This window comes from Bos indicus, chromosome 21 (assembly GCF_029378745.1).
Source record: "Bos indicus isolate NIAB-ARS_2022 breed Sahiwal x Tharparkar chromosome 21, NIAB-ARS_B.indTharparkar_mat_pri_1.0, whole genome shotgun sequence".
In the NCBI taxonomy this organism is placed as follows: Eukaryota; Metazoa; Chordata; class Mammalia; order Artiodactyla; family Bovidae; genus Bos; species Bos indicus.
The window spans coordinates 60,743,349-60,887,527 of NC_091780.1; the positions used below are offsets into that span (position 1 = coordinate 60,743,349).

Sequence of the window (144,179 nt, forward strand, 5' to 3'; positions counted from 1 at the left end):
TCCTGTCAGATCAGCGTGAGAGTCCCATAGGAGCTCGTGTGTGTGTGTGTGCGCGCGCGCGTGCTCAGTCGCTCAGTCCTGTCTGAATCTTTGTGACCCCATGGACTGTAGCCCACCAGACTCCTCTGTCCATGGAATTTCCCAGGCAAGACTCTGGAGTGGCTTGCCATTCCCTTCTCAAGGGGGTCTTCCCGATCCAGGGATTAAACCTGCATCTCTTATGTTTCCTGCCTTTGCAGGCAGATTCTTTACCTCTGAGCCACCAGGGAAGCCCAACCGAGAATGAGGACACGAACATATTTGGTTAGCCAAAAAGTCCGTTCAGATTGTATGGGAAAATCCGAACAAACTTCTTGGCCAACCCAAAACCTTTTCAGAACTCAATCCGCACCATTCTTTACTGAAGCGATTGGAAGAATTTTTACTACAACAGAAGAGTTCTATTCTGCTAAGTGGCCCAGCCATTTAATCCTTGTATTGAGGCTCCTATTATAATAAAACATGCTTAAGAACTGTCAGAATCAGAGAACAGCGGGTTTTGAAAATCTGGAAGTGGATTGTCTAGGTGACCAACATCACAGTGAGACGTGAATGCTGAGAAGGGCCGCCATGGAGTAATTACTCGTGACTTGGAGTTTGTTTAGCGGGAAATGTCATCTTTGTACACAGGGTTAGAAGTGATATTCTAGCTGGCTAGTTTGAGGTAGATAAGTATTCATATTTTGGTCTAAATGCTAATGTTGACCTGATATTTAAAAGCATTTTAAAAAGGCATAAGATAAAGGTCAAATACCTCGTAACTCTTTAACTTCTGCCAAATGGAGTTGGAAAAATTTGTAATTTCATATCATGGGAGAGAGGGCTTCCCTGGTAGCTCAGCTGGTAAAGAGTCTGCCTACAATGTGGAGACCCTAGTTGGATCCCTAAGTTGGGAAGATCCCCTGGAGAAGGGATAGGCTACCCATTCCAGTATTCTTGGGCTTCCCTGGTGGCTCAGATGGTAAAGAATCCACCTGCAATGCAGGAGACCTGGGTTTGACCCCTGGGTTGGGAAGATTTCCTGAAGGAGGGCATGGCAACCCACTCCAGTATTCTTGCCTGGAGAATCCCATGGACAGAGGAGACTGGCAGGCTACAGTCCATGGGGTCAAAAACAGCTGGACACGACTGAGCAACTAATACGCATACAGCACCGCATGGGAACGACGGCCCAGGACGTTGCAGTGAGCCCCATTCAGGTCTCCTGAGTCAAGGCTCCTTACCCCTCACCTCCTCCTGTCACGACAAGATGCCCTTTCATCGTTCAGGCCTCCTAGACACGCCCCCATCCTTGAGCTTTGTTCTTGCTCTTCTCCTAGAATCGCCTCCTCTTGTCCTATGTCCCTTCCTCCACTGACCCCCCCCTCCACTCCCAGACTGCAATGAACCGAATGCTTGTGTCCCTCTGGATCTGTCCACTGAAACTCCAATCCCAATGTGATGGTTTTTGGCATGGGGAGGTCATTAGGCCATGAGGTGGGGCCCTCAGGATGGGTCAGTGCTCTGATAAGAAGCAGAAGAGAACTCTTTCTCCCTCTTTCTACCACATGAAGACACCTCGAGAAGTGGGCCATCTATACCCTAGAAGAGGGCTCTCCCCAGAACCTGGCCACACTGGCACCCCAAGGTCTAATACCAGAGGTATTGACCAGGTTAGAAGCCTGGTCAGCCTCTAGGACTGTGAAAACTGAATTTCTGTTGTTTAGAAGTCACCAGTCTATGCTATTGTTATTGTAGCCCCATGTCACTAATACACCATCTCATCCATCCTTCAAGGAAGGCCAAGCTCAAATGAGGTTGTTTTAGGCAAATTCTGTTCTGATTGTTGTTGATACCAGGATACTGTTGACAATAGTCCAGAGAAGTTGCTGGACAACCATCTGCAGTAACCGAGCCCCAGTTATGCAGCACCCTTAGTGACCCCAGAACTACCCCCATCTCTGCCTGATGGAGCAGGAAGCCTCCTGAGACTGAAGGGACTCTAATGCTACCTGCACGGGTTCTTTGACTTCTGAGTGTTAGAAAGAGGCAGTAAGAAAATCACAGATTTCAGCTACACCTGTACTTTGAAATTTATTTAACATAGTGTTTACTGAAAAATTAACTTTAGTGAATTCCATATGACAGTATTACATTGTATTTTCTCAATTGCAGAATCGTGTCTTCTCAAATGCTAATGGGCCTGCAATCGGGTTGCAGCTTTTAAAAAGGACTTGCCTTTTGTGAAAATGTTGTCTCTACCTGTCTGGAGTTGTTACCTAATTTGAGTTATTTGACTTGGCAGCACCACATAGAGTTGGATTTTTATCTTAAATTGAATCCCTAATTGTCACTTGTGATGTCTTCAAAAAGATTACCTTCTGGTGGGTTGTTAAAACAAAAATTATTATAAGCAGAAAAGCCTGAGCATAGAGCTCCATGTTGCAAATTTACTGAGAGTGAAGCAAATATCTGTGGCTGGGGATCCCATGCTGCCTCGATGTCTTGAAAAGCAACAATCAAGTGATCAAGGGTGTTTACAGGATCTGGGGGAAAGAATGCAAATCCACAACCTAAATGTTGTGTATGAGCACCTGTGTGTACATAATTTTGTATTTATTTTCTTTTTTTCCAGCTTTGTTGAAACATAAATGGTATATAAAAACACGGTGCATTTTGATGAGTGTGGACACATGCATATACCCTGACACCATCATCACAGTCAAGATTTTTACTTTAATGATTTATCTGTTTATGGCTGTGTTGGGTTTTCACTGCTGCAAGGGCTTTTCTCTACTTGTGGAGAATGGGGGCTGCTCTCTAGCTGTGGCATGTGTGCTTCTCGTTGCAGTCCCCTCTCTTGTTGCAGAGCACCAAATCTAGGTGCTTGGGCTCAGTAGTTTTAACTAGTGGGTTCTAGAGCCCTGGCTCAGTAGTTGTGGTGACTGGGCTTAGTCTCTCAGCAGCATGTGGGATTGAACCCATGCACCCTGCATTGGAAGGCAGATTCTTTATTAACCACTGGACCACCAGAGAGGCCCCACAATCAAGGTTATAAACATATCCATCACCTCCAAAAGTTTCTTTGGGTCCCTTTGCTTTTGTATGTGTGCACGCTTACTCCTTGGAAGGAAAGTTATGACCAACCTAGAGAGCATATTGAAAAGCAGAGGCATTACTTTGTCAACAAAGGTCTGTCTAAGTCAAGGCTATGGTTTTTCCAGTGGTCATGTATGGATGTGAGAGTTGGACTATAAAGAAAGCTGAGTGCCAAAGAATTGATGCTTTTGAACTGTGGTGTTGGAGAAGACTCTTGAGAGTCCCTTGGACTGCAAGGAGATCCAACCAGTCCATCCTAAAGGAGATTAGTCCTGAGTTTTCATTGGAAGAACTGATGCTGAAGCTGAAACTCCAATACTTTGGCCACCTGATGCTAAGAGCTGACTCATTGGAAAAGCCCCTGATGCTGGGAAAGACTGAGGGCAGGAGGAGAAGGGGACAACAGAGGATGAGATGGCTGGATGGCATCACTGACTCAATGGACATGGGTTTGGTTGAACTCTGGGAGTTGGTGATGGACAGGGAGGACTGGCGTGCTGTGGTTCATGGGGTTGCAAAGAGTCGGACATGACTGAGCGACTGAACTGAACTGAACTGATGAGAACACTTAAGAGATCTACCCTCTTAACAAATTTTTAAAGTAATTTAATTACTTTTGGTTGCATTGGGTCTTTGTTGCTGCGTGGGTTTTCCTCTCATTGTGGAGAGCGGTGCTAATCCCTAGCTGCGGTGCCTGGGCTTCTGATGCAGTGGCTTCTCTTGTGGAGCACGGGCTCTATAGGGCACATGGGCTTGGGAGCTCTGTGCTATGTGAGATCTTCCCTGATCAGGGATTGAACCCACGTCTCCTGTGTTGGCAGGAGGATTCTTTACTGCTGAGCCACTAGGGAAGCCCTTAACAAGTTTTCAAATGCATGATTCATATTGTTAACAATAAGCACTCTGTTGTACAGCAGGTCTCCAGAACTTACTCATCTTACACACGTGTAACTTCATATCCACTGGACAATTCCCCACACCCCCCTCTTGCCATTCCTTGGCAACTATCATTCTTGTTTGCTTCTCTGAATTTGACTATTTTAGATACCTCATGTAAGTGGAACCATGAACTACCTGTTCTGTGATTGGCTTATTTAATTTGCTTATTTAACTTATATGCAGAGTCCATCATGCAAAATGCTGGGCTGGATGAAGCACAAGCTGGAATCAAGATTGCTGGGAGAAATATCAATAACCTCAGATCTGCAGATGACAGCACCCTAATGGCATAAAGCAAAGATGAACTAAAGAGTCTCTTGATGAAGGTGAAAGAGGAGAGTGAAAAAACTGGCTTAAAACTCAACACTGAAAAAACTAAGACCATGGCATCTGGTCCCATCACTTCATGGCAAATAGATGGGGAAAATGGAAACAGTAACAGACTTTATTTTCTTGGACTCCAAAATCACTGTGGAAGGAAACTGCACCCATAACATTAAAAAACTTTCTCCTTGGAAGAAAAGTTATGACAAACCTAGATAGCATATTAAAAAACAGAGACATCACTTTACTGACAAAGGTCCATAGAGTCAAAACTATGGTTTTTCCAGTAGTCATGTATGAATGTGAGAGTGGGACCATAAAAAAGACTGAGTGCTAAAGAATTGATGCTTTTGAACTGTGGTGCTGGAGAAGACTCTTGTAGTAGCAGCAGCAGCAGCAGCAGCAGAAGACTCTTGAGAATTCCCTGGATTGCAGGGAGATCAAATCTGTCAACCCTAAAGGAAATTAACCCTAAATATTCATTGGAAGCACTGATGCTGAAGCTGAAACTCCAGTACTATGGCCACCTGATGCAAAGAACTGACTCATTAAAAAAGACCCTGATGCTGGGAAAGATTGAAGGCAAAAGGAGAAAAGGGTGACAGATGATGAGACGTTTAGATGGCATCGTCAATTCAGTGGACATGAACTTGGGCAAACTCCGGGAGATAGTGAGGGACAGGGAGACCTGGTGTGCTGCAGTCCATGGGCTTGCAAAGAGTCAGACAGGACTTAGCAACTGAACAACCTCCAGCAAAGGCTGAAAGAACATTCCATTGTGTGGATGTGCCACATTTTCTTTATCCATTTATCTGTTGATGAATGTTTGAGTTGTTTCCATACCGTGCCTATTATGAATGATTTTGAAATGAACAGGAAAGCACAGATATCTCTTCAAGATCTTGATTTTCATTCTTTTGGATATATACCCAGGAGTGGGATTGCTGGATCACGTGGTAGTCTATCTCTAATTTGTTGAGGAACCTCCATACTGTTTTCCATGGTTTTCCAGCATTTCCCCACCATTTTACATCACTACCAACATTGTACAAAGCTCCCAGTTTCTCCACATCACCACTAACACTTATTCAGTTTCTTGATAATGGCCATTCTAATAAGTGTAAGCTGATGTCTCCTGATGGTTTTGATTTGTTTTCCCCCAATGATTAGGTATGTTGAGCAGATCTCATATACCTGTTTGCCATTTGTATGTCTTCTTTGGAGAAATGTCTGGATAAGTAAGTTCTTGTCTTGTTGTGAGATCCGTAAAATGATGGCACAAGTCAAGCAACACAGTTAATTGGTGGCAAAAGAAACTGACCAATCCTTTAGAACAGATTAGCAAACATGAAACCTGGATTAGTGCAGCTGATCCATGCTAATGAAGGAGGGTGACTTAGAAGTCATGAGCTGACCCCTGTGACAAGTTTTCTACCTTACAGCAACAGAAATTCAATTAAAGGGAAAAACAAAACAAAACAATTAAACCAAATAGAAAATTCAGACAGAGCATCAGTGTTCTTCAATATGCCTTGAACTACGCTGTCATTCTTTGGACAGTAAAAAGCTGGGGAAGTTATGGGAAATGACATGTCTCCATGGTGCTCTGCAATCAGTGCTGATTGACCAAGGTGAGTGGAACTTCAGACTCTGGCTAGAGTAAGAGACCTTGGCTTAAACTTACCGTGATACTGAAGAAGAAAGTGGGATACCTGAGCAGTTTGTCTTCAAGGTTCTCTATCATGCACACTTAACACAAAGCTATTGTTTTTTCTTCTAAAACAAAGCTGCTGCTGAATTTGCAGGTATTTAATAATTTTTGAAACTCATAAAGCAGAAATTCGAATGGTGGTTGCCAGGGGGAAATAACCGTGTTGTTCAGTGGGTATAAAGCTGCACTAGCACAAGATGAATGAGTCGTAGGGATCTGCTATACGGCCTCACGCTCGTGGTTAACAGTAGGTATTGTGCACCTAAAAATTTGTTAAGAGCATAGACCTTATGTTAAATGCTCTTGCCACAAGAAATTTTTAAAAGGGCACATGAGGAAATTTGGCAGGTGATGGATGCTTATTATCTAGATTGTGGTGATGGTATCAGAACATGAGTACGTGTTCAAGATCATCAAGTTTTATATGTTAAAAATATGCAATTTTTTGTCACTTATATATCAATAAAGCTGATAAAAAGCAAATGCAAATTAAATTAAGGGGAATATAAGTCTGTTTGATTATACTTGCAAACACCAACCCCTACTAGTAGGAAATAGGTACAATTCTTGGCCTGGGGTAAGGAAGAAGTTCTGGGCCTATCCAGACCCTCTTCTTTATTACTTTGGTTCTTTTTACATCTTACATTTTATATCTATCCTCATCGGGATTTCATGCCGATACACAGCTTAAACCACTTTTCAATATCAGTATTTATCATTTAGGGATTTGCATTTGGATGATGCTGTGGAAAACTCAAATAACAGTGACGTAAACAATATAGCTTATTGTTCTCACAAAAAGGTAAATTCAAAAGTAGGGGTTGGCTGATATTGGCTCAGGATCAGAGACACTATGTTATGCTTAGCCTTTTTTACATGGTTGCAATGTGGGTGCAGCAGCTCCAGCCACCACATCTGTGTTCCAGGCAGGAGCATGGAAGGAAGAAAAACACAAGCAGAAGAATTTTCTCCCTTTGAAGAGCATTTCTGGGAACCCAACCCCAAAAAACGTTTGTTTACTTCTCATAGGCTGTAACAGTATGAAAGGCTGGGAACTATAAGAATATTTGAAAGCTGGGTTCCATTATTTTTCATAAATCATATTTTTTAGTCACATATATGAAAACATATTTTGTAAACATATTAGAAAAAGATCTTTTTTAATTGAAGGATGATTGCTTTACAATATTGTGTTGGCCTCTGCTATACATCAACATTTTAAAATAAAGTCAAATAAAATGGATGTCAGTATCAACCAGTTGTGTCATAGGATATTCCTATGATCCTGTGACAGTACAGAGAATGTTTTCTTCTCTTCATCTGTAATTACTCAAAGGTCACAGTTTAGGATAGCGTCTATTTAGGATCGTGTCTTCCTATCTGTAGCCTACAGCTCTTGCTGGCTCCATTCCTAGTCTGATACTGCAGAGATCCATTCCATAAGAAAAGCACAAGTTAATTTGTTTTCACAATGTAGAGCCTTTTCTGCACAGCGCACTCTGATGTCATGGAAGGAAAGTTCATGCACCCCTGTGTTTGGCTGAAAGAGCACAACTTTAAAAGTGCTCCTTATTAGCTTAAAGGACAGTCATCCTTGTGGCACAGAAATCAGTGATTGAAAAATCCTTCCTAGGTTGCCTTATCAATTATCTCTGCTGGCTGTGGCACTTGAGGAGTCGATCCTGCAACTTCTCCAATTTGGCTCCACTCAGGAATGAATCAACGACTCCATCAAAAACTGAAGTTGTACCATTTGATCGTGAATGCTCTCACCAGGGCTACAGTGGTGTGATCCCACTGTAGCTTCCTACTGTGGACTCTTTTGTCTGTCAGGATTTCTCTCTGGTCTGTGTGATAATTCGTATTTATCAGCATCCCCACTGGACTGTGGGCTCCTTGAGAGCAGTGATTTTGATTCTTTCATCGTAGCATCCCTTCCATAGGTGTGTTGTGGATCTTCAGTAATATCAGTTGCATTAAAGTGGACTCTTGTGGAGCAAGTCCTTATCTAAGGCTGCTGAGGGTGGTCAAAAGCCTCTCCTCTCTCCATCTCCCAGTATCTGTCATTTCATGATGGTTGGTATGCAACACCAATAGAATAATGACCACCATGGACTAAGCCATCCACTAGGTATCTAGTGCCTGTGTGCATGCTGAGTCACTTCAGTCATGTCCGACACTATCGACTGTAGCCCTCCAGACTCCTGTGTCCATGGGAGTCTCCAGGCAACAATACTGGAGTGGGTTGCCATGCCCTTCTCAAGTGTCTTGTGTACATTGTATGTAATCTTTCCTCAAACTTGAGAAGCAGCAAAGATTAGAGAGGAATTTGATCCCCAGAATAAAAAGAAGCCCCTTGGTCAAATTTGCAAAGTGAGTGATTGGCAAATCCAGCATCTGAATCCAGATTTTATTCCAAAGCCGTGTCAGGTGGAACCCAGGATAGCGCATCCTGCATTTTAGTGGGCTAGATGGTGACTCGTAGGGTGTTACGGCTATTAGAGAAGACATGGAAAGGTTCAGTGTGAGCTCAGAGCTGGACATGATGGTGGCTTAGAAACAGAGAGTTCACATTTGTTGAAAAGCACTTCACACTATTTTAGAGAAAGAAATCTCCTGGATGCTATAACATCTCATGCAAAGATTTGTTTCTAAAGTATAACATGTCTCTAAAGCATAACAAGTAAATATCATCATATTTGATACAGTGACATGTGTTTTCTGGTCAATATAAATGCCCAGCTAAGGGAGACAGGTACACCCTAGCTCTAAGACCGGATTGTGGGCATCCATATGGAAGGCACACAACTCGGAGCCAGAACAGCCGGGTTCCAGGCCTGGCCACGCTATGAATTTGCTGCACAGCCTCGGTCAAGGCGCTTTGCTCTTGGGGCCTCCGTTTCTTCATTTGTAAAATGAGAGCAGTTCGATGGTTTATAAAGTTCCTTCCATTTCTGCGACATTCTACATTTACGGCTTATATTTTGATGCCACTTGCTGATCTTATCTTCCACTTCTGCTGCATGAAAGATGCAGATTATTATTTTTTTTTTTCTTTTTCAAAAAGTTTATCTACGGCTGTGCTGGGTCTTCGTTGCTGCACTTGTGCTTTCTCCAGCTGCAGAGAGCGGCGGCTACTGTCTAGCTGTAGTGCACGGCCCTAGAGCACATGGCTTTCAGCAGTCGAGGTCCATGGCTCAGTAGCTGTGGCTCCCGGGCTCTGGAGCACAGGCTCCGTAGCTGTGGCTCACCGGCTTAGTTGCACTGCTATTGGTGGATCTTCCCAGATCAGGGATCGAACCCGTGTCTTCTGCATTGACAGGAGGATAAAGAGGCATACTGTTATACTGAGCTACTGGGAGGGAAATTTCTCTTATTTTTAAAGACATCCCTCTTACTCCCCACCGCAGCTTGCTTTCTTTTTGCACCAAGAAGCACAACAATGAGACTCAAATGAGTGTTTCCATAGTCCTGGGCACACTTCTCCATGCTCAGTTTAAGGCAGATTCCTAGATGGATTATTTCTAGATCAAGGCATTGAACTGCAGCCTGACCCTGGGAGCCAGCCCGCTCCCTGGAGTGCCATATGGGCCTGCTGTCGAGGCCATCAGCTTCTACAGAGCATTCTTCAGGGAAGGGATAATCTGAGTGACGACTGTGTAGAGGGATGCCAGCATTTTACGACTGAGAAAGCACCTTACTTCCAATGTCTCTACATAGTTGCTACCCCTTGAAAGGTAGCAAGATCACATGGATTACAACAGGGCTGTTGGTTAAACAACCATCTCTGGGCATAGAGTTCTAAAAGGAGTTTGGCTGGACCCAGTTCTGGGACTCCCACTCTCCCTCTCTGTCTTGTACACCAAACTGTCTGTAATTACAGAAAAGCACATGAGGTCCTAGGTCGTCCTCTGTTCCCTCAGTGAGCCACATATAGCGAGAAAGCATGAAAAGGGTTTCCGCTTGGAGCCTGGATCATCCGGAACACCCAGCTGTAGACTGCCCAGCTGGGCTTCTGGGCACCTGTGTGTAAGTGGCTGACCTGGCCTTAGGTTGACCATTCACTTACACAACAGCAGAGTCAGGGCAGAGCAGACCTGGGGGGCAGCAGGCAGGGAAACTAGAGAGGAGTAGCTTCTGGTTCTGTGTGAGTCACTGACTCACTGGGTGGCCTGAAGCAAGCCTCTCTGCGCCAGTATCCTTATCTGCATCTTTATCTGTATCAGCATCTTTATTTCCTATCTGTAAAACAAAGGGTTTAGAATTAATGCCGGCCAACCTCCTCTGAGCTCTGACACCCATAGCACTGTGATCTATCTTTAGCCATCTCTCACAGGGCACTGTGATCTTGGCCTTCAAGTCTCTGGGTTTCCTTTTCCTTCTCCACAAATACTGAGGCTTCCCAGGTGCCTCAGTGGTGGGGTATACACCTGCAATGCAGGAAACACAGGAGACTTGGGTTTGATCCCTGGGTCGGTAAGATCCCCTGGAGGAGGAGATGGCAACGCATTCCAGTTTTCTTGCCTGGGAAATCCTTGGCATGTTACAGTCCATGGGAGTCGCAGACATTAAGACATGATTAAGCATGCACGCTTGCCTGACTGCTTCCACAATACTTACGGCAGTCACAACACTGGCTTCTGACCTCATGTTTGGTCTTCTCCCTTCCCTCTGCTCACAGCAGAACCTCCCCATTCTTTATTTGATATTTTTTAGGGGCTGGTAACAAAAAAGTCACACAAAACATTTTTTAATATTAAAACTATTTTAGTCTGGGTCCTTCAGAAAAACAAAATCAATAGGAGATAAATATCAAGAAATTTACCGTAAGGAATTGGCTCACATGGTTAGGAGGCTGAGAAGTCTAAGATCTGTGGTTGGCAAGCTGAAGACCCAGGAAAGCCAGTGGTGTAAGTTGAAGTCTGAGGCTGAGTCCAAAGGCAGGAGGAGACTGATGACCCAGCTTGATTTTCCACATCCTAGCTCGAAGACTACTTCTTCCCTGGTGGCTCAGATGATAAAGGATCTACCTGCAATGCAGGAGACCCAGGTTCAATCCCTGGGTTGGGTAGTTCCCTTGGAGAAGGGAATGGCTGCCCACTCCAGTATTCTTGCCTGGAGAATCTCATGGACAGAGGAGCCTGGAGGTATGCAGTCCACAGGGTTGCAGAGCTGACGAAACAACTAACACACACACACAGCTTGAAGCCAATCAGAGAGAAAGATCGAACGATCCCTTCCTCAGCCTTTCTGTTCCATGTCGGCCTCCAGTGGATTGGATGATCTTACCCACAGTAGGGAGGGCCATCTGCTTTGTTCAGTTCATCAATTCAAACACTAATTTCTTCTGGAAGGTCCTTCACAGACATACCCAGAAATCACGTTTTAACCAAATATCTGGGTACCCTGATTCTCAGTCAACCTGATAACCTAAAATTCACGGTCACAGAAATGTAATTGATTTGTGCATCTTAAAAGTCCAGACGCTCAGGCACACAACCAGGACCCTGCATCTCTCACCGTCTCCAGATTCCCTTTGCTCAGAGATGGTATTCTTCTCAGGATGACTCTTCCTACCTGACTCCAAGAGGGTCTTTCTGGGGCTACACCCTTCCTTGTTCATCCAGAGCTGAGCTGTGGTGGGAAAGCAATTCTTTTAACATCTGATTGGATCAACATATGTTGTATGCTCAGCCCAGAGCCAGTTATGTGGCCTGGGGATGGGTTATGCTAATAAGTTTGAGTCTAAGCCCTGGGGCTTCCCAGGTGGCTCAGTGGTAAATAATCCACCTGCCAGTGTAGCAGAGGAAAGAGATGCAGTTTTGATCCCTGGGTTGGGAAGATCCCCTGGAGTAGGAAATGGCAAACCAATCCAGTATTCTTGCCTGGAAAATTCCACGGACAGAGGAGCCTGGTGGACTACAGTCCAGGTGGTCACAAAGAGTTGGACATGACTGAGTGACTAAGGGCAGCCTGGGCCTCCCCAGGGCTGGAGCTGAGCTGGCCTCAGGGCCGCACCAGTGGTGCTGAGTAGGGCATCATTAAGCAAAAACTGGATGCAGGTACCAACAGGAGGGAATGGATATTGAGAGGCCCCAAACATTAGCTATTTGTTACAACCATTCAGCTGAAGTGTTACCTTGGGTGGTATGCTCATTTTCTGATGGCCACTAACTCAAATCATCATAACCTTGATGGCTTGAAACAAAAACAAATTGATTCTCTTCCTCTCCTGGAGCTCACGGGTCTGAAATCAGCTTCACTGGGCTGAAACCAAGATATTGGCTGGGCTCCACTCCCTCCTTAACTCTCACGGAGAATCCTTTTCCTTCCCTTTTCCAGCTTCTAGAGCTCTGTTCTTTGGCTCATGGCCCCTTTTTGCATCTTCAAAGCACATCAAATCTTCAAATCTCTCCCTGCTTCTGGAGACATCTCTTCTTCTCCTCTCTCTTTCATCTGACCCTTCTGCCTCCATCTCATGAGGCAACTTTGATGACATTGGGCCTACTGCTAAACCAGGATGATCTCTCATCCCAAGACCCTTAACTTATTCACACCTGCAAAGTCTCTTTTGCCGCATAAGGTAACATGCACATATTCCAGAATCAGGACCTGGGTATCTTTGGAGGTCACTATTCAACCCAACAGAGGTGACTCTTCTGCTGCCCTGGACAGAATTAGGTGAACCTTTTTCTGTGCTTTCCAGGTCTTTATTTATACCTGGGCTTGGCATTTATCAGTCTCATCATGGAGTCTTGTGTGAATTTACAGGTCTGTTTCTCCCCCACTAGGCTGTGAGCACCTTGATACTAGAAACACTCTATTTCCTACAATCACAGCTGACCCAGAGTAAGTTCCCAATGAATGAATGAATGAATGAATAAAACTCTTCACTGAAGCAAAAGTAATGCAAGTTGAAGGCAAAAGGCCTGAAGCAAGCTGAAATGGAGGATGACTTAGAGACAGCATAGGGTTAATGCCAAGACCCTGAATCCCAGTCCCAGATCTCCAGGCCCCTTCTGCTGCCTCTGTACTGAGAGACTTGGCCGAGCACATCTTATTTCCTACAGCCTATTTTTAAAATCCCTCAGTACTAGCAGAGCATCACTATGGCTATAAATAGAAGCCATGGATTTTATGATCAGAAAAAATGAGTCCATCATATTAAAAAAACACACACACTATTTATAGCCCAAGGATTTCCACAGCTGAGCATACTCACTGTGCGTATCCTGGTGGATCCTTCTCCCAGCCATACAGTGCTCGTGGACACGTACTGGGGGAACGTATGTCATTTCAAATAGCGTTTATTATTGAAAACCCACTTTCTCAGGGAGGGGATCATGCAAAATGTATGAAACAGACAGGAGTCTTTTAGAAGAGAAGAATCACACTGCAGGTTGTAGAGTAGCTCAGGATTCTGACGGGACCAACGGTGGGTGAGGATGAAGGAATCGTGCAAAGACATTCAAAGGGAAGAACACTGGGCAGGTCAGAAAGCCAAGGACCCACTGGGCCACTCTGAAGCAGCACCAACCTGCTCTGAGCCCTTATGGCACACCGAGCACTGTGTTAGGATCTTAATCACATGATCTCCTTTCATCATCCCAACAGAGCAGGGCATGTTGGTACTATTATTCCCAAACCCATGTGTTGTTGCTGTTCTTCAATTGCTCAGTTGTGTCCGACTCTTTGCAACCCTATGGACTGCAGCACGCCAGGCTTCCTTGTCCTTCACTATCTCCCAGAGTTTGCTCAAACTCATGTCCATTGAGTCAATGATGCCGTACAACCAACTCATCCTCTGTTGCCCCCTTCTCCTCCTGCCCTCAATATTTCCCAGCATCAGGGTCTTTTTCAGTGAGTAGGCTCTTTGCATCAGGTGGCCAAAGTATCGGAGCTTCAGCTTCAGCATCAGTCCTTCCAATGAATATTCAGGACTGATTTCCTTTAGGATTCACTGGTTTGACCTCCTTGCTTTCCAGGGGACTCTCAAGAGTCTTTTTCAACACTACAACAGTTTGAAAGCATCAGTTCTTCAGCGCTCAGCCTTCTTTATGGTCTAACTCTCACATCTGTACATGACTACTGGAAAAAACATGGCTTTGAGTATATGAGCCACCCAAAATAATGGGCCATGGTGGAGAGTTCTGACAAAACATGGTCCAGTGGAGAAGGGAATGGCAAACCACTTCAGCATTCTTGCCTTGTGAACCGCATGAACAGCATGAAAAGGCAACCCCATAATACAGATGAGTAAATCAAGGCTCAGCAAAGTTGAGTAAACTGCCTGAGGTTTGGGCTAGACCGGGGACTGGAAAGTGAGCCAGCACTCTCAAGCGCTAAACTGGACCATCCACATCACAGTTCCAGGAGCAGGAAGGGGTGGGATGGAGACGTGTGTGTTTCTGCCTGTTGTTTGGCTTTCAAGGCCCCAGTAATCAAGTTCCATCCACACCTGCAAGGTGACTTCATCCTTCTCTTTCTACCATCTCCTCTGTCCTTTCTCTCCTCTCACAGAATACATCCTAGCAAGGGAGGTAGCCACGGGCTTGCACTCAGCGGTCTACTCACCGTATTCCCCAGCCAGCCTGGGATGCTATGACCAGTCACGGCAGCGTTTGGCCATAGGCAGCCAGGGCCGTCCCGCCAGGACCCCCGTGCTGTCCTGTTCTGGCCCCACGTGGTGGCTTCCCTTTCCTCTACAGAGATCCCTCCCCATGGCTGTGCCCCCCAGCCCACCTCCTCCTTGGATGGCTTCTCTGATTACTCCACTGCAGGTCGCCATTTTTCTCCTCTGGCTCCCTGTCTTCCAAGAGGGCCAGACTATTAAAATCGCCCCTATCCTAAGACCCTAAACACCCTTGGTAAAAGCAGATGCTCAGGGGCAGCTGCCAGCATGCAGAGCAGAGACGGTCACGCAGCTGAAGCCAGCGGAGCGTCAGCTCAAGTCTCAGGTGTGACTGATGAAGAAATGCATCCAACAGAGGGGAGCATGTGGCCCCGGCTGGCAGCAGGTGCACGGCTGGCTTCCCTGGGACTGAGATTCATGGGTGATGACCTTAACGCAGGGTCATGACCACAGGTGAGACTTATTATCTCTTAACTTTCTCTTTAGTGTCAGGGGCATGTAAAATAAGATTTTCTGGTTCCTGCTCAGTGATGTCCCCTCTATCTTTTCTGCCCTCACCCTCATCCGGGTCACCCTGACAGTCCCCCTGACATCAGCGACAGTCTCCTAACTTGCCCCCTTTGCTCTTCCCCCGTCCATTCATCCTTCACTGTTCAGCCAGAGACAGCGTCCCAAATCCCAGGTTGGCTGAGGCGGCTCTCTGCCCTTCTCTTCCCCTCATGCTGATCTTCCCGTAAACCATCCTCCTGGTCCTTCAGGTACATCACGAATTTCCTATGATGGTTCCTAAGGCCTTTCACGGGGTACAAGGTCCTGTCTCCTTCTCCAGTGTCTCCTGCTGCTTCTTCACAGGGGCTTCTGCTCCAGTCAGAGCAAGTGACTTACTGTCCCCTGAAGCCAGATGCTCCTCTGTGGCCCCAGAGTTCTTTTGCTCAAGGTCATGGGCACTCCTTGGGGACAGAAACTAGCTTATCGTCTCCTTATTCCTCGATCTTTAGGAGATGTTTAACACCTGTCAATAAAATGCATGGAGAGAGAAATGGATGGATGGATGGATGGATGCATGGATAGTATTTTGTACTTTTGAGATCCTCTGGTTACCTATTAATCCTTCAGGGCTTCCTTATATTTAACTCCTCCTCTTTCGTGACCTCTTCCCTGGATCTCAGCACCATCCCCCACCCCGCCCCCATCTAAATTGGGTGCAATGTCATCAAACCCTCTATGAGCCCAGGAACTGCAGGACACTATGTACCTGCTGTGTGTCCGCTCCCACATGAGACTGCCCAGCCAAGGACAGAGTCCACGTTTGATATGTGAGTGTATCCCCAATGCCGAGCATGAGGCCCTCAATTTTAATGACTAAATGGACTGCGTAACTGTCTGACCAAATCAATGAATGAAAAAGCACAGTGACATATGCCTATGGTCACGTGGAAAATTAGGGAGATGACCCAGAGCTAGGTCCTGGTGTTCAGGCTTCCAGTTCTCTGCTCTGTCTAACATTTCCCGGTGGAGATAAAAAAAAAAAAAAAAAAAAAAAACTAGAGATGTTACTAGTTTAGACTTTTTTCCCAGGGCTCTGGAGTGCCATGAAGTACCCCAAGCAAACTGCTGTCCCGAAATAACCAAACCAGAACGTGCTCACCTGCGATGCCAAACTCAGTTTCTCATCAGTGCTGTCTTCTCTGGAAGAAAGTTACCCAGGGCCATCACTAGCTTAACCTTGGATCCTGAGTGATTAGTTCAGAAAACAGACAGTAATTTGCAACAGCATGGATGAACCTGGAGGGTATTATGCTAGTGAAATAAGTCAGACAGAGAGGGATGGATACTGTATGTTATCACTTATCAGTGGAATATAAAACAATAAAACGAATGAATGTAACAAAACAGAAACAGACTCACAGGTATAGAGAATAAACTCGTGGTTACCAGTGGGGAGATGGAAGGAGGAGTGGGAAAAAAGAGGTAGGGAATTAAGAAGTACAAAGTACTATGTGTAAAATAAATAAGCTATAAGGATATATTATACAGCACAGGGAATATAGCTAATCTTTTATAATGACTTTAACAGAGTATAAGCTATATACATTTTGAATCACTATGTTGTACATCTGAAAGCTAGTTTTAAAAATAATAAAATAATATTAAAAATAATAAAAATTTTAAAAATAACACAATAATTTTAAAAGACAAGATATATATTTCTTAAAAGAAAAAAATAAAACAGGCAGTGGTGACTTGGGAAGAATGCTGTCGGTAGCGTGGAAAATAAGAACACATTTTAGAGTTGGGAGCAGCTGGGAGTCATGCAAAGAGCCTGAGGTTAGATTGTATTCCCAACCCTGTTACTAATTTACTGTGTGACCTTGAATGAGTCACCTGGTCTCTCCAGGTCTTGGCTCACACTCTGTAAAATGAGGGAACCAGAATATGTTGTCTCTAAGGCCCTTTCCCAGTTCTCAAATTCTATGGGTTAGTGTCTGTAGAGTTCATTTAGAAAGACACAAGGGACGCAGAAGTTAATGAAGAAGACAGACTTTTTCCAATAAAGTGGTGAGTAGTAGGTTTATTTCCTAGGCACTTAGCAATCAGCAGCAAAATTAGTAAAAAAATAATATGAAAAAGAAACTTACTAGGTTCAAGATAGAATGAATCCACTTACAAGTAATATCCTAACTAGCATCCCCGCTGTGACCTACAGCTTCCCTAGAAATCCTCTGCTTCAGGAATCCCTAGCCCCTCCTCTACTGGAAACGTTCTTACACCCATCTTGAGTGGTGGGATGGGAAAAGGGGACAGAGACTTGGGGCCCTCCATCTCTAGGGCCCAGCCCCAAATCCAGCCAACTGTAGACGTGCAATAAAAAGTATAGGTTGGAGAAATAAAAATGGAACTTCCATTCCATTCATTAATGATGAAATTCAATTACAGCCCTACCCGAATACCTGAATACAAAATAGACCTCTTAGCCAATGCACTGGTATTTCATGGTTCTGCACCTTTAAAATGAAAGGAGGAACTTGAAAATGTTCCCTTTTGAGGGTAGGATTTAGATTTTCCAAGTGCTTTTGGATTCATTATTAACTAACAATCAAATAATCCCTGGTACTTTTGTAGAGTTTTACAGTTTATATAAGACTGTCATATCCATTATCTAATGTTCTGTGAGACAGCAGCTATTATGCCCATTTCACAGATGAGGAAACTAAGGCTCAAAGAGGCCAAATGACTTGCCCAAAGTCTCACAGCCAGTCAAGGCTGAGCCAACGCTGTGATCCAGGTGGTCAGCCCTCGACACCACAGTCAAGTGCACCTGTGCCCCCTTCACTGACTCCTCTCTAACCTACTCTATTGCTGCCAACGAAAGCAAACCAGGGGGGTCTGCAAATCTGTGGGTCTACTTCCATCTTGCTTTTCTTTCTCTCTTTTTTTCTCCTCTTATTCTTTCTTCCACCTTCAAGGAGAATGTATCTTGCTGAAGCCCTGAGAATGATTTTAAGGTAGAAAAAGAAGAATTGAAGGATGAGGGGAGGAGAGAGGGAAGAAGAAAGGAGGAAAAGAAAGGGAGGAGGAAGGAGGTAGGTCTTTGCCACTCTGCACAGTGCTTCCACACGGATTTATTCAATTCTCTTAAGAAGCTTTGGAGACAAGCCTGGGATCCCCATTTTACAGATGAATGAACTGAAACTTACATCAATCTCTTGCCCAAGGTCACACTGCTAGTAAAAGATACAGCCAACAAATCTCATGGTCTTCTTGAGATTCCATTCTACAGAGATGACAACTGGATGAGAAAGAGAAAGAATAAAAACTCAGGGTACATGCAGATCATTTCTCCCCTCCCAAACTGTGAGGTTGAACCCGTTCTATCAGATAACAGCAATACAGGCCAATAATTTCAATTTATAGAGGTACAATAGAAACAGCCAGCAGTGTGCCTCTCTGCTTTTGAAAGATGTGGTTCTATTAAAAGTATTTAATGCCACATGATATAGTAACGACCCATTTTGCAAATTCTGTTATCATGTTCCATCTTCATGTCTGCCATTTTAAAGAGCTTTCTCTGTGAGTTATACTAACTTCTAATTAGCATCCTTTTAGAGTTTTACAGCTTCTGATCGCTTACAGAAAGCCAAAAGAAAAAGGAAAGAAAGCTACAAGATGTAATTTGGTGAAGGAAGCAAATTCAGTCCTTCTACAATATACAGAACTGATTCGTTCGGGTGACTTGGCTTGCAAAGGCATTCATCGCAAAGGAAGGAACATTTGCTGAGAGTCTGGTACTTGGCGTGGAGAAGGGGCTGACAGAGAGATGAATAGCACGCTTCTCGACTTCAAGGAGTTCGACATCTGCTGGGGGAGATGAACCTGACCGTCGCTAACTCAAGTGTGAGCCTCACCCAGTGAGTTCTGTGATGTTCCTCTCCCAGCTTCTTCTACTGAAGTCCAAAATTCTACCTAGTTGGCAGCTACCCTTTCTGTGTGTGTCAAATAGAAAAGGTCTCCCTCTATATCTCTTGATAGCAAACTCCACCACAATGATACTGTTGTTTCTAACAACAGCAACTAGCATTTGTATAGGCCTCAAAGTCTACAAAGCGCTTTTCTACTCGGGGTGCCCTAAAACCACAGATTCAGAGATGTTTAAGTCAGGTAATACTTTTCATTTGAAAGGATTTATGTTCCATTTTATACAACTAGCAAATCTGAGAGATTACCTTTGCCAAATATTGTAAAGAGAACCCCTCGTGGGCCATTTCTAGCTATGCCAAAATGCACGCTGACACCCTTCAAGTATTAAAAAGAGCAAGCAAAACATTTCAACTATTTTAACTATCTGAACCAAACCAGTGGGGAACGCACATGACTCTGCAGAAACAAAGAGCATTATTCAGCAAAAAAAAAAAAAGACATGCACTCTGCATTAGGCTATAATTTTTTTCCTAGAGCATATTTTTAGAACATTGAACTGCAAGAATGCTGAATTCTTTCTGAAACAAATTGATTATCAAGAATTACTGAAACTGTGTTAAAAAATAGCAACTAATCTAAATTCCTTGTCTGACAGGCATTAAGGAAAATTATGTACTCATAGCCATAAGCGGGATGTGCTATATGATTCTCATACATATTGAAACTGTTAATCACATCAAAACTAATACTTTCGCCTGGCTGAGTTCTTACTTGGTACATCAGATATTTTTATTTCAATCCTTAATGCATGGATTCAGGAAACCATTGAGTAGTTAAGGCTTAAATGCTTAGAGGGGCCAGCACGTGTGAACTACTATCCGTAGTCCTTGAACGTGGGCAGGACCCGTGACTTGCTTCTCAGTATCAGGATATGGCAAAGGTGATGAGATGTCACGTCTGAGATTATATTACAGAAGACGGTAACACCTTTCTTGTTAGTATATTTTCCCTTGCTGGCTTGGATGAAGCCAGTGGACATGTTGGGAAGGCTCACGTGGCAAGGAATTGAGAGCAACCTCAGCCAACAAACAGGCGGGAACAGAAGGTGGCCTCTGGCCAGCAACAGCCAACCAACCAAGACCCTCAGTCCTATAGGCTTCAAGGACCCGAGTTCTGCCAATAATCGTACGAACTTGGAAAGGGTTCCTTCCCTATTTGAACCTTGAGATGAGACTCGGGCACTCGTGGACACTTGATTTAGCTCTCAGATGAAATTCAGGAAATCTGTGCCGAGATTCATGAACCACAGGAACTCTGAGATAGTAAATGTGTGTTGTTTTACACCAATAGGTTTGTGGTATTTTTGGTTGTGCAACAGATAAATAACACACGGGGCTTGACCTCTAAAATCCCCAGACTCACATCTCAAAATTTGGAATCTGGATGGATCTGAAGCTCACTTCTTCTCCCTTCTTGTTCAAAAATCCTAATGAAAGGCTGTATTTGGCCCAGCTTGCATCAGGTTTCTACCCTACTAGTTACCAGGGGGATTGGAACCAGCAAAAAGATAACAGTCTCATTCTTACCAGTATAGCAGAATTAGATACAGTATTTTCCAGAATAAGAGCAAGTGTGGATGGGCAGAACAATGGCTGTCCCACTGCAAAGAGTGAATAATATAAGCATGTTATTTTCTCATAATCTAGGGATAGATGTAGATGAGTTAATAGTTTATGAAAATGCAATAGTTTATGGGCTGCAGTTTAGGTCAAAAACAGACTGTTCACACAGACAGTCGGGAAAGAATGTCTCGGGAAAGTAACACCAAGATAGAACCTGAAAACTGAATAGAAGAAATCCAGGTAAACAAGCAGCAAGTAAGAATGTCTCAGGGCTAGACAACTGGCGCTAGTGGTAAAGAATCGGCCTGCCAATACAGACGTGGGTTGGATCCCTGGGTCGGGAAGATCCCCTGGAGGAGGAAATGGCAACTCTCTCCAGCATTCTTGCCTGGAGAATCCCATGGACAGAGGAACCTGATGGGCTACAGTCCATAGGGTTGCAAAGAGTCAGACACAACTGAAGCACCTATGCATGCAAGAATGTCTCAGACATGGGGAATATCATGTCGAGAAGCCCAAGATTCAGAGAAAGAAGGGAGTATTTGGTGACTCCAAATATTTTTAATGCAGTCCAATCATAGCACAGAGGGTGTGGGGAAGTGCCAAGAGGGACGCTGGAAAAATTTGTCATATTGGTCAGGGTTCTTACTGAAAAATCAGAGATTCGAGTCCATTCATTATCTCATGGGGTTAAGACAACATGCTTTTGAAAGGTTGTTGTTGAATCACGCGAATACACCGGGATTCTTGGCCCCCGGAAGAGAAGAATTCAATCCGGGGCCAGAGACGAGGCTTGATCGCTCAGAGCTTTTGTGTAGTAAAGTTTTATTAAAGTATAAAGGAGATAGAGAAAGCTTCTGACATAGGCATCAGAAGGGGGCAGAAAGAGTACCCGCTTGCTAGTGTTAATAATGAGGTTATATAATCCAAAGAATGTCTGGAGGTTGTAAAGACCTCCTCCGACCTACTCCCATAATTTACATTTTAAGATAACACTGTCCTCAGGCAAGATACATCCTTGTAAAGACCAGGTATACTCCCATAATTAACTTTTTAAAATAACAGAAGGTTGAATCCAAAGACTGTCCTTAGGCAGGATACATTATTGGTATATAATCCTAAGGAATGTGGAGAAAGAAAAAAAGTTTGTCCTTTTTTTCCTCCTTGAGAATTCCAGACCCCTCTCTCTTTGGGGACCCCTAGACTCCCTATCAACCTGCCTAGGAAATGACTCTCTCACTTTCAGAAACCACATAGCCACAACTAATACTGAGCGCCCCAGAATGCCATAATAGCCAATACCCACAACTTGGTACCAATCACCCCAGGCTGGATACCAGAAGCTGCCCCAGAGGAATAGATTTCTCCTCTGTTGTGCCTGTAGACACCATCTCCTGGGTTGTGATCGAGACTGATGCCTCATGTAACACTTCCACATCCAGTTCTCATGGGGGGATGTGATTGAAAAAGCCCAGGTCACGTGCCTGCATCATAGCTGCTGTTCATGTTGGTTTTCATTCATTCATGGGAATGTGGGTCTCATGTGTGAGAACCGTCAAAGTGTAGACAAGTTTCCCAAAAGAAATTAGACATACAATGGAACACTACTCACTCACAAAAAAGAAGAAAGCTTCGCCATTTGCAGCGACATGGATGGACTTGGGGGGCATCATGCTTAGTAAAATACATCAGATGGAGAAAGACAAATACTCTTCGAGATCACTTACATGTGCAATCTAAAAAGTACAACAAATAGTGAATATAACCAAAAAGGAAACTCACAGATATAGAGAACAAACTGGTTGTTACCAGCAGGGTTGGGGAGAGGTAAAATAAGGATGTGGGTGTTGGAGGCAGAAATTATTGGGTAGGCTCAAGTATAAATTGTACAACATCAAGAATATAGCCAATATTTTGTAATAACTGTAAAGTGGAAAGTAACCTTTAAAAAAATAAATAAATTCTGCCAACAACAGTGTGGAATAAAGCAAAACAAGTCTGGAGTGACTACATCCCCAGTTGAGCTTTCAGATGAGACACTGGCCCTGACGGGCACACAGTTGCAGTTTTGTGAGACACCTCGGAAGCAGAGGACCCATGCAAGCAATGCCCGTATTTCTGACCTACAATAACTATTAAATAATACTTGTGTGTTCTAAGCCACGGCATTGTGGTAATATATTACACAGCAATGGATAACTAAGGCAGCGACTTTAGATGTGTCTTAGTACCACTGATCTGTGGTTTTTTTCCCTACAATGGAGGGTAATACCTGAACCACCTCTCAATTCGGTAGAAGGATTTATTAAAACAACACGTGCAGGGCCAGCTTTCTGCAAGTCTGCTGGTGGGTGGTTCCCTGAGGGTAGCCACCATTGCTTCCCCAGCCACCACATCAACCATGCGTAAAGGAAAATAGCCATCAATACATTTTTGCAAGCTGTGCATGTTGGCCACTTAGTGAAAGAATCAACGGGGCTTCCCAGGTGGCTCGGTAGTAAAGAATCCGTCTGCCAGTGCAGGAGACACAGGAGACGTGGGTTCAATCCCTGGGTTGGGAAGATCCCCTGGAGAAGGAAATGGTAACCCACTCCAGTATTCTTGCCTGGAAAAACCCCATGGACAGAGGAGCCTGGTGGGCTGCAGTCCATGGGGTCGCAAAGAGCCAGACATGACTTAGTGACTGAACACATACACATGAGAGAATCAATATGGCTCCATGAGCTGCTCCCAGAAATTTATCACCAGAGTAAAAAAAATACAAAAAAACCCCCCAAACACCCCTCTAGATGCCTTAAACCCCTCACTTCCCCAGGTTGGCCCAGACTGTGCATGCTTCTCAATAATACTGCTCCAAAGAAATCCCTGGGTCCAGTACTGTGGTTGGATTTGTGATACATATTAATTAGTTTATCTCATATTGAGGGGAGAAGTGCAATGTTACACTAGCTTTTCAAGGCAGTGTTTTCCCAAGCTACTGTGAAAAAAAAAAAAACAACTTTGCATTTTCTTTATCACTCTTCCATCATACTTAACCCCCAAAGCAGATTATAACCTTTGGATATTAGTCACTGTCCGGTTGTAATACTTAAAATTAACAGGGTAAACATATATTCTATACTGCTTTGCCAGAAAAGCTTGGCTGACCCGACCGTTTTTAACGCTGTAGGACAGAATTTGCTCTACGTGTGCTTTCTTTTTTTATTGTTGTTGCGTCTTCCCTGGAGGAGTATTAACTCAAAGTCATCACGAGAGACCCACTGCTGCCTGCTGCTTTCTGTACTATCAGTTTGCATCTCTCCTCCTTTATAACTTCTCCAGCTATTTGATGAAGCATACACATTCTCTCTCTCCCTCTCTTTCTCACCACACACACGCACAGGATGCCAGCCACCTCTAAAATGGCAACAAATAAACACATTTTCATTTTTACTGATTACACTGCTTCCACCTTTTCCATCCTACTCAAGCCAGTTGCAAGACTTGTTCTTGTAACATAAACACTGCTATGAAACTCAGTTAGTGAGTGATCTTTGAAAGGACTTCAGGAAACCGGAATGGGCTGGAAGCAAACAGAGAGGCACCTTCTGGACTTGTATATTCAATGGTTTCTAAAAATGTAATGGATTGCAATGATGTTTTAACAGGGAGTTGACAGTTAAACTTTAATAGTTTAGAATACGACAGATAAGAAATGAAAGAACATTTGTTCTTTGTTCAAAAGTAAGCGCAGTGATTATTTTGAGTGGGTAAACTCTGAAAATAACAATAATTTTTAAAATACTAGCCATTTAGAAGGGAGAGAGATAAGTCAGACACTGCTTCTTTTGTAACTCTGAAAAGGGAGAAATAATTATTACTTGAAAGTTCTGCACGTATGTTCATTGATGTAACAGAGCACATTGCATTTTATTAGCTAAAGCCTTTCTGATCAGATATTTTACTGTTACCAGTAAATTAATGACTTCTAAGAACTTGAAATATTCACCAGCTAAGTTTACATTTTCCAAGATTAAAAATCTTGGGACCATTGCTTCTTCATCTGTTTAATGGGGATAAAGAGATGTACTTGCAGCATTTCTGTGAATTTTAGGTTGAACTAATGTACGTGAAAGCGGCTGGCATAGAATAGAGGTTCGAGAAATGCTGGTAATGATGCTAAAGATGGTGGTGATGGTAAATGATGAAAAAACTTCAGCAGAAATTTGTGTATCCTGATTATTCCTTTTGAAAGGTTTCTTAACTCAGTGAAACATCTTGGGACATTTTTGTAAATGGGTTATTCAGGTAATCACCCTGGCAATTAGGCATGCATGTGTTTTATAAGATACCTTTTCATAAACGACTGGAAGCCCCTCCCTTTTTATTTGTTTAGAGGACTCGATTGCAAGGCAACCAGCCTCCTTGAATAGGATTTGGTTTTAGGCAGTCTCCAACAGGCCAGGTCAGCTTCTGGCCAATTTGTTGGAACAAATAAAAAGTCTTAGCAAGGATGTTGATCAGAAAGACAAGGTATGAAAACTTCTGTCTTCTTTGCAGGCAAGTGATTTCTCTCGTACACATGCCTGAGGTGACAGCGCAATGGTTTGTCTAAAGGTAGCAGATGACGAGCTTAATCTGGTGTGTGTGGAGGAGGGGGCGGGTTCAAGGTCTCTGATCATAGCTCAGCTCTGTGGCACGTTACCTCTTAATGACCATGGCTTCCCTGTCATTGGAGAGTATTTGTCAGCATTTAGAGCAATTAACATTATGGATAGTTGAAACTAAGGAAGAATGAATGACTTCAACAACCTTCACATTTTCAGTAATTTTATGGAAATGTCTATTTTATGGGAAGATCTTCCCAGCAGAACTAAATTACTACATTAATATAGTAATCCTTGGAATAAGGTAACATGTACTTGAATGTATATGGGGAGATGAATTCAATAATACTTTAAAATTTTACCTTGGGAGCTGCAACCAAGAATGTTGACACCAGGTAACTATCAATAAAATATCTAGGAGCCATTTTATTTATAATTATCTGGGGACCTGGCTAGTAGTACCTTGCTCTCCACACTGTCAGTTGTCATAAACACACACTAATCAACCCTCATTTAAGAATTCAATGCCATTCAAGCTATGACTAGGCAGATTGTAAAAAAAAAAAATAGAGCAAAGTTGAGGTTCATGGGCTCTGGAGCCTGGAACAGAGGTGAGGTTGGATACGTGGCCTCAGCACTGAGATTAGACAATCCATATCACAGAAAGACAGGACAAAGGAGTAGGGCAGCTTAGGGATGCCTGTGAAGGCAAGGAACGCTGAGAGGCTTTTCCGAGGCATCTCTTTTGTTTATCGCCAGGTGGAGTCTCCAGCATTCTCTCTGCTCTTTTAAAATTCTACGTACCAAGATTCCCCCTAGCTGGAGAGCTAGCAAAACTTTGGTTCAAATGGGTTTTGAGCGTGATTAAGTGTCTGAGAATGGATGCATCAGAGCTTGAATAACATCTGAATGCTTCTCAGGAGAAAGCTCTTAGGGGTGTCTGTCTCTCGACTGGGGAATTGTGCCAAAGGCGACCTATCAGTACGTACCTTGATTATCTAACTGTCACCTGAAAGCAAAAGCAGCAGCAAGAAAAATACGAAATGGAAAAACACGAAATGAGTTTGTTGCCGCTGTTGTTTTATTTTGACTGGGGAAAGGGATGAAAACTCAAGGCAAGCGACAAAGGCTTTGGGAAAATCAGTACCTGGAATTCACCATGGTGTGAACTGGTCTGGGCCAGTAAGGATCAGAAAGCAGTCCTTCGTGCGGTCATTAAGAACAGTATTTAATCAAGTTAGTCTTTGCCAGTGCACTTCATAAGGGGTCCTTCTCCTCGTCTGGCTGGAAAATCTTTGCTTCTGCACACAGGCTGTGGATTACTGCATAAAAATGTTTTCTTGCATCCATCACAGTGTTTGCAAGACAGTCTGAGGTGGGGGAACTGACGCTGTTTATATATAATCTAGCTGAGGACAAGACAGTGAAAGGGCCACAGACTTTTTTTCCCCTCTAAAGAGAACATTTTGCTTTTCTTTGCAGTTCTACTTGGAAAGAAAACAAATTTCTGTTAACAGCACTGTGCAGCAACGTTGCTTTGCTGGATAAGTGCACCTGGCCGAGTGAGTCTCTCCCTGCCTTTGGGATCTACCAGATATTCATCACATTCTGGCCAAGCGAGCTGGGGCACAGGACATCAGCTTTTCAAGGGCAGCTGCTCTGTCCAGTTCAAGGTCTGGCACTGAGTGTTCTGAATGACGTCCCTGAGGACCCCGATAGAAGCTTGTGTGCGTGCATGCTAAGTCACTTCAGTCGTGTCCGACTCTTTGCAACCCTGTGGACTGTAGCCTGACAGGCTCCTCTGTCCATGGAATTCTCCAGGCAAGAATAGTGGAGTGGGTTGCCACGTCCTCCTCCAGGGAATCTTCCTTACCCAGGGATAGAATCCATGTCTCTTTAAGTCTCCTGCATTGGCAGGCGGGTTCTTTACCACTAGCGCCACCTGGGAAGCCCAACAGAAGCCTACCAAAGCTAAATTAGTTTATTTCATAGGGAATTCCTTTTAAACACACAGTAACAGGTAAGCCTTGTGGGTACATTTGTGGCCCAGAAACAATCCACCCTCATTCATTAGGGAGAGTACATGTGAACGCATCTTCCTTGTAACTGAGGCTTGGGTGTAAAGACTTCCTGAAGAGGCTCACACTTGTTAGTCGGTCAGTCGTGTCTGACTCTTTGTGACTCCATGGTCTGTAGCCTGCCAGGCTCCTCTCTATCCATGGGATTCTCCAGGCAAAAATACTGGAGTGGGTTGCTATTTCCTTCTCCAGGGGATCTTCCTGACCCGGGGATTGAACCCAGGTCTCCCGCATTGCAGGCAGGTTCTTTACCATCTGAGCCACCAGGGAAGATAATTGCCTGAATCTGCCCATCATCTGTCTTACATTAAACAGGCAGAGGATGCTATCGCTCTGTTTGATGGACTTCAGGTCTGGTGATGAAACACTGTAGGCCTGATGTCCTACTGAGGCTGCCCTGAAGATGGATTTATTCTCTGATAGTTGTGACTATACGACTGGTGGGCACTGAAGAAATGTGAGTAGTTGTCATTAACTGCTGGATCCTTATGATCTCAAAGGGACCTCAATGTTCATTTGGACTCTTAGCCACATCACTGCTTAACAGGACTTCAGCTTATGTTGAATACCCCCAAGTGATGGGGAACTTCCTGCCTCCCAAGGCACCTCATTTGGTATCTTGTTGTTGAGTTGCTAAGTCATGCCAGACTCTGCCGCCGCATGCCAGGCTTCCCTGTCCTTCACTTTATCCTGGAGTTTGCTCAGACACTTGGTATCTCAGTCGGTTAGTCAGTTCAGTTGCTCAGTCGTATCTGACTCTGCGACCCCATGGACTGCAGCATGCCAGGCTTCCCTGTCCATCACCAACTCCTGGAGCTTGTTCAAACTCATGTTCATCAAGTCGGTGATGCCATCCAACCATCTCATCCTCTGGTATCTTGTATCTGGTATCTTGGTATCTGGGTTGCTCTAATTCAGGCAAACTGTTTTTCAAAGGGCCAGATACAGAATTATTTAGGTTTAGTGGGCTATACAGTCCCTGCAGCACTCAACTCTGTTCTTGTATCATGAAAGCACCATAGACAGTACATGAATGAACGGGCAGGGTATGCTCCAATAAAACTGTTTACAAAAGCAGTCAGAGGGCCAGATATGGCTGTCTGTGAGCCCTAGTTCATCGATCTAAGTGTTAGTCTTCCTTGTCCTGAAGAAAAACTGTCTCCCTGGTGGTTCAGTTCAACGTTTGGGGGCCACACACAAAATCTAACGCAACCTTTCCTATGATAAGAAAGACCTTCAGCTGTTTGAAGTTTTTCTGGTGGCTCAGACGGTAAGGATTCTACCTGCAGCACAGATTCGATCCCAGGGTCAGGAAGATTCCCTGGAGAAGGGAATGGCAACCCATTCCAGTAGTCTTGCCTGGAGAATTCCATGGACAGAGGAGCCTGGCAAGCTATAGTCCACGGGGTTGAAAAGAGTCGGACACAGCTGAGCGACTTTCACTCACTTCAGCTGTTTGAAGGTGGTAATACCCTCTTTCCAAGTTATCTGTTTTCTTTTCTCCCACGGTCCTCTGTTCTGTTGTCCCAATTCCAAGTCTCTCACCTCTTCTTAGTGTGGCTGGTGGAATTCTTTTGATAATCAAATTAAAATGGGTGTTGGAAAGGAAAGAGTCAGACCTAAAGCTTCCTTTTCTAGGCAGGAGAGTGTTTCATTTCACCTGCCCTTCAAGAGCCTGCCCCTTACCCCCTGGCCCCCCATACAGGCCCTATCTTTAACCCTGGCTGTCTTGTTAGCAGCAACACTGCTCATTTCAGATGCTACAATTATCAGGACCAGACCAGCCAGCCTGGAAGAAGCCCCAGGTTCAAGTCGTGGGCTCTGCAAGGTACTGGCTTTGAGGCTGAGGGATCATCCCACCAAGGAAACCTTCCTCAATGCCCTGAATCCAGGGAAGAGCCCCTCTTTTGTGCAACCAGACGGCCTGTAGTCACTACAGCTCTGAGCCCTGGTCTTGCCATCGCTCCCCACCACTGACTGATCTCTTTCCCCACCAGAGCCAACAGAGTGCTGGGCACATAGTAAATGTTCAATAAACATATTATAATATTAAACATAATATTACAGTATTGAATGAATGAATGTACCAATGAATGAATGAGCTGTAGAAAAATTCTGAGAATGGGTGAGGGGGCCATGTCTCCTCTGCATATCATGTGCCACTACACATTGCTAAGGTTGCTCTTGCATTAAGGGACTGGTGTGATGAATTCTGTCCTGGAAGGGGCCTGCAGAGCGCTGAGGTTGTCAAGGATCATGACCCGTGGCCCCTGTGATGGGAGGTGCCACTGTCGTGTGTGGCCTGGAGGTTGCCTAGAGGCTGGGTCCTCTCTCTGGCTCCCCGCCCCACTGTCCTCCCTCCCCACTCCCCACCCCAAGGCCCCGGCTCAGCAGAGGGTCCTGCCTGCATCTTTAGAGAAGGGACCAGCATTCACAGATGCTGTGGCTTCCCCAGCTCCTGTTCAGCCTCTGGCTTTCCCGTCTTGGGTCTCAACCCCTTCCCACATGAGCTGCTTGTTCACAGCTCTGTGAATTCTCCCACTCATTCCTCCTGATCAGCCCATTGCTGCTCCTGCCCTCTCTACCCTCCATTACCTACTCAAGCCTAGAGACTCAACTCAAATACCACCTCCTCTGTGCAACCAGCTACAGTCCTGCAGACAGAGGTCTGCACTTTTACCACTTTTGTCTTTTCTTCCAACAATAGTATTTGGAAATCCCCATAAGATGGGGTTTATTAATTCAAAATAAAATTGCGGGTCTAATGATGATAGTGATCAGTCAGTTCAGTTCAGTTGCTCAGTCGTGTCTGACTCTTTGCAACCCTGTGGACTGCAGCACGCCAGGCCTCCCCATCCATCACCAACTCCCGGAGTTCACTCAAACTCAAGTCCATTGAGTCAGTAATACCATCCAGCCATATCATCCTCTGTCGTCCCCTTCTCCTCCCGCCTTCCATCTTTCCCAGCATCAGGGTCTTTTCCAAGGAGTCAGTTCTTTGCATCAGGTGGTCAAAGTATTGGAATTTCAGCTTCAACATCAGTCCTTCCAATGAATATTCAGGACTGATTTCCTTTAGGATGGACTGGTTGGATCTCCTTGCAATCCAAGGGACCGCCAAGAGTATTCTCCAACACCACAGCTCAAAAGCATCAACTCTTCGGTGCTCAGCTTTCTTTATAGTCCAACTCTCACATCCATACATGACTACTGGAAAAATCATGGCTTTGACTAGATGGACCTTTGTTGGCAAAGTAATATCTCTGCCTTTTAGTATGCTGTCTAGGTTGCTCATAACTTTTCTTCCAAGGAGCAAGCATCTTTTAATTTCATGTCTGCAGTCACCATCTGCAGTGATTTTGGAGCCCCCCAAAGTAAAGTTTGTCACTGTTTCCACTGTCTCTCCATCTATTTGCCATGAAGTGATGGGACCAGATGCCATGATCTTAGTTTTCTGTATGCTGAACCTCAACCAATTTTTTCACTCTTCTCTTTCACTTTCATCAAGAGGCTCTTTAGTTCTTCGCTTTTTGCCATGAGGGTGGTGTCATCTGCATATCTGAGGTTATTGATATTTCTCCCGGCAATCTTGATTCCAGCTTGTGCTTCCTCCAGGCCAGCGTGTCTCATGACGTACCCTGCATATAAGTTAAATAAACAGGGTGGCAATATACAGCCTTGATGTACACCTTTCCTGATTTGGAACCAGTCTGTTGTTCCATGTCCTATTCTAACTGTTGCTTTCTGACCTGCATACAGATTTCTCAAGAGGCAGATCAGGTGATCTTGTATTCCCATCTCTTGAACAATTGTCCAGAGTTTATTGTGGTCCACACAGTCAAAGGCCTTGGTATAGTCAATAAAGCAGAAGTAGATGTTTTTCTGGAACTCTCTTGCTTTTTTGATGATCCAGCAGATGTTGGAAATTTGGTCTCTTGTTTCTGCCTTTTCTAAATCCAGCTTGAACATCTGGAAGTTCACGGTTCACGTACTGTTGAAGCCTGCTTGGAGAATTTTGAGCATTACCTTACTAGCGTGTGAGATGAGCGCAGTTATGCGGTAGTTTGAGCATTCTTTTCATTGCCTTTCTTTGGGATTGGAATGAAAACCAACCTTTTCTAGTCCTGTGGCCACTGCTGTTTTCCAAATGTGCTGGGCTATTGAGTGCAGCACTTTCACAGCATCATCTTTAGGATTTGAAATAGCTCAACTGGAATTCCATCACCTTCACTAGCTTTGTTCATGGTGATGCTTCCTAAGGCCGACTTGACTTCACATTCTAGGATGTCTGGCTCTAGATTGGTGATCACACCATCGTGATTATCTGGGTCATAAAAATCCTTTTTGTATAGTTGTTCTGTGTATTCTTGCCACCTCTTCTTAATATCTTCTGCTTCTGTTAGGTCCATACCATTTCTGTCCTTTATTGTGGCCATCTTTCATGAAACGTTCCCTTAGAAAGAATGAAGGGATGAAGCCAAAGCAAAAACAATACCCAGTTGTGGATGTGACTGGTGACAGAAGCAAGATTCGATGCTGTAAAGAGCACTATTGCATAGAAACCTGGAATGTCAGGTCCATGAATCAAAGCAAATGGAAAGTGGTCAAACAGAAGATGGCAAGAGGGAACGTCCACATTCTAGGAATCAGCAAACTGAAATGGACTGGAATGGGTGAATTTAACTCAGATGACCATTATATCTACTACTGTGGGCAGGAATCCCTTAGAAGAAAATGGAGTAGCCATCATGGTCAACAAAGGAGTCTGAATTGGATGCAATCTCAAAAACGATAGAATGATCTCTGTTTCCAAGGTAAACCATTCAATATCACAGTAATCCAAGTTTATGCCCTGACCAGTAATGCTGAAGAAGTTGAAGTTGAACGGTTCTGTGAAGACCTACAAGACCTTTTAGAACTAACGCCCAAAAAAGATATCCTTTTCATTATAGGGGACTGTAATGCAAAAGTAGGAAGTCAAGAAACACCTGGGGTAACAGGCAAATTTGGCCTTGGAATACGGAATGAAGCAGGGCAAAGGGTAATAGAGTTTTGCCAAGAGAACGCACTGGTCATAGCAAACACCCTCTTCCAACAACACAAGAGAAGACTCTACACATGGACATCACCAGATGGTCAACACCAAAATCAGATTGATTATATTCTTTGCAGCCAAAGATGGAGAAGCTCTATACAGTCAGCAAAAACAAGACCAAGAGCTGACTGTGGCTCAGACCATGAACTCCTTATTGCCAAATTCAGACTTAAATTGAAGAAAGTAGGGAAAACCACTAGACCATTCAGATATGACCTAAATCAAATCCCTCATGATTATACAGTGGAAGTGACAAATAGATTCAAGGGATTAGATCTGATAGACAGAGTGCCTGAAGAACTATGGACGGAGGTTTGTGACATTGTATGGGAGGCAGGGATCAAGACCATCCCCAAGGAAAAGAAATGCAAAAAAGGCAAAATCGTTGTCTGAAGAGTCCTTCAAATAGTTGCGAATAGAAGAGAAGTGAAAGGCCAAGAAGAAAAGGAAAGATATACCCATTTGAATGCAGGGTTCTAAAGGATAGCAAGGAGAGATAAGAAAGCCTTCCTCAGCGATCAATGCAAAGAAATAGAGGAAAACAATAGAATGGGAAAGTCTAGAGATCTCTTCAAGAAAATTAGAGATACTAAGGGAATATTTCATGCAAAGATGGGCACAATAAAGTACAGAAATGATAGCAACAGTTAGCTTTTATTGAGAGTTGACTCTTCCAGGAACAATCCTGGTGACTTCACACACACACATATACAAACACACACACACACACACACACACACACATCTTATTTATAATCTTAAATGTCGAATAGGCATTTTCTATATTATTATTGTCTCCATTTTTCTTTAGCCTGGCAGATAATACAAGGAAATGGTTAGGAACATGGATTTGGGGGTCAGGGAGACCAGGTTGCAACTCCCAAGTCCAATCATTTGCCAGCCATGTGACCTTAGGGAATGTATATAACCTTTCAGAAAATCCTTCAGAGAAGGGTTGGGGCTTCCCCGGTGTCTCAGTGCTAAAGAATCTGTCTGCAATGCAGGAGCCACAGAAGATGTAGGTTCGATCCTTAGGTCCCCTTGAAGATCCCCTGGATAAGCGCATGGCAACCCACTCCAGTATTCTTGCCTGGAGAATCCCATGGACAGAGGAGCCTGGCGGGCTACAGTCCATAGAGTGGCAGAGTCAGAAATGACTGAAGTGACCTGGCACACATGCATGCAGAGAAGGGTTAATGAGGTTAAAAGGAGCTCTTGCAGATAAAACCCTTAGTATTAATACGTGGCATGAGTTACGTCCTCTAAAGATGTCCCGAGGAAGACCCAGAGGACAGAGGGCTTATCTAATTCATCTTTGCATCCTTGGTGCCCAGCATTCTGCCTGACCTCCAGGGGACACTCCTGAGAAATATGGGGGGGGGGTAGTTCCTGTGCAGATGGACGTCCTGGAAAGATGTGGCCCTGAGGACTCACGAGCTTCCTCAACCTCAGCGTGTTCGTATATTCCCCACCTTTATTGAGAAAAGCGTGAGGAATAGCAATATGATGCAGAGGAAGTCCTGCCTGTTGTCTTCTTGCTCCCCTCCGCCCCCACCATATTCACACTGTAAAGGATGAACATGCTGGCTTTGACTTTGACACAAGCCAATTATTTTTCAGATCTTTGTGAACAGTGAATGAGATGTTCATCCTGTCAAATCACATTTCCCCACAGGCTGCCTTGTTTCTTGGAACAGGGGGGCCCCGGTACAGGCTGTGCATGGAACGTAAGCTCTGAGCCTGTACTTATTGTCAGCACTGGGCTCCCTGACCAAATCAGATGTCCAATTAGAGCTGCATATTGGAAAGTCTAGGCTGAAGAAAGAGCCAGCTGCCAATATGGCGCCAGGAAGCAGTCCTTCTGGAGTTTCTGTGGACCAGCTGCCAGGCTGCCACCACCCATAAAAACTGATTGGAAATTCAGGAATGTTGCTTTCGACTGCACTGGAAGATGCTGGATCTCAACTGTGGAGCATGGGCTGCGATGCCAAGTGGTTTTCTCAGAAAAGTGCTGCCTTTGAACCTCTGTTCCATTTTTTATGTTTTTTGTTTGTTTGTTTGTTTGTTTGTTTTTGTTTTTACAGCTGCTCTGGGTCTTCCCTGTGCATGTGAGGGCTTTCTCTCGTTGCAGTGAGCGGGGGCTACTCTTTGCAGCGGTGCAGGGGCTTCTCTTGTTGCAGAGCATAGGCTCTAGGCACTTGGGCTCAGCAGTCATGGTGCATAGGTTCTGTTGCTCCACGGCATGTAGAATCTTCCTGGACCAGGGGTCGAACTCGTGTCCCCTGTATTGGCAGGCAGATTCTCAATCACTAGCCCACCAGGGAAGTCCTTGGACCTCTGTCTCTTAAGATACAGGGTGGGTTTGCAGGGGTTTTCAACAAGAGTTACTGGCATCTCAGTAATACTCACGATGATGATGGCAATACTAATAACTAGGAAAAGTCTTGTCACAGGGCCAACAAAACCCACTCGGGCCATGGTATTCTCTAAAGCCCCACAGGGATGGGATCTGCCCTGGTGAGAACCCCTGCTAGGATGCTGGAGCTTTCTTGGCCGGGGAGATCCCTTCTCCTCTGTGGGTGAGCTGCCTCTTTCTCCTGGCAGGCACACCAGAGAGGACAGTAGGGTGAAAAGGGGGTGTGGGCTTGGTCCAGGCGGGGGAGGCAGCAGGAATAAGAGGTCCTCCGAGGAGGAAGGAGGTGAGGTTGCCTGCACCCAGCTGCTGAAGAGCGGCGGTGGGGATGTGGGTGCTCGGACATCAGGAGGCCCGGGCTCTGCTTGCTCCGAGGCACCCGGTGGACCTGGACAGGGTATCTGTTTCACCTGGGAAAGCGGTTCCTGCCTGTGATGAGGTCTTTCACAAACTCTTGTCCACTTTCCCTGGCTTTGGGATGAATTTTGGGGGTCTCCCAGATCAGGCTGTAGCTTTACAGTTCACATTTAAGGTGCACCTTAGGTGCTAACACTTAGCTACCAGGTCTGGGGAGGAACCCGGTTTTGTGGAAGGTGGGAAGTAATTTAGGACACATTGCGCATAATGCAGGCAATTGGAGGGGCCCCAAATCTCAAAATAGTAAGGTACCCCGAGTCAGATTAAAGGGCCCGCCCCCAATGTCGGCAACTGGGTACAGGGAGCGGGCAGGGTGGGGAGCTGCCAACACCGGGCTTGGTTTGAACAGCATGAAGCTGTTCCCGACATCTGACATCCCGGGTCATCTGTTGGGCGTTAAGGAAGGAGGAGCGGAAAGCAGCGAGCTGAGTGACCCGGGATTCCAAGGGGAAGAGACAGTCAGCGCAGCGCAGGAGCAAAAATCCAGGAATGAGGGAGAGAGAGACCAGAGGAAGGAGGAGGCTCCTCCTCCGCCCGCGTCCCCAGGTCCCCAAGTATGCCACGTGGGTGGGAGCGTGTCGCACACACCCACGCGCCCACTGCCACAGTCCTCGCGTGCCCGACCCGGCCCTTGCAGTAGCCGGGTCTCCACGGCCACGTCGCCGCCACCTGCTGCTGCAGCCCTAGCGAGGGGGAGGCGCATCTCCGCGGCGCCCCCCCTCCCCATCCGCTCCGGCTCGGTGCGGGCCTTCCCCCACCCCGTATCCTCCAGGCCCGTGCTGGAGGACGTCTTCCCCGGGGCCCCCTCCCCAGCGCAGAAGGGGAGGCGGAGGGAGGAGCTCGGGCCGCGGCCACCCGCCCTCCCCGCACTGCCCCCTCCTCGGAGCTCCCCTCCCCTCTCCTCCCCTTCGCTCTGTTGCCGCAGCCCCGCTAGTCGCGCGCGTCAGCGTGGGCTCCCCGGAGCGAGTCGCTAAGTAACGGGGGCTGGCTCCGCAGACCCCGGGCCGGGGAAACCCGCGCGCGTCGTCAGCAGCGGCGCCGCGGGGCGGGGGCGGGGGCGGGGGCGGGGGGGGGGCGCACGGGCCCTCCCCCATCCGGGCCTGCGGACCGGGGCTGGCACGCCGCCCGCCTCCCCGGCTCCCTTAAACCCGCGCGGCCCGTCGCCGCCGAGGTGCCCCTCCCCTGCAGGGACCTCGACGCCGCCAGCCCTTCCCTCCTTCCCAGCCGGTGCGCACAGCTCCGCGCGCGGCAGATTGGGCACCCCGCGGCCGCGATCGCCGTCGACGCCGGTAAGCCGCTCTCGGGGACCCGGGCCGGGGAGGGGAAGCGAGATGGAGGGGGTGGGGGGGAACGGCCGCCGGACCGGCCATGTGCTAAAGTTTCTGGGGCTCCGTGCCCCACCAGGCGGGCGCGCAGAGCCAGGCGCAGCTGCGCGGTGGGTGGGGCGGCGCGGTCCTGCCGGGCGCCCGCCGCCCCCGGACCCGCGGGGCGCAGCTCTGCGCGCACTCACGCTCTCTCTTCCTCTCTTTCCCTCCGCGCCGCCTCCCCGAGGTCCTCCTGCCGAGCCCCGCGCGGGGCATGAGGAGCCCCGGGGCGCCGCCCGGAGACAACCAGGCTGCGCGCACACCTCGCCAGCGGCGGACGGGGACATGAGCCGCGCGCGCGGGGTCCGGCGCCGGGCGGCCAGCCCCAGCAGGCGGCGGCCAGCGGATCGGCGGTGCCCGGGAGAATGAGGCGGGAGCCGGCGGCCGCCTCCTGGTTCTCCATCTCGTCTTTCTCCTTCTCCTCTTCGTCTTCCTCCGCCTTGGGCGCCCCGGGCCCCGGCCGGGCTGTGGCTCTGCTGCGTGCCCCGCGCGCCCCCCCGCCCGCCTCCGGATGCGCTGCTCGGTAAGCCAGGCCCTCCGCCACCGGAACAAAGCCCCTTTGCCACGGACCCCGGAGGCTGCCTCTGAGCCCCTGCCCGGCCCCCACTCACCCAGAGCCTGCCCGCGGCGCTTCCGATTGAACCACTGTATTCCCCTATTCCCCAAGCCCTGCCTGGAGGCCGAACGCTGCCGGGCTGCCTCCCTGGGCTATCAGGGAGGTGGATACCGGCTTGACACGCAGGCAAGAGACCTGTTTGGTCGAGATAATGACATAGGCAACCTGGGTTCAGTCTCCATCATTTGTGGGAAAGAGACGACTCATATATAGTGACCTGGAAAAGGGTGTCCAGGCTGTGCAGGGCAGGGAGCCTCCAAACCACCCGAGGAAGTGGGTTCCCCTTCTTCTCCGGCTCAGATGAGGAAACTGAGGCCCAGGGAGGTTGATGACTTAATCAAGGTCACAGGGCCGGGAAGTGCAAACCAGGGAGACCACAGATTGGCAACCAGGGAGCTCTTTCCCCCGCTCCCTGGAGAGCTGATCCCTTTGTAACAAACACACCTGTCCCAGTTCTCCTACTACCTGCTTTTATCTGGAGTTGCTGTGCCCATGTGAAAATAGTTGTGCTGACGAGTATCTGCTCGGATGACATAAATTGCTGGTGGTGTGTATGTTTTCATCCCTCCCTTCATCATGCAACTGCTCAGCCTTAATGTGAACTGTTAAGTGCTCGGCCACTTCTGTTCAGGTGGGAGGAAGAGATGTTCCCCTGGGGGCTCTCTCTCTTTTATTCTTTTTCTCCCAGACCACTTAAAGGAGAGAAAGGTGGGCATTGGCATCCTCCTGTGTGCTTCTTCTGTGCTGCGTGTGCCTAGCACATGCTTGGCTTCAGAACTGAGTCCTGAACCTTTCTAAAGGGTGAGGGCTCATCAAGGCTGGTTGGGTAAGTCTTGGAGATGGTTACTTAACTGGCTGATCCCAGATGGCCACCGTGTAGGAATCAGCCCTGTTGGAAATTTCATCTTGGCTCATGTTTGCCAACCCTCCTTGTCAGCAGAACGTCCCACAGCTCAATCCAGAAGGAAAGGAGAGGGGTTTTCATGTAGATTGGAAGCCTTTGCTTGCTCCCAGCTCTCTGGTTTTGCCGCTAACTGTCTGCTTAAGTGCACTTAGAGCGACCCTCAAGGGGGAAGCCACACAGAGTCGTTTGGTCCTCATCTGAATGGCTTGTTTAGTCGTTTGAGTCAGCAAGTGTTGGACATGGTTGTCTACAGGACTTGGATGGTACTGGTGTCAGGTCAGGGAAGGGCCATCGGTTTCCCTGATAGTAAAATGTCAAGAGTTACACTAGATGAACCCTCAGATCCCTTCCAATGAAATGATTCTTCTAGTGGGAGAAGGGTGGGTCACAGGCCGGAGCTGGGGTGTGTGAGCTAGTCAGACACATACGTTTGGACGGATAGCTCTACACTGAATAGGTTGTTGATCTCCAAGAGGAGGACGTGGTGCCCGAGGGAGCTGCAAAATTCAGGTTGCATCCACAGGAGGTGAAGCCCAGGCCGTGCTTTAGTGGATTATTTATTGGGCTAAAGTGTGATAGCTGTCAAACGTCCCAAGGTGCCAGATTGGGGTTATGGGGCAGGTTAGGCATTGCATTTGGAGAGATGACATTGATCTCTAAGAACTGATGAAATACAGCACATCGACTGGATGTCCAGCCGGCTTGAAAGCGGCCAGCTGGTGAGCCTGCCTGTTCTTTCCAGAAGGAATCCATCGTAGTTGCAAGGTAAAACCTTCTCCGACTAACCCAGTAATGCCAGGAAATAAAGTGATTTTTAGACGCTCTTCTCTGCACTGTTTGCTGATTGTATTAGCGAATGGTGACGCTTGCCTCAGCAGGTATTCAGGGGGTTTGTCACATGAAACGGGCCACAAGGCTGTTTAGACCTTGACTTAGTCTTTGCCTGTTGATTACAGCTAAATTCATCAACTTGACCTATGGGCTCTTAATGGAGTTGTCATAGGTCTTTTAAAGATCTGGATTAATGAACCTTTTAAAGCGTTACTGAATCTCCAATGAAGCAGGCATGTCCCACCTTTTTCCCCAGAAACTAAGCTCCCAGTGGGTTTTATGACTGTTTGTTGTTCACAGAACCAGAGCAAAGCTTTTATTTTTGACAAGCTCGCAGGGTCTGTGAATGGCAAGTAATGCGTCTTGTGTGGGCATATTAATCTCCCAACATTGTGTGTTTTAGTGCCTCATGTCTAATGGGTGAGGTTTTGAATAAAAATGAATGCAGAGAAACAATTTTCATGAAGTTACTTTTGAAAATGATAATGTAATTATGAGAGAACAGTTTTTGTGTCGTATATCATGCTGTTGCTACCCAAAGCCGAGTTTCACAGGAAAATGTTACCCTTGTTCCTCATCTATAGTTTTTAATTCATCAGTTCTCTCTTTATTTTTTTGCTCTTTTTTTTTTTTTTAACCTTCCTGGTGGGAAAGTGTGCGATTGAGAACAAAATCTCCATTTTCGATTCTGCTTTGTCTTAAACCCACTTCTTTTCTGGAAGATCTCTAAACCGGACCTCTTCCACACCACACCTATAATGGCCTCATGTTCAAATATATTTCAGTGCCTCATGTTTCTGTTGAGACAGCAGGAGAGGTCTTATCACAAATGAATGACAAGATGTTTCCTCATCAGTGTCCCATTTCTAACTAGAACGTTTAGACCGGGAACTCTTGACTGGGGCTGACTAGCCCCTGCCTTGTGAGAACCCAGTTTGGACACTGCGGTACTTGTACAGGGTTAAGGATGTACACAGGTACTTACGGGGGTGGGGGGGTGGGTGGGGGGTGTAGAGAAAAGAAACATCTTCCAGAGGCCAGGAGACCTGGAGATTATTTTTGACTCTGTTTATTGGCTTTGTGACCTTGGACGAGTCACCCGCATTCTTGGGGTCTTCATTTACGTCTGTGCCATGAGTTTGTGTGTCTGTGTGTCTCTGTGTCCCTGGGTGTGTGTGTACATTAGTGCCAGGAGGTCCTCTTCAACTCTTAAGCCCGACGAGTCCTCGGAATCTAGATGCAGCTGGTTATTAATAGCTCCAGAATGCTCTGTGCTTTAAGGTTACATAACGTTTCCTATTAAACATCCGTATAAACAGTAAAGAACGGGCCATTATAAACAATCGTCTTGATAATCCTAAGGGGGAGCACTACCCTGAGTATGTGATGAAACAACTTTTCATCTCAAAAACAGCGATGCCAGTTTCCCCATCGGGGCGCCTTGCGGGGTGGAGTCTTGGCACGCATCTCAGAGGGCTGAGCCGGGACCCTCTCTAGGGTCCCTGTGCCAGGAGCCGCAGGAGCCCTTACGTAATTTGGGTCCATGGAGTAGGAGAAATGTCACGTCTAACTGTATAGCTTGAGGTCCAGGGGCCGTGGAGGTTTCTCCGTAGTCTTTTCAGGCTGTTCCTGGAAGGTAGGAAGATAAGTGTGTAATTACCGTTTGCAGTTGTTTTGAAAATGGAAAGTACTTTAATTAGAGCCTTGAATTCAGCTGAAGCTGAGAAATGGTGAGAAGTTCGTCGATTTGGCAGTGGTGTTTTTGCTGGGTTCCCTGGGCAGGCTGGCTTGTCACACTTAAGCAGTCTGAGGTCAGAGGTCAGCATTCCTAGCGAAGCTGCGATTGTTGTCAGATACAGAGGGTGGAAGAAAGGAACCACCAGTCTTTACACATTTAATCCTCCTGACTCTGCTGCAAAGTAGATCTTATGAACCCCTGTTCTAGATTCAGAGCCTGAACTCAGAGAGCTGCGGTGTGTCACTCAGGGTCACACAGTTACGGAATGGCAGAAAAAAGCACGATTTCAAGTGCTGGGGTTGAAAACACACCCCCGCCCTTGCCCCTCAGACTTCATTCCCATGGGTGCTGCAGTGTGTCTGGAAACCAAATTGTGTCTTTCTTGTCAAATTTCTAAATAGCGCCATGGCACAGAGAGAGCGTGTAGCTCTGACGTAGGTAACATGGGTGGTGGGGGGCAGCTATCTAGTTCTTAAAAGACTTCTGCATTCAAGAGGTTGAGTTTCTTTGAACTCTGTGTCGAATGTATTAGATTCGAAAGATAATTAGAAATAAGTCAAGTATTACCCTATAAAGGTTAGAGTTGGTGGTTCTTTGGAGGAAGCTAAAATAGCTCTGTAGGTCCCATGTCACCCTGGGAGCGATCATGGGCTGACACGTGGGATATTTTGAAAGGCATTGCCAGCCTGCACCCCACAAAAAGGGACACAGACTAAAAGTTATGTAACAGAAGCTTCCGAAATGAGTATGACTCTGGTTCCAGGATGCTACACGGGTTAATCCTCCCCCAGACAACAAAGGAGAGAAGGAAGTAGGAGGAACATATAAAGGTCCACCTCCAGCTCTTAAGAATTTCCAGGGCTTGGAGGAGGGAATGTCAGTTTCAAGAACTTTTCAAGCTCTGGAATAGAGATGCAGTCATAGCAGAAACTTGGTGGAGCCTGCAGAAGTCACCCATGTTAGTGTAGCTGTTGCCATCTTTGCTGATAGCTCCACAGATCTGGAAGATGTCATCCATACCCAGGAAGGAGACTCCAGAATCCCGTCTGCAACACACAAATTTACACAGATGCTAAAGGGAGCTCATTGAAATCACCCATCCTTACATTCTAGCAATGATACGCAAGCTGACTGTCTTCACCAGCAGTTTAAATTCCTTTCAGCAGTGATTCTGGCCTTGCCCACATCAGAGCAAGTGATGTCTTAACAAAAAGGACCCTCTCTCCATCTCCTCTGGATTCCTAAACGGCTTATATGCCAAGAGCGTCGAGATTTGTGATAGGTGATTAATGAGAAAAAGCAGACAGAATGAGTTGAAAAACTCAATTGTGATTCATCTGTCATCGGTAAAGTACCAAAATGTCTTAGCAGCCAGCACAGTGTTTTTGATTTGGTGAACTAGAAATTACATGGTTTGTCCCCAGTGAGACCCATAGAATTTTTACCTTTTGCACCCAAACCTTGAGTGGACAGATTCCTGGTAGCTTCAGTTCTGGGCCAGATGTTCAGTATATGGTTATTCAGTGACAGAGAATGCGAAACTGGCAGTACAGAGGCTTTGGGGGTGACTCAGGAAGGTAGTACAGTCTCTGGCCTCTGATTGGTGATTCCTATCAACAGTTATGGGGGCCCAGTAAGTAGAAATGATTTAACGTCCATTTCCAGCATCGAGAATCACAGAATAAATTTACTAAAGAATTCTAGATGTCTCATGCCTTCTTCGTATGTGGCTTGTGACAAGTGTAAATGAAATCTTACATGGGGTTAAAAAACCTGCACCTTTGTAAAGCCTTCTGGTAGACTTCGAGGACCTGTCTTAGTATTTGCTAGGCTGGATGCTTCTGCACTCAGCATCGTTGAAACCAGAATCACAGGTCAGACAGGGTGTTGGGGAGGGTCTGTGTATTCTCCCTTGCTTCAGTTTCTTAATAAACTGTGATGAGCCACTCTGTATGCCTCATTTAGCACCTCTGAGCAGAAGCACACATAAGGAATGCCCAGGGCTTCCTGTTTTTTCATCATCCCAGCTTTTGAGCCTGTATCTGCTAATATAGTCTGGGAGCCTGACCAAGACTGTTTCATTCTGCCACAGATAAACCACGCAAGTCACATTGGCCTCAACATGAGCCCCCTTCCCCATTGAAAGATTCTTGATTTTTTTAAAATTCAGAAATCTTTTAATGATTGATATCGACAAGTCTTCTCTTTTTAAATACAGTAAATGGGCCTTGAGAGCATCATGCCTAAACTGGAAACAGTTTATGAGCGCATGTTCCTGGTGAGAGGGCTGTAATGAAAACTTCTAAGCGAGTTAGCCTGGCTTTGCAGTGTTACACTCTAAAGATAGACATGGAAGCCTGCATTCTCCACCTGGAGGCAGGAGTGGAAGGATACACTTGTTCACTATGAGGGAAGGCTGAGGCTTTTCACAGTTTTACCGAGATAACGTGGGTCCGAAATCTCTGTAGATGCTGAGGTTGCTTTTCCACGAGGTCTGGCTGTCCTTGGCCTGCTCCAGGACAGCCCTGTGGAGTTGGAGAGCTGCCCCGTCCATCTGTCCAGGAGTGTTGCCATCTCCACCCTGTGTGCCTCTCTGGTCCTGCTTGATCACTGAGATCCGCCCCCATCATTCTCCCATCAGACAGGTGGTGATCATCAATGGCTGAACAAAAATCTGTTGTACACCAGCTCCGTCTAGGCACTGCTGGGCATTGGGGCCAAACTGGTAGACGATGGACAGCTGCAGTATATCTGCGCGTGGCTCCTGTAGGCCTGGGAGGGCACCCCTGCCCATCTGCAGCGGAACAAAGGAAGCCAGTGAGGAGGGCCCAGCCTGGGAGTCAGGGGGCCTGCTTGTCAGCCTGGCGCCCACCTCTTGTCTCACCTGGGCTCCTGGGACAAGCCTCCATCCCACTCTGACTCTCTGCTGGCTGTTAGGTTCAAGGATTGAGTCATAACATAGGGTTTTTCCCAAGTGGGATACAGTGGGGCCACTTCCATGAAAGCATCTGGGGAGCTTACTAAAATACAGATTCCTGGGTCTTGTTGTGGACCTACTGAGTCAGAACCTCAGAGGGTGGGGGCCCAGAATCTGTATTTTAGCACCCTCCCGGTAATTCTTAGCTCAGGAGCAATAAGCAGGTGAGAACCCCTGGCTCTTGCAGGTGGTTGATCACTCATGCCCCTTCCTGCCCCCAAACACCTAGAATACAGCACCCAACTCATGCTGACCCATCTCTCCACCTCCACCCCGGCTGCTCTTATGTCTCTCAGAACCTTTTGTTCTGCTCCCCCGCCACCCTCGACAGTTTGCTTTCCAGCCGCTGCGGAGGGAGCCTTCCAAAGGATCGGGGTCGTCTCTGCTCGGAGCTCGCCAGTGTCCCCGAGAGCACTGACAGGGGCTGTCTCCAGGGCCCTGCACCGCCTGGCCCTGTGTCCGACCTTGCCTGCCCCGCCCCTCGCGTCTCCCCTTCTGGCCGCACACCGGCTTCCATGCTGTTCCTGAAACCGTCGCAGCTGCCCGAAGCCCCGTCACTCTCCAGGAGCCCACGGGGCCTGGGGGCTGGAGGGGAAGGGGGCTCAGCAGGTGGGGAGCAGCCCTGATGAGCTGCCATGCTCCGTGCCCCCACGGCTATGAAACCTTGTCCAGGTGACGCCGTCATGCTCACGGGGCCAGTCTCAGCTTCCAGGCCCTCCGCCACGTATGCACTGTTTTAGGAGCAGCCCTTTAACTCAGAGCACCGGATTATAGGGTGATTCATCCCTGATGGGGTCATCGAAGTGGGTCTGGAGTTCTCTTCCAGAGGAATTTTTCTAGAAAGACCCTGATTCCGTTCCTTCCACTGGGTGAGATGTTTCTTCAGCCACAGTTAATCCTGGGGTGGGGGCCTGCTGTCCCTCCTTCTCTTTCTTCCAGAAACATGCCCAGAGCACCAGCTATGTCCAGGCACCATTGCAGGCCCCCCTTACACGGGAGACGCAGCGGCTCTGGCGTCTGCTTGCTTTCGTCTCTGACGCTGGCTCTTGCTTTCATGCAGATGCAACAGTGAGGCCTGGGCTGGAGTCCTCTGGCCTCCGTCTTCCACCGAGGAAGAGGTGGAAGGTTTATCAGAGTGACTTTCTTGGGCCTGCGTGAAGCAAACCACGCTCAGAAATATTGTGTGCTGAGTAGGAGGGAGAGATGGACCACTTCGTAAGATTTGTCTCCAAGCAGAGCTGAGTGCGTGACCTGGTATAGAGATGGAAGATATAAAGATGATCTTAGATGGGTCAACACAACGTTAATTCATGGTCCCTTGAAGCCAGTCTGCCTGTCAGTGTATCACTTGAAAAAGGCCATGCAAACCTCAGGACCTTCTGGGTCCTGCCCACAGTAGGTGCTTTTCCTTGAATCTTGTGGAAGGAAGCCTGGTCACTCTTAGCATCCATCTTGCACATCCCTGCAGTGGACACACAGACCAGGCCATCACTAAGAGCCCATCAGGGAGGATGGTGTGGGGATGGAGACAGGCAGGATGCTCTTTGTCCTCAGGGGACTCAGAGACAGTTGGGGAAACGTGTGACTACCTGTAGCTAATTAGATTGGTTGATGTGCCCTGCGAAGGCGGAGGTGGGTTTAGATGGGGGAGGGTGGGGGGCGTTTGCCATGAGTCTTGAGAGACAAGTAGGGATTTGTCAAGCAAAGATGAAGCCCAGAGGCATACCAGGCAGGAGGGAAGAGGAGAGCAAAGGTGCAGAGGCTGGGCCATTGCAGGTAGATGAGCAGGTGGTGCAAGGCTGTAGCATCGAGCTGCAGGAGCACAGGTGAGTCAGTTCTGGCCCTGCGGGAGTGTGTCTGGAAGACCGGGTCTCTCAGGTGATGGGAGCCATGGGAAGTGCTTGAGCGAGGGTGTGGCTTTTAACCAGATAGCTGGTGATCCTGTTTCACACTCCCTTTATAAAGTCTATATTACCGTGAAGGTGTGTAGAACACACAGGCGTGTAAAAAGAAGACATTGTCTCTGCGGGATGAGCGTGACTGTCTGTGACCTGCACCCTGCTACTGCTCTGTGTCTGCTGAGGGATAGATACAGTCTGGCCCCACTGCCCAGACCCCAGCTCCACCGACCCTGCTGGACTCCGAGGGAGAGCGAGGTAGCCGCTGGCTGCGGTGCTCGCTGCCCAGCCATCGTGGCCTCCAGCCAACAGGAAATGGAGCGGGCAGTGTCCCAGCCTGATTCACTGAGCCGTGGGTCTCCCTGCGCCTCTGCAAGCGCATTCAGGCTGCTCCTGGCCTAAAAACGATGCTCCCAGACCTACATCCACAGCTGAGAGAATCCAGGGTGTGTGTTTGCCGGCTGGCCTCCCTGAGCTCCCCCCAGTGATGGACTCAATGCGTGGGAAGAGGGTCAGTGTCAGGAACCTAAGCCCGTGCCGGTCGAAACGTTAGCCTTGAAATCGGCATCCTTGGCAGGATGGGTGACTTCTGCAGAGCCGGTGGAGTGGGCACAAGGCAGAGGGTCCGAGGGGTCACTAGTGGATGTGGTTATGCCACTTCCATCCTCCACCTTCTTGTTGCCAAGAGAAGGAGAGGGAGATACAGAGTATGTCCTGTAGGCCAGCGGGCAAATTCTTAGCTGTTTCTGGGGAGTTTGGCCCTGGAAAAAGAGCCTTCCCTAGGGCAGGCTGACTGCCAGATCATGCCAAGGGCAGAGCATCATGGGCAGTTTGAAGAACTGCTGTCCACTGACAGGCTCACTGTCCGGGAATGTGGGCTGGGAGAAGGGACGCAACTCCACCCTCTCAAAGGCCCCATTTGTAGGTCAAGAAATAGAGGCCCAGAGAGGTGAAGCAACTGGCCCAAGGTCACACAGTGGGACTGGAGCCCAGCAGGGCATCAAATCAGTCTGGAGCCGGTCATGATCTTTGAAGTTGGCCAGTGCCCAGGGTTGGCGCAGGTCCACTTGGAGATGGACAGTTTGTACTCACACTGCTTTGCCCCCAACCAGTCAGGAAGGATGTGGCCTTCTCCTTGCTCCTTTGCCTTTCCTCTTGGAAGCCAGGCCCAGAGTCAGGGTTCTGGGCAACCCCAGTTGGAGGGGGCTGGGAGTGACCCCCTAGGTCTCTGGCCCTTTTGTGGTTCATTGCAGTTCTGCAGCGTGTGTGGATATGTGACTCGAGAGAATGGTATCAGAGCAGATTAGAATGCTTCTCAGGATCTGGGCATGCGTAGCACTGAGGCTGTGGTCTGTTTGGAGCTCGGGGTATCCGGAAGAGCCCCGTCAGTCATCCAGGAAAGCCTGCCACCCAGGTTCTCCAAGTTCCTTGGATGTACCCGAATTTAATCCAAAGCACCCATGGTATCCCCATCGCTGTCTCTGTTCCTGCATGTCCAGCACCATGGACAGAGTTTCCTTAGCGTCGGAGTGACTCCAGGCCTCTTAGGGGCTGAGTGAGGGGTGCTGTGTGGAAAGGGGCTTGTTTGATGAACTTCTGTAGCAACCCGCCTCTCCCGGCTGTGTTTCGCCTTATCAAGTAGGTGCTCCCAAATGCGTGAGAGCTGATTGATGGCAGTACTGTCGGCTGATTTCACAACAGTAAAACCTTCAAGGCTTTATTAGGCAGATATATAAGTACAGTTCCCGTTCATAAAATGCATCCATCACAGCCCTCAGGAACGTGAAGGAATTGTTTGCAAACTTTCCCAGGTTATTACCCCCCAAACTTGTTTGAATATATGTATTAGATAAATAATCTTGGGAGGCCCGTGTGTTATGGCAGTTTGGGACAGAAGTAATCTACCTGCTGGCAAGTTTCACAGGTTTCACTGCCTTATTTATACTTATTTTTAACGAAAGGAGAGAGCAGAGCTAAAAAATATTATCCTCTTGTGGAGGGAGGCTAAATGTTCTGGAAAATGTCTGAGTGCCATGCAGATAGGCAGGGTGATTATTTTGAAGATGTTTTGAGTGTCTGCCTTTAGTCCCTCTGCTTTTCTGGTCAAGAACATAGCTCCTCCCAGATGGAAATGGCAGTTCTTCAATGAGAATTTTTTTTTTTAAGTGCCTTTTACAAAACTTTATTTACTTAGTTATTTATGCCTATGCTGGTCTTCATTGATGCACGTGGGCTTTCTCTAGTTGTGGCGAGTGGGGGCGATTTTCTATTTGTGGTGCTCAGGCTTCTCACTGGTGTGGCTTCTCCTGTTGCAGAGCACAGGCTTTAGGAGTGTGGCTCAGCGGTTGCGGAGTCCAGGCTCAGTTGTCCCACGACATGTGAGATCTTCCTGGATCAGGAATGGAACCGTGTCCCCTGCATTGGCAGGCAGATTCCTCACCATTGGACCACCAGGGAAGTCCCGTCAATGAGATTTTGACTACTGTCACAGCTTCTTCCAGGGGGCATGCGTTTTAGTTGAACCTGTTTTCAGAGTCAAACCATGCAGAATCTAAGTCACTGCGTGTGCAGTTTGCTTTAGGCTCTTCAAGCCCTGTTTCTCTTCCGTACAGTGGTTGTAATAACAATGATAATCATAGCATTTACATACTAGGTGCTTAATCTCGGTGGAGACTGTGCTAAATGTCTTTCCATGGGCTATTTAATCTGAGCAACAGCTCAAGAAAGCAGTTACTTTTATCATTCCCATTTTACAGATGGGGAAACTAAGGCTTAGAGATTGCTGCCTATAAAACATCTCCAAATAGTGGCTTTTTAAACACTAGGCATCCTTTATTTTTCCTCAGGAGTCTAGGGGCCACCTGGGCTCAGCTAGATGGTTCTTGCTGAAGGCCTCATGTAAGATTGTAGTCAGGCTGTGGTTATGGCTAAAATCATCCAGAAGCTTCCTCACTTCCATGCATGGCATTGGGCCAGGAGGATGCACACAGCCTGGGGGTGTGGGGGAGGGGGCTGGCACAGCTGAGGCTCCTTGGATCTCTGGGCAGTCTGTCTACATGGTCTGTCCAGCAAGGCAGGCCAGGCCAGCCGGACTTCCTACACTGGCTCAGGGCTCTAGTGCGCATGTCCCAAGAGGGCGCCGAGGGGTGGGAGGGCTCTCTGTATCTCCCTTTTATGGTCTTGGAACTCACAGTGTCACTTCTGGCGTAAGCTGTCCCTTAGAAGCAAATCACTAAGGCTGTCTACATCAGGGCCCCTGTTGAAGGGAATTACGTTGACGAATTTGGGACACATTTTAAGCCACCATGGAGAGCTTGGGTGGCTTGTACAGGTGGTGGTCTATGGTGGGCGGCCGAGTGGGATGTGACTCAGGCGATCGGACCCTGAGCACTTCCGGTCATTCTGCTGACATTTACAAACACTGACCACCTTGCTCTGCGGGAAACTGGAGCTCCCTAAAGCCCTGCACCCTCCTGTCCGCCTTCCAGGCATCTTCCCTGAAGAAGCACACAAAGCTGCTGAGAGTCTGATGTCTGCTCGGTGGTTCAGAGAGGCGCTGGTGCAGACCACGTGTCATCACCCCTCCTCGCCGCCTCTTTCATTCCCTCGCCTCCCTCCCCTGCACCCAGGCCTCCTGCTCATTTTCACCGGCCCTTTTGCCTCCATGGGCCTTTCCGCCTCAAAAAGTATTAAAAGTTGTATCTCATGATTGAATTAATGTCACGAGGAATACTTTTGTATTATATATTGTAACATTTTCTTCTAAGTACAAAGTTGTGTTTTTTTTTTTTTTTTCCTTCTGACTTTAAAAGAGATGGAAACGTGCTCATGGGTCCTCAGCCCTGTGCTCGCTGCATCTCATGGAAAAGTCAGACGTCCCTGCACCTCCTTCCCTGCCTCCTTTCTCTCCCGACCCCGCCCTCCCATCGCTCTGTGTCCTCTCCTCTCTTCTCCCCCAACCTGCACTGCTTCTCAGTTGATTCTGGTCCCTGCTCTGCAGGCCATTCTCCTGCCTTGGACCATGATGCCCTAGGATCTTGTCTTACATCCTCTGCGCTGGAACCAGGACTGAGAACAGAACGTTTCCGATGACTCTGGGCCGCCTCTTTCACCTGGTCCTTCATTGGGGATGGGCCTTGCTTGTGAGAAGGGACTTAGGCAGGGACTTCTTCCCCATAAGCCCACAAGCAGTCACCCCTGTCTGGTTCTGGTTTCTGGCTCTCTCACTTCTTGTTTTCCCAGAAGATTTAGAGAGGTAACAGTGCAGAGAAATGACTTCTCTCGGGGCTATTCCCAGGGAAGTCCTGTGTCTTGATTGGCACATGGGATGGCAGGAATCAGACTCCCCACCCCACCCCAAGTAGGCTTATAATTATCTTTCCATCCACCCAGAGACTTTTCATTGAGCAGCTGCTCTGTCCCAATAGGACCCACCCAGTGTCTGCCCTCATGGAACCCAGAGGGGTGGAAAGACGGAAAAATCAACATGTGGATTATTATAAGCCCTAGGAGATGGTGGGTAAGGAATCAGCACGTCACGGAGACCGAAAAAAAAGTGCAGTCTCGCTTCACAAAGGAGAAGCAGTCACAGAAAAATCGTCAGCTGTCAGGACGCCTCCCTTCGCCCTGTCGGGAGCCTGGGCTCTCCCTTCGCCCTGTCGGGAGCCTGGGCTCTCCCTTCACCCTGTCGGGAGCCTGGGGTCTCACCACCTGGCACCTCCCTCTTGCTCCCGTCTCTCAACTCTGGCTCTCTCTTCTGTTCCTCTGAGTTTGTGGCTCAGTCGTGGTCATCCCCAAGTGGCAGCCTCAGCCCTATATCTGCATGACCTCACAACTCACCCCCTCTTCTTGGGGGCCTAGATTCCCAGGAGACAAGCTGAGTGGCCTGGCTTGGGGGTGGGAGGCTTCTGGTCTAAGCACCTGTAGCTGGGCTGCTGGAGTCACGTGGCAGGGAGAGCTGACTGTCCTTACATGTAACTGGGATGGTTCCCCAGGAAGCGCATGCAGAGGGGAGGTTTCACTTCCCCATTTCATGGTGTAGGGTTGCAGTTGCCAGCCTTTTGATGTCCGCAGGTGGGGAAATTTGTTTAATCAAGGAATCAGCATGAGATTGCCAAATTCTGATCTGCTCTCAGTTAGCGTCCTCAGTTGATGAATACTGAGGAAAAAAATAGGAAGACTCTACTATTGGAATTTCCAAAGAGTATTTATTTTTCATTAATTCACTTAATTAAATCTAATTAATTAACCAATCAACATGTAGTGTTCTTTTTTTTTAATTTCATTTTGCCAAAGACAGCTAAGATCTTGGTCTCCTTAATGCCTGTGGGTCCCCCTTATCTGGTCTGTGAACTCACACTGGGGACTCATGGGCATTAAGGAGCCTGTAGAGGTCACTTGAAAGTGAAAAAAAGTGAAAGTGTTAGTCACTCAGTTGTGTGACTCTTTACTACCCGACCCCATGGACTGTAACCTGCCAATCTCTTTTGTCCATGGAACTCTCCAGGCAAGAATACTAGAGTGGGCTGCCATTCCTTTCTCCAGGAGATCTTTCTGACCCAGGGATTGAACTTGCCTCTCTAGCATTGCAGGCAGATTCTTTACCATTGAGCCACCAGGGAAGCCTCAGAGGTCACTTAATGATAGTGACATGTGCTGGCCCTGGGCTCAGAGCCTGACATGCACTATTTAATTCCGAGCCTCCTGTAGTCACTGTTATTGCCTCCACCTTGTGCGATGGAGAAAACAAAGCTCAAAGCCTTGTCCAGAGTGGCACAGATGGCACGAAAAGGAGTGAGATTTGATTCTAGGTATTGACTCCTTAAAAAGGGTCTTTTTGGGTGAAGGTGATGGTCCCATCTATAACAGAGGGAAGCATGTGATATGGGTGAGCTAGCACAATGAACATGCTGCTCAGAGACTAACAGAGCTGCCCTGGAAATCTCCCCAAAGAGGTGTTTCCTTAGTCAGCCCCTGAAGGATGAGAAGGAAGCATTGGCCCGAGGAAGGAAGAATGCTCCCCAAGTTGGGGATGGACGCAGGAATGTGGACGCAGGTCTGGGAGAGCATGGAGAACCATGACAGTCAGAGCCAGCCCAGCGTGGGGTACACTCTGTGACACCAACCAGTCTGTGATTTAGAAGGACAGCCCGCTTGGTAATGTGGAGGTGGAAGCAACATTTGCAAACGAGAAATCCTTGCTGGAAAACACTTTTAAATAGAGCAAATGTTTTCAGTATGCAGAGACACTCAAATGAGTCAACTGATTTTTGAAAATGCATTCTGGTGAGAGCTATACTGAGTTTCACTTCCCTAGAGGGCAGCCTTGAGAGTAACGTCGACTTTGAACATTAATTCCCTTCTTGGAGAAAACCACTGGCTTTTAGAACAACTTCCACTTTGTTTCATGTTGTTACTGTTGTGTTGCTGAGTTGTGTCTGACTCTTTTTCAATCCCATGGACTGCAGCACTCCGGGCTTCCCTGTCCTTCGCTGTCTCCTGGAGTTTGCTCAAGTTCATGTCCATTGAGTTGGTGATGCCATCCAACCATCTCATGCTCTGACTCCCCCTTCTGCCCTCAGTCTTTCACAGCATCAGGGTGTTTTCCAGTGAGTCAGCTCTTTGCATCAAGTGGCCAAAGTATTGGAGCTTCAGCTTCAGCATCAGTCTTTTCAGTGCATATTCAGGGTTGATTTCCTGTAGGATTGACTGATTTGATCTCCTTGCTGTCCAAGGGACTCTCAAGAGTCTTCTCCAGCAGCACAGTTTGAAAGCATCAATTCTTCAGCACTCAGCCTTCTTTATGGTCCATCTGTACATGATTCCTGGAAAAATCACAGCTTTGACTATACGGACCTTTGTCAACGAAGTGATGTCTCCACTTTTGAATACACTGTCTAGGTTTGTCATAGCTCTCCCATGAAAGTCTTGTAATTCATACAACCATTTTGTTCATAAAGCCCATCTTGGGCCCAGTTGAATTTTGCAGCTCTGTGGGTGGATGGGTGGAGCTTAATGGCCTGAAATGACAGGTGACAAGGCTCAGACTGCCTTGGGAGCGAGCCCAGAGGGTCACACGGGTGGAGCAGGAATGTGGACCAGGGTCTCTGTACTACCAGGTCTCACCCCATGGACGACTTCCTACCACATTCACAGCCCTGTGATTCTGCGCAGCACCTGCTTATGGGCAGGGCTTTTTGATCTGGCTGTTCCTTTGTCCGGTGTCCTTGTTGAGTGCTTAGTTTCCTGGGCTGTAGTAACAATAACACAAGCTAGATGGCTTAAAACAACAGAAATGCATTCTGGAGGCCAGAAGTCCGAAATCGAGGTGTCAGCTGGGCCACGCTCCCTTTGAAGATTTTAGGGGAAACCTTGCCTTTGCCTCTTGCAGGTTTCCCGTGGTTGCTGGCAATCTGGGTGGTGTTTGGCCTATAGCTGTATCATTCCAGTGTCTGCCTCCATCCCGTGACGTTCTCCCTGTGAACCGAGTGTCTCTGTACCAAATGTTCTCTTTTCTCTTATAAAGACACCAGGCATTGGATTTAAACCCATACTAACCAGTATAGGGGCTTCCCTGGTGGTTCAAGCTGTAAAGAATCCGCCTGCCAATGCAGGAGATGCAGGTTCGATTCCTGGGTCAGGAAGATCCCCTGGAGAAGGAAATGGCAACCTGCTCCAGTATTTTTGATTGGAGAATCCCATGGCCAGAGGAGCCTGGTGGGCTACAGCCCATGGGGTCGCAAAGAGTGGGACACGACTCAGTGACTAAGCAACAGCAGTCCAGTATGGCCTCATCTTAACCTGAGTACATCTCCAGAGACCCAAATAAGGTCACAGGTACTGGTGGTCAGGACTTGAATTTGTTCTGTTGAATTGTATCTTTGGGGGGAACAAAATACAATGCATCTTCTGAGAGACTGCCTGGGTGGTGGGGTCTCGAGTGGACCATGCCTTCAACCAGAAGGTTCCGTGAGTAGTCACTTATCTCTGGCCCAAGGGGGTCTCACCTGTCCCCTTCTCAGGTTGACTTGGCACATACTCCTGGAGAGTCCTCTGGCTTCTGTGTTAGCATGGGGCAAGAAGTCAGCTGCTGTCAGCTTAGAGCTCACCGGGACGGGTTGTGCCTTTTGGGCATCTGTTTGGGATGCTGCCAAAGCCTGGATGCAGTGAGTGGGTGGCAGCGTGGGCACACGGCATATTGGAAGATGCAGGGCGGCCCGGCTGGCTGGAGCATTCTTCTTCAGGGCTCCAGACGGCACCTGGCGCCTTGCTCAGTCTGGGTGTTGTTCTGACTTCAGGGAGACCAAGGGGCAGCTGTGTTTGGGGAGGTGGCTCAGTGCTTAGACGTTCAAGCTAGTCTGGCTCTTTCCCCACCGGTTCGCAGACATCTCCAGGGCAGGGATGTCTGGCCAGTTCTATTTTCCCTCCAGCACAGTTTTGGGTGCATGGGATCCGCCACGTTTTTACAAACTCAGTCACCCCATGGCAGGCACTGGGGGCCCCTGAGATACTCGTGGGCGAGTCTCTTTGCTTCGTGCGCACTTCAGGGCTGCTTCAGGATGCAGTGAGCTGGTGTGTATGTTCATTAAAACCCCATACTTGAGAAATGTCAACTCTAGTCATAATGTAGGAGATGTTTGAGGAGAAAGTGGCAGGACTTGATTGAAGAACAGAGCATTGTCAAGGACGGCTCCACACCATCTGGCTGCAGGGATGGGTGGGAACAGATCTGAGGAAAGGATTGGGGGTGGGTGGAGTTGGCCCTCTGGTAAACTTGTTGTATTTGCAAGTGGAAGCGTGGACATGCCTGATGCTCTAGATCTGTCAAGTCTGCAGCAACTGTGGCCCACGATGGGAACATCTTGTCACTAGAGGAGACCAGAGAGAGGAGGATAGGCAGGGACCCTTTGTGTGTGTGTGTGTGTGTGTGTGTGTGTGGTCAGTTGCTCAGTTGTGTCCAGCTCTTTGCAACTGTATGGACTGCAGTCCACCAGGATCCTCTGTCCATGGGATTTTTCCCAGGAAGAATACTGGAGTGGGTTGCCATTTCCTCCTCCAGGGGATCTTCCCAATCCAGGTATTGAACCCAAATCTATTGCATCGCTCCCATTGCAGGTGGATTCTTTACTGCTGAGCCACCAGGGAAGCGGGGAGCCTTTAGAGAGTTCTAGAAGGGGTCTTCTGCCAAGACCTTAGAGGAGAACCAAGAAAAGAGAGGGCACCAGGGGCGGGGGCAGTAGCGGAGTTTGGGCAGGAGCAGTCTGTCCTGTTGGTAGCAGAGAGGCAGGCTGGGACACTTAGGTTTGGAGGATGGGAATTTCGGGTCTCGGGAGATGGGAGTCTGGGGCAACCTGGGTGGGCATGGGTGTGGCAGACCTGAAGATACTGCCTGCCTGGCCCTTTAAGGAAGAGGGGCCACCAGGAAGAATCCAAGTGGCTCAGGACCCCAGCACAAGGGCCATGCCCCACTAGTTCCTTGTAGCTCTGACAGTTTGGAGCTGGCTCCCCCTTGGTGTGTGGCCCTGGTTCCAGAAGCTGCCTGAACGCTCCCTGAGGGCAGGGCTGTTTCTGAAAGACCACAGGCTCCCCCAGCAGCCAGCAGAGCGCCCGGTGCACCATATGTGGGCACACTGAGAAGACCCGTTACCCAAGGCTGCGTGCCCAGTCCCGAGTCCGCAACCTCAGCCGCCTGCTAGGACCTCCTGGAGAATCCTGATGCCTGGGCCTCCTCATTTTGCATTTGTTGTTGTTCAGTCACTCAGTCGTGTCTGACTCTTTGCAATCCCACTGACTGCAGCACGCCAGGCTTCCTGGAGCTTGCTCAAACTCACGTCCATTGAGTCGGTGATGCCACCCAACTATCTCATCCTCTGTCGTCCCCTTCTCCTCCTGCCTTCCGTATTTCCCAGCATCAGGGTCTTTTCTGTTTTGCATTAGGATTCAGCTAGTCTGCAGTGGGGCTGGGACAGCAGTACTTGAGAAAGCTCCCACGGACACTGCCTCCAAGGCTGAGATGCAAGACGGGGACTGACCATGGCTCCACTGCTGGGCCTGCTTCATCCTCCAGCCTGAGGCCCCGCCTTGCAGACGTGATGCGTGTGGTGGATTTAGCACAGTGCCTGGTGCCCAGACACCCTTGTGCCCGTTGACTCAAACCAGAGAGCCAGTTGACCTTCCTGGAGGCCTAGTGCTTCAGTGTCCACGCTTCCATTGCACGGGGGGCATGGGTTCAATCCCTGGTCGGGGAACTTAAATCCTCCATGCCGTGCAGGGCACAACCAAAAATTAAGGAATAAATTAAGATATGTTTTTCAAAAGCAGAGAGCCGATTTGCCACGCCCAGACTGGGCAGACTCTGTTCAGGGAAACGGCAAGTTTCTGGAAGAGGGAAGAGGGGCAGCTTGTGCTGGGTGGTCCCGTGCTGGGTCAGTGGGATGGGGGAGTGTTTCAGGTAAGAAAAGCTCATGTCCTTCGACTTGGTGTCCTTTAGGGGTAAAACAAACACCATTTTGTCAGAACTTGTGTGCTTGGGATTAGGCGAGGCAGTTCCCGCTAATGAGCTGTCATTGAGCGCACGCTCTGTGCCGTGTCTGTGCAAGGAAGGGTTGCTGCTGTGGCTGCTAAGTTGCTTCAGTCGTGTCCGACTCTGTGCAACCCCATGGACGGCAGCCCACTAGGCTCCGCCGTCCCTGGGATTCTCCAGGCAAGAACACTGGAGTGGGTTGCCATTTCCTTCTCCAATGTGTGAAAGTGAAAGTGAAGTGACTCAGTCGTGTCCAACTCTTAGCGACCCCATGGACTGCAGCCTACCGGGCTCCTCCGTCCATGGGATTTTCCAGGCAAGAGTACTGAAGTGGGGTGCCATTGCCTTCTCAAGGAGGGGTTGGGGACCCCTAAATGAATTAGTTTAGATAGTCATGCCCTGATGGAGTCCAGAGGGCTTTGGGTTCCCTCCCCGGGCTGCCTGAGATTAGGGGAGGGAGAGAGGCGGTCTAGCTTCGTGAGGTGGTTCAGGGGTTTGCAGGGCCTCTGTGGCTTTCATGCTCATCAAAACATTTTTTTTTTCCCCTGAGTATAAACTGTTCCCGGTCAACAGAGGAAGAAGGCTTGGCATCAGGCCCGTGACCTTCTGCAGGTGCTCAGCTGTAGGTCTATAGATTGTTAGGTTTTTACATTAAAAAAAAATCCCTAAGGCTGTGCCTGGAAGAGCAGGCTTTTCCACCAGTTGACCTGCTTCTTTTTGCACCACTGCAAAGCTTCAAGAGCTCTAAATAGAGGAGCCTGCCTGCCAGTCCCCGCGGCAAGCTGCTGATGGGAGTGGAGGGGCGTACAGCCAAGGTCTGGAGGTATTTAGTGACTGGCAGGATGGGAGGATGCACCTCCACTGGGCGGAGCGTTCATCCGTGTGTGCCCTTGCCCGACAGCATCTCTTTGGTGGCACTGGGCTGGAGCCAAGGACAGAATTGGACGAGGCAGGCTCACCCTTCTGGGAGTCAGGTCAGAGAGCGGCATCTCTGGATGATGCTCAGAGCTCAGACCAGCACTGAAACCAGAATAAGCTCCTCAGAGAGGTTTCCTGGGGAGGGGCCCTCTGAGCTGTATCTTAAAGGAAAAGCAAGAATCAGCCACGTGAAAGAGGGCAGTCCAGGCAGGAAGAACTGGGGAGGGGAGCATGCTAAGTCAATTCAGTCGTATCTGACTCTTTGGGACCCCATGGACCATAGCCTGCCAGGCTCCTCTGTCCGTGGGATTTTCCAGGCAAGAATACTGGAGTGGGTTGCCATGTCCTTCCCCAGGGGAATCTTTCCAACCCAGAGATTGAATCTGCATCCCTTATGTCTACTGCGTTGGCAGGTGGGTTCTTTACCTGGGAGCTCAGCTCTAGGCAAAAACGTGTTGGGACCTGGCAAGGACCAGTGGGAGGGGCAGGACATGAGGCGTGGGGCAGGAAAGGCAGATTTGCACGAAGGTTTGATCTGATGGGAGAAGTACTGGACCCCAGCCTAGCTCTGTGCCCACGGAACTGGATTCCAGCAGAGCACGCGTGGGCCTGCTTTTGGTGCATGTGTGTTCACGGGTGTAGGGTCAGGGCCGTGGAGAGTTGCTGTAGGATGAGTCAAGCCCAAATCCGGGCACTGGCATGATGGAGTCAGCCAGGCTCCTGTGCTTTGCCGGGTAGTTACCATTACAGCCTCACAGTAGGTCTCAGGAGTCAGCCCCCACATCAGAGTCAGAGGTCACTGAACCTCACATTTCCGCAAAGTGAGACTTACTGCATTCTAGCAATGATGTAGAATCCCTACAAGGTCCCATCAGGGATTTAGCCCACCACTAGGCCTAACGTGGGAGGGGGGCGTCTTTGGTGAGGAAGGCTTCCCAGAGAGAAGGCTGGAGGGAGACTCTACTCTTTACACCCCTAAACTGTCTGCAAACTATACAGCTCTCTACTGCCGCATTCCATCAACAGAAAGTTGTTGTTTTTCCAAATAATACAGACACAAAATAAGTCTGCAGACGTTTTGGGGGGCCTGGGAACTTTAAAAAACGTATTTTCTGAGTAATATTCCGTTGCATATATGTACCACTGTTTCTTTATCCGTTCACCTGATGATGGACGTCTAGGTTGCTTCCATGTTCTAGTGACTGTAAATAGTGTTGCAATGAATGTTGGGGTAGCATTTGCCTTTTTCAATTTTGGTTTCCTCAGGGTATATGCCAAGTAAGTCAGAAAGAGAAAAATGAATATCATATATTAACAAAAATATATGGAATCTAGAAAGATGGTACTGATGAATCTGTTTACAGCTCAACAGTAGAGATGCAGACACAGAGAACAGACTTATGGACATGGGTGAAGAAGGGGGAGGAGAGGGTGGGACGAGCGGAGAGGAACATGGAGCCATATACACTGCCGTGGGTAAGATACAGACAGTCAATGGGAATTTGCTGTATGACTCAGGGAACTCAGATCGGGGCTCTGTAACAACCGAGAGGGGTGGCAAGGGGCGGGAGGTGGGATGGAGGTTAAAGAGGGAGGGGACACTTGTGTACCTACAGCTGACTCACGTTGATACATGGCAGGGGCCAACACACTATTGGGAAGCAATTTTCCTTCAATTAAAAATAAGTAAGTTTGGGGGAGAAAAAAACTATTTGCAGGTGAGGTTCAAACAGCTCCTCTAGTGCTTTTTTATTTACTTATTTATATAACTGTTTTCCCCGTTACCCTTTCATGACGCGTCCGTCTCCACATTTTGGAAGCTGAGGTTATCAGTGTCTTGCCATTCTTCTGGCCTTTCCTCTCAGATTCAGAATCACACACCTTTTATGGTTGATGTTACATCGAGGTTGTTCCCATTTACTTCCAGTCCTGTATTTTCTGCCACATGCTTTGTTGTAAATTGACTCTAAAAATCAAAACCAACAGGTGACTTGATGTAATAATTGCTCTATCAGAAGTGTCTGATGCTGGGTTAAACCATGTCCTGGGATTCCACTGCTTCCTCCAAAGATCAGCTTCACAACCCCTGGGTCCCTCATGGCAGAATGCTCCATAACAGATTCAGATGGATTCTCTTTGCTGAAACTCCGTCCACTGTTTAAAATCATGCCGTATTTTTGTTTGGATCCTGACCTTATTGTGCCGAGTTTTGTGTTTTGTTTTTTCCTCCTTGCTGGAATTTCTCACTGTCTTTCTTTTTCCTTCTTGCTTTATCTGTGTTTATCGTATCTTCATTTTTTCATACTCTCCCTATTTTTCATACCACCTGCTCTATTAAGCCTCTCCCAGTTTTTTGTTTTTGCTTTTTGTCCTCTCAAGACCCTCTCTGTTCCTGAAGCAGGCTGCTTCCTCTGCATGTCTGCTCCCTTGAGATCATCTGGGTTTCCCTTTACTGCTTTCCAGGGTTGGGGTCTCCTAAGAAAAGATACTTGGAAAGTAAACTGTCTGAAAATGTCTGTATTTTATACTCACACTGAGGGCAGACTTCCGGTTCAGAATCCTTTTCCTAAAGACTCTGGATGACTTTAGAGCTGTCTGCCTTGCTGATGAGAAGTTTGATTCCAGATCCCTTGTAGATTTTCTGTTGTCATTGTTGTTCACTTGCCAAGTTGTCTGACTCTGCGACTCCATGGACTGCAGCACACCAGGCTTCCCTGTCCTTTACTATCTCCTGGAGTTTGCTCAAACTCTTGTCCTTGTTTTGATGATGCCATCCAACCATCTCATCGTCTGTTGTTCCCTTCTTCTCCTGCCCTCAGTCTTTCCCCGCATCAGGGTCTTTCCCAGTGAATTGGCTCTTGACATCAAGTGGCCAGAGCGTTGGAGCTTCAGCTTCAGCATCAGTCCCTCCAATGAATATTCAGGGTTGATTTCCTTTAGGATTGACCAATTTGATCTTCTTACAGTCCAAGGGACTCTCAAGAGTCTTCTCCATAACCACAATTCAAAAGCATCATTTCTTGAGCACTCGGCCTTTTTTATGGTCCAAGTCTCACATCTGTTCATGACTACTGGAAAACACACAGCTTTGACCTTTGTTGACAGAGTGATGTCTCTGTTTTTTAGTATGCTATCTGGGTTTGTCATAGCTTTCCTTCCAAGGAGCAAGGGTCTTTTAATTTCATGGCTGCAATCACTGTCCACAGTGATTTTTGAGCCCAAGAAAATAAAATGTCACTGTTTCCACTTCTTCCCCATCTATTTGCCATGAAGTAAAGGACCGGTTGCCATGATATTAGGTTTATGAAGTTGACTTTTCAGCCAGCTTTTCCCCTCTCCTCTTTCAGCCTGATCAAGAGGCTCTTTAGTTTCTCTTCACTTTCTGACATTATAGGCATATCTGAGGTTGTTGATATTTCTCCTGGCAATCTTGATTCCAGCTTGGGCTTCATCGAGCCCAGAATTTCTGCATATAAGTTAAATAAGCAGGGTGACAGTATACAGCCTTGACGAACTCCTTTCCCAATTTTGAACTGGTCTGTTGTTCCTTATCTGGTTCTAACTGTTGCTTCTTGACCTGCATAGTTTCTCAGGAGACTGGTGAAGTGTGAAAGTGCAAGTGTTAGTCACTCAGTCATGTTTGACTCTTTGTGACCTATAGACTGTGGCCCACCAGCCTCCTTCGTCCATGGAATTCTCCAGGTAAGAATACTAGAGTGGGTTGCCATGCCCTCCTCCAGGGGATCTTCCCAACCCAGAAATTGAACTTGGGTCTCCCACATAGCAGGCAGATTCTTTACCCTCTGAGCCACCACTGATGCCCCATCTCTTTAAGAATTTTCCACAGTTGGTTGTGATCCATATGGTCAAAGGCTTTCACGTAGTCTATTTCCCGCTTTTCTTTCCTGGCAGACGTTAGGAATTTTTCCTCACCCTTCACATTTATGCATTACATGAGGATACATTTCATTCATTCATTGCTCTGGACACTTAACGGACTCTGTAAACTGAAGACGTAGTCCCTTAGCTCTGGGAGATCCTAATATATTTGATTTTTTAACATATCTCTAATTTGTGTCCATGCTGCATTTCTGAACCCCTTACTTGTTGGCTCTTAAACCTTCCAGAATGGATCAAGATATTTCCACATTTTTTTTCCTCATATTTTCTTATTTTTTTGACTTTCTGCTATTTAGTCTAGATTTTGTTGATTTCATTTTCCAGTCCATCTTTTACAATCACTTTTAAAAACATCTTTGCTGAAATATTTTTAAATCCTAAGAGCTTTCCCTTATTCTCTGCTTCTTTTCCTGGTAGGAAATCTATTTCTGTTTCTGAAGTCTATTTCAGAATCTATTTCTGTTTCGTAACTATTATTATGCTGAGTGGTGGGATATGAATTAAAAATTGTGATTTCTTTATGTGCTTTAACCCATGAGTTATTTCTCTCCTCTAAGGTCAGTTGTTGTGTTTGCTTATCTGGGTCTTTCTCTCGTGTTGCCAATTGGCTCCTGTGCTGTTTATCTGAAGTTGAGAAAAGCCTAGTGGCTGCTCTAAGTTTCTTCCCAGGCAGATGAATGATCGGACTGAGAAAGACTGAGGAGCTGGCCAAGGTCCCACAGGGAGGAAGAGCAGAGCTGGTGCACCCAGCCCTGTGCTTTCTGATCTGCTCTTCTCTGCAACTTTGTTTCTTGGTAGCTGAGTGCTTCTTTCTTTTCATATATGACTAACCTGCTAAGTTGCTTCAGTCGTGTCCGACTCTGCGACCCCATAGACGGCAGCCTACGAGGCTCCCCCGTCCCTGGGATTCTCCAGGCAAGAACACTGCAGTGGGTTGCCATTTCCTTCTCCAGTGCATGAAAGTGAAAAGTGAAAGTGAAGTCGCTCAGTCGTGTCTGACTTTTCTCGACCCCATGGACTGCAGCCTACCGGGCTCCTCCGTCCATGGGATTTTCCAGGCAAGAGTGCTGGAGTGGGGTGCCATTGCCTTCTCCAATATGACTGACCACCTCACCCCATAAAAAGGTCTGTATCTTTCATGTCTGGATGCCCTGCCCTCCGACTCCCATCCGTCTGAGAAGTTCTGGGACTCCGTCAGTGTCAGTTATTCTCTTCTGCCACCTCTGACTGTGCTGATTGTACTTGTGCCTGTCAGGCCACGCAGACTGATTTAGGGTTTGGAAACACAGACAGCAAATTTAGGGCATCCATCCCCGTGCTTTATAACGAGTAGGTCTTCAGTACCTGTTTTTCAAGAGACTTGATTGATTTTAGGCCCAGACTCATTCACTTTGCTGACTGTCGGAGTGCTGGCATTTTCTGCTAATAGTAGGTTGTGGGAGAAGGGTGGCATCAGTGTGTCAGTAAGCAGAGGAGAGATTTGATCCTCAGAGCCCTGGAAACACCAGTTCTAAACGAAATGTTGCAAATGCATCAGCTTTTCTGTAACTTTCCCCTTTTGCAATTCAACAGTTTTCTTTTCCATTTTTAAAAGGGCAGAGAGAATGTTAGGGTAAACAGAAGGACTATAACAAATGACCCCAAAATGTACTGTCTCAGATACACTGGAAGTGTATTTCTCATGCATAAACCGTCCAGTGGGTGTGCCTGCTGGGTGGACAACTCTCCTCCAGGCGGCGGCGCGGGGACCCAACTTCCCCATCTCGGACTTCTCCATACTCTTAAGACCTTCTCGCCATTTGTCCCAGGCTGGAGGAATAACAAAGAGGGCAGCTTGACTGCTCCACCTCCCAAAGCCCTGGCATGCATCACTTCGCTCGCATCCAGTGGTAAGATCTCAGTCACATGGCCACACTTCACAGCAAGACAGATGGGAAATGAAGCCTGGCTGTGTACCAGGGAAAAGGAGACCTTGGACTTGGTGAGGCAGTCAGCAGTCCCCACCAGAGTGGGTGTTGTGAGCCATCCCGGGGATTTGCTGGAGCCCCACCCATCAAGTATTACTGTGTGCCCGCAGCGTGCCAAGCCCTGTGCTAGGTGCTGGCCATCCAGAAAAAAGTAAGATGCATTTCTCATCCTACCAAGTGTAGGAAGAGGCTGAGGGTGGTCAGAGCATCGGTGAGATGCAGCATGCCTTGTGCAGTACCGGGGAGAGTAGTTGGCCCAGCTTCTCAGCAAAGGAGGAAGAGTTATTTCTGCTGGCAGATGCTGGTGGCTTCAACAGGTGCCTGGCTTTCTGATCCCAATCTACTCTCTCATATATTTCCCGACTGAGGCTATTGAATAATGGGATGCAGGAGCTGGAAGCAGCCCCACAGATTGTCTGGTGTCATGTCTGCCTCACTTAATTTAAAGATGGAAACAGCGAGACCTGCAAAGAGGGAGTGGCCAGCCTCAGTCACACAGCTGGACAGGGACACTTCCCAGGCTCTGCACAGGTGCAGATGCTTGCTTTTTTTATTCTCCTTTTCTCTCATTTCCTTTCTGACTGGGGTCACATTTCCCATGCACTTGTCTCTGCTGCCCCAGGAGGAGGTCTGCTTGAGTTCCTTCTGAGTCCCGTGGTTTTTGTCAGGGGACGTGCAGATCAGCCCCGGGCTGGTTGCTTCTCCCAGACCCCATGACCTTTCCCCAGGTGGGAGGCCTGCACAACCCACTCCCAGGCTCCCTGCAACCCCAGAAAAGACCTGAGTCCTCCCTCTCAGGACAGGAGACCCTCTCATTGAAGAGACTACCTGGGCACCCCAGTGTACCAGTGTACCAGCGCCCCCTAGAAGGACTCCTTGGTGCCCAGGGCTTTCTGCCTGCATAGGAAGAATTCAAAGGGGTTCATGACTCCAGATAAGGTGCAAAATTGGGAAAACGTGGAGTAAATATTAACAGCGGGTACTTTAGTTCACTTATCCTCCTCTTCTCCTAGTGAGAGCTTTCTCCTTAGAATGTTCTGACTTGTGGAGAGGAAACAATACACTTACTTAAAGGAAATTCACAGGAGCCCTTCAGCTTCGGAAGGTCCTCAAATCGCAGAGGAGATCTGAGATGCAGGCATGTATTGGGAGCTTTTGGCTGTTCCTTGATGGTTTTTGTTTATTCTGCAAACTTGTATGAAGTCTTTCTGTAAGCGTAGAACAGTGCTAATTACAAGGGGTGGGCGGGGCAGTCTCTGCCCTCAGTAGGAGTCTGAGCCTCTGTGCACAGCGAGAGCTGAATGTTACTAGGTGAGGATGGCAGGACGTGGCTAAGGATGAAGCCGGGGCCAGAGCTGCAGAAGGCAGAGTCCTGTTCCAGGGTCCCTGGGCCCCAGCGGGTGGAGCCCAGGGCAGCGGAGGAGTCTGCCATTTGCAGCCTTGGGTTCCTTTTTATTTTCCCTGTTTTTTTTTTAAATTGGAGTATTTGGGAGCTTCCCAGGTAGCACTAGCAGTGAAGAACCCGCTTTCTAATGCAGGAGACGTAAGAGATGGAGGTTGTATCTCTGGGTTGGGAAGATACCCTGCAGGAGGGCATGACAATCCACTCCAGTATTCTTGCCTGGAGAATCCCATGGACAGAGGAGCCTGGTGGGCTACCACTGATGGGGTCGCAGAGTTGGACACGACTGAAGCAATTTAACACGCAGGCATAGTTGATTTATGATGTTGTGTTAGTTTCTGGTGTATAGCAAAGTGATTCAGTTATACATACATATATTCTTTTTCATGTTCTGTTCCCTGGCGGTTTATTACAGAATATTGAATATAGTTCCCTGTGCCATACAGTAGGACCTTGTTGTTTATCTGTTTTATCGGTGGTAGTTTGGATCTGCTAAACCCAGGCTCTGAGTTTATCCCTCCCCACCCTCTTTCCCCTTGGGGAGCCGTAGGTCTGTTGGATGCAGGCTGCAGACAGAGGCTGCCTCGTGCCCAGGGCTGTGCTAGGCAGTGAGTGGGTGGCCTGGACACAGTGCTCATCCATGTCAGCTATTCCTGTGTAGGACATGGTGCTCAGGGTCCCAGGCAGAGAATGGTCCCAGAAGGACAAGTGTTGCTGGATTTCTGACCACCTGTCAGCATCTAACAAAAGGCAGTAAAAGAGGGGCAGCACTGCCTTTAGAAGCAATGAACCCATCTGGCCCACATCCCCATTTTATGGACAGACAGTCTCGTAGCGGGAAGTTCTGGGCTGTTTTATGTGCAGATAGACAGGACTGAGGGAGCATGGTTTACAAGTGCTTCTGTTAAATTCCTTTTTCTCTCTTTTTCAGCCGCCTTTAGCATTTTAAGAGCGTGTTTTCCCCCAGCCTTTTATCTTCAGCGATCATTTATTGATTCTCTCTTTTATTTTCTAACATAACGTTTGAGATGAGTAGGAAGCGATTCAAGGAAGAGTTCCAGAAGGCGTGTGCTTAGCAGAGAAAGGAGCACAAGCTATCGTCTGGCTGGCGGAAAAGCTTTCTGACAAGAGCAACTGCTCGTGGGAGGCAGTGATTCCTGCAGCCCTGAGATGCTCCAGCAGAAATCTGGGCACCCCTGCATGGAAGATCTTAGAAAAGGGGTTGAGTGACCAGGGAGTGGTCGGATGGGAAGACCCCTGATGTTCCCGTCTCCTCTCCCCCATGTGAATCATAGACAAGGAATCCTGCTCATGCATTCAGACTTCTTTCTGCAGATGTTGCCTGAGCATCTTCTGGGCACCAGCCCCCATGTAGGTGGTGTCGGTGTCGGAGATGTCAAGGGAGCCAATGTGCTTGGGTTGAGTCATGAAATAGAAATTATGCAAATATAGACACTTCCTTGGTGGTCCAGTGATTAAGAATCTGTCTTGCAATTCAGGGGATGCAGGTTCGATCCCTGGTCAGAGAATTAAGATCCCACATGCCCCAGAGCCACTAAACTTTCATGCTGCAACTAGAGACTCTGTGGACTGCAACGAAAGATCCCGCATAATGCAACGAAGATCCCACATGCCATGACTAAGACTTGATGTGGCCAAATAAATAATTTAAAAAAGAAAGAAGGTATGCAGATATAGACTGTAGGAGTTAATCTGATAGATTTGGGCTCACGACAGTGTAAGGGTTGATGCCCCTGGATCCTGCTGTCATGGACAAATTGTTTACCCTCAGTGGGCCACACTGTCTCATCTGGAAAATGGGCACTTATTTAAAGCAACTTTTGGAGTCTATTTGATTCACTTGACATTGTTCTTGGCACTGGGGCTTCGCTGGAGGACAAGATTGCCTTCATGTGGCTAATCTTCCAAGCGAGGAAGAAGAGGAAGAATGAAAAATAATATGCTTTCAGGTCATGATCAGTACCTTGAGGAAAATAAAGTAGGAATGTGGATGAAGGATGAAGAGGTAGGACCTTTACAGATGGGGTAGCCAGGAAGAGTTCTTTGACAGCAGACTATCTGAGCAAAACTTGAATACGGTGGGAGCAAGTCAGCACAAAAGTTCGGTCAAAGTGTCTGATAGAGGAAATGTCAAGTGCAAAGCGTTGGGGGTGGTATTTGCCAAAAGGGTTGCAGTTGGTACAGGAAGGACTGAGGAGAGTAGGAGGAATTTGGACAGGTAGGCAGGAGCTATATTATATATGTTTGGGGGAGGATGAGGCCTGATAGCAAAATCCATTAAAAAAATTTTTTCCCCATTAGTTTTAGACACGCATTGGATCAAAATTGTAACCCTTACATGTAACCTCTGCATGTCAGTAGCAGCTTCTTCAGAAAAGCTGTCATTCAGATGCATGTTATTTCCAGCCAGGACACAAACACCCTTGGAGAATCCATATGCAGAGATGGGATTTTGGTATCTCAGTCGATGGTAAAACCCACCCAGCTGTCTAGTCGTGTCGAGAAAAAATTCACATTAAAATGCAAATGCTCCTGAGAAAGTGAAGTGTTGATGGGTACAACCATCCAAAGAAAAATATTCATGAAATACGGGCTGTTGATCCACAGCTAGCTGGCTGAGCTGTTTGCTCAGCAAGACCTGAGTGCTAAGAAATCTCAATTACAGGCACTGTGCTGTGTCCTCCGGAAACCCCGGGACCTCCCCCAGGGGAACTGAGAAATGGGGACACACAAGTGCTGGGTAATCAGGAGATGGGGTGAGGAACTCACTTCTTTAAAGCCACGGTCCCCAACCTTTTTGGCACCAGGAACCAGTTTCGTGGAAGAGAATCTTTCTGTGGACTGTGGGGTGGGGGCATGGTGGTTTCTGGATGATTCATTATATTTATGGTGCACTTTATTTCTATCATCATTACATCAGGCATTAGATCCTGAAGATTTGGGGACCTGCTTTAAAGGACTTTCTGGCCACATCCTTTTCATATGCCAGTTAAACTTCTCAGCCTGGACTGGGGTGGGGGGCAAAGAATAGAGACTTTTGCTTCCATATCCCCTGCAGGAGGAGGGGTCCACATTCCTTCACAGTCACGTCAGCTTCTTCTGTTTCTCATCTGATCAAGACCTTCACGTTGAGTTTCCTTAAAAGGATTGTCCTTTCCCTGTGTGATTTTTTGGGGAGACTAAGGAACATACATTTTCTCAGTTGTTGTTTGGTTGCTAAGTCATGTCTGACTCTTTGTGACCCCATGGACTGCAGCACGCCAGGCTTCCTTGTCCTTCACTCTCTCCCAGAGTTTGCTCAAACTCATGTCCACCAAGTTGGTGATGCTATCCAACTATCTCATCCTCTGTTGTCCCCTTCTCCTCTTGCCCTCAATCTTTCCCAGCATCAAGGTGTTTTCCAGTGAGTTGGCTCTTCGCATTAGGTGGCCAAAGTATTGGAGCTTCAGCATCAGTCCTTTCAATGAATATTCAGGGTTGATTTCCTTTAGGATTGACTGGTTTGACCTCCTTTGCTGTCTAAAGTGATTCTCAAGAGTCTTCTCTGGCACCACAATTTGAAAGCATCAGTTCTTCAGTCTCAGCCTTCTTTATGGTCCAGTTCTCACATCCATACATGACTACTGGAAAAACTGTACCTTTGACTATATGGACCTTTGTTGGCACAGAGTTGCCCTGCCTTTTAGTATGCTGTTTAGATTTGTCATAGCTTTTCTTCCAAGGAGGAGGGATATCCTTTATTTGCAATCTTCACCCACAAAATGTGGTGATGGGGAGAGACAGAGAGAGGTGTGCTGGGCACCAAGGTGAGTTCTCATTAATCTGCACAACACTTAGTAGGTAGGTGTTGCCATCGTATTTTGTACACCAGGAAAACTGAGGCTCAGAGATGAACAGAGAGAGGGAGGTTTGTGGCCCTTTGCCAGGAAGCAATAGAATGGGGTACTTGGGAGCATAGGCTTAAAGCCAGATGTGTGTCCAGATCTCTTGACACCTCCCAGCTGTGGGACCTGCTTTGGGATGTCCCTTCCTCTCACTGGCTTGACTTTGCTGCTTGGTAAAATATGATGGCAGCACTTCCTCCTCTGTGATTGTTATGAGGGTTAAAATTGTCCATGGATGTGAAGTGCCCAGAACACTGTCCAGCCCCTAGGAAGGGCTCCATCAGCCCGTGCTCACCTGACTGCCCTCAGGGTGTCCAAGGTCCCTTGGCCAGCAGGAAGTGAGAGATGATGGCTTAGCCAAGTGGGACTGTCCAGGTGAGGGGCAGCCAGACTCGATACCCTGAGTCCCTGCTAGGTGTCTGGATCTATTTGAACTCAGATCCATGCATTTCAGAATGAAGCACCCCCCGCCCCTGGCCCTGCCCGCCCATACACACCCAATGACACATGTTGGACACAGATCTCAGATACGGCCAGCTTGGTCACCCAGTTCTCATCCGACTCCCTGGGGAATTGTGACACCCACTTTACAGATGAGAAAACTGATGTTCATGATCTTTGCTATTCTCCCAGAAGACACTGTCTGCCTGTTTAACTATCAGATTCTGCTGTAATAACTTGCTGTTACTTGAAGAAGACAAGCTTCTTTCTCCTGGAGGGTTGCAAACAAAAGCCTCCTTCAGCCAATGTTATCTCTTGCTGCATTGCTGTCATTGTTGTTCAGTCGCTAAGTCGTGTCTGACTCTTCGCGACCTCATGCAGCATGCCAGGCCTCCCTGACCCTCACCATCTCCCAGAGTTCACCCAAGTTCATATCCATTGAATGGGTGATGCCATCCAACCATCTCATCTTCTGCACAACAGCCAGAACTTAGTGGCTTAAAACAGAAGGTGTTATTATCTCTTAAGTCTCTGTGGATGGACTGGGCTTGATGGGGCGGTTTCCGCATGAGGACTCCTGCATTCAGGTCGTGTGGTTTGAAGGTTCATCCACTCAGACGTTTGGTACCTGGGTGGGGCGGTTGGCACAGCCGGGGTTTTCAGCCTCTCTTTCCTCGTTCCTCTCCACGGGCAAGGATCAGGCCTCTCTGCAGCAGGCAGTCCTAGGGATGTTGACCTTCTTTGGAGGTACCTGGCTTCCCCTGGAGTGCAGTGTTCCAGAGGGTAGGAAGTGGAAGCCGCCAGTGTCTTGAGGCTGGACCCAGAAACTGGCACAGGGTCACTCCCAACTCTGTGCTGTCACCCCAAGGGAGGGGACACAGATCCAGCCTCTGCAGGGTAGAGTGTGTCAGAGGTTCTGTGGTCATCTGTGACCCACCACAGCTGGGGAAGAGGGTTCTGGCAGATGCTGTGGGCTGTGGATGTGTTTGACAGCTCACGTCCATGTAATGTGAGTTCTGCTAGTTGCCTGAGAATAGATCTGGGGTCTTGCCTGATACACCTGGAGATATGCTGCTTGGCCTGAGTGGCTGGCTGGGACCTGCGTCTTTGGGGAGCTGGGAAAAGGTGGTCTGGCAGACAGACTGAGGCCGGCAAGCAGTTGGCATTGTGGGTCTGTGGGGTATTGGGGGTCTGTCTGCTGGGCAGTGGGGTACACGTGCCACAAGATAGGCAGGGTTGAGGAGCAGGTGGGCATGGGCCAGACTCGGGAAGGCGGCAGCCTGACCCCTCCAGCCTCAGGAGCAGAGTGCCAGCCACCAGTCAGCTTCTGGAGCAAAGCAATCTTTCCCTGGAGGATGGGGCGGACATGAAGGTCAGCAGCCCAGGCCCAGGGTCGCCGATCAGGCTTCTCAGACAGGAACTAGGAGCTGCACTCAGGCAGGGACCTGTTTCAAAGTGCAGCACAGGTGCATGCCGACCAGGCCTCATTGTGAGTCCGGAAATGCAGAATGTAAACTGACCGGAACCCGGGGCCCTGAGACTCAGCCCCTGAGCGGTGGAGGCCTGGAGTCCTGGGTGCTCTTGAGAAGCAGGGCACTGTAGGAGGGGGGCGGTGGGGTGGTGGTGGTGGTGTCTGCAGAAGAGTCGGGGAGCCGAGGGGCAACCTAGTCTGGGATCTCTGCAGAGACTGATTGTGGACCCCTTAGAACTCCAGCCTTGGCTGAGGACATTAAAAGGTGCCACAAGTTCCCTTCAGTTCTGGAGCTCCTTTCACCAAAGATTGGTCCCCTTCCCAGCCCCCACAGAGTGATTGACACTTTAGCAGGGCTTCCTAGGTGGCTCAGTGGTAAAGAATCTGTCTGCGGTGCAGGAGATGCAGGAGACGAAGGTTGTCCCCTCGGTCGGAAAGATCCCCTCGAGATGGAAAAGGCAACCCACTCCAGTATTCTTGCCTGGGAAATCCCATGGACAGAGGAGCCTAACAGGCTACAGTCCGTGGGGTCGCAAAAGAGTCGGACACAACTGAGCATGCCCACACACACACCACAGACAGTTCTGTAGGGCCCGGCAAAGGCCTGGTGATCTGGCAAAAGCAGTTGTGAAGTAACTGAATGATGATGCTAAGCATTACCTCTCAAAAAACTAATTTAGACTAACAGTTGTGGAAATAGCACAGAGTTCTCCTCCCCCAGCTTCCCCTCAAGTTCACGTCTTGCATGGTCAGAGTGCAGTGAGCAAACCCAGGCAGAGAGCATCGTACACGGCTACTGACTAAACCTCAGACCTTACTCTGAAGTCAGCAGAGTTCCCACGAAGGTTCTTTCCCCGTTCCAGCGTCCCACCCAGGATCCCACGTCCCTTAATTGTCCTGGCTGCTTCATCCCCTCCCATCTGTAACAGTTGCTCTGTCTTTTCTTGCTCTTCATGATCTTGGCACTTTTGAAGAGCACTGATCAGTGATTTTGTAGAATGACCCTCAGTTTGGGTTTGTGCGATGTTCCGTCAGGTGTGAACCGAGGTGGTCCGTTTCGGGCAGGGATCCCACGGAGGTGACGCTGTGTCCTGCTCTCTGCCTCCTATCGGGTTTATAGTGTCTACATCTCATGACTGGTCATGTTGACCTTGGTCACTTGTCTAAGGTGCTGTCTGCCAGGCTTCTCCACCGTCAAGTTCCTGTCTTTCCTTTCAAATTAATAGGTGTCTGGAGGGAGGTACTTTACCCAGGAGACTAAGCAAATGCTCTTTCTCCCTAAATTTTCACCCATTAATTTTAGCATCCATCAAGGGGTCTTTTCTACAACAGTTATGACTGTAATCTTTGCCTAATGATAATTTTCTATTTCCTTCTTTATTTCTGCTTTTACTACTTGGAATTCTACTGTAAGAAAGAACTGGCCCTTCTCTCCCATTTATTTGTTTATGTGGTTATTTATAGCTATATAGACCCCTGGATAGTTACATTATTCTGTAAGCTATGATTTGTTACTGTGGCTATTTATTTTCTTGCTTATGTTGTTCCAGCTTTGGCTTCATATTAGGAACACCTTCAGTTTTGTACTTGTGTTTTTGACCATCCCCACTCATTTTTTTGTGAGCATTTCTTTATTTTTTCAAGTCGTAAGATGTTCAAAGTTATCTTGTATTTTCCTTTCCCAAATCCTGTGGCAAGCCACTTCTCCAAGGGTCCTGGTTCCTTTCATTGGAGAATGGCATATAGAAACCAAGATCTGGGTGTTGGGTGTGCTCATTGCTACTGAGGTGTCACTGCGTTCAGACCCTCCCAGGGACACAGCTGGGAGTTACATGGCGATGCACTAACACACGAATATATCCTCATCTGTATTTCTGTATCCACCTACCTGTATGTATATTAAAAACCGTAAGTCTATCCTGATAGCTCTAATTCCAGTTCAACAGCACAAGGTTCATTTAACCTTCCCTCCTTTCCTTATGTGTAATTCCTTTCTCCAGCAGTGAGAAGCCCAGTTCTCATTATCTCAGATATATGTATTTAACTCCAGTATAGAGCAGTTTCAGAATTGCTGACCCACATCCCTGTGAGAAATGCGTTTACTAAGTGATGCCAGCGACTTCTATCCTCAGTGCCACACTACACATTCAAAGCATGGTTTTCCAAAGCCTCTGAAGTTAATGCTTTTCTTTCCCACCCTCTTCACTGTGGTTATATTACTTATTTATAGCAATTTGGTCCTTATGTTAGCACTGACATCCTATTTTGAGTTTCTCTCACATCTTGGTTGTTTTTAGTTGCTTTTTTGTGTGCATATGAAGGTCATACGAAACATCACAGTGCTTCTCCATCAGATCTGAACCAAAAGATATACTCGGAGGCGTGTCACTCCCTCTTCATCCCTGCCAATCTGATCTCATCCTTGACTTCTCTCTACCCCTTTCTTACCTCCTCTAGGTAGCCCATCTTCTCTTTCATTTCTAATTTAGCCTTTCTGTATTTCCTCTGTACTGATGAGCAGGTTGTATATCTTACAGCCTCAATCTTGAATGAATTGTAGCGTTCCACTCTCACTGTTTGCTTTTCTAATTTAACCGTAAGTCCTGGAATGATCCCCAAATGAGTTCGTATCACTCTCTTGCCCTCCTTCTTTACAGCTGCATAGTACTCCACCGTGTGGCTATACCAGAGTTCATTCAGCTCCCCTCCTGTGTCTGAGTGTTTAGGTTGCTTATCACATTTTGCATTTTCCAATGATGTTGCACTGAATAAACTGTGTGAATATTTTTGCAGTGCTGGGCGTTATCTTCAGAGCTCTGTCCAAGGAGTGAGCTTGCCAGCTTGGCAGATAAATGCACATGCAGTTCTATTGGGTGTTGCCAACTTTCCCTCCAGTAAGCTTTACCCTCAACTGTTGGAAAATATTTGTTTCTTGAAAGTCAAGGTTTGTGTCCATCTTGAATTGATTACAGATGAGGACTGGAGACAGAGGATAATGTATTTAAGGTGACACAGCTCACTGGGGGCCAAACTGGAACTCAGATACGGCTCCTCAGAGTCCCCGCCTCTTTCCCTACTTCCTGCTTCTCCTGAGAATTGGGCGTGGGTTCTCCTGGCAAGTGGGGTCCATGGCCCAGAGGAAGTAGCAGGCAGGCTGGTGGGGTTGTGTCTTATTTCCACTGCTGAGTTTAAGCAGTCTTTCCCTGGAGCTCCCTGATGATCTCAGGGAAGTCTAGGCTAATATAATTCACTCTTCCCAAAACTAAAAAGTGTACTCTCATCTGAGCGAGAGAAAGACTGATTAATTTACCCTTAAAGGTTAGTACAGGGAGCTGTTTTTTCTGTTTATATGAGTATTTAAACTTTTCTTACCCTCCACATAGTAAACTAAGCCTCCCTTTCATCAGACTTCAAGGTGGGAAAGAAAACAAGCCCATCTACGGACAAGGGCCCCCATATCTTATTATCTGGACCCACACTCTCCTTGACCACATGGGTGAGCTGAGTGCAGAGAGATTTGCCCAGGCTCTTCCCCAGGTTAGGAGCAGGTAGGAGGCTGGTCTCAGTCTGTCCGTTGCTCACTCTGAGTGCAAATGGTGTCACCATTTGTAGATGGCAGACAAGAGAAGAAAGAAAGATGCCCTGGGTTTCCCCAGGCTCCCTTGAGTCCATCTTTTCATTCATTCATTCACTTGCTATTTCAGTACACTGAGCACCATTAGAAGTCCAGGCCAGGTCGGGGAGGGCTGGGATATGGAGATGAACCAGACTCAGTAGCTCACAGTTGAGTAGGGAAGGACCCAGATAAAGGAATGGTTACAGAATAGGACTGGTGGTGCTCAAAACGCAGTCTGCAGTGGGCTTCCCTATGTCAAGAAGGGATCCTTGGAGAGAGGCTGCCAAGTAAGCTGAACCTGAATGGATGAATGGCAGTTGTCCAAGCTGGGAGGAGAGTGGGCAGATGCACTGAGGTTAGAGAACACAGTGGGAGTTAAGGGGAGGGGGCTGCAGGAGCAGAGTGAGAGGCATGAGAGGGAGGCAGAGGGTGAGCAGTACTTTGGCTCGATCCTGACTCAGTTTTTGAGTTCTGTGTTTTATTCACGGCCATATCCCTAGTGCCTAGGGCAGTGCCAGGCATGTTGTAGGTGTTCAGTAACTATTTTGAGTCTCAGTTCCGTGTCTCTTAAAGGGGACAAGCACTTCTTTTTGCTGCTGCTGTATCCCAGGACTCTCAAATAGGGCCTGGCACATAGTAGGTGCTCAACGAATACTGACAGGCTGGATGACAATATAGAGTTTGGCCCATACCTTGTACTTACTGATTAGCAGCTGCAATTGTTATCTTCTTGGGTAGCTAGAGAAGTAGTTACTGGTCATGTCATGATGGGTCTCATGTGCAAAGCTGGATCCAGCAATATCTGTCAGTAAAAGACAATGATAATGATGATGTAATAGAGGAGAACCTTTGTATTTTATTACAAGTTAATCACTAAAAGGATGATGCCTATAAGCTTACATTATACATAATGGCCCATCTCTGGGAACCCTGAGCATTAAGCTAAAACAACTTTGTTTAGCTCACAGGAAACCTCCTGGCCAGGCCTACCTGTGAATAACTGCAGGAAGGAAGAAACTAGCACATCCCTTCTGGAGGCTGACCAGACCAAGAAATGTTTGACTTTACTTCCTCCCCTCTTGGTATAAAAGAAGCCCAAATTCTAACTCAGGCAAGATGGTTCTTTGGGACATGAGTCCACCATCTTCTCAGTCTGCCAGCTTTCCAAATAAAGTAGCTATTCCTTGTCCCAACAACTTGTCTCTGATGAGCAGTACAAACTTGGACCCAGTAATGATAATAATAACAATTGCAAACCTTTGTGGAGCAGGTTAAATGCTTTACAAATGCTCTTTCTTCGACGGCTCTTTGGAGCCCCTGGGGGTAAATTCACAGGTGTGTCCGAGTTGCCATCTGCCTTGAGTAGCGTCTAATGAAGCACAGGCTGCTCTGTGGCTGCTTAGACTGGGTGTGGGCACACGGGCAGGAGTTTGTCCTCTGGAGAACTCTTGCCCAGCTTCTGCAGAGGACCTGACCTGGATGCTGGGTGTCTGTCCCTCAGACAGTGCTTCCTGGCTGATTTCCCGAGGCAGAGCTGGAGGCCACCTGGTCTGAACATTTCATCTTGGAGAGTGAGTTACCATTTTTTATTACTGGGGTCTGATTTTAGGAGCTAAATGGGTTTTGGCAATTTTTTCATGAAGTTTCTCATGTGTGCTTGTGCTCATGCTCAGTCACATCCTGACTCTTTGTGACCCTGAGGACTATAGCCTGCCTGGCTCCCCTGTCCATGGGATTCTCCAGGCAAGAGTACTTGAGTGGGTTGCAATGCCCTCCTTCAAGGGATCTTTCTGACCCAGGGATCAAACCTGCATCTCCGTGTTTCCTGCATTGCAGGGGGACTCTTTACCCCTGAGCCACTGGGGAAGCCCATCTCACGTATAAATAGTGTATATGTATGGTTGAGACAATAAATACGAAACTAGCATCCATGTACTTATTGCATAGTCTGTGAAATAAATTCCAAAGCTCTTTGTGTGGTTTACAAGAGCCCCTGTACTGGCCTCTTCTTCCCCCTGAGGCTTCAGCTCTCCCCAGACTCACTGGGATGCTTCATCGCCCAGACTCACTGCACGCAGCCTTTCGCACATTCACCTTTTCTTTGCGCCTGCCAATCTCCTAACGCCTAGTTTTCTCTTACAATGGGCTGAACTAGTCCTGCTAGCTATTCGGGTCTCAGCTTAGCTCCCTCCCATCTTCCTGGGAGAATTCCCTGCATGCCTCTCACATGAGTGGGGACTCCCCATTGTGTGTTCCCCTGTGCCCAGGGCTCGCATCTCCATAGTGATGTTTATGTCTCCCCCTCCCTGGGTCACGAGATGCCCGAGGGACCTGGTTTTCTATTGGCGCATGCTCTGTGGATGCTCGGAGGATACTGATGGGGATCCTGGTCTATGGGTTCCCCAGGGGATGCTGTGTTTTAAGTGACCACTGAGGTCTGTTCTCTAAGGAGATGTCAGTGGTTCTTTAATGCTCTGGCATCATCCACTGGATTTGTCATCCAGCGTTTCTGAATGTCCAGGCAAAAGCTCATCCTTGTTAAATAGGATGGAATGAAACTTCCTCCCCCCAACAATATAAAAATGTCCTTGAGATGGAAAAACACTGGGAATTACAATTGAGCCAGAGCCACTCTTGGGAAGGTGGTCAGCAAATCCTGGAAAGAACTTGAATGAAATAGTCTCTCCCCTCCTTGTCTTGAATGAGTGGTACCTCTTAGCATGTTGGGGAGCACAGATTTAGTCCCAAGACTGGCGAATTTCTGCTAGAATTAAAGGGTACTGAAGCCAGGTCCATGTGCCTTGAGTATCTCTGGTGGAACAAAACACTGTCAGAACTTTTAACATTTGGCATTCCCACACTCAGCCACACCCCTTTCCCAGCTCAAATTCCAGCCCCCTCCCCACTTCCTTCCCCCAGCAGAGAGATATGTCACAGAGAAGGCTGCCTGCTTTGTCCTTTTCACTCGTATAGTGAATTTTCTAAGGCTCTTAGAAAGACAGAAGCACTTGGAGTCTTCATGGTTTTATTTACGCATATATGTGTTTTGAATATGAGGGAATATAAACAACATGTGTTCAGTCGCTCAGTCGGGTCTGACTGTGACCCCATGGACTGCAGCACTCCAAGCTTTCCCTTTGCTGTCTCCTGGAGTTTGCTCAGATTCATGTCCATTGAGTTGGTGATGCTATCCAACCATCTCATCCTCTGCCGCCCTCTTCTCCTTTTGCCCCCAGTCTTTCCCAGCATCCGGGTCTTTTCCAGTGAGTCAGCTCTTCACATCTAAAGTAACATAGTCAAATACATGACAGAAAATTTCAAAATATTCTCCCCCCAGGCATTTTTCTCTTGTTCTAGTGAGGCTTTAAAACTATTATTTGGAATCCTAAGTAGGACTGAATTGCAATATCTTGTGGGGTTTTTTCTCCCATCTCATAGCGGGGGCATCTGCCTTTAGGCCACTTGGTCTTTTGATCCTCATTTTAAACTGCTGCGCAATGTTTCATAATCCTGTAAGTTTTTTTTTTTTCATTCCCTGTTTGCTGTTGATTGCCAAGTGGCAGCTGAAGGAAGATGTGTGACTTACTAAGCAGCTCTGAGAAATTGGGTGTAGAGAAGGGGACCCTGCAACCCCTAGGGGTTGCCTAGGGCACCAGGACCCAGCGTGGGTCCCTAGGACTGCGTCTCTCAGCCATGTCCTCCTCTGGCAAGGTCACTGGCGTGGTAGACCTAGAAATCTTAGCTGGACTTCACGGCATCTTACAAAAAAGATATAGAAATATGCATAGAAGGGGAAAGCAAATAATAGAAGTCAAATGACTTATGATGCTATGAACACGTTAGCATCACCCTGGAAATCTGGTCAAAAATTGGGACGTGAATCATCTAGACAACAGCGTGGAGGGTGTGCATGTCCAGTTTGTGGACGGTCTGAAGATGGAGGAGGACTGGGTGGGTAGAAGGGGTCCTCTGGAAGCTGAGATGGCCTCACGGGTGGCTCCATGGGCAAAAGTCAGCCTGCTGAAATGTAACAGAGTCAGAATACTTAGTCCTGGCTTTGGCTTCCACACACTCACTTCCCTCGGACAGGAAGAGGTCCACATGGCTCTGTAGCATGACGATTCCATAGCATGGTGTGGTGACCCCAAAGCCAGTGTGGTTCTGGGCAGCGTTAGTGGGTGTGCTGCCCCAGAAGGATGGAGGGGATAGCCCTGCCCCACCGGGCTGGGAAGACCTTGCCTGGAGTACTGTTTGCCTTGTAAATGCTGTGATTTTGGAATGGGTCTTTCCAGGAGCAGGAACGTGATTAGGCGAGACTGCACAAACCAGTTAGAGGTGGGTGGTGTTTAGCTGGAGGAAAGGAGGCTCCTGGGGCCACGAGAACAAGTGCCAATCACCATGCACATCTTCATCATTTAATCTCAGTAGCTGCCAGTCCTTGAACCAGACAGTTCACGGCCATTCTGTTTAGTCCTACAAGCTGAGTATTAACCCACACCTTACAGATTAGCAAACGGAGTCTGAGAGAGGTGAAGCCGCTTGCCCAACTCACACAGCTGGTAAACCACAGAGCCGAGCTAGGATGTCAGATGCATTTGAGGGCAGCATTGTGATTTCTTCCCACTGAATATCACTTTCTCAAAACCTGAGGCATTGTTGCCTTGCACAGTCACCTTGATCTTTTTTTTTTTTTTTAATTTGTTTTGGGATATAGCCAATTAACAATGCTGTGATGGTTTTAGGTGAACAGCAAGGGAACTCAGCCATACATATATGTGTATCCATTCTCCCCAGACTCGCCTCCCATCCAGGCTGCCACATAACATTGAGCAGAGTTCTATAACATCACCTTGGTCTTTGCAGAGAGGGTGGCCTCTCCCTGGTTACAGAGCACAGGGCTCCCCCTGAAATTTACACATACATATTTACATAGCTCCAGTACTCTTGCCTGGAAAATCCCATGGATGGAGGAGCCTGGTAGGCTGCAGTCCATGGGGTCGCGAAGAGTTGGACACAACTGAGCAACTTCACTTTCACTTTTCACTTTCATGCATTGGAGGAGGAAATGGCAATCCACTCCAGTGTTCTTGCCTGGAGAATCCCAGGGACGGGGGAGCCTGGTGGGCTGCCATCTATGGGGTCGCACAGAGTCAGACACGACTGAAGCGACATAGCAGCAGCCACAGCAGCAGCAGTACTTGTAGTCTTTAAAACCCTGTGGATCTTTTTTTTAAAGTTGTTTTAATGAATTATACATTTGTTTTTATTATAAGCTTTGTTTCACTAGTAAGTATTCAGTTGAAATAATTACTCATTAAATAATTGTATTAATTATTGGATGGATATCAAAAGTCTATTTAGAAAATGTAAAGTGTAAAGCATCCATGTACCCACCTCCCCACTTAAGAAATGTTACCAGTACTTCAGGGGTCCCCGATCCCTTCCCCTCCCCCTCTCTACTTGGTAGTAATCACTCCCCTGGCCTTGTGGTTTATTATTCTCTTGCTTTTCTTTGTAGTTTTATCCCTGATAGATCAGTTGGTAAAGAATCCGCCTGCAATGCAGGAGACCTTGGTTCAATTCCTGGGTTGGGAAGATCCTCTGGAGAAGGGATATGCTACCCAGTCCAGTATTCTTGGGCTTCCCTTGTGGCTCAGCTGGTAAAGAATCTGCCTGCAATGCGGGAGACCTGGGTTCGACCCCTGGGTTGGGAAGATCCCCTGGAGAAAGGAAAGGCTACCCACTCCAGTATTCTGGCCTGGAAAATTCCATGGACTGTATACTCCAGGGGATCGCAAAGAGTCAGACATGACTCAGTGACTTTCACTCACTTACTGTATCTCTAAACAACTTGTTCAGTTTCCCCTGTTTCTGAACTTCATATAGATGGGGATATCCTTTATGCAGTCTTTGGCGGCTTACTTTTAAATCTACATTGTAGCAGCGATTCATTCTTGCAGGCTGCAGCATTTCACTCCTTTTCTCGCCATATAGAATATATGACAAGCCACGGTGGATGGACATTTGTGTTGTTCCCAACATGTCGTGAACACTGACATTGCTGTCTGTCAGCATTCTTGGCAGCTCTGGGACATTGTGCAGGTGTACCCAGGTATGTGCCCGCAGGTGGGATGGTGGGTCACCTGGGTCTGAGTATATGCATCTTTATGAGATGATAGCATCCTACCTTACAAAGTGACGGTGACCAAGCTGTACTTCTGTGTGTGCTCAGTCGCTCAGTCATGTCTGTCTCTTTGCAAGCCCGTGGACGTAGCCCACCAGGCTCCTCTGTCCATGGAATTCTCCAGGCAGGAATACTGGAGTGGGTTGCCGTTTCCTTCTCCAGGGGATCTTCCCGGCTCAGCAATCGAACCCGTGTCTCTTGCGTCTCCTGCACTGGCAGGATGATCTTTACCACTGAGCCACCTGGAAAGCCCCAGTACTCCCGAAGCTGTGAACAAGCCTCCCTGTTGCCTTACAGCCTTTGTCAGTATCGAATGGCTTTCTCTGATTTTTTTTACCTCTTGTCCATCATGCCTGTTGGGTAGTAACTCACTGTATTTTGTTTTATTTTTTTTTTCTCATCGAATTTTAATTTGCGTTTCTCTGATTACTGAGGTTTAGCTTCTCGATGCTTACTTACTCTTTTGAGAAGTGCCTGAACATGATTTTTGCCCAGTTTTCTACTGGGAGTTTTATTATTTTCTTACTGGCATGACACTAACATGATATGTATGATATACAGTGTATATAGTATGTATATGTAGACACATAGTACATACACATGTGTGTGTATATATGTATCCAAGATTATGGCTTGACTTTATGACACTTTTTTTATAAACAGAGGTATTAAATTTAATGCTTTTGAATTTATTACTAATTTTCTTTATAGTTTGAACTTTTATGTCTCAATAAGGTATCCTCAGCCTCAAGGTCATAAAGATATTCACTTATATTGTCTTATAAAAGTTCTTAAGTTTTCCTTTTCGCAGTTGTCTGTAATCCACCTGGAACTGGTGGAATTTGGTTTGATTTTCTTCTATATAGTTACGCAATTATTCCAGCACTGGGAAGCTGGAATAAATGGGAAGCCCATGTCCCCCAGTGATGAGCAGTGTCCATATATGTGTGGCTCTTCTTCTGTTCTTTGGACTTCTTTTTCTAAGGGTTAACTCCTAAAGCTGTACAATAATTCATGATGTCTTATAAGGCAAGTTCCCTTTCCTTATTTTTCCTTAATAAATAATTTGCCTATTATTATCTCTCTGCACTTTGATATACATTTTAGAATCAGCCTGCTGCTCCTGCTGCTGCTGCTAAGTCACTTCAGTCGTGTCCGACTCTGTGCGACCCCATGGACTGCAGCCTACCAGGCTCCTCCATCCATGGGATTTTCCAGGCAAGAGTGCTGGAGTGGGGTGCCATTGCCTTCTCCGAGAATCAGCCTGCTGGGTAGCACCAAAGACCCTGTAGAAATTTTGACTGTAGTAGCTCTGTATATAGATCACCTTAGGTAGAAATCATGTTTTCTAGATACTGACTCTCACAATCCTTGAAGATGGTGTGTCTTCCTTCTTATGTAGGTGCAACTTTATGTCTGTAAACTTTTCTTTTTAAAGAATTTTACATATTTTTGTTAGATTGATTTCTAGGTAATTTATATTTCCACTACTGTTGCAAATGCTCTCTTTTTGAGATAAACCTCTTTATTGAGATAAAATCCACAAACCACTGCATTCACCTCTTCAAAGTGTACAATTCAGAATTGTGCAACCATCACCAAAATCTAAGTCTAGAACATTTTTATCATGCCCCAAAAAATGCCTTTCTCGTTAGCAGCTAACTCTCACTCCCCTTGCCCCACTCCAGTTCCTGGCAGGTAGGAATGAGTGAGGGAATGAATGAATGAACTTATGCCTATGCAGCTGGCTTCATGTCAGACGTTGCCTAGTCCCCAGCTTTCCTTTCTGTTTTATTTTGGTTCTGTTTTCCCCTCCCATCTCTGTTATTGGTCTAGTTTTCAGCTAATCTCCCAACCTCTTTCATTCTCCTCCACTCCCTGACCAGACAGCTTTTCCCAAGGAAAACCGTGTTCCAATCACTTCTCTCGAAGGAAACCCTCGGTGGCTCCCTTGGGAACCCGGCTGCACTCCCAACGCCATTTCTCTGGGGAGATTCAGGCTAATGACTCAAGCCCCTTGGAGGCAGACTTTTGGAATGTAGCTCTTGGGAGTCGGAGAAGGCCTCTTCTGGGCTCTCGGTTTGCTGCAGAGACCTCAGAAAGTAAACACAGTCGACCTGATTATTCTCCTCCACTTCCTCCTGAGTCAGAGCTGTCTTGGGTTAACTCGGGGAAGAAGCTAAATTAAGCCTTGAAACCAAGCAGCCTCCGTGACTGGTACTTTGTTTTGCTTGAGTGACTGCGATGATGGGTGTTGGGTTTTAAGGGCAGAGCTAATTGTGTCTCTTTAGACCAACCTTGGTGATCTTGTCCCTGCCCTGCAGAGACGGGGATGGCCAGATTCACACCCCCACCCCCACCGCTCCCCCAGCCTGCAGCACCCACTCACGCATTGCTTCAGTGCACTTTCCCCAAATGCCTGGTCCATGCCAAGCCCTGTGCTTGGTGTTGGAGATTCAAAAGCTTGCTCTCTCAGGGCTTTAAGTCTGGCTAAGGGAACTGCAAGAAACAAGAGACCCATGAAAGAGAACTGGTGCTTGGGTAGATGTCTGTCCAGGGCAGAGAAGGGAGTGGATGTCCCTTTGCCTTCTTGTGACCCCATGCAAAGGCCATGGAATCACCAAGATGAAACAAGGGGCCAACCTTGCACTCAGAAACAAGTGAGTGCGTGCAACCACTTATACCTTATACCCTAGCAGTTCTTCTCTTAGGGGGATGGAGCCAATAGGAAACGGCACAGATTTACATCAAAAGAAAACATTGCAAACAAACCTTGACTCTAGTTAATACATGTAAACTGCAGTATTTAAAGGAAAGTATTTAAATGGATGATATTTCCCTGGAGAAGGAAATGGCAACCCACTCCTATATTCTTGCCTGTAAAATCCCATGGACAGAGGTGCCTGGCAGGCTCTAGTCCATGGGGTTGCAAAGAGTCAGACATGACTGAGCACCCGACACAGATAATGATATTTGCAGTTTACTTTGAAATGCACCCCAAAAAGATGGCTGGATAAGATTCAGGGATAGGTATCTGAGAAAGCAAATGTTGTTCAGTAAGTCATGTTTGACTCTTTGCATCCCCATGGACTGCAGCACGCCAGGCTCCCCTGTCCTTCACTATCTCCTGTTTGTCATGCTCATGTCCATCCAGTCGATGATGCCATCCAACCATCTCATCTCTGTCGTCCCCTTCTCCTCCTGCCCTCAATCTTTCCCAGCATCAGTCTTTTCCAGTGAGTCAGCTCTTCACATCAGGTGGCCCGAGTATTGGGGCTTCAGCTTCAGCATCAGTCCTTCCAATGAATACTCAGGTTTGGTTTCCTTTAGGATTGACTGGTTTGATCTCCTTGCCGTCCAAGGGATTCTCAAAAGCATCTCCACCACCACAATATGAAAGCATGAGTTCTTCGGTGCTCAGCCTTCCATATGGTTCAACTGAAACATTCATACATGACTACTGGAAAGATGATGTGTGTGCTCAGTCATCTCCGACTCTTTGCAACCCCATGGACTATAGCCAGCCAGGCTCCTCTGTCTATGGAATTTTCCAGGCAAGAATACTGGAGTGGGTGGCTATTTCCTACTCCAGGGTATCTTTCCAACCCAGGGATCAAACCCACATCTCCAGCGTCTCCTGCATTGACAGGCAGATTCTTTACCACTGCAAAAAACCATAACTTTTTGACTATATGAGCCTTTGTCAGCAAAGTGATATCTCTGTATTTTAATACACTGTCTAGGTTTGTCCTCACTTTCCTTCTTCCAAGGAGCAAGTGTCCTTTAATTTCATGGCTGCAGTCGCTGTTCACAGTGATTTTGGAGCCCAAGAAAGTAAAATCTGTCACTGCTTCCACTTTTTCCTCTTCTGTTTGCCGTGAAGTGAGGGGACCAGATGCCATGATCTTCAGTTTTTGAATGTTGAGTTTTAAACAAATTTGTTCACTCTCCTCTTTGTTTTTCATTAGGAGACTCTTTAGTTCCTCTTTGCTTTCTGCCATTAGGGTGGTATCATCTGCAAATCTGAGGTTGTTGATATTTCTTTTGGTGATCTTGACTCCAGCTTGTGATTTATCCAGACTGGCATTTCACATGATGTAATCTGCATGTAAGTTAAATAAGCAGGATGACAATATACAGCCTTGTCTTACTCTTTTCCCAATTTTGAACCAGTCCGTTGTTCCGTGTCCAGTTCTAACTGTTGCTTCTTGACCTGCATACAGGTTTCTCAGGAGGCAGGTAAGGTGGTCTGGTACTTCCATCTTTTAAAGATTTTCCACCGTGTGTTGTGATCCATACATTCAAAGTCAATGAAACAGAAGTAGAAGGCTTTCTGGAACTCCCTTGCTTTCTCCATGGTCCAGCAAATGCTGGCATATTTATCTCTGTTTCCTCTGCCTCTTTGAAACCCAGCTTGTACATCTGGAAGTTCTCAGTTCATGTACTGCTGAAGCCTGGCTTGAAAGATTTTGAGCGTACCCTTGCTATCGTTTGAAATGACTGCAATTGTACAGTAGTTTGAGCATTCTTTGGCATTGCCCTTCTTTGGGATTAGAATGAAAACTGACCTTTTCCAGTCCTGTGGCCACTGCTGAGTTTTCCAACTTTGCTGATATATTGAGTGTAGCACTCGAACAGCATCATCATTTGTGTTTTAAATAGCTCAGCTGAAATTCCATCATCTCCACTAGTTTTGCTCTTAGCGATGCTTCCTAAGGGCCCCTTGACTTTATACTCCAGGATGTCTGGCTCTAGGTGAGTGACTAAAACCAAGTATAGTAACATGCTAATAGTGACATTTAGTTGCTGAGTGGATGGGTGCTCAGTATAAATTTTTTCTTTTGCTGTATGTGAAAATTTTCATTTAAAACATCGGGGAAATGCATATGTGCGTTTGCCAGCAGAAATGTAAAAGAATGTTCAGAACAGCATAATGACCTCAAACTGAAAGCAACCCAAATGCCCATCAGCAGTAAAATAAATGCATACTTTTTATATGTTTTTATATGTCTGTTTATATGATGGAGTACTGTTCACAATGAGAATGAACGAGCTACAGCTACACACAGCATAACAGTGAAGGGGAAAGACTCAAAAGAGGACATCCTGTATGGTTCTGTTTCCATAAAATCCGTAAACAGGCAAAACTAGCCTAGGATGTTAGAAATCAAGGTAACGGTTTTCAAGAAGAAGGAAGAAAAGGATTGAATGGAAGAGGGAGCCTCCTAGGGTACTTGAAGGTTCTGTTTCTTGATGTTGGTGACAGCTAACAGGTATGAACACTCATCAAGTATGGTTAAAGTCTGTGCACCTTTCTGTTTGTGTATTACCCATCATCAAAAAAACTGTACTGGAAAGAAAAAGAAAGAAAACCAAACATGTCCAGCCTAGAAGCTTTGCCTAGCCAAAGCTGCTTTTTTCATTTAAAAAGCAATTTTAATTAGAAATTACATCCTGTATATAGATGTTATTCCAAGAAGTTTCATTCCATTGGCTAGGACAGAGTGGATAGCTCTGAAAAGACGAAGTCTTGCCCTGACCACTTTAGGGTGGTAGGAACCCACTCTGAGTCTGTCAAGTAAGCCAAAGTTGTGAAGGGAATGAGCCTTCCCTTTAAGGCACACATTTGTTCGTTTGTGCACACGTGCCTGTTACATCAGTCCCTTTGGTCTTCACCGTGTGCCTCTCCTTCACACAGAAATCTATCCACCTACACTGTGTCCTGAATCCAGACCAGATTCCCGAGGTGTGACCTGGCCCTTGCAGGGGTTCATGTGCCCAGAGGAAGGAAGAGGCATGCAGGCGTTTCACCTGGCAGCCGCCCTCTCTGCCTACCTGGAGTCCTTTTTTTGTGATTCCTCTAATATGTTTGTCCTGAGATATCCTTTGACCCCTGAACTGACTTGTCAGGAGTTCTTCAGAGAAGCAGAACCAGTGAGAGAGAGACAGAGATAGATAGAAAGATAGAGGCTTGTTATAAGAAATTGGCTCATATCATTATGTGTGCTAAGTCACTTCAGTCATGTCCAACTCTGTGCGACACTCTGGATCACCAGGCTCCTCTGTCTGTGGGATTCTCCAGGCAAGAATACTGGAGAGGGTTGCCATGCCCTCCTCCAGGGCATCTTCCTGACCCAGGGATCGAACCTGCGTCTGTTCCATCTAACCTGCATTGACAGGCAGGTTCTTTACCCCTAGTGCCACCTGGGAAGCGCCATGTCATTATGGAGACCCCCAAGTCTTAGGATCTGCAGAGTGAGTCAGCAACCAGGAGATTCAGGAGAGCTGATGGTTTCATTTCAGTCTGAAGGCTGGCAGGTTCAGTACCCAGGAAGAGCCTAGGTTTCCCTCTGGATGCAAAAGCAGAAAACAGCTGATGTCCTAGCTCAAAGGCAGTCGGGCAGGAAGAGTTCCTTCTCACTCAGCCCTTTTTTGCTATTCAGGCCTTGGACAGCTTAGATGAGGCCCACCCACACTGGGGAAGGCAGTCTGCTTTGCTCAGTCTACCGATTCCAATGTCAATCTCATCCAGCAGCCACCCTCACAGACATACCCAGAATCATGTTTGAAAAATGTCTGGGCACCCCAGGATCCAGGAATCAGTCAGGTTGACAGAAAATTGACTGTCACCACTCTGGAGCCTGAAAAGCCTTCTAGCTCGAAAAAACACAGCTCTCTAATAGAAGAGGTGCAGCCAGGGGCCCTGGCCTGGTCCCTGTCCCATCTCATCAAGTAGGACAGGCTGTTGCTGCTGCCATCTCATACACATTAGTCATCCCCACCACCCCACCCCCCACGTTGTTTGGATTAGTCATCAGTGGAAAAGAAGGTTTCAGCTGCCCACCAGGCCCCCTGAATGGTCATATTTTTTATTTTAAAGAATAAATAGAAATATCTTTGTTATTGCAAAATACGTCATACACGTCAGGCAATCTCTGAAACAGTTGAAAGGATAAAGATAAAAAACAAACCTCGACATGCTTCCCGCACAGCCTCACAAATGGAAAATGACCAGTATATTGAAGGTCTCTGCTGCTGCTCTGAGGGGATTCCCGCTCTGTCCTTTCCTGTAAGTAGCCACTCTCCTGAATTCTGTTGGTCATTCTCTTGCATTTTACAAACACCTAAGTGCGTGTCGCTAAATATACTTGTTTGACGTGCCCTGTTTGAGTCTTTATGAATTGACACATGCTGTGGGTGTTCTCTGCACCATCCTTCTTCATACGAGACGGGGCCTCACCCACACCATCACGTGTAGCCGCTGTGCGTTCATTTCACTGCCGTGTCATATTCTTTGGTGTGGATGCGTCCATCGTAGGAGCCACGTGTCCTTCTCTTCAACTCTTGATGCCTGTTTGGGTAATTTCTGGTCCTCTGCCTTCCCAGCTGAAGCTCACAGGAGCATTCCTGTCACTGTCGCCAGGTTCACAGGTACAGGGATTTCTCTTCAATGAACACCTAGGAGGTCAGGAGCTCAGCCCAGCTGGGGACTATCTCTTTGCTTCTCTGGGTAATGCCAGGGAACTTTCCAGAATGATCTGACCAGTGTGTGCTCCCGCTGGCGGTGATGTGGGTTTCTTATGATGCTCTCTCCCTCCCCCCTTTCCATCCTCTCTGGTCTCAGTAACTTGCCTTCCCTAGGTTCGGTCACCCTTGTTCACAGGGTGGCCAGTGTTTAAAGCACAGTGTGACCACAGCGCCCTCCTACCCACTTCATGCACGAGCAGGACTGGACTTGTCTAGGGTGGGATCCAGTACGTGAACACGTGTCAAGTTCCCGCTGCTGTGGGAGAGCCCACGTGCTTGTGCTGGATGACTGTGCAGCTGTCTGTCTCTGCTTCAAGGAAAAGGAGTAAAACAAAATCCCAGTAGAATGGGTGGTGGCCAAGCTGAACGCCGGGCTGAGCTCTTTATGCCAATATCACAGTCTTCATCCTTGAAAGTGATCAGCCATGCTCTGCCATTTCTCCATGGCCAAAGAGCAGTGCATCCCAAGGTTTTCTCCATGAGAGATTTTTCGGGCCCACCCAAGGCCTAGTCCCCAGACATGAAATCACTCCCCGACCCGGTCTGCCAGGCTTTGGAGAGGATGCTTATAAACTGTCATGTTTTTGTGCTGCCTCTTTCCAATCGCAGGTTAGTCTGGTGAGGAAGATAAAGACATTTGCCACCAAGATGGTAATCACGAGTGGAAATGATGAAGACAGAGGAGGCCAGGAAAAAGAGAGTAAAGAAGAGAGTGTCTTGGCGATGCTGGGGATTATTGGGACCATTCTGAACCTGATCGTCATCATATTTGTATACATCTACACCACTCTGTGAATGGCCCAGTGGGCCCTCAGGCCTCGGGATGGCCAAAAGACAGGAGGAGTCCTGTGTGTTGGCAGATCAGTGACCGGACACTGTGCCAGCAAGCAGCCTTGACCGACACATACCGCCCAATCAGATGCACCTTCGAACTCGATAAAGGGTCACCAAAATCAACCAATCCTGCTGCAAGGAGCAGACACTAAAGCACAATGAATCCACCAAAACTCATTCACACAGCAAGGAACTCAACATCGTTGGCAGGGGACCCGAAAGGACGCTTGGAAAACTGCCCTTGGACACCATCAGGGAGTGGATGGGTGCAGAGATGGGTTATCCCAGGTCACTGACAGATGCCAAGTGTTCAAAAAGAGGAACAGGGGTGGACGCAGCTCACAGCAGACACAGCTCTCGCCTGTCTCCCAGGACACGTGTTTCCTCCTAACTCGATGAACTGTTTGGTACCAAAAAACCACAGGGACAATCCTTGACAAGCATCTCATTCATCAAAAGTGTCTAACTATTTGATACTGGGGAGATAACTTATTTTTTCTTTTTTTTTCATTGGCTTGATGTGTGTATCTGTTCATATCAAGGTTTATAAATATATATTTTTAATAAATGTGCTCTATTTTTTAGCATGAACCAAATATTTGGAGAAGCACTCCTGGATCCGTACAGCTTTCCTTGGTTTTACCTGCTGTATCTACCTTAGACTGCAGTTGTTCTGTTGTGTAATCGCTCTCGTCCTTGTTCTCTCATCTGGAATCGTTTCCCTCTCATGCTTTTCAGTCTGGAGGACATTTTCCCATAAGACCAGCTGTGATCTTGGTTGGTGCATGTTTTAAGATTGTCCACTGAGCGACTTTTCATTGTTATACTGGAGATGTAAAATGGTCGTGGGCATGTGGACTTTGGATGTACCGTATCCTTACTGAGACTTATGCATGAACAGGACTGAGTGATATAGATCAGCTTAAAAATGTTTCTTTTTACAAGGAATACCATGGAGGAAGGGCACAGCTACATCTGTGGATCAACTATAGGATGGAGTATTCAGCTTCTCATTGGCAGCGTCATTTCATTCTTGTGACCATTTATCGATGAGATTTGATTTTGATGGCCACATGCCATGAAAGATGGGTGGGAAGGACAAGGGGGGTTAAAGCTCAGTGTTAGGTGCGTAATTCCCGTAGTGAGCCTCCTGGGAGCCTTTGCAAAGTAGGTGGGGGTGTGGATGACACTTGGACCCCACCCCCCAAGAGCTCACCTGGCTGTTTCAGGCTGGGAGGACACCCCTGCAACAGATGACTTTTCAAGAGCTCTAGAAGGGGATGCAACGGTCACCCTAAAAGATTGCTACATTTCTTCAAGCTCCTGGTTTACACCCACAAGAAGCTACTTCCTCCCTGGCAGGGACAGTTGAATCAGGATGAATGTGCCCTGTTCTCCTGCCTCCCTGAGATGGGCCTTTTACTGGGGGCAGCGGCATGGCCTTATAAACAGGGTTAGTGTTCCTTCTGCCAGCGCCAGCCTTGCCTGTGGGCAAAAGAAGCAGCAGGCTGCCTATGTGGAGTCGAAGGATGTCCAGGAGATCACCGCCAGGTTTCTCCCTCCCAGTGTCGTGGTGTCTGAAATTTCACCCTTAGAGAGTCACTTCTTGGACGTGTTAAGGACCAGGCTCTTTATAAAGCAGATGCCCCGAGCACCTGGCCCTCATCAAGAGTCTTCTCTTCCCCACCAGAAGGAACAGAAGTCGATGTGCGTTCAGGACATACTGTGTGCTAGGCGCTGTGCCCGACCCTGAATCCCTTTAGTCGTTGAATGCTCACAGGAAATGGGCTGGAGAGTCTCTGTCCCACATCGTAGAGGAAGAAAGGGGGACTCAGATGGTGAAACTTCCCCAAGGTCAGGTAGCTGGTAGTGGTGAGTCAGAAGGCAAATTCCCAGAGCTGTCTGATTCCCTAGCCCACTGAGGGGCGTCACATGCTGGGCAAAGAGGGAATGGAGAGGCAGGGACTGGCCGGGAGAGGGCCCGCGGGGCCGGATGCACACCCATGGTTTGCCGAGGGCCAGCTCTGCTCCCTGCCCTCCTTCCCTCCTAAGAATGAATAACCCCTGGCAACTCCTTGCATCCTGGCACAACGCTGGCCACATGAGGACTCGAGGAGGGAGGCCAGGAGGAGGCTGCTTAGAAATATAATGGACTGTCGGGGGAGGGAGCCATCTCATGGGTTCCGTGTGGTTCTAGAAAGACTGTGTGAGAATTCTGAACAGTGTACACAATAAAGGTGCAATGGAAAAAAAAAAAAAAAAAATCTACCGATGTCCTTTTTCCACCCCCCAGCGTCCTGGTATTTTTAAACCTTCACGTCATTCCTTTACCTATATATATATTTGTTTTATTTTATTTCAGATTTCTTTTTTTGATGTGGACCATTTTTGAAGTTTTTTGAATTTGTTAGTGTTGTTTCTGTTTTACCTTTGCTTGTTTTCCTATTTTATGTTTTGCTTTTTTTTTTTTTTTTTTGGTTGGGAATCCTAACTCCCCAACCAGGGATCGAACTCACACCCCGTGGATTGGAAGGTGAAGTTTTAACCATTGGACCACCAGGGAGGTCCTGATTTTTTTTTTTTTTTTTCAAGCAGACAAAACTGAATGTGACTCTGTTCCAATGAAACTGCTTTGTTTGAACTGTGGAAGCCCTGGTGATTTTTCAAGTGTACTAATTTGAAATTTATTGAGGGGAAAAACTGCCTTTCCGATCCTCTCAACAGCTCCCCGATGGTCCTTCTACACTGTCCTAATCCACAGCCTAGAAATAAAGGTGCCCGTTCAATGACTGCTAACCCAAGTGGCAGCACTCTCTCCTGCAGAGAGAGTCTTTCATTTCTGCCCTCATTTAGCAAAGCCCAAGAACACAGACTGGGCAAACTCATAGTTTCCTCCATGATCTCAAGGTATCTCGTGGGGATGTGATGGGGAGGCAGCTGGTGGCCCTGGGGCTTAGTATGCCGAGCCCAGCCTTGGCATGAATAGCAACAACCCAAACGACCAGCCCGAGGGCTGAGACTTCCCTCCCATCCTAAGGGACCTTCACAACAGCCCGTGAGATCCTACCCCATCTCACAAGGTGAAGTGTGTGTGTGTTCACTCACTCAGTTGTGTCTGACACTTTGTGACCCTATGGACTGTAGCCCACCAGGCTCCTCTCTCCATCCCAGGCAAGAATACTGGAGTGGGCTGCCATGCCCTCCTCCAGGGGATCTTCCCTACCCAAGGATCAAACCCACATCTCCTGCATTGGCAGGCTGACTCTTTACCACTGAGCCACCGGGTAAGCCCTAGAAGATGAGGAGAAAGGTTCAAAAAGGCTGATTGACTTTTCCAAGGTCATACAACTCGAAACCAGCAGAACCAGACCTGTCCCACCTCTGTGCCATCCACAGACCTTGAGTGGCCCAGGCTGTGGGTTTGAGCTCTGCTGGAGTGTTTGGGCCAATCCAGTCACGTCACACAGCTTCCCACTACACCTGCCTCTCCCGGGTCACAACAAAGCTGGTCTGGCCAACATGGCTGAATCGATGCCTTTGACTTCTACACCAGAAAGCGACTCGGAAAGCCTAGGTTCTGGCAGGGGAGGGCCAGGCACCCATGGCAGTGCGCCCTTGGTGGTTAGGGGCCACAGGGTGCTTGTCGATGGCCAGAAACAGCCTGGGCCTGACTTTCATCTGTCTTATATGATCGATATGACCAGCTTTGTGAGCCTCAGTTTTCCTCATCTGTCAACAGGGGCTGCTGATAGCCCCAAGTCTCATCAGGAGTTTTAACCTCATTTTTATTGATACAGAAACTGTGGCCTGGAAAGGTGAGTTGACTTAGCAAAGGTTCTCTGGTGGCTCAGACGGTAAAGAATCTGCCTGCAATGTGAGAGACCAGAGTTCAATCCCTGAATCGGGAAGATCCCCAGAAGAGAATGGCAACCCACTCCAATATTCTTGCCTGGAGAATTCCATAGAGAGGAAACTGGCGGGTTCCATGGGGTCTTCAAGAGTCGGACACCACTGAGCAAATAACAATTTCACTTTGACTAGGGCAATGGCACCCCACTCCAGTACTCTTGCCTGGAAAATCCCATGGACGGAGGAGCCTGGTAGGCTGCAGTCCGTGGGGTCACTAAGAGTCGGACACAACTGAGCAACTTCCACTTTCCTGCATTGGAGAAGGAAATGGCAACCCACTCCAGTGTTCTTGCCTGGAGAATCCCAGGGACGGGGGAGCCTGATGGGGTGCCGTCTCTGGGGTCGCACAGAGTCAGACACAACTGAAGCGACTTAGCAGCAGCAACAGCAGCAGCAGCAGGAGACCATGGCGTCATGTGGCCAGGGGCCCAGAAGCTGCTACCTTCACCTTTGCAGCCAAAGAATGTCACTTAAACCCGCATGTCATTGTTCATGTGTGTGTGTGTGCTAAGTTGCTTCAGTTGTGTCTGACTCTTTGTGACCCCATGGATTGTAGCCCTTCAGCTTCCTCTGTCCATGGGATTCTCCGGGCAAGAATACTGGAGTGGGTTGCCATGCCCGCCTCCAGGGGATCTCCTCAACCCAGGGATCAAACCCATGTCTCTTGTGTCTCCTGCATTAGCAGACAGGTTCTTTACCATTAATGCCACCTGGGAAGCCCCTGGATATGAGTACCATTTACTAAAGAAACACTGGATCAAAACCTACATTCACATTGCTTCTAACAAACACCTGTGTGTATCTAATATGGGAGCAGTTCTTATCTGTCTCTTTATGTCCCACATTCTCTCTCGCTCTCCTCCTCTCTCTCCTTCTTTCCTGTCCTCTGTTCATTTCCTCTCCCTCTCCCCCTCAAAGCCCCAGGGCCCCAGCTCACCATCTCTCACTGTTGCCATCACCCATACTTAGTCTAAGGGCTCCCTTTTTCTGTCAACTGCCTGCAGAACACCAGAAAGCCCACCCACCTCGTTTCACTGTTTTTCATAGAGACAATCTCATTGGCTGCTTAAACAATTTCCTAACAGCTACTTTGGGAACCCAGACTGGCTATGATCATGTCACACTTTAGGAAGAGAAAGTTCCAGAGGCCAAATTCCTGCCTTCTCTTCTGAGAGACTCTCCTCGAGTGCCCTGTAGCCCCACCCACTAAAGGAAGGACCTCTATATGAGACGGCCCCAGAAAGATGCCCCTGTGGACTGGGGTACCTTCTGACCTCACTACATAATGATTCTTTCCTCTTGTGGGAAGCAGATGGAATGGACAGACTTAATATTTTCTGTTGTTTGTGAACAAGTTGTACAAAACTGGTATGTGCTTTTCATAGAAGGGCTACATGTTGCCATGAGAAATAAGGTCACATAATATATAATTTTTCACTACAAGACTCATTGTAAGAGGTGTGCTTATTTACTCTATTTCTATTAGACAATAATGGGGAATGCAAAATTAGGTAAGAGTCATGATTGGATGTCTCTGCAGCATGCCTCTCCCTACCTGGGACAGCAGCCTGCCAGGGATGCAGAGACTTGGCTCCAAATCCTGGACATCAGCTCTGTCACCTGCCCCTAATTGCTGGAGGACAGCACAACCCAACGTCCTGTTCAGACATTCAAAGCATCCCATCTACTCCCCACACTCGGCAGACGGCAGGAAGCCAAAGGGTGACAGCTGAATGGTTCTAAGGTACTTGGAAGTAGCTAGTCAGCAATAAAAGGACAACATTTTAAACTAGTATCTGTCTCATTGGGACTGGGCTTTCCAGGTGGCGCTAATGGTTAGGAACCCATCAGCCAATGCAGGAGAGGTAGGAGATGTGGGTTCACTCCCTGGGTCGGGAAGATCCCTTGGAGGAGGGCATGGCAACCCACTTCAGTATTCTTGCCTGGAGAATGCCATGAACAGAGGAGCCTGGTGGGCTTCAGCCCACAGGGTTGCAAAGGATCGGACACAACTGAAATGACTTCGCAGCATGCATTGGGACTAAAGGAATCAAAGTTAGATCGAGCAGAGGTGGTCCAAAGTTTGCTCCTCACATCTCCCTGACCTGTAAGCTGACATCTTTTTCTAAACCAGGAAGATGCTTCTATCACGGAAGGTCAAAAGCACAAACTGATGATCCACTGGCATGGACCAGCCACAAATCAGGGCTCCTGGAATGCCTGCAGGTCTCTGAATCTCTGGGACCTCCAACCCAGGAAATGTGGACTTCAAACACTTCCTCACAAACCTGCACATTCCAGGATAAACTAGTAGGTTCCTTTGGAGTTCATACATCATTAGCTTAGCTAACCCCTTAGTCATTTCCCAGAGACTGGTATTTATAATTCTGAATAGGAATCAGGGAACACAGCCCAACATGCTTGTCCTTCTCCTGGTTGTATTACCTTCTCACCGTGTGAGCCTCTATTGTCCTGGCCTCTGAGACATTACCTGATCAGACTGGCCCTGCTTTCTCCTTGGTCTCTTTGCTTTCAGTTCTAAAGAGTCCAACTTTAGTATTTTTAGTTCTGACGACTCTGCTGTAGAACTTGGGGTTCTGAAGTTCTAAAGATTCTGCCTCTGTATTAAAGAGATGTGTGAACTCAGCTTCAGTGGGACACTCTGGTTTGATGTGAGCTTGGCCACCAGAGCTGGGCAATAAGTATTTTCTCCCACACTTTGCTTCAGAAAAACTGGTGGATAATTCCATCACCTGTGGGTATTTGAGCAGTAAGCGTGAGCACCAAATCTATCACTCACTCCTCATCAGGGACCACTCTCTCATTTATTTTAAGGACCGGGATGACCTTCAGAAATGGGGCTGGGGCTTAAACCAGAAAATCTGTGTTTGAGTCCTAACTCTGCCACTGATTGACTATTGATCTTGAGACGGATCCTTAATATTTCTGAAAGAATATTTCATTTTCCTGTCATGAATTTAATAAATCTGATCTCTCAGTGCTGGTGTGTAGATTACATTTTTGTGCTGTGTGCTCAGTCACTCAGTCATGTCCAGCTCTGCAACCCCATGAACTGCAGCCCACCAGGCTCCTCTGTCCATGGAATTTTCCAGGCAAAAATACTGGAGTGGGTTTCCATTTCCTACTCCAGGGGATTACATTTTTATGTAATAGCATTTTGGAAATGAAGGAATGCAAGCTTCTATTAGCTATTAATAGTTAGTGTTAGTGGCTCAGTCATGTCCGACTCTTTGCGACCCCATGGACTGTAGCCCACCATGCTTCTTTGTCCATGGGATTCTCCAGGCAAGAATACTGGAGTGGGTTGCCATTTCCTTCTCCAGGGAATCTTTCCAACCTAGGGATCGAACCCAGGTCTCCCACATTGCAGGTAGATTCTTTACTGTCTGAGACACCAGGGAAGCCCATTAACTATTAATACCAGCAATTAAAAAGCATGTCTTTAAAAATCTTTTCCCATTAAGGAATAACAATAACGACACAAAAATCAGATTCAGTGGTGTTTCAGAATCCTTTTCCTGACAATATTAAGTGATTCATCTCACCCGGGATGATGCAAAGGTCTATTTAATTGAAAAACTAAGTATCAGAGACTTGGAAGTGGCCCTATATTAAAATGAGAGCACAATCAGCTCTTCATCAGTAATTTGAAATTTTAGCTCTGTCTTCTACTCAAAAAGAAAATTTTAAAGTATTCATTAGGAAGACAAAGGTATGTATGTGAATGTGTTGTGAACAGTATGGCAGGATGGGAAATTTTAAAACTCTTTCGTGCAGACAGATTGTGCCCTGTACTTTAAGCTTCTGTATTCCAAGTGCTCAGAAGAATCTCTGTGGAATGGATGAAGCAGATGGAGACCAGCCTCCAGCCTCAGTCAGATATGAGCACATCCTTCCTCTGCTGGCTCTTTACTTTTCCAGGAGAAGACAGAGTCACAGTCATGGCTGCTGGAAGAGGTCGCCCTAGCGCTTGGTCTCTGCTGCTCTTACCCAGTGAGCCTCAGCTCGCTTCTGGGAGCCTCCGCTCTCTTATCTATAAAATAGGATGGTGTCTTGCAAAAACTTGATCAGGTTTATAGCTCTTGTGCTTAGCACATGTTCAGTGCCTAGCATGGGACCTGGTACCCAGAAGGTGCTTACTGAGCCTTATTTCCCAAGACATCGGAGTACAGGATCCTCAGCTCCTTTGAAGCCAGCCTTAGTAACCACCTTAGTAACCACCCAACTAAGACCCAGTGCCATCAAATAAATAAACAAATAACGGAAAAATCTTCATTTATTTGCTGTTCTGGGTCTTAGTTGTGGCATGCAGGATCTTTAGTTGTGGCCTTTGGGATCTATCTAGTTCCCTGACCAGGAATCGAACATGGGTTCCTCTGTATTGGGAGCTTGGAGTCTTAGGCACTGCTTGGTTGGAAATGGTCCCAACCAACCATTTCTTCTAACATGACATTCTAGACCCCTCTTGCAAAGTGATCTTGCATTGAAAAGTGTAAGGAGTTGAAGAGTTCTGTTCCTTACTAGTTGTATGGCCTTGAGACAAATTAAATGTATGAGCACTTTTTTTTAGAGGCAATGATATCTGAATAAAGTCTCTAGGGATAGATAGTAACACCCCAAGACTTACTATTCCTCCTTAAATTTAAAATATTTTCCATTTATGAAATATAATTGAAAAATATTTTAAATTTAAATACTTTTATGTATGAAATATATTAATATAATTCTAATTATGTCTTCAATAATTTGGGTACAAGATAATTTGGGTGTCTCATTCTAGACCCTCCATCCTGTTTCCTCTCCTCCTTTCAGAGCTGGTCTTTTTGCTAGACACCAGCATGGATATACTCACTGTTAGGACTGGTATCTGTTCTTTTTTAGTTTTCAATTCCAAAACTAAATACATAGTTTATTTATCAGCATAAAGTTATAGAATAGAATTTGTAAACACTATTTGTAAACACTATTATAACTATATTTACAATTCACATTCTAGGCATTTATACCAAGTGCCTTGTCATAGATATAATTTAAATATTCTATGCCAAACTCCTCTATCAATATTTGTAAAGAAATCACTGCTGTACTGTTTCCCTAATCTTGGCAGGATAACAAAAAGATGTTACTCCATAGACTGGAATATATAATATGACTATTTTTAGTGGTTTTGAGGAGATTTCCTGGCAATGACCACATAAAAGGGCCACCTTCTTTTTCAGCTGTCTGTGTTCCCAACTGAACACACCGACCTCATCTTGTGGACGAGTATTTAATATGCTTCCCACTTTAGAAAACAAGATCAAGGAACAAAGAAACAGCAGACAATCCAAAACAAATCTCTCCATAAAACTAATCTAGATGTTTGTGCCACAAATCACAATGGATACACTGAAAGCTCATATCATAGCACTCTGAAACCTCTACGTACAGAATGGGATGAATCTAATCCTGGTAATTGTGAATGCCTCCGATGGATCCAGTACTTCTGGTGCAAAATGAGAGAGTCAGCAGAGCAAAGAGTTGGTGAACAGCCACCCTAAGAGAGGGGTACCAAAGGTCCCCATGAAATGAAAGAATTGGGCATGTTTGCTAACATGCGTGTTGCATGCTTAGTTGCTCAGTTGTGTCCAACTCTGCTACCCCATGGCCTGTAGCTCCCCAGGGTCCTCTGTCCATGGGATTCTCCAGGCAAGAATACTAGACTGGGTTTCCATGCCCTCCTCCAGGGGATCTTCCCTACCCAGGGATCGAACCTGGGTCTCCCACATTGCAGGCAGATTCTTTACTGTCTGAGCCACCAGGGAAGCCCGGAGTGTGAAAGTGAAAGTAAGTTTTCGTCACCTGTTGGAGAAGGAAATGGCAATCCACTCCAGTATTCTTACCTGGAAGATCCCATGGACAGAGGAGCCTGGCAGGTCCATGGGGTCAAGGAGTCAGACGTGACTGAGCACGCACACATCCCACATACCAGAGGTCCTAGCCAGTACAATGGAAGGAAAAATAAGTAAGAGTTATAAAGATTGGATCAAGAAAAGTAAAATCATCTTTATTCACAAATAATACTATTGTTTACATAGAAAATCTTATGAAATTCACAACATAACTTAGAAATAATGAGTGAATTTAATAAGATTGCAAGATTTAAGGTTGATATGCAAACAATTTATATATGCTGCTGCTGCTGCTAAGTCGCTTCAGTCGTGTCCATCTTTTTGCGACCCCATAGACAGCAGCCCAGCAGGCTCCCCCTTCCCTGGGATTCTCCAGGCAAGAATACTAGAGTGGGTTGCCATTTCCTTCTCCAATGCATGAAAGTGAAAAGTGAAAGTGAAGTCGTTCAGTCATGTCTGACTCTTAGCGACCCCGTGGACTGCAGCCCACCAGGCTCCTCTGTCCATGGGATTTTCCAGGCAAGAGTACTGGAGTGGGGTGCCATTGCCTTCTCCATTATATATGCTAGAAATGAACAAATGAAAAATGATATTAAACATAACATTACTGTTTGCATCAGAAAACATAAAATAAGCTTCAAGAAGAAAATCTAAGCACTCACATAATCTAAGCATCCACATGAAGAAGCTACACCACATGGAGGGCTTCCCTGGTGGCTCAGTGGTAAGGAATCTGCCTGTCAACTCGGGAGACACGAGTTTGACTCCTGGTCTGGGAAGATCCCACAACCGAGGAGCAAATAAGCCCGTATGCCACAGCTGCTGAGCCTGTGCTCTGGAGCTTGGGAACCACAACTACTGAGCTCTCAAGCCACAAATACTGAAGCCCCACACACACTAGATTCTGTGCTGCCCAACAAGAAAAGCCACTGCAGTGAGAAGCCCCCGTACCACAACTAGAGAGCAGCCCCGGCTTGCCACAGCTAGAGGAAAGCCCGTGCAACAGTGAAGACCCAGAACAGGCAATAAAGACATAAATAAAATAAAGAAGCTATGCAAAAAACGAGCAAATTAAGAATCCTGGTAAGTAGAAAGAAAGGGATAAAGATAAGAGCAAAGTCAATGAAGTAGGAGAACAGAAAAATAGGAAACAAAGTCAGTGAAACTAAACGCTGGTTCTTTGGAAAGATTGATAAAATTATAAATCTGTAAGACTGATCAAGAAAAAAAGAGAGAAGCCTCAATTTACTGGTATCAGGAATGAAAGGATATCACTATGTAGCCTGCTACTGCTGCTGCTAAGTCGCTTCAGTCGTGTCCGACTCTGTGCGACCCCAGAGACAGCAGCCCACCTGTCCCTGGGGTTCTCCAGGCAAGAACACTGGAGTGGGTTGCCATTTCCTTCTCCAATGCATGAAAGTGAAGAGTGAAAGTGAAGTCGCTCATTCGTGTCCGACTCTGTGCGACCCCATGGACTGCCACCTACCAGGCTCCTCCGTCCATGGGATTTTCCAGGCAGGAGTACTGGAGTGGGGTGCCATTGCCTTCTCCAACTATGTAGCCTAGAGACATTAAAATGATAATAATTGCATATTATAAGCAATTATGGGCTTCCTAGGTGGTGCTAGTAGTAAAAGTCTAGAGAAGATGTAGAGACTCAGGTTCTATCCCTGGGTTGGGAAGTTCCCCTGGAGGAGGGCGTGGCAACCCATTCCAGTATTCTTGCCTGGAGAATCCCATGGACAGGAGGAGCCTGGCAGGCTGCAGTCCATGGGGTGGCAAAGCATCAGACATGACTGAATCGACTTAGCACGCACGCATGCATGAACAATTACATGTCAAGAAATTTAACAATTTAGATGAAATGGGTAAGTTCTCTTAAGAGACACAAGTTGTCAAACGTGACTCAAAAAGAAATAAAAAAAAACCTTAAAAGCCCTATATATATTAAAGAAATTTAATTTGAAATTAAATACCTCCCCACTAAGAAAATTTTTAGCCTTTTAGTAGCTTCTCTGGTAAATTCTGTCAAAGACACAAGGGAGGAAAGAAAAAAGATAACATGATGCAAAAGCTTTAAGAATATAAAGTAGGTGGGAACATTTACTAACTCATTATATGAGGCTAACACTCCCTGATACCAAAATCACAGACATTTAAAAAACAATAACAATAACAAACCCCACTCTACACACCATTATCTCTCATGGACATAGATGCAAAAATCCTTTCAGCATTAGTAAATCACATTCAGCAATATATAAAAAGAATAATATGGTGTGACAAAGCAAGGTTTATCCAGAAAATCAATCCATGTAGCTTACCATACTACCAGAATAAAGGAGGAGAAACATAAGATCATATCTCAATAGACACAGAAAAACAATATGACAAAATTCAACACCCATTTGTGATAAAAATTATTGGCAAACCAGGAATACAACATAACTTTTTCAAAGTACTAAGGGATATCCATAAATAAAGACTATAGCTAAAATTATCTTAATGGCAAAAAACTGAATGCTTCCCTTCCACAAATAATTGGGAACAAAATACTAATGCAAAAGAAGTATGATGTCACTAAAAATAAATTCAAAAGTATATGTCAGATCTGTGATCAAAGCAACAAATACTTGCTAAGAGACATCACTGACTTGATGGACAAGAGTCTGAGTGAACTCTGGGAGTTGGTGATGGACAGGAAAGCCTGGCATGCTGTGATTCATGGGGTCGAAAAGAGTCGGAGACGACTGAGCGACTGAACTGAACTGAACTGAAGAGACATTTTAAAGATCTAAATAAATAGACATTGTATATTCATGGACCCAGAAGCTAATATTGTTAAGATTTCAGTTTTCCCAAGTTTGACCTATGTATTTAAAACAATCTCTATCAAATTTCAGTAGGTTTTCTGGGTACTGATAAACAAACTGATTCTAAAGTTTATATGGAAATTCAAAGGACATATAAAAACTAATTTTTTAAAAAAAGAGACAAAGTTTGAGGGTATACTCCCTTAACTTCAAGACTCACTCAGAAGCTAGAATTAACAGATGTGTTGGTATTTGATGTCAAGAGCAACAAAGGGATCAATGGAACAACATAGAAAAGCCAGAAATGAGCCCATACCTAATACAGCAATTGATTTTTTAACAAAATTCTAGTGCAGTTTAATGGGAAAATTAAAATATTTTCAACAAATAGTGCTCAATCATTTGAATATCCTTATGGAGGGGAAAAATGAACCTTTACTCCCTGTCTTATACAAATCATACAAAATTAACTTGATATGAGTCTAAGACCAATGAAAAAGTTAAACCTATAAGATCAGATCAGTCACTCAGTCGTGTCCGACTCTTTTCAACCCCATGAATCGCAGCACGCCAGGCCTCCCTGTCCATCACCAACTCCCGGAGTTCACTCAGACTCACATCCATTGAGTCAGTGATGCCATCCAGCCATCTCATCCTCTGTCGTCCCCTTCTCCTCCTGCCCCCAATCCCTCCCAGCATCACAGTCTTTTCCAATGAGTCAACTCTTCACATAAGATGGCCAAAGTACTGGAGTTTCAGCTTTAGCATCATTCCTTCCAAAGAAACCCCAGGGCTGATCTCCTTCAGAATGGACTGGTTGGATCTCCTTGCAGTCCAAGAGACTCTCAAGAGTCTTCTCCAACACCACAGTTCAAAAGCATCAATTCTTTGGCGCTCAGCCTTCTTCACAGTCCAACTCTCACATCCGTACATGCCACAGGAAAAACCATAGCCTTGACTAGCCAGACCTTTGTTGGCAAAGTAATGTCTCTGCTTTTGAATATGCTATCTAGGTTGGTCATAACTTTCCTTCCAAGGAATAAGCGTCTTTTAATTTCATGGCTGCAGTCACCATCTGTAGTGATTTTGGAGCCCAGAAAAATAAAGTCTGACACTGTTTCCACTTTTCCCCATCTATTTCCCATGAAGTGGTGGGACCAGATGCCATGATCTTTGTTTTCTGAATGTTGAGCTTTAAGCCAACTTTTTCACTCTCCACTTTCACTTTCATCAAGAGGCTTTTGAGTTCTTCTTCACTTTCTGCCATAAGGGTGGTGTCATCTGCATATCTGAGGTTATTGATATTTCTCCCGGCAATCTTGACGGTAGGTGTTGCAAGAGGGCATCAGAGGGCAAACACACTGAAACCATACTCACAGAAAACTAGTCAATCTAATCACACTAGGACCACAGCCTTGTCTAACTCAATGAAACTAAGCCATGCCCGTGGGGCAACCCAAGATGGGCAGGTCATGGTGGAGAGATTTGACAGAATGTGGTCCACTGGAGAAGGGAATGGCAAACCACTTCAGTATTCTTGCCTTGAGAACCCCATGAACAGTATGAAAAGGCAAAATGATAGGATACTGAAAGAGAAACTCCCCAGGTCAGTAGGTGCCCAATATGCTACTGGAGATCAGTGGAGAAATAACTCCAGAAAGAATGAAGGGATGGAGCCAAAGCAAAAACAATACCCAGCTGTGGATGTGACTGGTGATAGAAGCAAGGTCCGATGCTATAAAGAGCAATATTGCATAGGAACCTGGAATGTCAGGTCCATGAATCAAGGCAAATTGGAAGTGGTCAAACAAGAGATGGCAAGAGTGAATGTCGACATTCTAGGAATCAGCGAACTAAAATGGACTGGAATGGGTGAATTTAACTCAGATGACCATTATATCTACTACTGCAGGCAGGAATCCCTCAGAAAAAATGGAGTAGCCATCATGGTCAACAAAAGAGTCCGAAATGCAGTACTTGGATGCAATCTCAAAAATGACAGAATGATCTCTGTTCGTTTCCAAGGCAAACCATTCAATATCACAGCAATCCAAGTCTATGCCCCAACCAGTAACGCTGAAGAAGCTGAAGTTGAACGGTTCTATGAAGACCTACAAGACCTTTTAGAACTAACACCCAAAAAAGATGTCCTTTTCATTATAGGGTACTGGAATGCAAAAGTAGGAAGTCAAGAAACACCTGGAGTAACAGGCAAATTTGGCCTTGGAATATGGAATGAAGCAGAGCAAAGACTAATAGAGTTTTGCCAAGAAAATGCACTGGTAATAACAAACACCCTCTTCCAACAACACAAGAGAAGACTCTATACATGGACATCACCAGATGGTCAACACCGAAATCAGATTGATTATATTCTTTGCAGCCAAAGATGGAGAAGCTCTATACAGTCAGCAAAAACAAGACCAGGAGCTGACTGTGGCTCAGACCATGAACTCCTTATTGCCAAATTCAGACTTAAATTGAAGAAAGTAGGGAAAACCACTAGACCATTCAGGTATGACCTAAATCAAATCCCTTATGATTAGACAGTGGAAGTGAGAAATAGATTTAAGGGCCTAGATCTGATAGATAGAGTGCCTGATGAACTATGGAATGAGGTTCATGACATTGTACAGGAGACAGGGATCAAGACCATTCCCATAGAAAAGAAATGCAAAAAAGCACAATGGCTGTCTGGGGAGGCCTTACAAATAGCTGTGAAAAGAAGAGAAGCGAAAAGCAAAGGAGAAAAGGAAAGATATAAACATCTGAATGCAGAGTTCCAAAGAATAGCAAGAAGAGATAAGAGCCTTCTTCAGCGATCAGTGCAAAGAAATAGAGGAAAACAACAGAATGGGAAAGACTAGGGATCTCTTCAAGAAAATCAGAGATACCAAAGGAACATTTCATGCAAAGATGAGCTCGATAAAGGACAGAAATGGTATGGACCTAACAGAAGTAGAAGATATTAAGAAGAGATGGCAAGAATACACAGAAGAACTGTACAAAAAAGATCTTCATGACCCAGATAATCATGACGGTGTGATCACTCACCTAGAGCCAGACATCCTGGAATGTGAAGTCAAGTGGGCCTTAGAAAGCATCACTACAAACAAAGCTAGTGGAGGTGATGGAATTCCAGTTGAGCTACTCCAAATCCTGAAAGATGATGCTGTGAAAGTGCTGCACTCAATATGCCAGCAAATTTGGAAAACTCAGCAGTGGCCACAGGACTGGAAAAGGTCAGTTTTCATTCCAATCCCAAAGAAAGGCAATGCCAAAGAATGCTCAAACTACCACACAATTGCACTCATCTCACACGCTAGTAAAGTAATGCTCAAAATTCTCCAAGCCAGGCTTCAGCAATATGTGAACCATGAACTTCCTGATGTTCAAGCTGTTTTAGAAAAGACAGAGGAACCAGAGATCAAATTGCCAACATCCGCTGGATCATAGAAAAAGCAAGAGAGTTCCAGAAAAACATCTATTTCTGCTTTATTGACTATGCCCAAGCCTTTGACTGTGTGGATCACAATAAACTGTGGAAAATTCTGAAAGAGATGGGAATACCAGACCACCTGATCTGCCTCTTGAGAAATTTGTATGCAGGTCAGGAAGCAACAGTTAGAACTGGACATGGAACAACAGACTGGTTCCAAATAGGAAAAGGAGTTCGTCAAGGCTGTATATTGTCATCCTGTTTATTTAACTTATATGCAGAGTACATCATGAGAAACACTGGACTGGAAGAAACACAAACTGGAATCAAGATTGCCGGGAGAAATATCAATAACCTATAAAGTTTCCTAAAGGAAACACAAGGGAATACTTCAATCTTGAGATCAGTAGAGATTTCCAAGACGGGGCACAGAAAGCACTCATTCAGTTCAGTTCAGTTTAGTCACTCAGTTGTGTCCGACTCTTTGCGACCCCATGAATCGCAGCACACCAGGCTTCCCTGTCCATCACCAACTCCCGGAGTTCACTCAGACTCACATCCATTGAGTCAGTGATGCCATCCAGCCATCTCATCCTCTGTCGTCCCCTTCTCCTCCTGCCCCCAGTCCCTCCCAGCATCAGAGTCTTTTCCAATGAGTCAACTCTTCACATGAGGTGGCCAAAGTACTGGAGTTTCAGCTTTAGCATCATTCCTTCCAAAGAAACCCCAGGGCTGATCTCCTTCAGAATGGACTGGTTGGATCTCCTTGCAGTCCAAGGGACTCTCAAGAGTCTTCTCCAACACCACAGTTCAAAAGCATCAATTCTTCGGCGCTCAGCCTTCTTCACAGTCCAACTCTCACATCCATACATGACCACAGGAAAAACCATAGCCTTGACTAGATGAACCTTTGCTGGTAAAGTAATGTCTCTGCTTTTGAATATGCTATCTAGGTTGGTCATAACTTTCCTTTCAAGGAGTAAGCGTCTTTTAATTTCATGGCTGCAGTCACCATCTGCAGTGATTTTGGAGCCCAAAAGAATAAAGTCTGACACTGTTTACACTGTTTCCCCATCTATTTCCCATGAAGTGATGGGACCGGATGCCATGATCTTTTTTAGAAAACAGTAAACTGATAAATGATACTTCATAAAATTTAAACCTTTTGTTCATCAAAATGCACCATTAGAAAAGTTGAAACAGATTGGAAGAAAATGTTCATAATATATTTAATTGTGATCAGAGTACAAAAAGATCATATGCAGTTCACTAATAAAAGCAAGGGAAACCCATTTTTTTTTTAATGAGCAGAAGACTAGAGTAGAAATTTCATAAAGGAAAATGTACAAATGAGCAATAATCACTTGAAAATGTCATTAATCATTAGGAAAATGAAATTTGTAAATGCCAACTACACACCCACATTTAGAATAAAATTTCTGCATCTTATGTCTTCTGAGTTTCCAAAATACTTGCTAGGCCCTTTAAGATGTCACCCACCGTGCAGGACTTAAACAGTTTTATCCTATGCAGACTTCATTACTCCTACTCTAAATTCCAAATTGTCATGTGTACTTAAAACCAGCCAAACTCTGAGACTCTGGGAGCTTGAAGGAATCAGAAATTTTCCAGATAAGCTTCTTCCTTGTATATTTCAAACTTTATTTCTCCTTTGTTAACCACATATTTCTGCTGCCGGCTGCCATAGGTTGTATTCATTTTAAGAATCTGTCTCTGGCCTTTTAGTCATAATGCCAGCTAAGTCAGTTAAGTGAGTGACAATTTTCCTGGAAACTCTTCCTGCACAGAGTGAGCTATCAATAGCTTAAGTGTATGTGAAAGAGACCGAATGACATACATTTAGTCCACAAAACTAAAAATAAATGTGTCCCTAACTCAACATCCCTTTAGCCAGATACTAAGTATGCTCACAGCCACTCCAATATTACCTGACCCAGAGGAAGGTATGATGGAGGGGAAATCAGATGGGGAAAAGACAGCAGTATTAATCAGTAGTGGTTAAATATATTACTTTCACCAGACCTATGGCCCTGTGAATACATTGCTCTCGCCCCACCCAGAGCCTCGTTAAAAAGCATATTCAGATGTGAGAGGTCCTGAAATGGTGGCTTTGTTAGTGAATGGGGAATCTGCTACCGCATCTTGTAGTGGATACCTACAATCCTGTTTGCAAAAACAGAATTCCTTCTTGTGCATGCTGCTCTTCACTTTCACTTTTCACTTTCATGCATTGGAGAAGGAAATGGCAACCCGCTCCAGTGTTCTTGCCTGGAGAATCCCAGGGACGGGGGAGCCTGGTGGGCTGCTGTCTATGGGGTCACACAGAGTCGGAGACGACTGAAGTGACTTAGCAGCAGCTGCTGTTAGTAGACATGATTGTATCGAGGAACTGTCATCGTCTTCTAAGTCCTACGTCTGCGCACTCCCCCTTTCTCTTGACTGCCTCATGGGTGAGTCAATCAGAGTAACTTCCCACGTGACCAGCTTTGAATGGTCCAAAACCAACCTATAACAATTAGACTAAAGATTAGGAAGACTGTTTGTGGCTTGAATGGCAAAGCTGTGACATCATTATCATCATCATAGCTAAAAGTTTCTGAACACACTAGTATTTGCAACATTTTCTGGGGTAGTTTCATATATCATCTACATTTTACAATTGAGAATACTGAGGCTTGGACAGAGTAACAGATCTGCCTATGGGACAAAGTTAATAAGTAGAAGAGCTTCAGTTTAAGCCCAGGCAGATTGAAATGCTTAACCACTACCCTGCACTGCTCATTTGATTTCTGGCTATGAGAGGAAGCTGCTCCTAGAGACTGAAGCTTATGTCCAGTAAGATCTGAAGAAGAATAGGAGTCCCTCAAGCCCGGGTGCATCACTTCCCTTTCTGGGCTGAGGTCTTAGGGACTTACAAAAAAAAAGTTCATGTTTCTAGCAATCAAAAAGGTCCAACATGAGACAACAGCCCAGCATCTCTTCTCACTCTCTGTCAGGGTATATGTACAATAGGACAGGAGCTAGAAAAGATAGAGACCTATTCTGAGATCCCGAGAACCTAAAGCTTTCCTCCTGACCCTCCTTTACTTAACACCTCTGATTGCAAAATGCGGATTTCCATCTTTCTTGGTGTCTTATGGATGCTCCTTAGCATCCAAACCACTGACTGTGCACTATGCACAGACTCTGGATCTGCAATCATACATTGCAGGGGAACTTTCAGCATCCTCTGGTTCACCCCTCCCTCTGTTTTATCGGTGGGGAGACAAGCTCAAGCAGGGGAAGTAATAGCCCTGAGTCATACTCTCAGGAGGTGTCATGACCACATGAGAACTGCCTGCCTCCCTAATGACACCAGGTAGAAGGGTCAGGCCTAGCATGGCTCCTACCTTACAGGCTGCGTTGGGCTACAGGCTGGCTCCCTCTGTAGAGAATGTGGTTGCCAGTTGGTGGGAAAAAGACACAACCCATTTTCCTGATGTCACTTGGAAGTACGGCACTCTTTCCTGCCAAGTAGTGTGATAGATTTGTTTTCTTTGTTAATAGCCAGCCACTGGGTTTTATCCCCCAGAGAATCCTCGTCCAAATGGTGAATATATATTGGCTTCATAAATCTGGCATGCAGACTCTCGTATATAAAAAACCAGATTTGTTCCAAGACACAGATTTGTGCAAACTCTTCCAAACCTCCATCCATAAGCTATAACTCCAAGTTTTTGGCGCAATCGACCTCACAGGGCTGTGTAACTTGTCAAGCTATAATGAACATGGAACTAGGTGTGGACAATATGGCAGGGAGGACTGAGGCAAAGTCAGCTGAATTCAATTCAAGGGACAGGGGCAAAGGAGCTACAACTTGCCAGGAGATTGTATGGCACAGTGACGAAGACCAAGGTCCTAGAGTTCACCTCTGTAGGTTCAAATTCTATCTTTACTACTTACTAACCAGAAGACCTTGGCAAGTTATTCAACCGCTTTGTGGTTTAATGATCTTGCCTGTGAAATGGGAGTGTTAACAACAGAGCCTGTTACATTGGCTTGCTGTGAGAACTGAGTTAGTGTTCATACATGTGATTATACAACAAGAGTGATTTGTTGTTATGATCCTGGACCTACAGTGGCTCCGTGCAAATCACTGCCTTGCTGAATCTCAGTCACACCCCTGTGAAGGCAATCTTGATGAGAAAACAGAGACTTGGGGATGCGGTATACATGCCTCAATCCCATGAGCAGAACTTCCAAGTCTCCATCACTCATTCTGATCCTTTCTAAGTTATTTTAGCTTTGAGATCAAGCTAAATCAAGATCAATATTCGCTTCCAACTTTGCCTACAGCTGCACAGAAATTATATAATGGAATGTCTAATAGCTTCGAGTGAAGCAGCCAAATACAACAGGTATTAGATATCAAGGTGAGTGTTTAGATAGCCCTTTGCTCACACTGAGGATATAAAAGGATCAAGTCTGGAGCTTTGAGAAGGGTCTGCAGGGAGTGGTTCTTTGGAAAGGACTTGGAGGACAGGGAATGTCTGCTGCTTCATTTATAAAGATGGCCTTCAAGGAGATGACTCCGAGAAATGTGGGTCTCCTACAGAGACTGGGAGTAGCATCTGCCACAGTGTTCATTCAGAACCTCTTAAATCTAAAGAAGGGACACTATGAGGAAGAAGCCTACTAGAAATTACCTTATCTGAGCCCCCTGATCCAGCCATACCTGATGATAGCATGCTTCTGATTTTCCATTGCAAGAACTAATAAATTTGTCTTTTTTCAATGAATTTTTATTATTATTATTTTTCTAAATTCACAGCTGTAATCCTAGAAATGATGATATCTCCAATGTTGAGTTAAGATCTGAGAATTAAAAAAAAAAAATTCCCCAGGTTCTGTGTTGTCATTCCTAGAGACAGGAATGAAGGAATGCTAAGGGGAAAAAAAGCCAATTGCCCACAATGACTTGTTCATGGTCAGGATCACCCTGAACCAGATCGTTACAAGTGTCAGTGTGAAGCCTCACTGTAACGTCAAGTGACCCGGAGTGGGAGTCCAGGTTTTCTTTCATCTAATTCAATGCAGCAAGTATTTATTTTGCACCGACTGTGTGCAGGACATTATGCACCACACTGCAGGGTGGGGTGGGGTCATAATGATGAATAAGATATAGCCCCCAATTCCCATGGATCTCTGTGGTTAGGGAATAAATCTTTATTGAGGCAGCCTGGGATGTGGGCCACAGAAGATGACAATTGTAGGACAGGATGGGGAGGGTAGAGGTGGGGGTGGAGTAATGCCCTTGTACAGTCACCATAGGCAGCCCAGGCCCTCTTATTCCCAGGCTTTATGGGAGTGCCAAGAGCAACGCTTCCTTATTTCCATCTCAGCAGAATGTGCTGCTGCCAAAGTTCAAGAATGAACATCCCTCTGTGTAAGACAGCAGCTCCATGCTTAATCTGCAACACAGCGAGAAGCCTCCACCCCTGGGCATGAGAGCCCCCACTATGGGGCCAGGTTCTCCCCTCCTCAGGGTCTTTGTCTATGCCCCTGCTTCATCGGAAGCTCATTCCCCGCTCCTCCCACGTACACTTCCACCCCTCAATCCTGTATGTCTAGGGTGCATCATTTTATGTGCCTCTAAGAAAAAAAAAATGCTGCCCATTACTTACCACATGCCATCATGTATAGCTGCACCCCCATCACTTCAGTCAGCTCAGTTCAGTTCAGTCGCTCAGTCGTGTCCGACTCTTTGTGACCCCATGGACTGCAGCATGGCCAGGCCTCCCTGTCCATCACCAACTCCCGGAGTTTCATCTTTCATTGTCCTATCTTTTTGCCTTTTCATACTGCTCAAGGCAAGAATACTGAAGTGGTTTGCCATTCCCTTCTCCAGTGGACCACATTCTGTCAGAACCCAATCACTTAGAGGAAATGAATCATTTAGAATGGATAAAAATTAGGGCAAGTTAACACCCAGTTAACTTGTAGAGGACATCACGTCCTCTACAAAACATGCCTTGCTCCCAGCCCTTTACAGTGGCCCGCTCTTTGTACAAACACTGCCTTCTGTGCTGTTGCAGTGATTAAGAAGGTGCAACAAACTGTAGCCTCCTCACTCTATGCATTTCCCAAAAGAGATGAAACACAAGGAGCAATGCCCGGCAGGAAGCAAAGTACAAGTTTCAAGACCCAACACCCCAGGCAGAGGATAACATTAACAATCACAGACGCTGACATGCGCTTCACTTTGTGCCAAGTGCTGTGCTAAGCACTTTCTGCTCATGATCTCATTTTAGACTACAGGCTCCCGATGAGCTGGATGGTTTCATTATCCCCATTTCACAAAGGAAGAAGAAGAGCTTGCAAGTTGACCAAGGTCATATGACTTACAAGTAGCAGAACCCAAATTCACACTTTCCTCTTTTACCCAAACTCTGGTATACTAGTCAGGGTAGAACCCAAATTCTTGTTGACTGAACACAGTAAATTTATTTCTTACCCCGTCATAATCCAAAGTCAGTGCTCCTTATTCCATATGGTAATTCTAGGACCCAGCCTCCTTACATCTTACAGCTTTGTCCTTCTCTTGGTCCTGATGGCAGTGGCAGAAAGAGAAAGAGCAGGGAGTGTGTGGGGAGGACTTTATAAGCCAGTCTTAAAGTGAAGTGAAAGTCGCTCAGTCATGTCTGACTCTTTGCAATCCCCTGGACTATACAAGGGGCTTGAATTCTCCAGGCCTGAACACTGGAGTGGGTAGCCTTTCCCTTCACCAAGGATCGAACCCAATGATGAAGAAGCGGAGGAGAGGGAAGGGGACAACAGTAATGGTAGTGGTGGTCTAAATTAATTTGAGCTGCTGTACAACTATGCCAAAGCCTTTGACTGTGTGGACCACAATAAACTGTGGAAAATTCTGAAAGAGATGGAAATACCGCCTGACCTGCCTCTTGAGAAACCTGTATGCAGGTCAGGAAGCAACAGTTAGAACTGGACATGGAACAAAAGACTGGTTCCAAATAGGAAAAGGAGTACATCAAAGCTGTATATTGTCACCCTGCTTATTTAACTTAAATGCGGAGTACATCATGAGAAATGCTGGGCTGGAAGAAACACAAGCTGGAATCAAGATTGCCGGGAGAAATATCAATAACCTCAGATATGCAGATGACATCACCCTTATGCCAGAAAGTGAAGAAGAACTAAAGAACCTCTTAATGAAAGTGAAAGAGGAGAGTGAAAAAATTGGCTTAAAACTCAACATTCAGAAAAATAAGATCATGTCATCCATTCCCATCACTTCATGGCAAAGAGATGGGGAAACAGTGGAAACAGTGGCTGATTTTATTTCAGGGGGCTCCAAAATCACTGCAGATGGTGATTGCAGCCATGAAATTAAAAGACGCTTACTCTTTGGAAGAAAAGTTACGACCAACATAGACAGCATATTAAAAAGCAGAGACATTACCTTGTCAACAAAGGTCTGTCTAATCAAGGCTATGGTTTTTCCAGTGGTCATGTATGGGTGTGAGAGTTGGACTATAAAGAAAGCTGAGTGCCGAAGAATTGATGCTTTTGAACTGTGGTGTTGGAGAAGACTCTTGAGAGTCCCTTGGACTGCAAGGAGATCCAGCCAGTCCAACCTAAAGGAGACAAGTCCTGGGTGTTCACTGGAAGAATTGATGATGACTCTGGAACTCCAATACTTTGGCCACCTGATGCAAAGAGCTGACTCATTTGAAAAGACCCTGATGCTGGGAAAGATTGAGGGCAGGAGGAGAAGGGGGTGACAGAAGATGAGATGGTTGGATGGCATCACCGACTCAATGGACGTGAATTTGGGTAAACTCTGAGAGTTGATGATGGACAGGGAGGCCTGGCGTGCTGTGGTTCATGGGGCCTCAAAGAGTTGGACATGACTGAGAGACTGAACTGAACTGAACAAAATAGCACAAACTCAGTGATATCCTAGACATTTATTTCTCACAGTTCTGGAGGTTAGAAAATCAAAAGATCAAGGCACTGGCAGATTCAATATGACAAGGACCATCTTCCTGGTACATAGATGGCGTCTTCTTGAGGTGTCCTCACATAGCAGAAGAGGTAAGGGATCTCTCTGGGGTTTCTAAGGACACTAATCCTATTCATGAGGACTCCATCCTCATGAGCTAATGCACTCCCAAAGGCGCCTACCTTTTAACGCATGGGGATTAAGATTTCAATATGTGAATTTTTGTAGGACACACTATTCAGTCTATAGCAGTAGTGGCGATGGTAGTGGTTTGTCTAACCCTATATGAGTCATGGAGAGAGACACGGAATCAGCTTTAAGTATCAGGAAGGGAAAGACAGCCTCCAGTTCTAGTTATTATACAACTGATTCTTGAAAGCCAAGTTGCTCTTAGCATGAAGGTGGGACCAAGGGCATCCCAGATCAAAAGAACAGTAAGGGGAAAGGCTCAAATGTGGGACAGGCAGAATTACACGAAGAAGAGAAATTCTACTCTCAGAGCATTTGGTGAATGGAGAAAGTAGTGCAAAAGGAGGACCGGCCGAGCCAGATGTCAGCTAGTGTTGACTGCTGTCTCAGTGAGCTGGACTCAGCTCAGTTGGGAGGGAGGAGACAGTGACATATATTTAAGCTGCATAGTGGTTTGGTCTAAGTTGTGCTCTAGGAACATAACTCTGGCTGGAGTATGGGAGATGGATTCAAGTGGTAAAAATCAGACCCAGGGAGGTTAAACCAGTTCAGGACAAAGTCTGAGATGAAAGGTTTTAGGGACATAGGCCAGTACCAAGGCAGTGGGAAGGGAAAAGCTTCAGGGGAGTGTGAGAAGCATGCCATAGCCTACTGGCTGGTGCTCTGGGAATCTGCTTCACATTGCCTTGGCAACAATGCCATGTGGAGTCCTGCACTTGGTGTTAGCAATCTGAGGTGAGACAGCCTAAGGAGGAAGCAAGAAATCATCATTCATTGCTGAATATGTGCCCAACAATTTTCATATGTCAGTATATCATCACATTTAAAACTTACAGTAACCCAGAAGGCTAGGTAGGATGATCTTCATGTTATAGTCAAAGAAACTTAGGGATAGACTGACCTCCAGGGACTAGAATCGCACACACACACGCACTGGGAACAAACCCAGTACCCAAATACACATATTTCTTGCACATTTTTGCCACATGTACACTTTTTATAGCTCAGAATTCCAGCTGAGGTTCCCTACTGAACCCAAAGAACAGACAGGAATTTTCAGTTGGATTTCTCACAGAAATTTATTGAGTCCTTTCTCCAACACTAAAAATAGCTTCCTCTGAAACTGCAGGCTTCATTAACTCTTTTATCCATCCATCCAGAGGGTATGGAGCAGCTACTATGTTCCAGGTTTCCTGCCAAGCTAGACATGAATGACATGGTCTCCAGACATGACTGTAACATGGTCTCCAGACATAATCCTGACATGGTCTCTGACCATGGGATAAAGCTAAGTCACAGTCTGGGGGTGGGAGGAGACAGATAAATATTGTGTTACTTAAGAAGGTTTCACTCTGCCTGGGGGAAAATCATGAAAGCCTTCATAGAAAAGGTGATACTTGAAGATTGAGTAAGATTTGGTCATTTGATTAAAGGTAGAGGATGTTATAAGCAGATAAAACATCAAGTGCAAAGGCACCAAAGGTATAGAGAGAATGGGGCTGTTCTCAGCCTCTGGCAACTCGGCTGGCACATAGTCTAGAACAATACTCTCCACTCTTTCTGCCATTGTCTAGTAACACGGGGTTGTCCCAGAACCCGCTGTTTTGGTGTTTTTCATCTCAAGAGGTACTCCAAACATGGACTTTCAGTTTCCGGGATCATATATGAGTCTTCCCAGAGCTGATATTTTGTGGTCTGAGTGAGCTGCCTTCAATTGGTTGGATGCCATTGATGTTCATAAATATACCATCATCTTGATAGCCAGCCTCAACTTATAAAATAATTATGAAACACATCATGGACCCTTATCTATTCCAAAACATTTAACTGCCAAAGGTGAATCGGACCTACAAAGAGTTGGTTGCAGCCCTGGGCTCAGATTGGCTCCATTCTGCACCACAGCACTCTTAAAGTCAGCTCTTTTGTTAGAAATCAAATATTGATGTGACAAGTGAATAATTCATGGGTGAGCCTTAGTGCCTGAGAAGCTCTGTGGAAATCCCTGAGAGGTGCTTTTGGTGCACTGATGACTCTGTGGGCCCAGCTCCCTCTGCCAAGTTCAAAGTGAGAGGCGCTGGTTCCCAACATGGGCCCTGGGATCAAGCTGCCTGGACCTACCTGCCAGGTCCATCACTTATTAGTAGTCCTGAATGTCTTCCATTTGCTTCTCTGAATCTTTTTCTACTATTCTCCACTCTGTTCTGTGTTCCAAGAGGCTGAACTCTATGACCCGCAGCAATGCCTCCCTTGCCTCTGGCTTCCAGTTAAGTTCAGGCAATGGGAAGCCCCAGTGGAGAATGCAGGAACTGAGAAGAGGCCATCCAGAAATTTATTCTCCCTGCTCCCTCCCTGATGGATCCTATGTGGCCCATCCAAGGGCCACATTCCCTCTTGGGTGGCTTCTTCATACATGTCTCTGTATCTGGGCTCAGGTAACCACTCCCTCTTGCTTTTTCAGACCTAGCAGTGGCCTTATCTCCCTAAATTGCTAGCTTCAGTGTTCTGCATGATCATTTATTGCTTTCTCTAAATGCTGCCTTTACATTTGTATTAAGTTTAATCTTATAAAACTTGTCATTTTGAAAGCCAGTTGAAAGATGATCCGATACCACAATGTCATGTTTTAACCAAATTCTTTATTATTTTTTAGACCTTCCTCAATTTGGCAGTTTGTGTTAAGTTCACGTTCCTTGGCAGTGCTAGTGGTAAAGAGTCTGCCTGCCGGTGTGGGAAATGCAAGAGACACAGGTTCAATCTCTGGGTCGGTAAGATCCCTGGAGGAGGAAAAGGCAACCCACTCCAGTATTCTTGCCTGGGAAATCCCCATGGGTAGAGGAGCCTGGTGGGCTACAGTCCATGGGGTTGCAAAGAGTCAGACATGACTGAGCACACACATACACACAACAAAAACCCAATTTGGCAGTGTGTGTTAAGTTCACTTTCATTAACCAAAAGCCCATGTTCCATTTTAGGTACAGGAAGGAGCTTTCCATGACAGCTGGAGACCTCTGTCTTCTGTCAAGTAGATAAGTCTTTGCAGCAGCATCTACAATTGGATGTAACCCACATGTGTCCTCACAAGATACTCCACCAAGGATCTTCCACATTATTCACTGCTCACATGGTGGTGGTAGCCCCAAACTGCACAAAGGATGCAGTGGGGAAATACCAATTACAAGAAGGCTATTTTTGAAAAACCCATTGCTGATGGGAAGCATCACAGCGTGAATAATAATAGAAAAGAATAATGACAAGAATGTCTCAACAGTAGGAGTGATATTAAACAGCGAGAGGCAAAATAGTATGGTGGCTGAGTGTGGTTTCTAGAGGACTTGACTTCAAATCCTAGCTGTGTAGACCTAAGGTGAGTTACTCAAATTCTGTGAGCTTCCTGAGCCACTATTTGACTCTATTGTCACAGCAGTACCTATCTTGTGGGGTCATTGGGATGATTAAATTAACTGATACATGAAAGGTCTTTTGAGAGATGTTTGTTGTTGCTGCTTAGTTGATACGTTTTGTCCGACTCTTTTTTTTTTTTTTTTTGCTTTTTTAAAAAAATTAATTAATTAATTTATTTTATTTTACTGTACACTCATGGTGGATTCAAGTCAATGTATGTCTGACTCTTTGTGACCCCATAAACAGCAGCACACCAGGCTCCCCTGTCCTTCACTAACTCTTAGAGTTTGCAAATTCACATCCATGGAGTCGGTGATGCTATCTAACCATCTCATTCTCTGCCACCCTCTTCTTGTTATGCCTTCAATCTTTCCCAGCATCAGAGTCGTTTCTAATGAGTCAGTTCTTTGCATCAGGTGGCCAAAGTACTGGAGCTTCAGCTTCAGCATCAGTCCTTCCAATGAATATTCAGGACTGATTTCCTTTAGGATGGACTGGTTGGATCTCCTTGCTGTCCAAGCAACTCTGAAGAGTCTTCTCCAACACCACAGTTCAAAGGCATCTATTCTTTGGTGCTCAATCTTCTTTCTGGTCCAGCTCTCACATCCGTACATGACTACTGGAAAAACCAAGAGTGGTTTTTGGCACACAGAAATCGCTCAATAAACATTAGCTCTTATCCCAGTAGTAAGTGCCTTTTAGCACAGCTGATAAGCAAGTGAAACCTTTTATATACCTTATTGCTAAGCATCCCAAGAACTTGCAGTGACAATTACTCAAATAAATTGCGCTTACCCTGTGCCAGGCACTATCACATGGTATTCACATATGTGAGCTCAGGTAATGCTATGTAGTCGGTTCTTTGGGGTCTTCATCTCACAGATGAGGCTCAGGGAGAATAAACACCTGATTTTGAATCCAAGCCTGCCTAACTCCTGAGCCACTTTGCTTAAATATTTTGGGTGAAGCTGTCACCATCCAAGGAAGATCAGATGCTTCTTGATCCCTTCCTATTCCAGGTTGTTCTCGATAGATTTAAGAGCCCCAGGCCTTCTGCCCAGTGGTCTTCTGACCACCTCTCTCTGCACCTCAGGGGGCATGATCTTACAAATCACTAGGCATCCAAAAAAGAAATCTGATAGCCATCCGTATGTCTTTAGTCTCTCCGAGAATCACTTGGCGGAGAAGGCAATGGCACCCCGCTCCAGTACTCTTGCCTGGAAAATCCCACGGACAGAGGAGCCTGGTGGGCTGCAGTCCATGGGGTCGAGAAGAGTCGGACATGACTGAGCGACTTCACTTTCACTTTTCATTTTCATGCATTGGAGAAGGAAATGGCAGCCCACTCCAGTGTTCTTGCCTAGAGAATCCCAGGGACGGGGGAGCCTGGTGGGCTGCCATCTATGGGGTCGCACAGAGTCGGACATGACTGAAGCGACTTAGCAGCAGCAGCAGCAGCAGAATCACTTGGTGTCCGCTTGTCACCTGCAGTCTCCATTCAGAGCCTCCCTTCTGCTCCTGGCAGCCACCTGTGTCTCTGGTTCTGCTTCTTAGGATGTTCTGCCGCTGCCTGCTCTGTGACCCATGCGGCATCATTTCACATCCCTGAGCCTCCTTTCCTTGTCTGTGAATTGGAAACTCCGTCCACTGCCCTGATTCCTTCTGAAAGTGGTAGTGAGAGGCAAAGGAGGCTTTTGATGTTTTAGTAAACTGTAGAGTTCTGTATCCATAAGTCATGATTGTCGTTCACTTCAACACCATAGAAGAGAAAAGAACTGTTAGAAAGACCATTCCAATATGTGTAGAGACCTCAAAACAAAGGAAGATTCTTTTTTTCCCATCCTTAATGCCACTTCCCACAGAACATATGTTCTCCCTGGTTGGTTTGCTCTAATCACAACCCATTGTGGTTCATTTCCTTCCAGTAAACTGCTAATTCAACGGTGTAGATGGCTAAGACAAGCCATCGGCAGGTTGGAAGACAATGTAAATTCTAATCTTTTCAAATTAAATTTTATACATGGTTATGGGCTTCCTTGATAGCTCAGTTGGTAAAGAATCCGCCTGCAGTGCAGGAGACCCCGGCTTGATTCCTGGGTCAGGAAGATCCCCTGGAGAAGGGATAGGCTACCCACTCCGGTCTTCTTGGGCTTACCTTGTGGCTCAGCTGGTAAAGAATCTGCCTGCAATGCAGAGACCTGGGTTCGATCCCTGGGTTGGGAAGATCCCCAGGAGAAGGGGAAGTCTTCCCACTCCAGTATTCTGGCCTGGAGAATTCCATGGACTGTGTAGTCCATGGGGTCGAAAAGAGTCAGACACGACTGAGCGACTTGCACTTCGCTTCACTTCACTTTCACGTCCACATACATGAGGCTGCAGTAGTAAATGTATGTGTGGGCTACATCGAGTCAGTCATGTCCAACTCTTTGAGACCCTGTGGGCTGTAGCCCGCCAGACTCCTCTGTCCATGGGATTCTCCAGGCAAGAACACTGGAGTGGGTTGCCACGCCTTCTCTAGGAGATCTTCCCAACCCAGGGATCGAACTTGTGTCTCCTGCAGGCAGGCAGATTCTTTACCACTAGTGCCACCTGGGAAGCCCAGTAAATTTATATAGTGTTTAAATAATTTTTACATGTGTAAAACATCAAGGGAGGTGATCCAGCTTGGTAGTTTAGGGCAGGGGGCTCTGGAGCCAAGCTGCCTGATTTCTAATCCCATCTCTGCCATATCCTTAGCCTCACTGAGTTGTTTCATCTCTCTGTGCTTGTTTGTTCATTTGTAAAAGAGCAATAATAAATGCTTCCCACACATTGCCATGAGAATTGCATACTTCTATGAATGCAGAACAGTTTGGATGGTGTTTATTCCTCTTACTGCTCTATAGTATGTGCCTTGGAGAAGGAAATGGCAACCCACTCCAGTGTTCTTGCCTGGAGAATCCCAAGGACGGCAGAGCCTGGTGGCCTGCCGTCTCTGGGGTCGCACAGAGTCGGACACTACTGAAATGACTTAGCAGCGGTATGTGCCTGGGGTAGAGGAGGCAACGCACGTTTAGGCTTTTGTGATTTTGCCATTTAGGCTGTCATGGTTATTCCCTCCCACTGAAATAGCCTCCTTTATCCTTCCTTTAGTGCTAGGCTTCACCTCTTCCAGGAAGCCCTCCTTTCCTGCCCCTGCCTCTCCGCAGGTGGGAGAATTGACCTCTGAGGACACCCACAGCCCATCCCAACACTGTCCTGGGTTATCAGCATCCTCTCTTCGCCGCCAGTGGAGCCCTTGGGGGCAGACGGGACCTTCCAGATGTGTTTTCATAGTTTCTGGCACAAGGTGTGGCGCAAAGTAGATGCCTCCAGTACATGGGAGTTAAAATGAACTGACTGTATCTGAATTAGAAACAAAACCACCTTCAAGTCCAAAGCAATTTGCCGGCACAGCCCATGTGCCTGGGGGGGAATTTTGCCAGCCATATAGAAAGAAAATTAGCAAGATATAACCTCCACTCCCTCCGGAAGAGGCTGCCGAGAGTCTTCCCTCTAAAGAGAAATTAATTCCGCCCGGAAATAAATCCCCAGTGAGCCTCCCAAGGAGCCCATTAGTGGACCACAGCTACCCACTGGCAGGAGTTTCTTCCTGTGAGAGTCCCATGGAGTCGCTGCTGATTCTTTCCTTCTGCACAGCAGTTTGCCTGAGCCTGAGGGATGGCCAACAATTACAGGAGAGTAAATATTTCAGCAGCTCAGAGTTAGGCTTCTCAACAGCCAACAGGAAGCTATTTCTCTTTCCTTTAAACTATTTTATTAAAACACAAGGTTACCTCCAGCAAGGGAATACAGTTTTCTTTCTCTTCCCTCAATTAGCCAGCTATTTCCAAGCTGAAGTTTTTCTTACTTTTGCAAAACCTCTCCAAATCAGCAGGTAGAGTGCTTTCCCCACAGGGGACCCTGGTGGTTCCCGAAGGTGGAATCAGAGTCAAATCCCAGCTCTCCCAGGAACCAGCTGTGGGACTGTTGGCAAATCACTCTTCAACTTCAGGAAATGGGGATAGTAATACCCGCCTGCATGCTGCAGAGAGGGTGATGTGATTGAAGCAATATGCAAGAGGCCAGCTCAAGGGCTGGCACACAGAAGGCAATCAGCAAACCTTTGCGACTACCCAAAGTCGTTCCTCTCTTTTCTGCAACACAGATCCCTTTTGTTCAGACTCTGGGGGAAGGTATGGCCTTTCCAGCCCAGGACGTGATCTCTTCAAAAATATTTTTATTGGCATACTTGTTCTGCAATATTGTGTTAGTCTCTGCTGTACAATGAAGTGAATCAGCTATATGCTTATATACATTCCCTCCCTCTAGAATCTTCCTCTCATCCCACCCCCATCCAACCCCTCTAGGTCATCACAGAGCACCAAGCTGAGCTCCCCATGCTTTATATTTATAGTTGGTTCCCATTAGCTATCTATTTTAGACATGGTCATGTATATAGGTCAATCCCAATCTCACAATTCGTCCAGCCTTCCCCTCCCGCTCCCCCATGCATCTACATGTCTGATCTCTACTTCTGTGTCTCTATTCTTGCACTGGAAATAAATTCATAGTACCATTTTTCCCCTGGGCTTCCCAAGTGGTGCTAGTGGTGAAGAATCCACCTGCTAATGCAGGAGACGTGTGAGACCCAGGTTCTATCCCTGGGTCGGGAAGATCCCCTGGAGAAGGGCATGGCAACTCACTCCAGTATTCTTGCCTGGAGAATCCCATGGACAAGAGGAGCCTGGCGGGCTACAGTCCATAGGGGCTAAAAGAGTCGGACGTGACTGAGCAGGCACGTACCATTTTTCTCAATTTCATATTATATGTGTTAATATAGGATTTTTTTTTCTCTTTCTGACTTACTCCACTCTGTATCACAGACTCTAGGTCCATCCACATCTCTATAAATGACCCAATTTATTTCGTTTTTATGGCCAAGCAGTGATTCCTGATTGATACATACCATGATAATAATATTATTCCTCTTCCACAACTGGTTTAAGAAAACTAGAGCACACAATGTACTGGCCAATAAGACGCGAGGAGAAATAGTCTGGAGCAGGATGTCCTGCCAATGGTATCTTCACTTCTCGATGGGATACCTCTAGGAGTAGCATCAGCAAGAGGGCTGATCAGCCTCAGCAGCAACGATTTGGCAGCCATCGGTGGCAAAAGTGCCTTATGGAAGCTTTGAGATCCAGGGAGAAGCCTACGAAACCCTGGGAGAGCCCAAGACAGAGGAGGGCTGTGTTGCAAAGGCGACCCTTGCTCAGGTGGCAGACTCACTGACCGTGGTCCTGGAGACAGACCCAGGAGGAGGTCACCCCACTTGTGGGCTCAGTTACACCCCCATTTGGCTGTGGTCCTGCCACCACCATTCAACAAAGGAGTCAACAGAAGTCACACCCACCTGTGCCCATGTAACAGACCCGCTGACCTCAGTCCTCGTGGTGGGCCCCCAAGCAGTCAGGGACCCCGAAGCAGTCAGTGGCCTGGCTCTGGCTACTCTTAGCCTCCAGTCCTGCCTGCTCAGGGGCCAGACAAGAGACACACCCATCTATTCACCTGAGGCAGACCTGCAGACTACAGTTTGACTGCAGGTTCTCAAACAGCCCCTCTAAATGGAGGATCGGACCAGGTGGTATTTAGGGGTACTTCCTGCTCTATTCCTCACCCCCAGAAGGTGATGTCCTATGTCTTGACAACTCTCCAGAGCAACTCTGGTTTCAGTAGCAATAATTCCCATTTAGAGTTGATCCCTTTTGCCGGAATCACCAAAAAGCAGCTCCCCCTTCCCCCACAACCCAGCTTCCCTTATGGCTCAGCTGGTAAAGAATCCACCTGTGATGTGGAAGACCTGGGTTCAGTCCCTGGGTGGGGAAGATCCCCTGGAGAAGGGAAAGGCTACCCACTCCATATTCTGGCCTGGAGAATTCAATGGACTGTATAGTCCATGGGGTCACAAAGAGTCGAAGTGACTTTCGCTTTCATTTTCTCACCCCCAACCAAAATGTGATACTCAGGCATTCGTAAACTTGCACCCAGTAGCTCCCAAATTGAAAGTGACCAAGAAGTGTTTTGCAAACAGAGCATCCCCTTGTGATAACAGGGGTTCACACTTTCTAACAATACTATAACCTCTCCCCCAAAGTCCTGCCGCCAACCTGTGGCTGGCAGTGACCCAGCTGGCTCCTCCACCCTGGAAAGATGGATGACTTGGCTTTGGATGCCAGCCTCTGCCAGGCCCTCTGGCCCCTGCCAGCCCTTGTACAACATTCTACTCTACTCACCCCAGTGAATCCAGGGAATACTATCCATACTGATTCCCAGTGCAAAGCGGTGACTTCTTTCCCTTTCACCCTGGAAAACACATGTACTGTGTACACAGCAGTCGGTGTTTCTGGAGAACCTGACCTCTGACCTTTCACATATGTATCACAAAGACTCACATCTCCATTCCCACTTTCAGGAAAAACATACAGTCTTCCCAGACTCCACCACATCCTTCCGGTGTCTGGAGCATGGCAGTTAGCACTGACATGCCTATTTGACCACGAACAAGCCTCTGGCTCTCTTTCTGATCTTCAGTTTGCCCATCCTGCAAAAGAGAGGCCAAAATACCCACCACAAAGGACTAGTAAGTGAATGTGTAGGGAAGCTCCTACCTGGTGCTGGGCACTTAGTAGGTGCTCAAGGATATATCTTGCTTTTCTTCGTTCAATGCCTTCTTGTTACTTGGATCCTCCTCTTTTTGCCAGGGGCTCCCACGTGAACCCCATCGTTTGCATGTAGCTCTCCATTCAGACCTGTCTCCTGGAGCCAGGAATCCTGCTCTCCTCTCACACCTGCCTTTTGTTCTAACCCCCAGGACCCTCACCCTGCCTGAAACCAGAGCAATGGACCAAGAAACATGGTCTGTTTAGTGAACTAAGGGGATAGCCCAAGCTGATTACTGAATTGTGGTGACATGAATAACATACATAATGGATTACAGTAACTTTCATTGATGAAACCTTAATTCTAGGAAGATGGAGCAGTGGGCGCCGTAACAGGGCTCCTTGGGTTTATGGTTCCACATAGTCACGCTCTATCCCCCGTTGGGAGCTCCCTGGCACCGTGTTCCTTATGTCTGTGTTGTGTCTGGGACCGGAGGCTAGACGCACTGTGAGTCTTGGTGCACCAGAGGTGTAAGTCAGCAACCCTGCTGCGTGGTGGGCATCACATCCACCCTAAGAACCAGGAGGCTGCTTTTCTGTGGGTCTTTGGGAAATTGCCCTTCCTCTTGGCGTCCCTTCCTTCTCCTACAGAATGAGTGTTCTGTAAAATAACTAGCATCTGTTGAGTAAGTGCCATGGGTCAGATGCTCCAGTGGGTTCTACATGCCTTAATGCATTTAGTTACTGCTATAGCCCTGCGAGAAGGTCCACAACCATCTCCACTGACAGCAGAAAGAACCGAGGCACAGCCCCAGGGCCCACACCTGCTAAGTGCCAGATCTGACCTTCAGAGCCCATGCATTACCCACCCCACTGATGCTTCCCCTCTCCACTGCAGGCAACTACATCAACTCTAAGAGCTGAGAGCAGTCATTCCATTTCAGGGACAGGGAGCAAATATTTTCACAGAATGTGGGTCTAACCCTGAAATTATCACTTGAGAAGGAAAATGAAGAGCAATCACTGTGGCTTCCCACCTACCTACCCTGGGTCATATCACACACTTTTGCAAAAAGTATGTCACAGGGGGCTTCCCTGGTGGCTCAGAGGGTCAAGAATCCTCCTACAAAGCAGGAGACGAGAGTTCAATCCCTGAGTCAGGAAGATCCCCTGAAGAAAGGAATAGCTACCTATTCTAGTATTCTTGCCTGGCAAATCCCATGAACAAAGGAGTCTGGCGGGCTATAGTCCATGGGTTCGCAAATAGTTGGGCATGACTGAGCAACTAGGCACACACACATAAGTCACAGGCTCTGAAGCCAAACCCGGGTGCCGATCCTCCTGTATTGCCGTGTTGTTCTTGGTGCAGGCACTGACCCTATCTGAAGCCCAGTCTCCCTATCTGTAAAATGGACCTGATCCTCTGTCTTGATGGCATCTACCATGAGGGTGAAACTAACCACCTGTGTCAAGGGCTGAGCGAGGAGCCCACTACGCTGAAGCTGCTGAGTCGCTACCGCAATTGTTGAAATTTACTGCTGTCCTCAAATCATAAAACCAGACTCGGACGGTTTGCTTTAAAAAAAAGGAATCAATTTTCTCACCATTTCAAGGGTGAGGTTTGCCCTCACCCTGAGTGTCTCCTCTGTTTAGCCCCTCTTCTCTGCTAACTGCTACTCTTCTCTCCTTTGCAGAAATAAAGCTGGTCATTTGAAACAAGAAGTAAAAAAAAGCTACTCTCGGCATCCTCTGGCTGCCTTTTCCACCAGCTGCTGTTGCCACGGTAACACAGAGGCATCTGCCTGCCTCTCTCACTCTGAGTGTGTAGCTGGTCTTTCCCCCGCCCTAGGAGGTCCCAGACGGCCACATTTAGGGATCCCCGGTTCGTTCTTAAATTCCCCAGCCAGTCCTTCATCCCTCCTGCTTTCTGTGTCTCCTACACTTAAGAAGTAGAAAGGACCATTCCTTCCAAACCGCTGTCCTCAAAAGGGGTGATCATTCATTCGCTCTAGAGATGTCTATAGCTGGCCAGCTGTGTGTGGGGGCACTGTGCCAAATAGAAATTTGCAAGTGCCAGAAGAGATAAAGAGGAGCCCTCAGTTTGTAGATGGGGAAACCGAGGCCCAGAAAGGGGAGGAGACTGCTCGGGTCCTACAGAGCAGAGCCTGTTTTAGAACCAGTGTTCAGAACCCAGCAGGGTACCGTGCTTCGGTTTTCACGAGCCTTTGCCAGTAACCAGCCACACGCTGGGCCGAGATTTCCATCTTTAAATGCAGCTTAGAGCCCTAGGTGATGAGCAGAGCTGGCCAGACTCCCCTGGTTTTGCTTTGCTCCAGCTCCAGCTGTTGGGGTTAGTGCCCAGACCTCCTTAGGAACATCCTTTTGGCTCAGCTAAGCTAGGCTTCCCCCTCTGTGACCCCGTGTACTGAGGTTAATGTCAGGTGTGCGTGGAACCTCCTGTGCTCCCCCCACCGCATCTGGACCCTGACTGCGGGCACAGCTGGAGCGGCTGTGGCTGCCAAGCTTACCTGCCAGCCCCATCTGTAGGCTGACATCACCTGAGCCAGCAGCTATTCCCCCTGGCATTTTTTGTTTCTTTCCTTATTAAAACGCACAGGCCACCCTCCTCTCCTGTACCAGCAAAAGGTTTGCTCAGCAGCACAGACTCAACCTGCTTGGGAAAGAGAGGGAAGGAAGGAAGGCGTGCACACATTGTAAAAATTAATGTGGAATGAGCCACCAGCTCTGGCTCCCATTAGGTGGTTGGTTTGAGAGGCAGGTGGATACTCAGAGGCTCTGATCATCTGATATAGAATCCTTGAGAATGAATAGCCATGGCTAATTGCTCGCTCTTCAAGGAGGGAAATGCTATTATACAACAAGTGAAGACTAATATGCGTCAAACACTGAGTGCATTGAATCCATCATCATCACCACCTTGACGGTCACTTTCTGAGCACCTACTATGTGCCGAGTACCCGACCAAGCTTCCGAATTCTTGTTTTCACTTACATGTGTTCTCCCTTCTCCACCCTCTTCTCCCCTTTCTCTCTGTCCTGCTCTTCAGGGACAACCACTTTTAATTCTTTTTCCTAATTCTTTTCACATTCCCCTGCATATCTAATTTATTTCTATTGCTTGATTTGGGAGCATTGTCTTTTCACTTTCCACAATGGAATTTACTCCTCTTTTACCAGCCCCCCACACCCGCCACATACACGTTTCCTGCCTTCATCATCTCAACCTGGTGATTTTTTGCCATTTTATTTAGACCAGCAGCCAGTTTTGTATTATGACAAGTGAAAGTGAAGGTGAAAGTCACTCAGTCGTGTCCGACTCTTTGCCATCCCGTGGACTATGCAGCCCATGGAATTCTCCAGGCCAGAATACTGGAGTGGGCAGCCTTTCCCATCTCCAGGGGATCTTCCCAACCCAGGGATTGTACCCAGGTCTCCCACATTGCTGGCAGATTCTTTACCAGCTGAGCCACAACGTGAATATAAAACCAACCTGAGACACGTGGTTTGCCTTGGTGCTGTAGCCATGAAGACACACCACTCGGATCCTTCGTTTTGGGAGTAACTGACAGATGACCTCACTGCTCCCGCTCTGGGTCCATCTCCAGATTTGCCCCAAGGCCTCAGTCCTGCTCAGTGACTGAACGCAGGCCCATTCCCATGACACAAAACTCCTCTGATGGGCGTCTTTGGCTGGAAAACTCCCCATCACGCTGGCTGCTTCTTTCTGGACACTGCATCACAGTCTGGATTCTTCCCGCCCCACTTCCCTCCTTTCCCCGCCTCCACACTGCATGCCTTCTAAGGGCGCTCCCACCTTCTGTTGCCGCTATTCCACTCAGTCAATCTTTTGAATGGTTGATTCCATCTTAGTGTTCTTCTCACCCAGCCTGAACTGTCATTGTTTCTCCCCTATACTCTCTGTTTCGTTTTTTCAATGTGCTTACCACTGAGTCAATCCTGGACTCTCCTGGTACCTAAGTCTTCTCTGGATGTGTCCAAACGTGCTGGGTGGCTCTAAGAATTTTGTCATGAAGAAACCTCTCCTGGCACTTTCAACTTCAGACCTGCCCTGATCTGGACTGACTACCCGCCACCTGCCATGCAGCTGACCTCAGGGATCTTCCTCTACCAACAGACCCTCTCTGTTGTACCCCATCTCCTGGTTAGGTGCCTTGCTCTCACATGACTCAGCCCCTCATTTTGAAGCAGTGCATCCTTCAATAGGTTCTTAAAGAGAAGTGCAAGGAATGTAAATTCTAAAATCTTCTGTACACATGCACCCAATGTTCATTGAAGCACTATTTAGTCTCCAGGTAAGTGTTCAGTATCTATAAGACAGCTCAAAGGATAAGGCTCAGAATATTACCTCCAGCCCTTAAGGAGGAACTAAAAGTCCTTGACTTTGTTTAGTGGCTTTTTGCCTTGCTTAACAATATTTCTTTTTTCCTGCATTTCCTCACTTCTCTAATTTTAAATTTCTACTTTGGCTGGAGTCTTTCTACAGACAAGAGTCAGGCAGAGGAAATGGTAAGTGGAATAAGCCAGTCACTGAAAGACAAATACTATTAAGATTCTACTTACATGAGGTACAGGGAGTAGTCAACTTCATAGAGACAAAGCAGAATGATGGTTTTTAGGAGAGGGGAGACTGGAGAATTATTGTTTTCCTAGGTATAGGGTTACTATTGGGGGACTTCCTAGGTGGCACAGTTGTTAAGAATCCACCTGCCAATGTAGGAGTCGCAAGAAACATAGGTTCAATTCCTGGATCGGGATGATCCCTTGGAAAGGAAATAGCAACCCACTCCAGTATTCTTGCCTGGAGAATCCCATGGACAGGGGAGCCTGGTGGGCTACAGTCCATGGGGTTGCAAAGAGTCAGACACAACTGAGGGACTAAGCACACACACACACACACACACACACACACAGAAGGGGAAATAAAAACTTTTGGAAATGGATGTGGTGATGGCTGCTCAGTGTGATAGGTATGAACTTCCCCCAGTACCACACTTTGTTTACCCAGTCATCCATCCGTGGACACTTGAGTCATTCTCACTTTTTGCCTATTGAGAATAATGCTGCTGTATATGCGTGTGCACAAGTATTTCTTTGAGTCCCTGATTTTGCTTCTTCTGGGTATACACCCAGAAGAGGAATTTCTGGGTCATACGGCAATCCTGCTTAATTGCCCAGGGAGTCGGCATACCATTAGCCACAGCAGCTGATCCATGTTACATACTCACCAACTGCTGGGGACCAGCCCCGGCTGATCCAGGGTATTCGAAGCGGGGACGGCGTTGGCGACCTATTTGTTTAAATATTTTATCAAAGATATAAAGAGTAATAGGATGAGGATAGCTCAGTAGGAAAATTTAGTGGAGAAAAGAGGTTGAGTAGCTTGGTTTACACGGGAGACCAATAAAACTTCAAGACAAGAAGTTTGCACCACTTACGTAGGCCGCAGGTGTCCTTCCATTCTCCCAAAGGAGAGGAGACACTGAGGCCTCCCTGGTCGGATCTTAGAAGCCCAGGCATAATTAGCAAGCATGGCAGGTTCCGCGCTCCAGATGGAGACTCAGCCAGAATTTGAGAGAGAGAGCGACATAGGGAGACCAAGTTTCAGTGAACAAGGCCCACACTTTATTTTCCAAAGCAGTTTTTATACCGTAAGTTATGCATAGAGGATAATGGGGGAAGGGGTAGAGTCATGTAGCAAACCAGGCTTTCTTCCTGCAAACTTATCATATGCAAAAGCTTAGGTGATTTGCATCATCTTCTGGCCCGAAGCCCTGTTAACATTTTAAGACCCTTTCTTCAGAAAACTTATTTTTCTCTAAAGGTGACTGGTCAGGAGCCACCCTCCAAAAGCATTAGATAAAGTTGCATTCCTATAGAGCAAAGGTGTGGTGGGCTATAACAAGAAAAAGAATTAACTCAAGGGTCCCAGGTTACAAACATTAAAGCTACTACTTACACCAATTATATTAATCAATACACTGCCAGGGACACAGCAGGTAAGGGATATGGAAACTTAGCAGCAAACATTGGCCCAACAAGTGAAAATCCCTTCACCAATACAATTTCTAATCAATCTTTTAACTGCTCAAAGGAATCTGTATTTAGACAGTTTAGAACATCTCATGCCTCTCACAGTTGGGAGGCTCTGAGCAATCACATGTGGCCAGAAAAAACCTATTCCAGCAGGCTAGAGGACTTCCAAAGGAGTTTGTAGGTTGAAACACTGTCACACCCAGGAATTATTAACTGGAGCTGTAAGCTAACTCTTTTTTCAGAGAGAGGTAGTGGGGGACAGCCCCCTGTAAAGTCAGAGGTGTAGGTGAAAGCACAAAGCAGAAAGTAGGCAGACTCTGGTTTTGGGGGTAGATGCTCAAGAATTTCCAGGGGGACTCCTGAGGCTTGATCCCGATTTTGCGTATGCCGAGCCTCCTTCCTCATGACCTTTGTCATGGGTGGAGCTCCTCACGCTGGCTCCCGGCAGTGATAGAATTCCAGTTGAGCTATTCCAGATCCTGAAAGATGATGCTGTGGAAAGTGCTGCACTCAATATGCACTATGCACTCAATATGCAATATGCCGGCTCCTGGCAACCGACAACATACAAGGGTTCCATTTTCTCTACATCCTCCTCAATCTTTATTATTTTCTACTTTTTTTAATAAAGCATCCTAATGCACGTCAAACAACAAACTCACTTCTAATCAGTTTTACCGTTTTTGTAAAGTTCTGTACCTACAAGGTGTGGCTGGTTGACTGCACTCAAGGCTGACTCTCCCCCTCTTGCCCTTGGTACTTGGTGATCCTCCAGCATGTAATGTTCTCCTGCAAATCCCCCTGGTTTCCAGCATGGCATCCTTGACACCCCAAGTCAGAGCCCCCTTTTTACCCTTCTCAGAGAATAAGGCTCTCACCTTCTGCTGGAGGAGGAAAGGGAAATGTCCAGTAACAGGAAGCAGCAAAAGGAAGTTGGAAGTCTAATCACTCCTTGAACTTTCAACCATTCCTCCTGTTTCTAGCCGCAAGTCACCCCCACTTCCCGAAGTACCACACACCCCTCTGCAGTGTTCATGCTTTGCTTCTCAGGACCATGTGACTCGGGTTTAGTGCCTCTGATTTGCTAAATCACTTACATTTTGTCTATTTCTTCACCAGTTTCTAGTTCCAGGTCCCCAGTTTGCTGCTGTCTCCTCTTCAGATGTGGGTTCGATCCCCGGTCTGGGAAGATCCCCTGGAGAAGGAAATGGCAACCCACTCCAGTATGCTTGCCTGGGAAATCCCATGGACAGAGGAGCCTGGTTGGCTACAGTCCATGGGGTCACAAAGAGTTGGACACGAGTGAGCAACTGAACAAATGGTATGGTGACTCTTCAAACAATTAAGCAGGATTACCATATGATCCAGCAATTCTGCTTCTGGGGGTATATCCAGAAGAAACAAAGGCAGGGACTCAAAGAAATATTTGTACACCCACATATCAGTCAGTTCAGTTGCTCAATCATATCCAGCTCTTTGAGATCCCATGGACTGCAGCACGCCAGGCCTCCCTGTCCATCACAAACTCCTGGAGACAACTCAAGCTCATGTCCATTGTGTCGGTGATGCCATCCAACCATCTCATCCTCTATCAGCCCCTTCTCCTTCAATCTTTGCCAGCATCAGGAACTTTTCCAGTGAGTCGGTTCTTCGAATCAGGTGGCCAAAGGATTGGAGTTTCAGCTTCAGCATCAGTCTTTCCAATGGATATTCAGGACTGATTTCCTTTATACAGCAGCATTATTAGAAACAGGCAAAAAAAAAAAAAAAAAAATAGAAGCAACCTAAGTGTCCATGGATGGATGAATGGATAAACAAAATGTGGTACTGGGAGAAGTTTACACCTATCACATTGTTGAGCAGCCATCACCACATCCATTTCCAAAAGCTTTTATATCCCCAAACATTATCCTTGTGTGTGTGTGTGTGTGTGTGTGCACTAGTCCCTCAGTTGTATATGACTCTTTGAGATCCCATGGACTGTAGCCCACTAGGTTCCTCTGTCCTTGGGGTTTTCCAGGCAAGGGAGAACTTCTTTTCCTTTAGCCTTGACGATCTAAGCCTTCTTGAAAATCCCTTTACTATAGCTTTGATGGGATTTCAGAAAACAGCCAAACTGGACACAGGAGTTTAGTCTTCCATCTTTAACCTTAAGACTTTACTGGGCTTTCAGATGTTTTGCTTAATATAATTTTTTTTTTTTACTATAAGTGAAATTGAAAATGAGAAGACTGAGGAAATGGCAAGGCTGGGATTCAAAACCAAGTCAGAGTTCCTGTCCCTCAGAGGCCATGCTGCCTCTTAGATTACACAGCTGGAGGTTGAGTCTTGAGGGGCTGGGCAATATTGGAGAGGTCAGGAGGATGCCGAAGAAATGGAAGATGGGCACAGATGGGCAGCTCGGACCACAATGGCCAGAGCAGGGCTCAGCCAACAAGGTCCAGAGCCTCGGAGTTCAGGGAGGTAAACGCTGAGAATCATGTGACACTGTGTGCTCCTTGTCTTAGAGTTGAGGTCTTGACTTCTGCCCATCAATCCAGTAGCCGTGACCTGGGGCCACAGTGACTTGGATGGTCAAGGAAGAAATCTACAACTTGATTCCCTGCATTCAGTGCAGAGAGTCCTATGAGCCAATCACCCCAAGCACACAGGGGCCCCCACACAGCCACAGCTTCCTCCAGCCCTGCCCTCCCATCAGTGCCCCTGAACACACCAAGATGAGCCACTTTATTAGCATCAGCTCCTCTACCCTGTCCCCCACCCCCCAGACCCCATTGGTCTGTTTCCAGTGTTCTTCTGTTTCCACTTGGGACCATCTCCTGCTTGAACACATACACATCTACCAGTGCTCTATACTCAGCTGTTCTGTTGTTTGCTTGTTTATAATTCCCGGTGTCCTTCATTTGCTCAAACAAAATCTTACTGAATGTGTATTATGTGCTGAGTCCTAGGTGGACACCAAGGATGCAGAAGTGAATATGATAGGCCCTGTCCACAGGAGCTCACGGTTCCCAGGAGACAGATAGATACACAGTCTCTCTGTGGTGTGGTCTGAGCTGGGATGGGGCTGAAGGCGGCTGTGGAGGTTCAGGGAGGGCCCCCCACCAGTGCAGCAGAGGGAGCCACTGAAAGCTTCTCAGGGAGGAGCAGGTGTTAGATTCGTACACCTCTTCTGTGACAAGGACTAAGGCTCTAGTTTTGATTCATTCATTCATCCATCCATCCAAACTAATATTTAATAGCTCCCACCATGTGCTGGCTCAGTCAGTAAAGAATCTGCCTGCAATGCAGGAGACCTGGGTTCGATCCCTAGGTTGGGAAGATCCTCTGGAGAAGGGAATGGCAGCCCACTCCAGTATTCTTGCTTGGAGAATCCCATGGACAGAGGAGCCTGGCGGGCTACTGCCCACGGGGTCACAGAGTCAGACACGACTGAGAAACTAACACTGGCACCACTTTCACCGTATGTTGGACTTCATGTGAGTCCTGGTGAGTACCCAGTATATCACACAAGCCTGGGAATTCCCCCTTGAGCTCTAAGTTCTCCAAAATTCCCCCACCAAGAAGTCATCTGTTTTCTGAGGCCAGTCTCAGACACGGATGGAGCAGTTCTACCACCTGGCACTATCTCATTCTGCTTCCAAATGCTAGTGGATTTGCCAAACTTGTCTGCTTCTCCAAGGCACCCTTATATAACAAAAGTACCACAATTTGACCTCTGAGAAATGACTGGAAAGTCTCTCCTTCTTCCAAGCATGGAAGTTCATACAGGGTCATGGAGAAGATGCTCTGATGAAACAGCTAGATTGTGTGGAATTTGTTGTTGATGACAGCCAAGCCCAGAACAGATAATCCTACAGGAAGCATTGGAACTGACTTGAATCTCTCCTTTACACAGAGGATTTAGAGTGTGACCTTTAACAAAACTTCAGTTCATTCCAGGACTGAGCATCAACTCCACATAATTAATTGGGAACGTTGTCCTTATGACTGACAGGCTGGCAGTGATTAATTATCTTAATATTTGTTCCAGGTTCTGGGGATGTGCAAAGTGATTAAAGAAGGGGGTTTGGAAAGAGTGACTTGTTTGTTCTTGATCCCTAATTGTTTGCTAAATGATTCACCATAATTACATGTAACATCTCTATGCTCCCTCAGGTAATGTGTGCATAATATGGAAGTAAATATGAAATTCCTAAAGTACAAACATGGTGGGGATTGAAGGCAAGCCGAGAAATTCCAGAAGGCATCAATTATGTGACTTACCAACCCAAGGCTCCCTTCTCATATTACCCTGATTCGTACAGTAACGTGAGAAAAAGTGAGTGTAACAGGCAGGAAGACCAGAGGTCCCCAAGAGGCAGGAGGAAATAAACTGAAACTGGCAGATGTTTTTTTGTTTGTTTGTTTATTTCCTTCTCTACACAAAATTAAAAGAGTTTTCTTTTAATTCTGTGTTGACAACACCTTGTTCTGCTTAGAGCTAACCAATGTGTTTTTCTTATGGAAATGTTTTTCTTAAGCTATGTTAATGAAATGTATTTGCTTTGGAATTTGCCTTTCTTCAAAATGGTTCCCCCAAGACTAACTTTTTTCTTTTCTGAAATCTTGGGCTGATAATGGCTCAACAAACTAGTATTCTTGTCAATTGTTTTATGGCCAGGGTGTGGGTGGGGGATGACACACCCAGATCATGCCATCTGATCCCAAAAGTGCACACTGTGGGGGAGGGGCCTGGTGAACCACCTTCAGCCTTGTGCTGTCTCTCTTATCTCATTTAATAGCTTTCTAACAGACATAACCAGTAGTCAGGTATGGATGTGAGAGTTGGACTATAAAGAAAACTGAACGCTGAAGAATTGATGCTTTTGAACTGTGGTGTTGGAGAAGGCTCTGGAGAGTCCCTTGGACTGCAAGGAGATCCAACCAGTCCACCCTAAAGGAGATCAGCCCTGAATATTCATTGGAAGGACTGATGTTGAAGCTGAAACTCCAATACTTTGGCCACCTGATGCAAAGAGCTGACTCTTTTGAAAATACCCTGATGTTGGGAAAGATTGAAGGCCGGAGGAGGAGACGACAGAGGGTGAGATGGTTAGATGGTATAACTGACTCAATGGATACGAGTTTGGGTGGACTCCGGGAGTTGGTGATGGACAGGGAGGCCTGGCGTGCTGTAGTTCATGGGGTTCCAAAGAGTTGGGCATGACTGAGCGACTGAACTGAACATACATAAACTGAAAGAGAAAGTCGCTCAGTCATGTCCAGCTCTTTGTGATCCTGTGTACGATACAGTCCATAAAATTCTCCAGGGCAGAATACTGGAGTGGGTAGCCGCTCCCTTCTCCAAGGGATCTTCCCAACCCAGGGATCGAACCCAGGTCTCCCTCATTGCAGGCGGATTCTTTACCAACTGAGCCACCAAGGAAGCCCAACATAAAACACCTTGCTAAAAACTAGCAAGGGGGCACTCTTTCTGCCCCCCTTCTAATGTCTATCTCAGAAGCTTTCCCTATCTTTATTATACTTTAATAAAACTTTGCTACACGAAAAGCTCCAGGTAGTCAAGCCTTGTCTCTGACCCCAGATCGAAATCCTCTCCTCTGGAGGTCACGAATCCTGGCGTAATGCACAGCTGGCAGCAGCAATCTTTCAAAAGCAACCCTTGTGGAATTTTCTAGCAAGGTCATTTTACTGTAGGGCATCTGTGTGTGTCTAGGAGGCAAGCGCGTGACAGTGGGTGAGGCAATGAGTAAGTTTCAGCGCCGTCAGGAGACCTGGGTTCTAAATCTGGTGTTGTCACATTGTCCCTGAGTGTAGGAAAGAAATCTGGGGCAGAGAGTCTGACTGAGCCTTCATAGATCTTTCTGAGCCAAGTGCCTGGACCCATCTCCCAGGCTGCTGGACCCCAGGTTCCTGGTGAGAAAGGGAAAAACATGTCCTGAGTCTGCTGTTCTCTCCTAACATGCAAGGGTAGCCGCAGCCTGGCTCTCACCGTCCAGCTTCCACTGCTCATCCCTCCCAGCAACTGCTGGGCTCAGAAGAGGTCGGCTGATTGGGATGGGGAGTAATAGAGAGCAGCTGAGACACGTGTTGGGAATCTTCTGTTCCCAGAACCTTCTTCCATCCTGATTTGTCTTCTTTAGGAGTCAGAAAACTCAACAGCAACCACAGAACTGGAACAGGTCAGTTTTCATTCCAATCCCAGAGGAAGGCAATGCCAAGGAATGTTCAAACTACTGCACAGTTGGATTCATTTCACACACTCAAAAGTAATGCTCAAAATTCTCCAAGCCAGGTTTCAACAGTATGTGAACCAAGAACTTCCAGATCTTCAAGATGGATTTAGAAAAGGCAGAGGAACCAGAGATCAAATTGCCAACATCTGTTGGATCATCGAAAAAGCAAGAGAATTCCAGATAAACATCACTTCTGCTTCATTGACTACACTAAAGCCTTTGACTGTATGGATCACAGCAAACTGTGGAAAATTCTTAAGAGATGGGAATACCAGACCACCTTACCTGCCTCCTGGGAAACCTGTATACAAGTCAAGAAGCAATAGTTAGAACCAGACATGGAACAACAGACTGGTTCAAAATTGGGAAAGGAGTACGTCAAGGCTGTATATTGTCACCCTGCTTATTTAACTTAGATGCAGAATGTATCATGCAAAATGCCAGGCTGGATGAAGCACAAGCTGGAATCAAGATTGTAGGGAGAAATATCAATAACCTCAGATATGCAGAAGACACTACCCTTATGACAGAAAGAGAAGAACTAAAGAGCCTCTTGATGAAAGTGAAAGAGGAGAGTGAAAAAGTTGGCTTAAAACTCAGCATTCAAAAAACTAAGATCACGGCATCCGGTCCTACCACTTCATGGCATATAGATGGGGAAACACCGCAAACAGTGACAGACTTTCTTTTCTTGGGCTCCAAAATCACTGCAGATGGTTACTGCAGGCATGAAACTAAAAGACGCTTACTCCTTGTAAGGAAAGCTATGACCGACCTAGACAGCATATTAAAAAGTAGAGACATTACTTTACCATCTAGTCAAAGCTATGGTTTTTCCAGTAGTCATGTATGCATGTGAGGGTTGGACCATAAGGAAAGCTGAGTGCCGAAGAATTGATGCTTTTGAATTGCAGTGTTGGAGAGGACTCTTGAGAGTCCCTTGGACTGCAAGGAGATCCAACCAATCAATCCTAAAGAAAATCAGTCCTGAATGTTCATTGGAAGGACTGATGTTGAAGCTGAAGCTCCAATATTTTAGCCTCCTGACGTGAAGAACTGACTCTTTGGAAAAGACCCTGATAATGGGGAAGATTGAAGGCAGAAGGAGAAGGGGATGATAGAGGATGAGATGGTTGGATGGCATCACTGACGCAATGGACATGAGTTTGAGCAAGCTCCAGGAGTTGGTGATGGACAGGGAAGACTGGCGTGCTGCAGTCCATGGGGTGGCAAAGAGTTGGACACGGCTGAGTGACTGAACTGAACCATGGACAGGGACAGCTCTGGTTCCTGAAAATGAAATCAGACTGGATCTGTGCTGGGTGGGAAGGTCATAAGTACAGACCTGTACACATGGGGACTCTGTGGCCCAAGAAGCAGAGGGGGTTTTCCAGCCTCAAGTTAAATCTGATTGCTGAGGACAAGTCGTGTTTGGCTGTTCATGCTGCATGCCAGGGCTTCCCGGGTGGTACAAGTGGTAAAGAACCCACCTGCCAATGCAGGAGACACAAGAAATTCGGGTTCGATCACTGGGTTGGGAAGATCCCCTTAAGGAGGGTGTGGCAGCTCACTCCAGTATTCTTGCCTGGAGAAACCCATGGATAGAGGAGCCTGGCGGGCCCCAGTCCATAGGGTCAAAAACAGTCAGACATAACTGAAATGACTTTGTTCGCATGCATGCTGCATGCCATATCTGGTATGCTGTCCTTCTGCCTGAATTCTGGGTTTCCTGAAGACAGAGCCATCCCTAGCTCATCTGTATCTCCAGACCCCAGCCCAAGCTATCCACCAAGGAGGTGCTCAACGGACACTGTTTTAACTTCTCCGTTGATCCACATCCTCCCACGAGCATCACTGTAGGCCAAGCCAAGGAACATCTCCGTGGGGTTACGGCCCAGCCGGGTTTGAGAAGGTGCCTGTGCTTAGAGTTGGCATTACTATTTCACACGACAAACCTTCAGTGTGTTATTGTGGCTTCTTTCCAAACTCTCAGTAATATTCAGCAATATGTAAATTCTCAGCAATAAGACTAGGGATTATAAATTCATATCCTCTGAATCTTTAATAACGCCTGACAGAGATATTTGTAGAATATCCACATGAAATGCTGCAGAGAGAGAGACAGAGAGATAGCCAGAGGGACAGAGACTTAGAGAGACAAAGATACTAAACAGAAATCAGGAAGAACACGATGCATCACTGAGTCACTACAATTATTCAATGTTCCACACAGCAAAAGAGGACCCCTTTGAGCAGGTAGGGCTCACAGATCAGAATTAAGACAGTCCTTTATTTAATCTCATCAAGAAAAGAAAGTAAACATCAGGATTCACGGTTGGTTTAAAATCAGCTTCCCCTCAGACTCATATGCAGGACAAGTATTGATTCTATTCATCTTCCCTGCAGTGTAAGCTCTGGGCAACACCTTTGTGTCCACACATTAGTCACTGGCTGTCATTTGCCTGCGGTGGAGAAACACGCAGCTCAGTAAAGCCTCACAGCAGAGAGCTTGACGTCAGGTTCGCAGAAGCACCGGTGTGAGTCACAGCCCTTCCTGCAGATAAGCTATTTGGTTGACACAAGCAAGAGCTGACCAGCTGAAGGATGATAAAATCAGGAGAGATGAGCCTTCCCCCACCCTTAGGAGGCTCCCACCTGGATGGTCAAATGTGGGTCTGAAGGCCCCGGACAAGGAGGTGTGGTTTTGGAACAACACTAGTCTGATTGTAATTGGTTACTATTGGAGACCACATGGCTCTGCTTGACTCACCAAATCAAGCCCAGGCTGCTTAACCCCAACAGCAGAGCACCACGTCTGGGACATCCTGCCACGTTAGACTTGCCTTCCCCCATCCTAACCCTTATCCTTGCTCCGGACTCAGTGAACATCTCAGTTAGGCATATGTACTAACAGCATGAGGGACTTCCCTGGTGGCTCAGACGGTAAAGCGTCTGTCTACAATGTGGGAGACCCAGGTTCGATCCCTGGGTCAGGAAGATCCCCGGAGAAGGAAATGGCAACCCACTCCAGCACTATTGCCTGGAAAATCCCATGGATGGAGGAGCCTGGTAGGCTACAGTCCATGAGATTGCAAAGAGTCAGACACGACTGAGCAACTTCACTTCACTACCAGCATGGCAATTCAAACCTCCCTGCCTTTGCCTCTGCTCCTCCCTCTGGGGAATGTGCTTCTTCTCTTCCCTTCTCCCCATCATCTCCTTAGTCCCCTGGGGACTCCCAGACATCTTTCAGGATCCCAGCCTGAGTCATCCATCCCTCTGCACCCCAGACGTGGGCGTCATGTGCCCCCTCATTAATTCCTGTGCTAGAGGAATGTACTTAGTGGTTCCATTAAGTTGAGAACCCTAAGATTGCCCAATAGCTCTACCACCCCCGCCCCCCCCCCCCCCCACTGTAAAGCAGAATGATATTTGAGAAAGTTATTCCAGGCCAGGGATGGGCATACATTAGTCCAAGCCGTTGTGGTGACTTCATTCTCATTAGTGATGATTGGTCATGACCCAGGAATGCACTTAGAATGGCATTGCCCTTGGAATGGCATTGCCCTGGAGATTGTTGGTTCAGAGGCATGTGCAAGAGCTGGTCCGATGGGAAGGAAGACATGATCCTTACCTGTAGAGCTGGCAGGGAACCTCTCTCTCCCTTTCCCTCTCCTCCTCTCCCTCCTTCTTCATCTCTATCTCCATCTCTACCTCTTCATCTCTCCTCAACTCAAATTGGCCATGATTGAGGACAATCATTGGCCCAATGGCAACTTGACCATGAAGAAAACCAGCCTCTGTGTATCCAGCTTCGCGGATGCCCAAAGGCAGGGAGAGAGAAACTGTATCCTCCGTGAAACCATGGAACCTCTGGATTCTCCAACCACGAGTTTTTAATTCTCTTAGGAATGCATTTCCTTACTCTGTGAACCAGTCTGGATTGGGTTGTCCAACCCTCATAGTGGAAACCCTGAATGATCCAGTGCAGTAACCTTTGTATCCCAGTGCCCAGCAGAAAACATGGTAACTCTGTAGAAACTAAAGTGTAAACATCGTGTCCACAAGTTCTGTTGCTGATGAAGGAAAAGAATGGATGAGAAAGAGGAGAAAAATCACCGAGTGCAGGGAGTCCGTCAACCACCAGGTTGGAGCGGATCAAGGGCAGATACGAGCCACTTCACACGTGTTCAGCAGTGGACCCAGAACTCACCCTGAGTCTCCCTGGTTCCAAACGCTAGGCTGTCTGTCTCTGTCTTTGGTCTTGCCTGGGGGCCCAGAGCACACAAAAGGCGTTATGGGGACACAGTGTGTAGTCCATATCAAGGTGCTTTATCAGGAAAAGTCTCAAAGGTATATATTTTAGTGCTGGCCCAAAGAATATTATTTTGTATTCTTCCTTGGGCATCAGCATTACGAAACAAAATTCCGTTATCTCAACAAAACCACCCGTCTTATCTCTCCAGGGCCTCTGCTGATCATTCTCAACTGTCAACACTATTTTCATGCCTTTATGTCTTTGTAATCAATAGTTCTTCCTGCTTCGTATGTTTTTCACTTAACGCTTTCATTCACGGGGAAGTCTTTGCCTGTACAATCATCGTATTTCTTATTTTTAATGTCTATATGCCATTCCATCCTGGCAATAGGTTGACTTGGCAGCGTCTGCCTTTGGTCATGTGGACTGTGCCTGGTTTTTCCCTGCAATAATCCAGCTCTACTGATAGAACAGCTACTCAAGATGTTAACCCAGCGATACTTTTTGGGGGGGGGGAGGGGGGACGGTCAGAGGGAAGAATGAGAAATAGGGGTCCCAGGTCCCTGCCACCCATCGGTTTCAATCAGGATGCATTTGTCTGCAAGGACTGAAACTCAAATTGGTAGAAATTAAAAGGGGGGATTTTAGTGTAGGGATAGGGGCTTCCCTGATGACTCAGATTGTAAAGAATCTGCCTGCAATGCCAGAGACCTAAGTTTGATCCCTGGGTCGGAAAGATCCCCTGGAGAAGGAAGTAGTTACCCACTCCAGTATTCTTGCCTGGAGAATTCCATGGACAGACAAAGAGTTGGACACGATTGAGCCACAAACACTTTCATTTTCAGAGGAGGACACTTGGGAACCAAGGCTCAGGGGAGCAGCTAGGAACCTTCTTTACATGCTCTTCCTATGTCTCTTTTTCAGTCTCTCTCTACCTATCTGTTCCTCTTTCTCTGTGTCTCTTTGCCTCTCTCCTCTCTTTTCCCTGTATCTCTGTCTCCCTGGATCTCCGTCTCTCTGTCTCTTTCTCTGTCTCACTGTTCCTCTATGTCTCCCTCTCTGTCTCTCTCTCTCTTTCTCCTCTCTTCTCTCTCTTTGTCAGCCTGTCTCTCTATCTCTGTCTCTCTGCATCTCTCTCTCTCCTTCTCGTCTCCAATGCCACCAGCCCCCAAATATGCACTGTCCCTCTCGTCCAGTCCCATCATCAATTGACCCTGGACTGAAATGCCCAGAAGACTGTGCTCATCTGTGGCCAGATGTGTGGTGGGAGCAGTTATGTCTTACAAACCCACCCACCAACTTCAGTCTCTTCAACCAGGACTAAAGGTGGAGCAGTTTCCTTTAAAAGCAGGCCCCTTGAATTGAACCTGGTTCTGCTGCCCACTCCTCTCTGATCTTGGATACATTGTGCCTCAGTAGTGAGCTCCCTGTCACTGGACATAATCAAGCTGGAAAACATCCATGGGCTGTGCTTACCTGATATTAATTGAACATTTACTATATGCCAAGCATAGTATACCTGAAGCAGGGCATGGCAACCCACTCCAGTATTCTTGCCTAGAGAATCCCATGGACAGATATTGACAGGCTACAGTCCATAAGGTTGCAAAGAGTTGGATACAACTGAAGTGACTTAGCACGCATGCACACAAGCACAGTATACAGGCTTTACATGAGCTAACTCAGTGAATCTTCACTACTTCTTAAGATGAGGAAACTGAGGGATAAAAGGTCAAGTAACCAGCTCTGGACCAGATAACTGATGTTCAGTTTTCAGAGAAGTGCAAATCTGAAAGAGGTACCTCTTCCATTCCGCAGATTGGTAAAACAGGAATGCTGGGTGATGTAAGCGTAGATATGGATGTGAGCAAAGTGATCCTCTCCTGTGATGCTGATGTGAGTTGGGTGTGGAAGAGCCTTTCTGCAGAGCAGAAGTCTGGAGGTGTTCATCTTGGTGAGTTTCTATTCAGTGACCCAGCAAGTCCACATTCATGTTCAAATCCCAGAGGAACTGTCCCCAAGAACTCAAGGAGGCAGCCTCAAAGATGTTCATTGCACTGTTGTTTACAGTGGCAAGGAACTGAAAAGTAGCCCAGGCTTCTACATGGAGGACGGAAATGAACATGCATTGTACACATCTACGTAGGAGTCAGCTGAATTTCTAAACCAGCATGTAGAGTGAAAAGCCTGCAGAAAATAGAATCTAATATATTATCCATTTTATAAAAGATACACATATATTCCTAAAACATTGGTATCTAATTTCCTTGGGTTATACAAGTAAATAAATGTTTGGAAAGACATCCATTATGTGAGAATGAATGTGTATGGAAGGAGAGGACAACTGGACTGGGAAGAGAAGATTAAGGGAGGAAAAAAATTAAATGGAATGAAATAAAAATTTAAAAACAATCACCCTGAAAACTCAACTTCTGAGGATCAGCCCAGCCAGGTGCAAAGAACTGCTGTGGACGCCAGATGGTTCTCTCTGAACTGGAAGATAAGGCTCCATGCAAGGCCTGCCACCCTTCCATCCTTCTCTGAAAGAGGCATTTCCAAGTCTCCTTGCAATGAATGGATGTGGCATCACGTTTGTTCTGGACTTTTACCCATGTTTGGAATATTTAAGAAACACTTAGAAATCTACTTGGTATTTAGGAAAGGATGGAAGCAGCTCATTTTTCACGCTTTATTTCTCCCTTAGGTCTGGTGGGAATAAAAGCCTAAGGGAAAAATGAGACGGTTTGAAAAGAATCTTTGGAGATTTCTGTGCTGCTCACATCCAAGGGACCCTTAACCCTATGAGAAACATTGTTTTCCGGATGGACCCAGCTGTCTTCTCCCAGGAGACAAGGCCAGGCCCTGCTCCCAGCTCCGTAACATCCATGAGCATCAGCACCTAGTCCAGTGCCCGTGGCACAGCTGGTGTGAGTTGAGGACCCATGAGGGCCTGGGGGTTGCCGTAGGTTGAATGGTGGTCCTCCCTCTCAAAAGCTGTGTCTGCTTGGAAGCTGTGGATGGGACCTTCTGAAGCCTATTCATGGCTTCCTGCAGTTAAGGCCGCCTTGGGAAACAGAGAACAGAATGCTGAAGCAGATAGATGGTCTCCCTGAATCCAGTCCCTTCTGCAGTGAACATAGCTCTTATCACAAGGCCATAAGGACCCACTGGCTGCAGACAGAGTCCAACCCTCAACCTGGAGAGCAAGGCCTTGCTGACCCCCAGAGTTCACACCAGCCTCCCAGCAGTTTCCCCTGAGAGGATCACAGGTCACCCTCTGGCCCCCCCCAAAAGTTTCATTTCTACCCATCTCTGGTACCCTGTTAAAGGGCAAATGCCCCAGAAAGAGAGCTTGACCTAAGGCTAATATAAGTGGAAAGTGTCATCAAATTTTATGAGCATTAGGACCTTGAAGCTGATTAATTACAAAGAGAAAAGAAAGTATCTGCTTAATTGCAGTCGGTTTTGCCCCCACCCCGACCCCTGTGAAAGATGCTGCCACAGACACCGTCCACCTGAGCTGCCATGCTGATGGCTTCATTGCTATGGAGTATTTTTCCCATAATAGGGTTGCCAGGTTAAGGTTCATAGGAATTTTTCATTTCAACAGATGTTGGCAGATAGCCTTCCTGAAACGTTGTAACAACTCCCACTTCCGCCCACAATATATGAGAGAGACTTTCTTCTGAATGTTCTTTGGCAACAATTATCAATCTTTTGAATTTTACCAGGCTTTGGGGGATAAAGTGCTATATTGTAACTTTAATCTGCATATTCTTGACTGCTGGTGAATTTCCATGTTAATTTTGGCCATTTGCATTTGCTGTTGTAGACATTGCTTCTTCATATAGGTGACCCATTTCTTCTACTGTGTTGTTCGTTTTTATCAGATTTTAAAGCTGTGAGTATATGTTGAATATAGGGCTTCCCAGGTGGCTCAGTGGCAAAGAATCCACCTGCCACTGCAGGAGATGTGTGTTTGATCTCTGGGTCAGGAAGATCCCCTGGGAGAGGAGATGGCAACCCACTCAGTATTCTTGCCTGGAAGATTCCATGGACAGAGGAGCTTGGTGGGTTACAGTCACATGGGGTCACAGTCAAACATGACTTAGCAACTAAACAACAATATGTTGTATATATATTGACTATCACATGTGCTATGCATTTTTTTTCCTAAATCTGCCATTTGTATGATTACTTTGTTCACAAGAGATTTCTTGCCATATATATTTAAAATTTTTATGTAAACAAATATGTCTATCTTTCCTTTTATAGCATCCAGATTACTTGTCTTTGTTCAGAAAGTTTCTCTTACCCCACCCCTAGATGATACAGTTTATCTTGCAAATTTTAAATTTATCTTTTGAAACACAGTCTGCAACTCATCTAAAAGTTTTGTATGATCTAAAACAACAATTCAATTTTGTTTCCTTCTAGATGGATAACCAGCTGTGTCATCATGTGTTCAAAAAATCATTTTCTCCTTTATTGAGCTACCATTTAAGTTTCATACTAAGTGGGGCCTATTTGCATGCTTATGCTCACTTTTATGCATTGGAGAAAGAAATGGCAACCCACTCCAGTGTTCTTGCCTGGAGAATCCTAGGGACGGGGGAGCCTCGTGGGCTGCCGTCTATGGGGTCGAACATAGTCGGACACGACTGAAGCGACTCAGCAGCAGCAGCAGCAGCAGCATACTCAGTTCTGTTCACCTGATCTATTGATCTAGTCCTAACCCAATATGAGATTGATTTGGTTACAGTGGCTTTATAAGCTACTCTGACATCAAGTAAGGCAAGTCGTTCATTTTTCATTTATACCTTTGACATATCTGGTGGATCCTTTTTTCATGCCTACATTCATTTGGAATACGC

General features: G+C 46.7%; 1 protein-coding gene across 1 annotated transcript; it reads left to right on the plus strand.

Moving 5' to 3' along the window:
• Positions 1-36,435: 36,435 nt before the first annotated feature.
• On the plus strand, positions 36,436-88,963 carry TUNAR (transmembrane neural differentiation associated intracellular calcium regulator). The gene is made up of 3 exons (XM_070775648.1): positions 36,436-36,641; positions 36,904-37,239; positions 88,143-88,963. Exons 2-3 carry the CDS (start codon positions 37,228-37,230, stop codon positions 88,326-88,328), a joined length of 198 nt encoding a protein of 65 aa, XP_070631749.1. The 5' UTR covers positions 36,436-36,641; positions 36,904-37,227; the 3' UTR covers positions 88,329-88,963.
• Positions 88,964-144,179: the final 55,216 nt, after the last annotated feature.